Consider the following 105,201-nt stretch of genomic DNA (forward strand, 5'->3'; position numbering starts at 1 on the left):
CATTTGCTTTGAATGAGTAACCATTCTTATCAAGAGTTCCAAGGGAAATGAGATTCTTACGCAACTTTGGAATGTGCCTCACCATTCCAAGTGTCCTAACAGCCCCATCATGCATCTTCACCTTGATTGTACCGGTGCCTTTGACTCTACACATTGAGCCATCCCCCATCATCACTTCACTGCTATCTTCTTTCTCATACGTGTCAAACCACTCCTTGTTTGAGCACATATGATATGAGCATCCGGAATCCAAAATCCAATCGGAAGAGGAACACCTTGAAGAATTAGCCAATGCATTTGTTTTAACATTGCTATTAACACACAAAAGCTCACCATCACTTTCTGTGACATCCTCAGCTGTGTTTGCTGCATTCTTCCCTTTGTTCTTCTTCTCCTTCCATATGGGGCAATTCTTTTTCCAATGCTCATTTGACCCACACTCGAAACAACCTTCCTTTGCCTTGGATTTGGACCTTCCTCTATTGCCTTTCTTGCCTTCACGCTTCTTTGAACGGCCTCTCTCTCCGGTCTTTGCAACTAGACCTTCGCCTTGAGAGTTTTCTCCCGAACGTTGAGTCATCCTATGGTGTGTCATGATGTCTTGCCCCACAGGCTCAAAATCAAGAGTAACCTTTCCGAACATAAGAGTGGTTCGAAAGTGTTTATATGACGAAGGTAAGGATGTCAACAACATAAGAACCTTATCCTCCGGACTATAATTCACATCCATTCTCTGCAAGTCAGCAACACATCTATTGAAACTACTTAGATGTTCCATTAGATTTCCTCCCTCCTCCATCTTAAGATTCAGGAGTTCTTCCTTTAGGAAGAGTTTGTTGGACAACGATTTCCCTGCAAACATCTCTTCGAGCTTCTCCCATGTTTGCTTCGCTGTATCCTTTATCACGTTGATGAGCACCTCATCGGAGAGATAGTTTTCGATGGCTCCTCTGGCTAACTCGTCAAGAACTCCCCACTCATCATCCGTCATGCTTGCTGGCTTCTTCTCCTTGCCAACCAACACAACATGGAGCTGTTGTTGTGTAAGAGCTGACTTCATCCTTCGTTGCCAAAGAGTGAAGTTCTCCTTCCCTGTGAAAGGCTTTAACTCCACCTTCATGCTTGCTACTTGTGGTTGCTTCATATGCTGTGAACTGCTACCACTCTCAGCTTCCATGTCACTTGCCATCTTCAACACACTAGCACTCCAAGAGAAGAACTAGCTCCAGCTGCCAAACACAGCTCTGATACCACTTGTTGTGAATTAATGACTAACTCACTGCCCTTAAAGATCTTGTTGTTGATGGACTTTAGACAAAGAACTCAATGATGGATGAGTCTTACACACACACACACACAGAAATTAACCAAGCACAAATGACACAAGTGTTTATAGAGGTTCAGCAAATTGCCTACATCCTCTTTGGTGATCACCTTGAGAAATTTCACTAATGAAGATAGGTTACAACTTTGGTTTACAAAGGAAACCCCCTTAGAACACTACCCTCACAATCTGTTTCTCTCACACCCTTGCTCAACACCTTGATACACTTAGAGAACTCTCTTGCTCTCCCCTTGGCTTTCTTGACAAAACTGAAAACTCTAACTCTCTCAACTCTGAATTCCAGCTTCTTCCACTTACAATTATTCAACTTGTTTTCTCCTTTTATGTTATCTTACTTCACCCCATTTCCTACACAAGAGATAAGATATCAGCTTGTCCTCCACGTTCTTCCCTTTAGTCACCACTTAGACTAAATGTCAGATCAAGTAGGTAAATAGAATCCAACTCAGCCACCTCCCACTTACACCAGAAAATGGAGAGTGATCTCTTTGAAATAAGATAACCAATTAGCCATGAGTGCTCTCCCAACTATCCAGCAGGTAGTCAACGTTCATTTAACTCAGAAGTGACCCACTAAGCCTCCGAAATCTTGTGGAAAGCGATAGCCATCGAAAACACAGTTGAAAACACGTAAGAAATCGTCACAGCACGACTGGGACGACCGGTCGCTTTTGGTTTTTCCTCCAGACCTTGAATCTGCTTCTAAACGACCGGTCGCAAATGCCACGCGACCGGTCGCTCGTGCTTCCTGCGACCGGTCGCAAAGAACTAGCGATCGGGCGCTCTTCAGTTTTGCTCCAGACTTCGAATCTGCTTCAAAACGACCGGTCGCAAATGTCCTGACACCGGTCGCTTTTAGACAGATTCAAAATCATCCTTTGAGCGCCAAAACCTTTGTATCCTTTAGGTGAGCCATTTTTTCCAACAGATATCCGTCCTTGTGCTGTCATATGACTTAAAATGTTCGTACACATTACACATGAACCTTAGAAGATCCGATGGGTACAAACCTGTTGAAGACTTTTTCAAAATATGAAGAATCTGTGAAAAGTGACTGGTCGTTTTTGGCAGAAAGTTACAGGTTCGTCTCTGTATAAAACGACCAGTCGCCCGTAGGAAAAACGACCGGTAGCCTCATGTCTGGGGTGCGATTTTGAAGTACCTTTTGAGTGTTTAGATGGATGAAAGTTGACAGAGTTATTGGTACTAATTGTCTACTTGTGCTCTTGTTTTGGTATTTTTGCATATTCACAACCTTCGGTATATTCATTTGATTATTACATGTACAGCTATGACCTGGTCGAGTTTACTGTTGCACAAAATCTTGTGGCTGTTAGCACTGGAAGCTTACTATACCGGGTGAGATGAATGATAGAAACCCATGTATTTTCATGTTCAAGTGCCATCTTAATGTGTATTTGCCATGGAAAAAGGTGCCTATGCTTTTGATGAATCAAATAACCAGTGTGCAAAGTGGAATTGAACAACAAAGGAAGTATAACAGCATAAAATCTAAATTTAATACGTATATTCTGTGATCTGTTGGGTTGCAGCTAACTTTAATAGGTATTTCATTCATTCCAATGGGTGTCTTTTCAAAAAATTGATTCCAATGGGTGTGTATTCTAATTTTCTCGTTGACATCCCCTTAAAACAGTGGTTAGCAAACAATAGAAAGATCAGTAGAAATAGATACTTTTGATAAATGATGTAAGGAAAATTGTCATGAAAAGAAGAGAGTAATTCAGTAAATTCTTACCCCCTTTGTATGATTTTTGCCTTGACATGGTATAAACCCGGGTTCGATTCCTTATTGGTGCATTATTTGCGGGGAGGGGATAGCTCAGTTGGGAGAGTATCAGACTGAAGAGCAATATATACGTAGTGTGGAATTATTGGTGAAATTATTTGCGGGGAGGGGATAGCTCAATTGGATCGACGCTCGGTTGAGCGGAACATTAACTTTGGTGGTTGGACAAACACTATTGTTAAGGGCAATATATACGTAGTGTGGAAAGTTTATCTTGCTTTTGAGTGCGAAAAAAGCAACCATTGCAAATGGCCGCACTCCTAGGCTGATGAGGGCTGGGTATACTCATACTGGAGTACACAGCTAGTAGTGCTTCCTTAGAAAAAATAAGGTGTGTGTAAATCCTGGATACCAGGAACAGTGCTGCCTTAGTAAAAAAGGATACATAGGCAATTGAGACTGTTACCTTCCTGTATCCATGTAAAGGACAAGATAGAAAAGAAACCATATCTGTTTTACGTTCCTTCACTTTAGTTGTCTTGATAATTTTCTTATCTAGTCAGTAGCATTTACAATAATTTCATATCATGAACAATCCTAGTCTCTCTTTTACAGTTGATATTTCATGATCGTTGGTTTGCTTGTAATGAATTAGCAAATTGTAAATCAACGATCATGAAATATCAGCTGTAACAGTCGTTGATTCTCAATCTCATGACAATTAAGTATTAATTAATGGAAGTATCAATCGAGCTTCTCGATTAAAATGAATCAACAATTTTAATAGGTCTGGTCTGCTATTTGACAACTAGCTAAGGGTCTTATAGACTCATAGGCTTAGTTTGGTATTGCTTAACTTAAAAAATAAGCAGCTTTAAAAAAAAGTTTTGGAGATTTGGGTGTTTGGTAAAACAAAAATAAGCTGCTTATTTAATAAGTTGCTGTCATTCAAAGCTGAAAAACAGAAGCAGGTGGGGAGCTGCTTCTGAAAACTGCTGCGAGGAGAAGCATGCGGAGGTTTAAATGAAAATTTCAAATTGCCCATATTGCCCTTATTTGTTTCACACAATTACATGCTATATCCTCATCATCCCGAGTTCGAACCTCCCAAGTGTCGTTCCTTTTTTATTTTCTGGATTGCTCGCCTCATCCTCTCCTCTCTCTGCAACTTGCTCCCCTTCCTCAATCCGTCAAAGCTACCATCTCAACCCAAAACCTCACCAACCCACCTCCCTATTTTACAGACCCAGAATATCATCCTCTCTCTGCAACTTTTTCCCTTCCTCAATCCCTCAAAGCTACCAACTCAACCCAAAACCCCACCAACCCAGCTTCCTATTTTACAGACCCAGAATATCATCCTCTCTCTGCAACTTTTTCCCTTCCTCAATCCCTCAAAGCTACCAACTCAACCCAAAACCCCACCAACCCAGCTTCCTATTTTACAAACCTAGAAGATCTCCTTCAGCACCCAGATTACCAACCAATTATCTCTACGGCAACAAAAAATTCAACACCCAGATTACCAACCAATTATCTCCTTCAGCAAAAGAAAATCAAATCCCCAAGAGGTGGGCATGTAGAAGAAAAGACGAAGAAATTTATAAAATTAAAAAAAAAGAGGGCGGGGGTTGCTGGGAAGGTAGAAGTAAAGAGGAAGAAATTTAAAAAAAACATGGGAAGGGAAGAAGTCTTGGAAGGAAGAAGAAAAGAGAAAGGAGAAGAAGAGGAAAGGTAAAAAGGTTGAGAGATGGGGGGCCTAGGAAGGAAGAGGAAAAGAGGAAGAAAAGAAAAAAACTGGGACGGGTGTCTTTATAACAAGAATTTGTATGAAATCACAGCAAAAACAAGTTTTGTCTTGAAGATTTTGGATGAGGAAGATGACGAAAGAAAAAAACAGAGGAAGAAGAAAGGAGGAAGGAGAGAAGAGGGAGAGGAAAAAAAAAATTGGGGCCCCTGAAGGAAGAAGAAAAGAGAAAGCAGACGAGGGAGAAAGAAAAAAAAAGGGAATGGGGGCCTGGAAAGGAAGAAGAAAGGAGGAAACAAAAGGGAGAAAAAAGTATACATTTTTTTATTTCTTATGATAATTTTAGGTATTTTAAAAAAATTCATGGTGCCTTTTATTGTCATTATACACTCTCACAGCACTTCTATAAAAAAGTTTACCAAACATTATAAGACTACTTTTTATACTCACAGCACTTTTACAAATATAGATTACCAAACACTCTGCTGCTTCACTTCACAGCTGTTTATTTTCACAGCACAGCAGAAGCAGTTTTTTTTAAAAGCACAGCAATACCAAACTAAGCCTAGTCTGCTGTGGCACGAGAGATATTTGGTGTTCCCTCTTGGTTGGGCCAATAACTCTAATAACTTAAAAAAATTTCACAGGTGATATTTTTCTTCGATTGGATATGATAGAAAAGAAATATCTCGAAATAACTTAAATGCAAAGTATAATTGCAAACAACCAGGCACATCAAAATTTATTCTATTAATTGTTCACACCCAAAAAAGAATTATATATTCTACCAACATGATGTTATCCAACTGTAGTAGTCAAAGAAAATACTTGTGCAAAGCTATTCATCTCATCATCTACCAAAATCATATCTTCCCAAATTGTGAGCTCCAATCTAAGTCAATATATGAACTTGATCCAAAAAACCAGGCCAATGCCTTCTAGAATAGCGTCTACATCGGCATCCGTCATATTTTGATCATACGACTTATAATGTTCGTACACATTACGCATGAACCTTAGAAGATCCGACGGGTACACACCTGTATACTTCCTACACTTACGATAACGATAGACTTTATACAGAAACGTCTCAAAATCCTTGGGCGAACTGTTCCAATTCTGGTACACTTGTAACTCAAGTCTAGAGTTGAAGAGCGAAGATTGGCTAAGATCATGATGAGTATTTCTCAAGTACCGCATCCTTTCAACGGGACTCAATAAAAATGGGTGGTCCACCAGCTTTTTTACGTAGTTTGTATAACTGAAAAGAGGAAAAACATAAACAAAACAAAACTCATAAACACATTTAACAAGATATAATTCACCAAGAAAAATAGTTCAAAATATCTTACCTGAACGCTGTATCTTTGTCAAAACAATTAAAAAAATTATCTCGCTCAAGCCATTGAAAACCTGGACACATCATCCCCTTCAACAAGTCCCTGAAATCTTTCAAGTCTTTTATTTTCTTCGAACTTTGGTCAACTTCATCAAGGTCATCCAAACAAGCTCCGATTTTTATTAGTTTGAGTTGATCGCCAACAAAAACGTAATTGGTCAGTTCGCTCAAAGAACCATGGTAGAGTCCACATCCATGAATGTGAGAAATTTGCTCCAGTAATTCTCTGTCAAATCATGGGATACATTAGTTAACCATACCATAAATTAATAGCAACTAAAACAAAAATAATTATTACGCTCACCGTATTGTAGTACGCCAGAATTCACTTAGGCATCCATTGCCATCATTCAAGTCGACCTTATCAGCATCACTGATTTCCTCTATTTTGTCTAACCACTCAGATAGTGTCATGTCAAACCTATCAAAGCACAAACTCCACCAACCCTTTCACCATAGCTGCCATTTCAGCCGCATCAATGGTCGTATCTTCCATTGGTTTTTGTTTGCAAAATGCAAACATCAATGGTCGGAGAATTCTTCTATCAGACACTCTTGTCATCAAATGAAAATTTTCATAAACTGTCCTTTCGGATTCTTCCCCATCGCCCATATTTAAAAATGTCACACGTGTTCCATGGTCATCTTCCTTAGAGTAAAGTTCCCCTTCATAGTAGTTTTTTCCACTAAGATAATCAAAGTGAAACATGTAGAAGCTGACTCGAGCACCCATTACAACAGTACTTATGCCATTGTTACGAACCTCATGTTGGGCGTATTCGTAGAAATTATTGTCAGTTTCCATTACCTGAAAATTAGGTTATTTGATTTATTCATTTTTTTCTCGATATTAGAAAACTCAGATATCCTTACACACACAATTAAGGACCAACATTGGAAACGGATACAAACTCGAAACAGGCTAAATACAAGAAAAACCTGCGATTAGACAAATCTAGCAACAACAAAAAAAAAAAACAAAAAAAAAAAGACAACCTAAAATGATCAATTTAGCAACAAATTTAAACGGTACAAACAACACATGAATTATAATTAAACTCATAAATTTCTTTACACAATATTTAACATACATTTAAAAAATAAAAAAAAATAAAAAGGAAAGCAAGGAAGAGTGACTAGTAGATATGCAACATAAAGGGGAACATCAATGAAAATTCACGACACAAAATTCGAAAAATAGTTTTTCTTCGAAATACAAAACAAACAATACTATTATTTTAATTAACTTAGTGAAATCTCTTAACCAAAAAAAGTATCCTTGAAAGAATTTAGTGGCTGGATTTTAAGTAAACTGCAAGAGAGATGCGTGAGAGAAAGCTTATGAGAGGTAGCACATGAAGCTGGAAGAGGCTTATAGATTATTTTGCAAATATTTTCTTTTTTTGAGAGAACTTTGCAAACATATTAATTACCAACCAAGAACAATATAAATCAGTTTGCAATAACGATAGTTGTTAGCTTAAAAAAGATCCTAAAAAGACCGAGATGCACAACTCTTAACTAAATAGAAAAAAACTACACAATGTTAAAAAAAAAAAAGAAAAACTAGATTGTGTATGAGAAGGCATAATGTTACCTTTGATTATCGTGGACAAAGAAGCAAAAACGATACGGAGTTGAAAGAGAGGTCCAGCGGCACCTTTGATTAACGAACGAGAGTGAAGCAAAAAAAGATACTGAGTGAGAGAAATCCAGGAGGGAGGGAGAGAAGATGGTAAATTATAATTAGTTATAAACCCTTAGTTATATAGGAGTCTCAACTAAACCACTTACTCAATTGGCCCCAAAAGCCAAAACCGAATCTCATAAAACGAGTAACAACAAACCCAAAAATCATAAAAAGGGTAACATGAGATGAGGCCAAAAAAAAATAAACTGGGAAGCAGCATAACATCATGAAAGGGCGTTTTACGTTATGCGGGAAAGTCTTTTTCATGCTTCCTATATTATTTGTTAGTTTGCTGTTTCTTCATTCCAAAAAGAAACGAAAAAGTTTACTGTTTTGTTTTGTTTTTGTTTGATGCGAAAGTTTCCTGTTTCTTTCTTCCTAATAAATATATATATAAATAAAATTTTCCTGTTTATACCTTCCAAAAATAAGAAAGATACAATAATAATAGGTTTCCTGTTTCTTCCTATAAAAAAATATAAAAAGAGAGTTTCCCGTGTCTAGCAAGATTAATTAGTTCACTATATAAATACACGCTCTGTGCAATTCAGACTTTACAAAGCATCTGCTCTTCTATCTTTATTTCTAGAATTTTGAACGGCCGCGGCATTCCCAAACCCTCATATATTCCCTTTACCCCCCAGCCTCAATTTGGAATTTTTTCAATAGCAGAGGCCCTATCATCCGGTACCATGTCTCAACCTTCCACCGCCGCTAAGCTCACCTCGGGCCAAGACCATGTGGCTTCACGCCAAGATGATCTGCTGGGCAAGATATCGGAGATGGAGAAATCTGTGGGCAAGATATCGCAGATGGAGAAATCTGTGGGCAAGATATGGGAGATGAAGAAATCTCTGGGCAAGATATGGGAGATGGAGAAATCTCTGGGCAAGATACCGGAGATGGAGGAATCTCTGGGCCAACTGTTTGATTTGACAAAATCAATAACGGAGGAGCTTTGCTTACTACTCCCCATCCCACACGTAACGTCGGCCATTCCAATTTCCACGGTGATTGACGGCAGTCTCAACCATGAGGCTGTTAATCTTTATCCAAGGTCAGTGCATTGCTTAGTGATTTTATCTTTTTTAATTGTTGTTTCTCCGTACAAATGTTGATGTTCTTGGTTCGCATTTTTCTTATTCAAGTTTTTCGATCAATTTTATTTTTGTTTAGTTTCTCGGAGAATTTTGCTTAAGTTATGCATCTTTAATTATTCAAAGATTCTTGCATGGAAAAATAAACAGCTTCTACCAGATAAATTATCTACTCCTACACTTTCATTCGCAGTTCGTAGGAAATTATTGATGCATGCATGCATTCTTACTGTTTTGTTTGTATTTACGCCTATATATGTATATGTGCTTACTAAAGTAGATGCTGTAGCTTGCCTGTCCAGCTTGAAAAGATTAATTTACTCTAAGGTACGTAGGTGGTAGGTGTTTGAAAAGATTAACTTGATTTGAATGTTGTACATATCTCTCTTCTCTGTCCAGCAGCTTGCCTGTGGATTGGGAGCATGCATCAACTAGATCTGTATATTTATTGGTGTCTTCTTATGGGCGCGAATACTCTAATGCAATCTATGAAGTGAAATTCAAACACGGAGCAGGAGTCACTCATGAACCCCCAGTAGTTGGACTTGTTGCCAAGTTCTGTGAGGGTATATGCATTCAAGCTGCACGGAATTTCAACCGCTCCAAATTATACCTTCTTATGCAGGAAGGTGGATATATTATTGACACCAACAATAATAGGTTAACACAGTCATCTATTCCTCCTACCCTAGCTCCTAAATCAATAGCAACTGTTGTGTCTGCGTATGACAAGATTTATTGTGTTGCAAGTCCATCATGCTTCCCACTAAGTTCGGAGCCCTCATTTGAGAGATATGATCCTGATCAGAATATTTGGGAGGAAATGCCTTCTTTTCCATTTTACAGACATTATGACACCTATATGGATATAACCGGTTATGCCGTTTGTTATGGCGTTATTTTGTTTTCATTGTGCGGGTGGAAAGAAAATAATTTCGATGTCGTTGCTTTTCATGAGAGTAGAAAGCGATGGAATCGAGTGCAAGTTGACACTTCTATTCGTTATGCTCCTTTCCACGGGAGGGCCGTGGTTGTCGGCAAGACTATATGTGCCTTACATGGGGATGAGTTTATAGGATTCTCTTTTAGTATGGACAAAGGTAATGACGATATTATTGCATACTCCCTAAGAAAAATGTTTGTATTGCGAGGCCTGGAGATTGCGAGTCCACCATGGCCATTTTGTGACTATAAGACAGAGTATTTAGTTCATTTGGGGAACCTGGACTTTTTCCATGTCAAGACTGGTTGTTGCGATGTAAATATCGAGGTTCAATTTCTTTGTATCACCACATTTCAAGTTGTTGTTGGAGATGGGGGAAGAGATATGATCAAGACCATAAATTCAACTGTTCATTCCGTGGATATCAAGGACCTTGATTGGTTCTGGCTTGTTTTCTGCTTTACACCGTAAGTTTCCTTCACATTTCTTATGTTTTCATCAATAACATTAATATGGTGTGTTGGAGTTTTGTTACCTTTTTTTTATGTAACAAGGTTTCTCATTTTTATGACTCAGTGATTTTGGAGATTATGAACCCACTTCGGATAAACAAGAATGCACTATAGATGAGAATTCTAATCTGGTTGGGGGGAATTGCACGACAATGGCAAAGGTGAAAAAAATGTGCTTACATGAAATCTTTGTATTTATTGAATGACTGTGTGGATCAAGAGACTAAATTGTTTGCATGTCTATAAGTGTTTTTATTAGCCTTTGAGTTTAGTTTTTTTGTTAATATAATTGGGTTTTACAGAAAGAAGAAGCCAAGCAGGGAATAGCCACCAAGAAGCTGGAAGAAATAGCCGCCAGGCAGCTTGAAATAAGAAATTATAGGAGAATTTGCACCTCAAATATGCGAATTCAGAAGCCTCGGAGAGCCACCACCACCTAGAAGAAAAAATTTCCTATAATCTAGTCTAGGTCATTTTAATTTGCCTCTGTTGACTTGTTTTGGCTCGACTCTTCTGAATGTAAAATTTTTCAGAGGAAATGGTAACTGCAACATCATATTATATTATAGTATTTGTGGGATTTTTTACACACAACATCATATTAGTTATATATATGTATTTGAATCTCTAGTTATTATGCGGCAGCAGAATACTTTTTTTTTCCCCTTCCTTATCCACTAACTTTTTTATTCAACAGATGGGAACTTTTTGTACAGTTACCTTACCTTACTTTTTTATTCCACGAAATCCTTTGTTGTTGTTCTTCGAAATATATTGAATTTCTCTTCAACCAAGACCCATTTGTTCTGCTCAGCATTTGCAGCTGGTGGGTGTATCAGGGATTTTACATTTTCTTAATCTAATTATGCATTTCCTCTGGGTGTGTTATTCTTTCTTCTCCATAAAATCGTTTGCTTTGTTCTGATCTAGGGTGTCTTGAATTATGGCTTTTGTTTCTGTCTAATTAGTTAAAAAAATCTTTTCTTGGTTGGGGGTTGATTTGATGTCTAATTCTGAATTTTTAGTAGTTTGAAAATTATTTGTAAAAAAAATAAAAATCAATGTGAAGTGAAGCAATGCAAATTTTGTAATAAAGAAAAAAGAAGAAAGAACCCATGTATTTCCACGGGCCGCCCGATTGGAAGCGAGCCGGCGGTCGGCTCTTTGTATCGTGGAACTTTGATGGGAGAGATGAAAGGTTCAAGGAAGTCGACGGGTGATCCTTCGAAAGATTAAGTACAACGAAGTTGATCAAAATGTCAATTCGGAGAAAGTTTTGTTGTCCAACGTTCAATCCACAGTAGATCAGTATCTTCAACACAAGGACCGGTCAAGATGAAAAGGATAGTGCTACGGTTTTTTCTACAGAAAAAAAAAAGAAAAAGAAGAGCATTGTTGTCCAACGGTCAACTCCAGGAAAGATCTTCCATCCACCGTAGATCAGTATCTTCAACAAGTGGACGGTCAAGATGAGAAGCATAGCGCTACGGTCGTCACCGAATAGGTAAGAGAGTAACCTAACCAGAGAGAAGGCCGTGAGTCCGTGAGTCCGTGCATCCGTGAGTGCGTCTTATAAATAAAACCCTCGTTTCATTTTTCTCTTTCAGCGAAAACAGATTCAAGATAGAAGATACAAAGCTAGTGAGCTCGCGAGCTTGCTCTTCGATCTCTCTTTCTCTCGTTAGGCTCCGTACGACCATGGCGAAGCCTCGCAAGCCCAAGAATGAGGACGCCAAGCCCGACAACTCCGGGCCAGTCGTTCGTCATCAGAAGCTCTGCCTCTCCGTCGACATCGATAAGCGTCGCATTTATGGGTTCGTGTCAGCTCTCACTGCCACACACATGGACAACTATTCACGGTTTTCTTGGTGTCTTTTTATCTGTCTCGAGCGAATTCAAACTTGGTGCTTTCAATATTCGTGAAAGGATTCAATTGAGTTCTTTTCTAGTTGAAATGTAACTAGGGAGCTCGAGGAACCAAAAATTGTTATAATTTTGGATGGTTGGTCTTAATGTTGCTTAATTTTGTTGTTTGTTTTTGTTGGGTTTGTAGGTACACGGAGTTGAAGATTTCCGTCCCAGAAATTGGGATTGTAGGGTTACACGCAGAAAACCTGGGGATTGAGAGTGTTTCAGTCGACGGCGAGCAGACTGAGTTTGAGTACTACCCGCATAGTAATCATAAAGATGCGGAAAGCGAGAAGAGATGGAGTTGGGTTACGTCTCCGAGCTCTGCTGCCGATGCGGCAGGTTCCACTTATATATCGGCTCTTGAGAGAGAATTGGTCCCGAATTTACTGATCAATTGTTGTAAGGCATTCAAGGCCGGAAGCGAACTGCAGGAGCAACTGGTTGTGGATAATGAGGTGCAACATTCATCTGGGGAAGCCAAGCAGGTTATGATATATAGTTGTGGTTCTGGTTTGTGAGTTTAAAATTGTTGATGTGGGTTTTCAATGTTCTGGCTTGATGTAAATGGTTAGGATGGTGAAAAAAACTTGCATATAGTTCAGTTTTTGGGTTGCCCTGCGCTTCTTTAGAAGTTTCGCGGTGAGGGTTCATAGCTTCATAGATGGCGAATGGTTTTTTTTTTTATGGTTTCTCATATAGGTTGGTGTTGGTGCAGAATGTGCGGTTGGTTCGTATTGATTATTGGGTAGAGAAAGCAGAGACAGGAATTCACTTTCATGATACTGTTCTACATACTGATAACCAGATACGGCGTGCACGATGCTGGTTCCCTTGTATGGATGAAAGTTCACAGATTTGCTGGTACTAATTGTCTAATTTTGCCCTTCTTTTGGTAGTTTTGCATATTCACAACCTTCGGTATATTCATTTGATTATTACATGTTCAGCTATGATCTGGAGTTTACTGTTGCACAAAATCTTGTGGCTGTTAGCACTGGAAGCTTACTATACCAGGTGAGATGAATGATAGAACATGTCTTTTCATGTTCAAGTGCCATCTTAATGTGTATTTGCCATGAAAAAGTGCACATGCGTTTGATGAATCAAATAACCAGTGTGCAAAGTGGAATTGCACAACAAAGTATAGCAGTATAAAATCTAAATATAATAGGTATAATCTGTGATCTGCTGGGTTGCACCTAACTAATTGATTCCAATTTTTCAAAAAATTGATTCCAATTTTTCAAAAAATTGATTCCAATGGGTGTGTATTCTAATTTTCTTGCTGACAACCCCTTAAAACAGTGGTTAGCAAACAATAGAGAAAGATCAGTAGAAATAGATACTTTTGATAAAAGATGTAAGGAAAATTGTCATGAAAAGAAGAGAGTAATTCAGTAAATTCTTAACCCCTTTGTGTGATTTTTGCCTTGACACGATATAAACCGGGGTTCGATTCCTCGTTGGTGCATTATTTGCGGGGATAGCTCAGTTGGGAGAGCATCAGACTGAAGATCTGAGGTCGCGTGTTCGATCCACGCTCACCGCAGGCATCTATTGGATCGATACTCTGTTGAGTGGAACTTTAACGTTGGTGGTTGGACAATTATTAAGGGCAGTACATACGTAGTGTGGAAAGTTTATCTTGCTTTTGAGTGCGAAAAAAGCAACCATTGCAAATGGCTGCACTTCTAGGCTGATGAGGGCTGAGTATACTGGAGTACACAGCTAGTAGTTCCTTGAAAAAGGATAAGGTGTGTAAATCCTGGATACCAGGAACAGTGCTTCCTTAGAAAAAAAAAGGCAGTACATAGGCAATTGAGACTGTTGCCTTCCTGGATCCATGTAAATGACAAGATAGAAAAGAAAACATATTTGTTTTACGTTCCTTCACTTTAAGTATCTTGATAATTTTCTTATCTAGTCAGCATTTACAATATTTTCATATATGAACAATCCTAGTCTCTCTTTTACAATTGATATTACATGATCGTTGGTTCGCTTGTAATGAATTAGCAAATTGTAAACCAGCATGTAGGTTTTTTTTTGTCCCTTCACCGTTTATATTCTTATTTTTTAGGATTAACTACGTTTTACTCCCTTCAGGTTTATGGTCATTATCGAAATGGGCCCTGAGGTTTCAATTTCATCAATATGAATCCCGATGTTTTTTTTATCAAAAAAAGAAACCCAACGTTTTTAAATCTGACCAAATTATGCACTCCATCAACTTCACCGTTTGATTATCTGTTAACTTGGTGACATGGCAGGTAGGATAGTCACTTTTATGCTGATGTGTAAAAGAAAACAACGAAGAAATTGACAATGGTGTGTGTAATTCGATAACAATTTTACAGAATCAAATGGTGAAGTTGACAGGGTGCATAATTTAGTCATATTTAAAAACGTTGGGTTTCAAATTGATGAAATTGAAACGTCGGTGCCCATTTCGATAATGACCCTAACCTGCAGGGAGTAAACTGTAGTTAATCCTATTTTTTATATAGGAACCATGAAGTTGTAACAGTTGTTTGATTCTCAATTTTTTTTTTTTTATGCATATAGCAAGATGACAATTAACTAATGGAAGTATCAATCGAGCTTCTTGATTGAGAGGAATCGTGCCAATTTTAATAGGTCTAGTCTGCTATTTGACAACGAGCTAAAGGTCTTAGGACTCATAGTCATTATTATGATATTTGTTTGGGGTGTTTTCTGTGGCACGAGATATTTGGTGTTCCCTCTTGGTTTGGCCAATGTGAAATTCATGAATTTAGCAATAAATTTCTTAGGATCTGGAGTTCTGTCATATGGTAGCCTTTCTACATGAAAATTCTGCTTTTGCTGGTATGGTATGTGACAAGGATATTGATAGATTGAACTAACCCTTATTCTATTGAAGACCACTGCCCATGTGATCCTCATGCAGATGGACTAGATACTGATACAAAAGTCGATCTTCTGGAGAGCCTGTGAAATTTGGCTTAAATTTCCAACTTGAGAATCAAGGTTTATATGTATATAATATCTATATAGAGGAAACTGAACAATTTGATATAGAACCAAGCGTTGCGGCGTAATCTTGAGTATCTATTGGAGACAGTGGTAGTGTGAGATACATCATAATGCAAATATAGGTTGCAACAATTATGGATGTAATTGGATAATTACAATTACGTCTAGGGTATTGATGCTTGGGTTGTTGTTCCTATCTTGATATCAAATTAACTGACTTACATTCTATGTGCAGTTTTTTGTTAAATAGGTGTATTTCGCCAGTCAATGACCATATCTAGTATTACTGTATCAGATGTGTGTTTAACGTTTGTTAATGTTGTAACTATGTTTAACGAATTCTTTGCAGGTTTTGAGCAAGGATGATCCTCCTCGCAAAACATATGTTTATAGATTAGATGTTCCAGTTAGTGCTCGGTGGATATCTTTGGTGGTTGCACCTTTTGAAATCCTTCCTGATCACCAACTTGGTCTAATATCTCACATGTGCTTGCCAGCTAATATGTCAAAGCTTCGGAATACTGTAGAGTTTTTTCATGGTGCATTTAGGTTTGTCTTCCTAGTCATATAACTTTGTCTGTTTAGTTTCATGATGTGTTTCTTCATGTTTTACATCAGACATCATTCTCTTAATATTAAGTTTTTACTCCACAGCTGTTATAAGGATTACCTTTCGATAAACTTTCCTTTTGGGTCATACAAGCAAGTTTTTATTGAGCCTGAGATGGCAGTATCATCAATATGTTCGGGGGCCTCCATGAGCATTTTCAGTTCTCAAGTTTTGTTTGATGAGAAGATCATTGATCAGGTTTGGTTTTTCCCCATATTTTCTATGAGTTCAGTTCTGGTCTGGATGAATTTCATGTATCATACATATGATGAATTGATTTCACATTGAAGCAAGATTTGCTTGCATATAGGTCTAGCATCCATTGTGGAGGTTTGATAAATGTAACAGGCAATGAATACCCGAACATAAAGCTACCTTTAGCAAGATGTATTCATACTAAGAATGCTAAAATTATAGAAAGTCTTGCTATTCACCTCTCCGCTTTTAAGACAGAGGGGTTAGACAACAATAAAGATACTTTTCAGATATTCTGACCACTCTATATTTAAAGTGTTTCTTTGTGGTTAAAATGCCTTTCCTCCCATTTTTCCCAATAAGATTGTGGTTTTTATTGACGATATAGCATGTTAATGATTTTAATGGATAAGCTTCTTCGTTGTAGTTTTGACATGAAAGAATAATGCATGTCTTCTTTGTTTGTCACTATTTGAAAAAATGAAGTCCTCTCTGAATCTTCCTCTCTGACTCTTCCTTTGTCCTGTATTATGCTATAAGAGGTATATTCATGATAATGAAAGGATAAGCTTTTGTCGTTGCAGTTTTGCCATGAGCTTCAAAAGAGTGCATGTCTTTCGTATTTTTCATGTATCAAGAAAATAAGTCTTCTATTCCTGTCACTTGCCACCTCTATTCCTATTAAACTGATGTGTGTATACCTTTTCACAACAGACCATTGACACAAGGATTAAACTTGCGTTTGCCCTGGCAAGACAATGGTTTGGTGTCTATATCACCCCCGAGGCACCTAATGATGGTAAGCTAGTAGTGTGTGATGGCTTGTAATATTTATTATGAATTTAGATCATTGGTACTGAATAGTTCTATTAAGTTTTTTTTTTTTTGGTTGGGAAAATCCATTGTCTCTGATATGGTTGCTTAACTCATATTGTCAGAGTGGCTGCTGGATGGTCTTGCTGGGTTTTTGACAGATTTGTTTATCAAAAAATATTTGGGAAATAATGAGGCACGCTATCGAAGATATAAGGTTTGCTTTCTCACAAGAACGTGCATGAACCACATACTTAATAGTTAATATATTGTGCTGTGCAAATAAGTGATATATATTGTAGAATGGGTAATGAGGAATCATTGAATTTAACGGATGAAGTCTTGATCATTATAGAGACTCTGATTTCTTAGCTGAGTATTGTAACCCTTGTCCTTTGGGCTTGTATCAAGGAAATCTTTTTCATGATTTCTTGTCTTCTAAAAAGTATCTCTTCTACTTATCATTACTCTTTCACTCTCCTACTTCTAGTTTGTTCTGTCTTTGTCTTCCCTTGGGCAAAAGAAGGTAAAAACTATACCGTAAGTTGCATTTTCTTATACTTGAATTCTTGTTGACAATGTTTTCCTTCCCCCTCTGAAATTGCAGGCAAATTGTACTGTTTGCAAAGCAGATGATAGTGGTGCAACTGCTTTAAGCTCTGCTGCTTCTTGTAAGGATTTGTATGGAACTCAATGCATTGGAATATACAGCAAAATTAGGTCATGGAAATCTGTGAGTTCATGTTGAATGTTTTGTTTTTTACTATGGAATATCAATATGTTCACTTTTTCTCCATCTTCACCTATTGACTGAGTGAACTTGTTACAAAGGTGGCAATCCTTCAAATGTTGGAAAAGCAGATGGGACCTGAGTCTTTCCGTAAAGTAAGAATCCTAGGAAATTGTTGCTCTATTATGAACCGTTCTGATAAGTAAGAAATTTAGATTGAATTGAGTTAGTTTGTCGCTTTCACTGATTTCTTCTGTTTCGTCATGCTTTTTCTTTCACCTTATTTATTGAGACCTAACATTACCGAATATTATCAATTAAGATGTTTTCTGTTAGCTGCTTTTCCATAGCTTGTTAATTTTTTTTTTAATATTTGGTAAATTTGTTCAAAGCCTCTATGACTCTGTTATTGGCCCGTAGACTTGTGTTTTCTGTTAGCAGATTTTCCTTAGTTTGTTTTTTATATATTTATATTTGGTAAATTTGGTCAAAAGCCTCTATGACTCTGTTATTGGCCCCTTATTCAGACCCAAGTCATAATGGCTGATTAATTTGACCAAGTCACAGCTTTTATTTGGGCTGAAAATATTTGTGCTTTGGGATGTTACATTATATAGGAGTGCTAGCTACCTTCCTTCTTACCTTCTCCTTCTGGCCTTCCCCATTCAATTTATGCCACATGTATTCCACTCACACATAATTCTATGTATTTAATGCAAAATACTAATATTATACCTGTAAAGAGAATAAAAAGTATTTGAACACATTAAATACATAGATTTATGTGTGGGTGGAATACACGTGACATAAAGTGAATGTGAAGGGCAAGGGAAGGCAATAGGGAAGGTAGCTAGCATTTCTCATAAAGATGTTTCTTTGGGGCCATTGAAGTTTTCTTTCTACTTTGTTGAAGCCATGGTCTCAGAATCATACCCCATTTTGGTTTCTTTCCTGTAATCCTAAAACTTGAATTTCTTGTGAGTTATCAAACATGTATCCTTATGACCATATCTGACCTCAATGCTAGAGTCCATGTAATTTACTGTTTAGGAAACATTGAAAAAATATATAGTTCAGTCATGGACAGGATGTGATCTGAAGGAATGGTAGGAACTGGAGGAAGGGGATTGCGTGAGAGAGTTTTTAGTATGTTTTGTGTGGAATTATTTTATGAAAATACTTAATAGTAGGGAGTTCCTAGAACTCAATTAATGACTTTGCAAATTGAAGGGGGGACCAACTTTTAAGCTCTGTTTTCTTTGTACTAGTCCTTTTTCAACAGAGGTTACACTATGCTAAGTTACAGTTCTCTAATCTAATTTTGTTGGTTTGTTGCATGCAACTCATGGAGGTGTAAATATGAATTGATCATAGTTGTTAAATTCTTGCCAGCTGATACCATACGGTTTGTGGTTTTGTTCTCCTCTGGTGTACAGATTTTGCAGACAATAGTTTTGAGGGCTCAAGATAAGACCCGTCCTTTGAGATCCCTTAGTACGAAGGAGGTATGAACATCTATTTTGACATATTGTTGGACTAAAACTATTGGCCGCAATGGCTTCTGTTTATTATGCGAAGTTTATTTCAGTTATAGAGAGTTCATTAACTCTTCTCTAGTCTTATACCATATCTTGTGTCGTGCAGTTTAGGCATTTTGCTAATAAGGTTGGTAATCTTGAGCGTCCATTTCTTAAAGAATTTTTTCCTCGATGGGTAGAATTGTGTGGTTGCCCAGTCTTGAGGTATCGTGCGTCTGCTACATGTTACTCCTTTTGTTCGTGCTGGATCTCTTTTACAGATTCAGTAACTAATATGCTGTTCTTTCATTGGCACTAAAATTGAAAGGATGGGCTTCTCCTATAACAAGCGGAAGAATATGGTTGAATTGGCAGTTTTACGTGGGTGCACAGGCTTGTCGGATTCAAGTGCCTCTGTTGTTAATGCAAATCCAGAATCTGAAAAGCGAGATGGTGACAATGGATGGCCTGGAATGATGAGTATCAGGGCTCATGAACTTGATGGTACATTTGATCATCCAGTTCTGCCAATGGCTGGAGAAATATGGCAGCTGCTGGAAATACAATGCCATTCAAAGCTTGCTGCTAGACGCTTTCAAAAGCCTAAAAAGGGTTCAAAACTAGATGGGGCTGATGATAATGGGGATGGTGCTCCGGCTCTAGATATGCGTTCCAGGTATAACATTAAATGCGGTTTGACAGTTTATTCTTGGATGAATGTCTATTTGGTATTTCCAGCATGTTGAAAATTTTCTTTTGGTAGTATGGAATCACCGTTGTTGTGGATGAGGGCAGACCCAGAAATGGAATATCTTGCTGAAATTCATTTCAATCAACCTGTACAGATGTGGGTAAGAATGAGATTATGGTCATTCTATATGCTTTCGTGGAGTTTTTAATATATCGGTTATTTGCTGGGGTACTTTTACGATTGGATTTTCTCTCTGCTATGGTAAATAAGTTCTTTAGTCCTTGACTATTTTTAGTGTTGGTATGCCATATCAGATTAATCAGTTGGAGAAGGACAAAGATGTTGTTGCTCAGGCACAAGCAATTTCAACACTGGAGTCCTTACCGCAGCTTCCCTTTTCTGTTGTTAATGCTCTCAATAATTTCCTCATTGACTCCAAGGTTTTAGTCACTTTCAGAGTTATACTTGTTGTGGAATTATGTGTATCGAGGAGTGTAAATTTCTGAAGTTTTATTCTTTGGTTTCAAGGCCTTTTGGAGAGTTCGAATTGAGGCTGCATTTGCATTGGCAAATACAGCATCTGAGGTAATATTATTATCATTTGTGTTAAAACTGTTATACATTATAGTGTTATCTATTATGCTTGGAGTCCGTGATTTACTTGAGTTGTGATCTTCATTGTTAAAATCTTGAAATAGGTTCATGTAAATATCTAACCCTTTACTTTTAGTTATTTGTATCTGGTGTTCTTCACAGATTTACCATTTTTTTTAAAAGTTCTTAACAGAGAAACACTATCTGATACTTTCTAGTGAGGCGATTCAGCAAGCTTCATAACTTAGTAATCTAGAGTACTGCTAATTATTATTATTTTCGTCACATTGCTTGTTTAAAATCTAATTGAACTTCTAGTTCTTCTATCACCTATAATTGCAAATTTTGTTTGGTTATGATAATCGGGTTTCCTTAACAATGAAAAAGAAAGAGTATCTTATGGAAGGGTATTTCAAATTGAGTCCTTGGATTGGTGGTCTTGGTATTTTTTCAACCCTAGCTTGTACAGTCAGATTGGAATGCTCTATTCATTGTTTATTTCTGTATCTTGAGATGCCAATTTTTGCTATTGACATCCGATTGTCTTGCAGGATACTGATTGGGCTGGTCTACTCCATTTAGTGAAATTTTATAAAAGTCGAAGGTTTGATGCGAACATTGGACTCCCCAAGTACGTTCTTTGTAAATGTGTAGTTTGGACTTCAAATGGTGGAGAGCTTACTTCAAAAATACCAATTAACAAAGTTTTGTTTCTTGTTATTATTTCCAGGCCAAATGACTTTCATGATATTTCTGAGTACTTTGTTCTTGAGGTAATGCAACGAGGTAGGATATGTAATAAGTTGTTTGTGATGTGTCATTGTTGGTAGCCATTCCTTTAGTTAACACAAAACACTTATGTATCACCTGTTTCAAAGAATTAGCAATAAAATGAATCAGTTGGTAGCCATTCCTTTAGTTAACACAAAACACTAAAGCAATTTCATTTTATGTGCCTTTATGACCCATCAACATAGATACATCACATCAACTTATATGTTTTCTTTTTTCTGACATAGACGTACAGTACTGCTACTGTATACATGTTAGTTCTGAATTAGCTGTCCAGAACACTCATTCAACAAGTGTCATTTATGTTTTTGACATTGGAAGCAATGAATTGGATACATGCTTTTTCTATCATCATCATTATTGATAGTAATGTATGTCTCCTCTCAAGGACCACCTGGAAGAAGTATATGTTCTGTAAAGTTCTTGATCTAATAATGTAAAGTTCTTGATCTAATAATGTAGCTCTTTTTTTCTCTAACTTGCAGGTCATTCCACATGCTATAGCTATGGTGAGAGCTGCAGACAAGAAAAGCCCAAGAGAGGCTGTGGAGTTTGTTTTACAACTTTTGAAGGTAGTTATTGTCTTGGCCATTTCTCATATAGCATGAACAAAAAAATTATGGTCATAATGGTTGGCCAATGGTCAGTAAAATACCATTTTTGTTGTTATTCGAATCCAAATTAGGGTTGATTGGGTACAACCGTACAATAATTTGAATGGAACCAGACTGTGAAACAAAACAGTTACTTGGCTAAACCTTTTGACCTACACCCATGCAGAGGGCTAGAAATTTCAGTATGGAAACTGGAGACTTAGTGGCTCTCTCTCTCTCTCTCTCTCTCTCTCTCTCTCTCTCTTACCTAAAACCTAGCCCCCAATATGCTTGGAACAATTTTCTCTCATCAAAGTTCTTGATTTCTTTTGAAATTGCCTTAGAGAAATAGACCACCTTAGAAGCCCATATTACCAATCTGATTGAGTTGGCCAAGGAAAAAAAAGGAGATCAGTATTGGATAGGATAAGATTTTGGAGTTATGTACTGCAAGGGGAAAAGAAAGTCTCGTAAGTTTTGGAAGAGCACATCATAGATTCCTAGATTTGGGTCCTACAGATAGGATTTTCTAAACTCGAGAACACAATCCTTTGTCTTGCTTCTTCTGTGCCATGCATGACCATGTCAGTAAACAATCTGGATTCTATTTTATTTTATTTGAACTACCCCCAGTGCCGCACTCTCTGAACATCAATTTTTTTATGGTTTGCTTTGTCTTCAATTGTCACAGTACAATGACAACAATGGGAACCCTTACTCTGATGTCTTCTGGCTTGCTGCATTAATTGAGTCTGTTGGAGAACTTGAATTTGGGCAACAGGTTTGTTTTATATGATAATGCTCAGTGATTCTGTTGAAGCTACCATGTGTGAAAGTGTTATCTTTCACGATGAACAGTGTTCTGGTTTACCTTACAAGCATGCAGGACTAGATTATACAATATGCACATGTTTTGGTGGACTACATTATAAATATGCACTTCTGTATTGGTATTGGACTAGATTAGGGCATAACCTTTGAAACAAAACATGCCATGCAATATTTGATATGGGTCCCACATGTAAAAATCCTTAAATCTTCAAATATGAAAGTTACAATACTGTGAAAAAGAAAATTATGCCCTTGGTGCGTGCTGCATCACATTTTCCTTCTATGCCCTATATTCTATTTGAGGATCTTACTGTGCTCTGGTGTTATCTTTACTCTGTGGCAGAGTATTCTCTTTTTATCATCTCTTCTGAAGCGCATTGATCGGATTTTGCAATTTGACAGGTGCATTAACTCATTTCACACTGAATACAGTGGATTATATCAAATAATAACTATAATTGATTTCATGTCTTTGGAAATGGCATGTACCAGGTTGATGCCTAGCTACAATGGTATCTTGTCAGTCAGCTGTATTAGGTCCCTGACACAGATTGCCTTAAAACTCTTGGGATTTATTCCTCTGGTGAATAATTTCTCATCTGTTCATTGCTGTTCAAATTTCTTGTATTTATATGTAGTGTTTGGGACTTCATGTAGCACTTGGGACTTGCTGCAGGATCGCGTATTTGAACTTGTAAAACCTTTTCGGGATAGCAAGGCAATATGGCAAGTTCGGGTTGAAGCAAGCAGAGCACTCCTTGATCTTGAGTTCCACTGCAAAGGCATTGACGCGGCTTTGGAACTGTTTATCAAATATTTAGATGAAGAGACATCCTTCAGAGGTTCTTGTCAATACTTTCAGTTGAAAAACTGTCTTTCTTAGGCCCTTTTTTACCCTCAAGAATATTTATTCCAGGTGTGTGTTTCCGTCATTCTATTATATTCCTTGATTCCAGGGCAGGTGAAATTGGCTGTGCATGCTATGAGATTATGCCAGATTAGAGGTGGATCTGATTTTAATGACAACATTAGGAGCCAAACTCTTGTGGCTTTGCTTTGCCTACTTGAAGGCCGGATGGCTTTTAATAATATCTTTCTTCGTCATCACTTATTCTGCATCCTACAAATCCTTGCAGGAAGGTGAGCACCTGTTTCCCCTATTTATTGTTTTTACTGTTTTACATATAATAAACGTTTACACTTTGGTTGTGATGACTTATCAAGATGAAAAACATTATTTGGTTTTTTTTCTTTTTCTATATATGGAGTTCATTTGTTTATTAAAAACTGATATTTGCGAATGCTTTTTATTAATTGTATTTGAACCGTGCTCCATTTTCAGGGCCCCAACACTATATGGAGTACCCAGAGATCATAAACCATTTCATCTAGGGGCTGCGGAAAGCTTCCACGAGCAGAAAAATATCTTTGCTACTTTCATTCCAGAAAGTAAATTTTTGGAACCACCTTCTGAAGCCCCAAACCATTCCCGTGATGATTTGACTGTCCTTGAAACTTCTAGAGATGGACTGCCTGCTCCAGAAATTTCCATGAATGGGTTATCTGTTCCAGCTCCAGAAACTTCCAGGGATGGGTTTGCCTTTCCAGGAGCTTCTAAAGATGATTTGGGTGTTCCCGAACCTACAAATGATGGTTTAGATGCTCCAGAACCCTCCGGTGGTGGTTTGGGTGATCCACAGCCTTCCAGTGTTTGTTTGGTTGCTCCAAAAGCTACCGGTGGTGGTTTGGTTGCTCCAGAACCTTCCGGTGGTGTTTTGGTTGCTCCAGAACCTTCCATTGGTAGTTTTGGTGCACCAGAACCTTCAATTGGTAGTTTCGGTGCTCCAGAACCTTCCAAGGATGGCTTAGTGGTTTCAGAACCTTTCAAGGATGGCTTGGCAGTTCTCGAACCTTTCAAGGAAGCAGATACCATTTCCAACAGCCATAAACGGAAGCTGCCAGTTGTTAAGATCAGGGTCAAAAGATCTGCTACTACTAGTAGAGCAGAAGAATGTGATAATCAAACTGCTGAGAGGTCACAAGGTGGGCATCTTGAAACTGATCATGGGCCAAGCAGTTCAGTATCTGTGGATGCGCCTCACAGAAATTTTCCAGAGACTGTGAGCCTTAGCAATCAAAATGTTGAGGAAGTTAACTCTTGGCATGATCTTGGATCCCGGATGACTGCCAGCATTGGTAGTGCAAAACTTGCGAGTGACGGTGATGATATAGGAAAGGAATTGCAGTGCACTGCTGATTCAAGCAAAGTTTCTGCACTGCCTCAGCCTGAAGATCCATCACCTAGGTATATCCAGGATAACCAAGATGCAGATGTCCAAAAGTATGCAAGTCTCCAAGCTCTTTCAGTTCCTAGGAATGATGTTAACGGTGGTTCATTTGGCATGGTGGATTCTCTTCCTCGTGGGAAAGAAAAGGAGAAAAAGAAAGACAAGGAAAAGAAACGAAAGCGGGACAAGGGGCACCGAGATGATCCCGAGTATCTGGAGCGGAAGCGCTTAAAGAAGGAGAAAAAACAGAAGGAGAAGGAAATGGCAAAGTTGTTGAATGAGACCGGAAAAGTATCTTCAGCGGACTTACCACACAGTAGGAAAGAGATACCTGGTATAAAGTCGGCAAATGTGCAACTCAAACCAGCTGAGCCCAGTGGATCCAACAAATTAGTGATCACAGGGGTCGAAGCCACCAGGCCTGAGGCATCAGAAGGTACTTCTGCTACTCCCAGGTTTCGTATTAAAACAAAAATCCGAACACACAGCAAACCGTAATGAATGTTTTGTACCCTTGTCACAAATTGAACGAGGGTTGCTACTTAGAAATATAAATTTTGGATTGTGTGTTTAGGTGTATAGTGATATTGTGAGAGACAGTAGCAGACACTACAGAATATTAGTTTATGAATGCTTTTGTGTTTGCACATTGTTAGTCCCGACTGTTTGATGATTCTTAACAATCGCCATTCACCAGTGCCAAACATACCGCCTTTTCTTGTCCGTGACGACCTTTGAATTTTTGTGAATCTGAACATTTAAAGCAACCGTGGATGTTAACAAATGGCCTACATATTTTTTATTAAAAAATTTCAAGCTGTCGATTGTGTTACACTGGCAATGTATTTTTAATTATTTTTAATACAAGCAATGCTCTAAATTGCAAGGGGAGGGGTTCTATCACGCACACACATACTACTAAGGTTCGAACTTGAGGCTACTGGTCTGCAAGTGAAATCTTTTTCCAGACTCCGTTGGTAATTTATTTTAAATTTTACAAGAATTTCATTTCAACTTGGGAAAATGGGACATTTTAAAATTTTTACTTTTACTGTTGTCTTGGGTTGGGATAAAGCTTTGGGTTTGTAGACGGGAAGAGTAGGGTTGTGCAGCTAAAAAATGGATGGCACTCGGACTCAGTGATAGCTGAGCTGAGGATACTATTCTGTTCTATTGTCGATCTCGCACTCACTGATCTTATTCAAAAGGGTGAAAGAAATAAGCAAAATGTCAAAAAAGAAAAGGGCCCCCACCCCACCCACGGCCACGGCCACGGCCCCTAGAAGATCCATGGCTTGTGTGCGTTGGCTCTGGCTACGCTTGGCTCCTTGAACCATGACCACCCACACAGGCCACATGCATGCATCCTCCTAGGGCTAGGTAAAGTTTGATGATTGTAATTTGTAAGCTTTTGTACGTGGAAAAAAAAAAGTAGTTCAGCTGTAGCAAGCTGGACCATTTTCATATATAATTAAAAATTAGGGTATAGTATATAATATGAATGCTAAGGTGGTATGAGGTTATGTGTTTGAATTCCTTCTCTTGGTTTGTATTTAAATAAAAATAAATAAAAAAAGGTTGAAACAAATGATTTATACTAAAAGGGAAATTCAAACACTAGCTACCAATTGCTTTCTTTCTACTTTCTATATATATATATATATATATATATATATATCCCCACCCAACAAGAAACTGTCGGTCAATTTTTACTGCAAAAGCAGAAATGCACTGCTCCATCGTCACCAAGTTAAGTTGTGGTTAGACAGAGGCCACATTTGCATATTCAGCAGCAGGCAAATATCATACCCCTACATTATATACCAGAAAGAAAGAAAGAAAGAAAGACGTAAGGTATAATTTTTTCTTCTTTTATTTTCTTTTGTGGTTTTTGTCATCATCACCAAATCAAGTGTCCACATGAGGGAGACTTGAACATGTTTGAATTGTCTGTCTGTTCCATTTCCATATATAATTATAAACAAATAAGAAGAGCAATGCAATGCAAGACAGTAGGGGCCCTCGCCCTCTCCTCCTCTCCTCCCCCAGACGGACGGACGGACGGACGAAACACATACATAGTATACTGTATATTATAATTTATATCTATCTACTCTGCAAATAGGTCACACAAAGAGAGAGAGATATATATATATATAAAATATTCACAAATATCAAAGTAAACGAAACGACCATACCAATTAATTAATATATTTAAAGCCTCTCTCTGTGTCAGTGTTACTATTGGGTACTCACCTTTACGTTGGTAATAATTATACAAACCCATTTAAACAAATATTTAATAATATGAAACATTGCTTTGCTTTGCTTTGCTGCTCTAAAATCTAAAATCTGAAGTCTAAAATCTACAAATAGAGAGATAGGCCTGCAGTTGTGATTTGGAAATCCAACAATAACTACAACTGCTACAGGGAGGGTGAGGGTGAGGGTGAGGGTGATGGTGATGGTGAGGGCTAGCTAGCTTTAACATTTATTGGTGAATCTTCCTTTTCCAGATTTGTAGCGTTGGGTTGGGTTTCCTTTCCCCTCAATCTTTCTTTCTTGACGTATGAATAAATTATATCTTGTCCTTTGAGTGGACAGTGGAAGGAAGCTGGGTGCCTGGTGGAAGCATAGCTGCCTTGATTAGCTCTACCTGCTCCAAATGATTACTGTGCTCTCCTTCCTTCATCCTTTAGGCTTACTGTATCTTCAAATTTCCAACTTTCAACTTTCATCAAGATAAAAAAGGGTTGCAATGCAAACTCTTTGGGCTTGGCTTGGCGTTGCTTTGCTTTACGCAGTTAGCTAGGCGGCCACAACCATTTCCAAGTTCCTATATTTATATATCTTCACTTGCGGATATCATATCAGCCATCAGGTGTGTTCATGTTCAACTAGTTTACTCAATAATTCCACATCATTTAAGTATTTCATTACTTCATTGTATTGCTTCAAAATGGAGAATAGTTTACCTCTATTAATGTTCTTTCTTGCTCAATTTTCTTTTCACTGTACGTGTATTGGTTTGGATTTGGTTTCATGTATCATGCTTGATTAATATTGTCTTAGGAATTGATGTCGATTATATATCAAAGTAAGTAGAGAGAGAGAGAGAGAGAGAGAGACTAGTGTATACTATATATATCATACATGCTATCAATTGTTTTAGATTTATTATATATGAATTATGTTGGAACAAGACTTCGAAGAAAGATGCCATTATATATATACTATCACTTCTGTCAAAGCAAGATGCCATTATATATATATATACTCAATGGTTACTGATGAAAACTTCATGAAACTCTTAGTCTGCAATGCATGCATATGATTCTGTTATACATGTGATCGAATTTGAGGATAATTTCATGTAAATAATGGCCGCTCTAGGATTCTCAGTTTGACAGTGTCAAAACAACAATAGGCTCTCCTATAAAATATCTTCAACGAAAGTATTATAAAAAGAACCGAACATAATGATAGCAAATTTACAAGTAAAACTCATCACCATCTCTTTTTTTAATACTATAATGAATTATTAATACTAACCAAATAATTCAGTGGGAACATAAGTCCAAATCTTGATGATGATCAAATTACTAATTATCATTAAGCAATAAAAAAGATAGTAACATATGAAAAAGAGTATCAATGAAATCATAGGACAGTATCACCACGTCACCTCATGATACTCCCATCCAAAATTTACCACGTGTTATATTATTATATAAAAAAATAAGGATACAGTTTATGGTTTTAAGGGATCTATTGAACCCTTTATGGTCTTGCAAGGCCAAGAACATACAGTTTCGAAGGTCAAGAAGTCTAAAATCTTCTGATAGATTTCCATGGAAGGCAGTTGGGGTGGGGCATCGTCGTTCCGGGTGGTGATTGCTTGGCTTTTTTTATTTCTTCCTTGTTTTTTAATTTTAAAGATAAAAATAAGGGTTCAATAAGTTGGTAAAAACTTAGACACATGGCAAATTTTGAATGAGAGTATCACGAGGTGACGTGGATTATTCTATAATTTCTCCAAATAAGGATGTGGTAATTAAGAAACGTGAAATAGAAAGTTTGAATTGACATTATCACAAAAACCTTAGCCCCTAATCTCTGCAAAATCCTCGATCGTTTCAACTGAAATAATATGATTGTTTGTTACTTCAGTGAGACTTCTCCAACTTCTACTATATATATTGGAGCTCCCTTTGAAATTTGTATCTGAAAAACCTGCATATAGGTAGCTACTGGTAATATGGTACGTACTGTGCATCATGCTGCTAATATCTACGGAAAGAATATCCAGAGCTGCCATTAAGATTAGCTGTAACCGATAGAAAAATGCAGTCTTGAACAAAGAGAATAGTTTCCAATTAAATAATAGTGAACAAAACCCCCCCAAAAAAAAGAGAGTAAATTTTGGCTGATTTGAATGTAAAGTCCTTATTTTGATGAATTTTGGCTCTCGGATTCTGAGCTAGTTCAAATTTGTGTTAGGTTCCTTCCTAGTTAACTCTGTTATGTTTGCGGTTTCTGCAAATTTACACTCCAATATTTCTTGTCTCAAACTCAGAACATACGCCATCTGATTATTCTTCTGTTAGATTGAACCAAAATTTTGAATAAACATGCAGTTTATTTGGAGCCTTTGTACAACTCGTACATTCTTAAATTGGAAATTTTACTTTCAAAGCCAAATCCTTGATGAGAAAAGCAAATTCCTGTTTTTGTTGTAAATGAATTACATGAATATGAGAAGATGATGATGCTAGGCTATATCTCCTCCTGAACATCAAATGTAGCAATTGACAATAATTTGATCGCAATCAATACGAAATGATAGGAAGAAATATGCTAATTAAGAATAAGGATATTGTTGCTTGGATTTCAAGAATTGTTTGCTACACCAGTGCTGATGTTTACTCAAGTCATCATTTTCCAATATGTTCAGATTTGGTTATTCTCTTCAAGATTTGGTTATTTTCAACTATGTTTACTTAAGGCCATATAGCTATGAGCTTTAAGCTAGCTATAGGTTGGTTTCTTCAATACAATGGTGCTATGGATGGCATGGCAAGGCTCAGCTTATGAAGATACTTAATTAAGGTACATTGCCCTTCCTTTTTTTAATCCCCTGTTTTAAGAATTAAACTTCTAGGATCATGTAATTAACACCTCCCACTGCCACAAATAGTAAAATGTACATAAAAATGGGGGTTTAGGTCAGGTTAATAACAACTCCCATAAATAGTCAAACAACTCCCATAAAAGGAAGCAACAAGCTCCATTTTTTACGCCCCTTTTCTGCTTTGCCATATCTGAGCATTTTTTTTCCTGTCGTAAATCCTCAAATGATGCTTCTATCTAGCTATGTTCTTCTTAGAAGGGTGGTTTGTTGAAAACATATATGTTACTACTTAGAGAAAACAAGTGCTGAAACATTCAAGATTGGGCTTGCTCATGAGATTAACTGAACTAATTGAATTTGATGACAGATGAACTAGGTTGGGCTTGCTCATTAGATTAACTGAACTAATTGATCATTAGTCCATTCCAACATTCTGGTGTACATGACCCAGTGTGAAAGCTTATCCAATCTTTTCTTTCTACTTCACTAGCTACTTTATGTTCCTTCTCAACTTTTTTGTTTTCATTGTGGGCAACTTTCTGAAGGAGTTGTGGATAATATTTCACCCAAAAAAAAAAAAGGAGTTGTGGATAATACCCCTTTTTTCATTCCTTTTTTTAAGTGCAAGTTAGAGCATTCACAATTGACTCCATAAACTAACTCCTTAGTTAAAATTTCAGGAGGATTTGAAAAAACCCACCTCCAACCATGCTCCCTATCCAACTTCTAAAATAGGGAGATCTTTAAGAGCTTCTAAATTTGAGGAGAGAAAAGGGACTCGTAGTGACTCCCTATAATTAAATGCTTATATATTTAATATTATTTTAAGCATTTATTTAATGCCAACTATTTTTTATTGTTGCTTTTGTGTCTACACTTTATTCAAAAATTGAATTAAAAAATATTTAAAATATTTATGACTCTTTAAATTAGAGAGTATAATTGGAGTTAAAATTTTATAAAGCTCCTAAAATAGCTTTCTAGTATTTTTAGCTAAATTTTAACTAAAAAAAATAGAAAGTCTAAACTATAGAGGAAAGGAGTTTCACACACACACAACCAAGATATCATGGGAGTTCGGACCTAAAATCTCTTGTCTGCAAATCAAGACCCTTTTCCGCTGAATTAGACCACATTGACCTTAATATTGCTAATTAATTGAAGAAAGAACACGTAAGTTCACATTTAGAAGATAATTAGGGCTAATCAGGTTTCAAGATTAGGTGGACGGCCAGCAGTGGTGCAATTATTTCTTGCACTATAGCTAGCTAATAATGGTTTAGACCAACCCCAGAAGGAGTGTCATTTCTCATTGCGCAAGGGTACTTTCTTCACCAGCTTGGGTGTTTCCCACTTCTGCAATTGATCCAACCACTCAAAGACAAACTGTTATCCCATCACCAATAGGGTGTTACCAGGTGTAATTTGCTCATTCTTTCTCTTAGGGTTTCTCAGGTACCGCAGTCATGATTTTCCTAGGGTTTCTCAGAGAGTAGGTCAACTTTTTCTTCTCATCTCTCTCCCACAGATTTTGGGACAGGAATTCCTGAATAATAATTTACGGTTTCTTTTTTACTTTCTTCTTGGGTGTTGGTGGGGGTAATCTCATCGTGGTTTTGTAGATCTTAGTTTTTCTTACATTTTGTTTCTTCTGGCTCTGCTTCAACTTCAAGAGAGAGCACGAAAGGTAAGTTCATGCTCAAGATAGTAGTTTCCATGAACAAATTTCAAGATCATTAATCTTTGGGTTTCTTTGGTATACCAGTTTCGTGTAAGTTAAATTGGAAAGACGATCTTTCTACTCCTTTCTAGGGTTTTGGTTTGCCTCTTTCCACATTTAAAGTAAGAACAAAAAAGTAGATTTTGATGGTAGAGATCTTGAGGCTGGAGCAATACTAATTGCTATGAACAGCTTCTGTACCCTGACTTCGATTATTCTTTCTCTTATAATCTCTCTCTGAAATATACGAGATCCGGATTTGTGTGGCTTCGATCTATTCATCATGTTTTGTTTTGATACGTTTCTTTTTGTGGTCCTGCTCCTGCCTTTGGTTTGATATTTAAGAGGGCTCAATCAGATCTGGTCAAGGTTGCAGAGTTGGGGCTGCAGGAATTGGTCGCAAGGGCACCTAAACAATAGAAAAGTTAAAGTAGGAATCAAAATTGAAGTTTTCAGTACTACATAACTTTTGTTTCATACCAATTCCACATATATTTATGGGAACTGAATATACCTATTTTTTTTCTTCTTATAAATGAAATTAAAATATTCAATATATATATATATATATATATATATATGTATGTGTAGGTCTTTGCTTTGGTTGAAGAAAAATGAAAATGAACCCGAGGATCTAGGGTGTGATATTTCTGGGATGTGCAGCAGGTACAATCGCACAATTACAATACGATAATGTTGCGAACAAAAGAAAATTGCAGTTACTTGCAACTTTTCAGTTATGAGTGACCAAAACACTCTGATGCAAATAATTAGAGCACACTTACCCATTTGACAAAAAAAAAAGGTTTCTAATTAGCCAGTTTTTAGCCAGGTTCGTGTCACCTTCATCATGAAAGATTAAAAAAAATAACTTATATTGTGTCTTTTTCTTCTGACTCAGTTTGATAAGTTCAATAATGAGTGAGAAGGAGACCGTGAGAATAAAAATAAAAATATTCATTGGATGTCGGAGGACAAAGACGGAGATGGAAGAACTCAATCAAATGAGTTACATCTCACCGCCTAAAGAGATATAGAATTAGACAATAATAATTATAGTGAAAAAAGAGATGATAATTCACGTGTCGCCTTGTTAACCCTTTCTTTTTCTTTGGTTTCACTACATGATATATCATCCACACCATTTCCTTTTTGGAAATTTTAACAGAAGACGAACGTTAAAATCCAGATGGGACGGCTATTCTTTCTTTAACCAATGAACCACCTTTTCTTCCTGGGACGACACCATCATGTCCTGTAAAAGTAAATGGGAATAATTGAATGGGGGAAGAGAAAGAAAGAAAAAAACAAAATTCGTTTTTAAAGATGAGATAAAAATGGATTAATTATGTATTGTATACATTGCATTTACTAATGGTGTCTTGTTTGATCGAATAATCGGAAGCTGGTACATGATGGTGCCAAATATGATTGAAATCGATTTCATCTGATAAATTCAAATGGTAATATTTTTAGCAAAAAGGAGTAAAGGACAAGAGCAGCAACTAGGACGGAGGCCACCATATCTCAATCACCACCTTCCAGACCGATCGGGAACAATATGCTTATGGGAGCCAACAATTTCATATGCTGCCGTCATCTCATTGTTACATAAAATTCAAGCCGCAATCTTATTCCATAATATCCATACTCTTTTGGAAACAAGGAGGTGAGTTGAATCTATACATACAATTATAAATTAGGGATGTTTCTTTCTTTTTCTATTTCAATATTGGGCTTCATTTGATGGTAGAATTTTATATTTCAATCTTGGTCCATATGATACGAATCCTACTAATGTGAAAAAATGTATACAAAATGTAATTATGAGGAACATAATGAACTTATTTTTTAGAGTCTCTCGATCTAAATTAGTGTCTATTTAGCTTTTCTTGTTAGGTGTGACTCGTCCCATGTACCAAATTTTTGTAAACAAAAAAAGCTACATAGCCAAAACTACAATCAAACAAGCAAGTCACATCAAAGCTTTAGTTACCTAAAATCTCAAAATTAGCTGTGTTTCTTTTTCCTCACTTGAAATGGTACTCCAAAGAAAAGTTTTATTTGAAATCCCCCATAATTTTCTAAAAGAGTTAAATGTATTCATATGCGCATTTACTATTTCCAAAGCCAATTAAGCAATTTACACTGAAAACTCAAACTCAAACGCAGATTTTAGATCTGCTATCCAAATGGACCCTTTTGAATCATCTCCTTTATAATTTTTATTATGTATCTTCCACTAACAACACCAGTCACCTTCATTTTAATCTCCTCTTCACGAAACCAGACGCCTCCTAAGATGAAGTGACTGTGGGAGGTATATATATAGTCATCATCTGGCTATGAAATGCAGGTTACCTGCTGTCAATATTAAGATGAAACTAACTCAAAACAAGACTATCAATTAGCAGTTTGCTTATAATAGGATTGTACTTGAAAGATATAGGGAGGAAATATTAGCTTGCAAGCATAAATATCTCCTTTCATATAATAGGTTAGTTGAATTATCAAAACATTGCCTGCCTGGATCGATGCTAAAAATCTGCACTGGTCTCTTGTCCTAATAAATTACAATCGATCTTATAACCTTTTCGAGAACCAAATAAGTAAGATTCCAAATGTTATAAAAACACTCCTAATTAATTCAAGATCCTTCCATCATATAAATATAAGAAATCAGCTTCTATCATGAAACTACTACTTATGTAAATAGAACTCTCATCAGAAATGATATTACCTATATTGTCCCCCCATTCAGCAATGATTTCATCATGGAAGTGAAGTGAAGTGAAGGATCATTTGTCTGTTCATATATTTCTCTCCTCATCAGGTCTCAATGGGCTTTTGGAAGCATGCAGGACTTGAAATTGGGAAGTACTAGTGGATCACTCAAGTGTCTATTCAATGATCACTTCTAACAAGATAAGCTGATCAAATGCCTGAATTCATTGACTGGAATGCACTTAGGGAGTTAAACAGATACATGTATACATACATAGTATATGGTTGAGAAGTGACCCTAACCCTTTTTCCAGACCTTATATATGTCTAAAATTATGAGGTGATATAGCCTAAACTAAACCTTATACCTAGAATGCTTAACCTATACCCGAAAACGACATTGCTTGGATTCAAATATAGTGTGTCAACATAAAAAAAACAGAAGCAAGGAGATCTATTATTCAGAGTACGAGAACCGAAAGAAAGGGAACCACAATACTAATTTTCATTTACATATATTGTAGTTCAGAGGAAGATTACAATAAAGATACTTAATTTGCTATATTACATTATTCCAAACAGAAAGAAACGCAATACACAATAAGCTAGTGATGATAATGTTTTGAGGCGCTTGAAATTAAGATTAAAGATTGAAGAGAGAACTCCACGTTAGAATAGATTATGAGTATTGTTGTAGACCTCCCATGGTTTTCCAAAGAATTGGAAGTCTGCAAACTGATGGTGCTGCAAATTAAGAATAGAAAATACTTATTAATGTGCCTTACTTACTTATCTTGGACATATTGTGTGTTTGATTATATATATGTGCACGTTTGTTAGAGTACCAGAGATAGAGTGCGTTATATACATATAAATGTCAGACTTTTAATTTGTGGTGAAAATAAGTAAATAAAAATAATAATAAATATGTATATCAGAATATTCAAAACTTGTTGTTGGAAGTTACCTCTTGGGAAATTCCAATGTTTTGCTGCAGAGAACTGAATATTGAAGGGGGGCTCCACTTTCCCATAATCACCAAAGGATCATGTGTAGTTCCATGATCAACAACTAAGTCTGGATGATCTCCTGGTTGGCAACTGCTCATTGGTTCTTCAATCTCGTGATGAACTAGCCCCTCCAATGAATTGATGTTTATGTTGTTGTTGTTGTGGCTTTGAGTCCCAGCTGATTCTTCCCCAGTTTCAAAGGGGCTCCAAGAACTCAATCGGCTCATGTTTTCCTGATCACCACTTTGCTTCTTAGATTGATCATCAACATCAACTACTCTTTGGTGCGTCCGCTGCTTTTCTCTTGCTTTTTCCCTTGCCCTTGCCCTTGCCTTTTCCCTCGAAGCTTTTGAAAGAGGGTGAAATGCGGTCTTCCTTGACAATTGCCGGCGGGCAACCTTTCTCTCTTTGGCTGAAGGCTGGATCTCGCAGCTTCGTATTAGTTTATCATCACCAGCATTTCCCCCATCAATATTAATGTGAATGTTGGTGTTTGTTGCAGCCTCGTCTATGCCAGATATCACTTCGCATGACTCAGAAGTGGCAGGAGATGTGCTTTTGGTAGAGCTCATCATGTGTTTGCAGTCCCCTACTAGTTTCTTGATTTCAGGTGTGGCCTGAATGAGCAACCACTCAACGGTTTTGCTGGCCTTGTCAAAGTGCAGCGCGTCTTGCAACCAGAAGAACTTGCGGGCAACTTCAAGAGACAATCTCATTCTGCGGTCCCTGAGGCCCCGGGCAGTATTAATCTTGCTGTGGCGGTCTCTCTTGCAAGACCTTCTTCTCGGGATCTGTGGCTGATCCATATTCATCATCTCGCCATGATTTTTGTTCGAATCCCAATCCACCATTTTAATATTGAGAGTGGTGGAAGTGGTGGTGGTCTGACGATGGTCATCGGCTAAGGTGTTGTTAGCAGCAACAGTTTCCCTCATAGTAGTAATGGGTGGTGCTTGTTGTGTGTCATGGAGCGGCATGTCATGAACATGGTCATGTTGATGGTCATAGTGATGGTGTTGTTGGAAGAGTAAAACGTCGTCGTCTTCGAAAGTAGAGGGGATGTAGAAGAAAGGCGAAAGATGGTGATGAGGACCTTGTTGTTGTTGTTGTTCTTCTTCTTCTTGTTTGGAATTGAGATTGGGATGAAGGGAATTGGGGATTAATGTAGTGACTTCATGAAGAAAAGGCCGGCTGTGGAAAAAGGATTGGTCGACATGAGGATAAGACACGGGTAATTCGTTGCCAGTATTGTTGAGGTTATTGTTTGAGTTTGAGGGAAACATTATATCCCCTCCCTTCGCTTGTTGGGGTTGCTTTCAAGAGTTTCAATGAAATAGCACCAAGCGATTAACCCTAGTTACCTAAGAGCAGCTAGTACAATTAGTACTGTTGGGGGGGAGGGATGTTGGTCTAGTGATGGTGAGGCTTGAACTTTGAGAACGACTTGATGATGAGCTGAGCCATTGAATGAGTTGAGCTAAAGATGTTCAATTTCATGCACCTCCACACCTGCCCTTTTGAATGCACTTGCTTTCACCTAGCTAGCAGCTACCTCTTTGTCTGCAAGAGCAGGACGACTTGAGAAAGACAGCCATGTTTTACTGTTTTTGCGGCCAGCTGAGCTTATAGCTTGAGAAAGACAGGTGCCTGCTCATATCTATAAACACGCATTAATTCATAGATATTAGACAGTATATACAGTTGTTTATGTGTATGTATATGTGCACCTTTATTTATGTGTATTTATTTGGTGTCTTTGTGTGTGTGTGCGCGCGAGAGAGAGCTAGCTAGAAAAAAGAGAGATATATACACAGAGATCGTACATTTACCATCGATCATCATCGTTGGGGACACAGAGAGGTTGAGAAAGACAGCACAGCAACACTATACCATATGTCCATGCTTTGCAGGTTGAATATAGAGAGAGAGAGAGAGAGAGAGAGAGAGAGAGAGAGAGAGAGAGAGAGAAGAGAAAGTAAAGAAAGAAGGAGGATGGTAAAGAATCAAAGGAGGTAGGGGGGCAATTTATTGCCGAGACAAAGGAGCTATCTTTTTCTTAATCTTTTCATCATCTTTTCATCAAAAAGTTGGCTCTACACTTTAGAGATGATCACTGATATATTGTGGGAAGTGAGTGGATAGGAAAACACCTAGTATTTGCACCACTTCACGTGCTGTGCAGGTGGCCCGATTCAGATAATCTACACAACACAATTATATTCCCCATTAACTTCAATATATAACCAAGCCTGCCACTCTCTCTCTCTCTCTCTCTCTCTCTACAAATTATATAACCAAACTTGCAATATTGCATGGACTCCACAGTCCACAGTCAAGAGCTAGCTGGCTATAGTTAGATGGAGAGTGGGCTCTGTGGGCTCTGTGTTTTGTTTTAAGAAGATTCAACGTACACAGTACTTACTAGCATTACTGTGATCTTCTTTCTTTATATGAATATTCTTTCCTCTAATAGTCGTCTTGAGTTTCAATCAATTTAGACAATTAATTTGAATCATATATATCATCATACCATATACTCAAGAATTGTCACATTAGTTTTCACTAGTTAAGGGAAAGAAAAGAAAAGAAACTGAGACATTAACGTTGTAATACATGAAAAGTCAAACAAAAGATAAAATATCTTGCCCCAAGTTTTGCTAGCTAGCTTTTGTGTTGTGTTCTTTCTTTTGTGTTTTTGCTATGGGCTAAGACATAATGACAACCAATATGTTGAACCTCTCCACGTGGCTTTGTCTAACCCTAGGAAAGGAAGGACAATTATTTCACTCAAAGGGGCATACAACTGTGAGGCCTGCCCTCTCAGCTCATAGGGCAAAACACTCCTTTGACTGGGGCATCTCTCAATTAATGTCGCTGTCACCAAAAGGAACTCTCTCTCTCTCTCTCTCTCTCTCTCTCTCTCTATGTAAGAATGTTGTTGGGTTGGGTTCCCTCTCCCATCCCATGCGTGTTCTTATCGGTTTAGCTTTTTTACGAAATGAAAGCTCAAAAGCTCTCTCACTCTTTTTCACTCTCTCTCATTCTCAAGAAAAGAGTTGCTTATGCTTGTACTTGCCACTGCCCTGTACCAAGACCTTCTTACAGCACCAGCCAATGAGCAATTGCCACTAAAAAAACACCCATCTCATCAAAAGCTTATTACATGAAAATGGCAATAGTCCTATCGACAATTGAAAGCGAGCCCTCTTTGCATCTACACATATATTCGATCCCTTTCTTTCTCAAATTTATTTCCATTTATACATGCCGTTCTTCTCTCCTCCACTTATATATAAACCACCTCTATCTGTCCCTCTCTCTCTCTCTCTCTCTCTCTCTAGAGTATATATATAGGCGCCTGACCTCTTTAGACTGGCATAATTACAAGGACCACATGATGTATAAGCCAGTGCCATGGGGTTGTTCTGAGGTTGCTTTCAAGGAGGAGATAACTATGAAATTGTAAAGGGTGATGCGTGTACCCATATTATAGAATAGAGTGGGTGATAATGAAAGCGTACGATAAAACCCTAAAAAGTCTTGGTTACATTACATTGGTTACTAGTCTAAGTGCTTTCATTTCCTTGCGGGCGAGTTCTCTGCCTGTCTGTACCACCATGTTCAAATTTGTGGTTCAAACTTTAGCTTTCATTACATGACATATATGTCATATGGTTTCCTTTCAGTTTCACTACTACTCTTCATCCCCCCTGTTTTTCCCACTACTTTCATTTGGACTCTATATATCTCTATGTGACTCTCTCATCGATCCCATCATATCATCATGTGAGTAGTGTTTTAGGGGATGCACCATTTTCCACACATAGGAAGGAATTTTTCAGACAAGTTTCTTTTTCAGTGCCCATTTCTGGTAATTACAATTTCATAAATGCTCTCCTCATTTAACTTCAGTCTCTTTACCATGTCCGGAATTTCTTTAATTAATCTTTGACTAATGTTTTGTGTGCTAAAAATATCTTCCTATCTAGTCCTATAGTTCATCATTTTCAACTCAATACTATTGAGTAATGCTTCTGTCACCAACAAATGCACATACACGATGGCATAACCTTTACAAGCGATATTGAAGGAGAGGGGAATCAAACCTTGGACCTCGGGTGCATGTAAGGATAAATGCTCTTAACCACTTGTGCGACAAGCCCCTTATCCTTTACAATCTTTTTATTTTATTTTTATGATGAAATAACTATGTGATGCATATATTAACTTGGAGAACCATCTGATCTGAGGGTGTATATATATATATATACATATATGGAATGGAAGGACTATTATTAATGTAGCACTTAAACTTATAAATGAAGCTGATTGCATGAGCCAAACAAGGAATTATGCATCTGACCCGCAAGTCTCTGATTGCTGACACGACCACTTTTGTGGAGGCATGCGCGCTAGCTATAGCTAGATTCTATGGCCGATGCGATGCGATGCTGTACGTACCTTTATGGTTCCTGTGCGCGAAGTTTTGATTTTCTTCTTCATTGAAATGAAATGTTTAAATTTCTCATTTTCTGAAAGCCCAAGTTGGCCCAAAACATTTTAGATTCATCTGCCTAGCTAGTAGCTACATCAAAACAAAGCATCTAGCTAGGTTTCTCCTGCATTATGCACATCAATTTATATGACCTTTTTTTCTTTCTTTCGTGCTAACTGCTAAGTAAGAAGTTCCTTGTGGTGATTTGATTTGATGCTTCAAACCCATGGAATAACTTATTGTGATGCTGCCAAGGAGATATACACACTGATTAAGGTTGAGAAAATTCCGATTTTAGGTTTGCAGAGAAGACTTTAGCTATATTATTATTATGTCGTATTGCCTTTGTTCTTGAGTGAGTAAAAAGATGGAAACGTCCTCAACAGAACTGAAATAGATGGTGCAATTAATGGTCTGAGCCCAACTTTCTATCTTGACACGTTTCAACAAAATTGGGAATTTTTTTATATAAAAAAAACTATCTGGATAAGAAAATTATGAAAAGGTACATGTCTGCTCTTAGTACTATTTGATGTATAATTTCTTGTTTGCTCTCAAAGAAGACAGTTTTCTGCATGTTTTTATTAACATTGTCTTTTCCTTTGTTTCTTTGTGTTCTGATACGATTCCTGGAGAATAGGACAACTTCTTATAAGATGGATACAACAAGATGTAATTAACTATTTTGAGAAGCCATTCAGAAAGGTTAGGTATGTATATAGAGTACTTCTCTAATGTGGACATCCTTATTTTAGCCATGTGCGGACCACTTTTTTTATTTTATTTTTTTATTTGGTGCAGTTTTTGCTTTTGGCCTAATAAATCTACTCAGAAACGTTTCTCACTTTCCTTGGTACCAATCTTATAGAAATCATGCTTAGCAAATACCAGAAAAGTCTCACATCACCACCAGATTGGACTTTTCCTTCATTGGTGGCCTATCGAGGGAACTTGAGGTGGTTATTCATGTGCTTCAATGCTGTTTTTTGTGATAATATATAATATTGAAAAGAAGATAAATACACAAAGCCTTTCTTTTAATTTAATGATGAATGAGTTCATCTAATCATGCAACAAAAGCAACAACTCCGGACATTATGAATGTACGGACGTCCGAAAGTCCCCCCCCTCTCTCTCTCTCTCTCTCTATATATATATATATATATATATATATATATATATATATATATATATCCCACTTTATATGAGTGAGATATTATGCGCCACAAATATTAACTTAAAATGTTGAACTTTACAAGCAGTTTACGAACTTAGAAGATCATTTTAGTATATAAATTAGGTAAGCAGACTTCTTCATGAGCTTACAAATTTGTATCATTTTTCGGATATAAATATGTGTGTAAAGTATAATTTTGGGACAAACAAGGACGATGACTGACAGCACAATCTCTCTTTGGATAAGCTCTTTATTTTATGTGAAGCTTGAATTTGGGATATGAGGGACTTGCATGTGAGGCTGCATTGTCCAATCTCTCTCTCCAGTTGGGTTGGGTAACTAAATTACAGTTTGTGGTAAAAAAAAATTAATACAAGTGATAATGGGGAGTGAGGAATTGAACTTAGGATCTCAGATGCATTAGTAAATGCTTTTAACAACTTGAGTTACAAATCCATTGTAATTACAAGCCTTCCCTACCTCCTCCCCTCTCATTTCATCCCTTATTTTCTCCTTCTCTCCCTTTTCCCTCAAGATTGTTAGTTTATTTTGTGATGTGGAACCAATGGCCATGAAACGAGTCACCGTATTTTGGCCCACATACACAAGGAGTTTGCTCCTTCAACATAGTTTGGAGCTCTAAAGAAGGGAAGATGTCTTGTTGCGTTGAGTTCGGGTTTAGCCATTGTGGGACTATGGGTTTAGCTAGTATGGCATTATGATTTTCTTCGGATTGCTCAGAAGATGTGGAGTAGTGGTCCTATTTTCTTAGTTTTGTTTTAGACTAATAATTATTTGAAACTCTTTAGGAGTTCGTTGTGATTTGTTTTCTAGAATTTTTATTTCTTTTTAGCTTTTGGCTTTTGATACGGATTTGCCGTTTCTGCCGTTGCGTGGCGGATTTATATTGTAGGTCTGAGTACATGTGCTTCTAGTTGTTGGATCAGGGATTTAGTCATTGTTTGGGTTGTGTGTAATCCTTTTCATATCAATTCAACATGTTGTGTTTGATCACTGGAAAAGATTTAGCCATATTCGACACATAATTACTTTGTACTCTTATTTGCTTATCAATAACGTATTATTGCTATATATATATATATATATATACATATAGCTTCCATTGAGGGACACCGTTGTAGGACCTACTTTGCATTGTATTTCACTAATCCAAACCGTCTATTTTTTAGATAATCATTCAAAGATCATCTATAAAAAAACACTTGAATCCGATATCATTTGACCACTCAATTAAGTTATTGAAATTTTAGTACTTTCTTGAAGCACCATGTTAATTGATTTTGTAGGACACAACTAGATGTCAAAACGGTTTCCGACTTGTTTTGCAAGGATAATCTATGAATATAGACTTAACAAATAGATGGTTTGGATTGTTGAAAACAAATTCATAAGATACCCTAAAGGGTGTCCCTCAATAGAAGATGACTATATATATAATTTCACTATTATTTTGATACAGTCCCGATCTCTTGGACTACATGGGTTTAAGAGATTTGTGGTCACTCACCGTTGGATGTAAATTCAATGGTTCACTCACTCTTGCACTCCTTAAAATTTTTTTTTTTGAACAATTGGATTAATATCCAACATTAGGTGACCACAATTTCTTGGACTCATGTGGTCCAAGAGATCAGGACTGTATTTTGATAATTAAAATATAAGTTTTTTTGGTTAAATAAAAAATATATTTTTGTGTAAGAAATATTTGTGATTATATGCATTTATATTCAGGATCCCGAGTTCAAAACCCCCTCCCCATAGTTTAGAGGGAGTTTCACTATTATGGCTAATATATGGGCCCGAATTATAAAAACAAACATTCATGAAATGAATTTTAGAAACATACCCAAATCTCATTTACAATATAACTGAGGGGCTTTGAACTCCCTATAATTTACAAAAATGCCATCGATTTTCTTAAAACAATCCCAACCTCAAAACATCGCAAAAATAAAAAACCAACACTCAAAACAAAAGGCTAAAACCGAAAATTAGTATAGTAAATAAACTAAAAAATAGGATAGCTGGATCTATAAATTTAAAAAAAACACCCCTCACATCATTTTGATATTCAAAAGAAACATATGGGCTTGGATCGAGAAATCTCTCGGCCTTCTTGGCTCGGCCCAAGAAGTCCAACTAATATCCGAAATCCCACGCGGCCTCCAAAATCCCGCTACCGCTCATTCCTTTTCCCGCCAATCCCCGACCCCATTTATGTTCATTTCGTTTTAGTGTGTGTAAATCCACTTTTTCTTTTCCGCCTCAGAGACAAGACAACCCTAACGCCAAATCGGCAATGGATGCCAATTTTGAGGATCAGAGCAAGCTTCCCGAACTCAAATTAGGTAAGCCAGGCAGAAACCCTAGCTTTGCATTTTGACTAATTACTTTTATCGTATGTATTATTAGTTTAGTTTTTGAATATGCATATATTGTTTCACTGAACTTGTTGCACTTTTTGTTAGATGCCAAGCAATCTCAAGGGTTTCTCTCATTCTTCAAAACCCTCCCCCATGTGAGTATTCTATTTTTGGCCCCTATGGGTGTGTCGCTCTAGTAGTGTTGGGTTCGGATTGTGAAATTTAATGGAAAACCCTAGTTGGCTGTTTAACTGCTTGGAAATGAAAATTAAAGTGAAAAAACTACAAAATTGTCTAATAGTTTTAAAGAATTTAGCTAGAGATGGCAATGAACTTAAGATTTAGTTATTATTTCATTTCGTTGCATTTTCTTTGCGATTAAAGACCTATATTCTAAATATTTGGGTTTTCTCTGCTTCTGTTGCAGGACCCAAGACCTATCCGATTGTTTGATCGTCGGGTCAGTTTTGTATTCAAAGTCTCTTTAATGCATCCCCTTCTTTCGTCCTCCCCTCACTTCTCTCTACTGTGTGGTACAGTAATTCTGTTCCTGAATTTTCACCATTGCATATGTCTTGTTATCGCAGGACTACTATACTGCCCATGGTGAAAATGCTACTTTCATTGCAAAGACCTACTATCGTACCACTACTGCTTTGCGGCAGTTGGGTAGCGGATCGGATGGCTTATCCAGTGTCAGCGTTAGTAAAAACATGTTTGAGACAATTGCCCGCGATCTACTACTGGAAAGAACAGACCACACTCTTGAGATTTATGAGGGTAGTGGCTCAAGTTGGAGGCTGGTGAAAAGTGGAACACCTGGAAATCTCGGCAGTTTCGAAGATGTTTTGTTTGCCAACAATGAGATGCAGGATACCCCAGTGGTTGTTGCACTTTTACCTAACTTTCGCGAAAATGGTTGCACAGTTGGGTTAGGATATGTTGATCTAACTAAACGAGTACTTGGATTAGCTGAATTTCTTGATGATAGCCACTTTACAAATGTGGAATCAGCTCTAGTCGCACTTGGTTGCAAGGAATGCCTTCTGCCCCTAGAGAGTGGCAAAACAAGTGAAATTAGAACATTGCATGATGCATTGAATAGATGTGGTGTGATGTTAACTGAGAGGAAGAAGACTGAATTTAAGATGAGAGATTTGGTTCAGGATCTCAGTCGGCTTGTCAAAGGCTCTATTGAACCAGTTCGAGATTTAGTTTCAGGGTTTGAGTTTGCAGCTGGAGCATTGGGGGCATTGCTCTCTTATGCAGAGTTACTTGGTGATGAGAGCAATTATGGAAATTATAGCATTCAAAGATATAATCTAGACAGCTATATGAGGTTAGATTCTGCTGCAATGAGGGCACTTAATGTCCTGGAAAGCAAAACTGATGCAAACAAAAATTTCAGTTTATTTGGTCTTATGAATAGAACTTGTACTGCTGGAATGGGTAAACGATTACTGCACATGTGGTTAAAACAGCCTTTATTAGATGTGAATGAAATCAATTCGAGGCTAGATTTGGTACAAGCATTTGTGGAGGATCCTGCACTTCGCCAAGATTTGAGGCAGCATCTGAAAAGAATCTCAGACATCGAGCGACTGATGCACAATCTTGAGAAGAAAAGAGCTGGTTTGCAGCATATTGTAAAACTTTATCAGGTACAATCTATTACAGCTTCATTGATTTGTAAGGTTATCTACAGTGTTTTGGTGTTGTTGGTATGACCATATATGAGTGTTTGTTTTGGCTAGACAAGCAGCCGAAAGAGAACCATTTCTTTTTTCTTCTTCTTCTTCTCTCTCTCTCTCTCTCTCTCTATATATATATATATATATATGTGTGTGTGTGTGTGTGTGTGTGTGTGTGTGTGTGTGGGTGTGTGTTTCTGTCTCTTTTTCCGTTTTGCTTTCTTCTCTATGCAGATACTAATACTGCTCTGTAGCACTTTTGCTTGAAAATACCTCTGTCTTTGATTTGACTCTCATTTTTTGAATGCAGTCAAGTATAAGACTTCCATACATTAAAAGTGCCCTAGAACGCTATGATGGAGAATTTTCCTCGCTGATCAAGGAAAGATATTGGGATCCTCTTGAGTTATGGACTGATGACGGTCACTTAAATAAGTTCATTGCTCTAGTGGAAGCTGCTGTTGACCTTGATCAACTTGAGAATGGAGAGTACATGATATCATCTAGTTATGACCCTGCACTTTCTGCTCTGAAAGATGAGCAAGAGTCGCTGGAGCATCAAATACACAATTTGCATAAAGAAACTGCTAGAGATCTTGATCTTGCTCTAGACAAGGCTTTAAAATTAGATAAAGGCACACAATTTGGACATGTCTTCAGAATCACAAAGAAGGAAGAGCCAAAAATAAGGAAAAAGCTCACAACACAATTCATTGTTCTGGAAACCCGAAAGGATGGAGTGAAATTTACCAACACAAAGCTTAAAAAGTTAGGGGATCAGTATCAAAGAATAGTTGAAGAGTATAAGAATTGTCAGAAAGAGCTGGTTAACCGAGTTGTTCAAACTACAGCAACTTTCTCCGAGGTAGATATACTTTAATGTGTTTTGTGGTTATTCCTGTTGTTCTGGATTAAAGGATTTTTCATATCCAGGTGTTCTGGTCTGTAGCTGGGTTGCTTTCTGAATTGGATGTCTTACTTAGTTTTGCTGATTTGGCTTCTAGCTGTCCTACTGCTTACACTAGGCCAATCATCACTCCATCGGTAATCAGTTAATTGTTATTTGCCTTATATTTATTTCTTAGAGAATAATGAGATTCTTTTTTCCTTCTTATCAAATTGTATTCATTGACTAAAAATTATTGTCTTATTGTCTATAATAGGGTGAGGGGGATATTATATTAGAAGGGAGTAGACATCCTTGTGTGGAGGCTCAGGACTGGGTAAATTTTATACCCAATGATTGTAAACTTGTGAGTATTCATGAAACCCAGGAATGAAAAATTCAAAAAGAAAAGATTTTGGTCATTTGATAAGCTGGAGTGGGTCCTCATGTGCTCTTTACCATTTCTGCTGATTAGGTGAGAGGAAAGAGTTGGTTCCAAATCATTACAGGACCCAATATGGGTGGAAAATCTACATTTATCCGACAGGTGTGTTTTATTAACTTGGTCAAATGCTTCTTCTAGTGCTTCCATCAACATAATCAATTTTCCATGGAACTATTGCATTCTCTTTTAGCATACTACTCTTCTGTTGCGGGAACATCATCTTGCACTTAATATATAGCTCATGCCATCAACTTGGACACCTCACATCCATTCTCAACTCCAAACGCTTTATCAGTTATTATTTGTTTCACAAAATCCTACTTTAATTACTATTAACAAGTCACTGGATTTTGTTTGCACTGGCAGGTCGGTGTGAATATTCTAATGGCACAAGTTGGTTCTTTTGTTCCTTGTGACAAAGCTAGCATTTCTATTCGTGATTGCATTTTTGCTCGCGTGGGTGCTGGTGACTGCCAAGTGAGATCCCTCGCATATTCTTTTCTTGAAGTTTGAACTTCTTGAAAAAAATGGCAGCTAGTATTATAAATGTTCTGCTGGGATAGTATATTATGTATTTAACTGATCTTTTAATTCTATGTAGTCTTATCTCATGCTGTATATTGCTGGTCTTTGATATTTGTTGTTGGTTCATTTGTTGTTACATTATCAAAGATTAGGTTCTGTGTTGGACTCAAAGATTTACAGCTTTTGAGTGGTGCATGGGTAGGGCAAGAATTGAGAGATAATAGAAAGATTCCATCACCAAAAGATAAAATGACTAATAGTTATGTCTCTCCACACATATAGGGCTGATTGAGATCTTACTTGCCAACTTAGATTTCTAGAATAATTTAACATGAAAACTGGTAAGCAGGATACTTCAACCAATTTTTGTTTTATCCGTGTCCTATCTGTGTTCCCTGGTTAGGACCATCTTTTTGAATGTGTTTCTATTATATGCATGTAGAGTCCTTAATTCTGAGCAACACGTGGAGGTGACCATTACTTAAACATATGTTGAATCTGTTGTCTGGCAAGTGTTCTGTTGTTGTGCAATATCTTGTACAAGTTATACTACTGCTTCGAAACTATATGTTGATTGCCTTGTAAACAGGAGTCTAAAGCCTTTTGTTGTCCTGTTGTGGAAATTTAATTGTATGTTCCTTCTTTTTAGCTACGCGGAGTTTCTACCTTCATGCAAGAAATGCTTGAGACTGCATCTATACTGAAAGGAGCTACAGATAAGTCACTTATAATCATCGACGAGTTAGGCCGAGGGACATCGACTTATGATGGATTCGGTTGGTTTAACTCTTTAACCTTTTTTTTAATGTATCGGTAACAATCAATGGTGTATTGGTTTAACTCTTAAACCTTTTCTTTGTACTTCTTTCTTAGTTTTCTAATATTATTAGTTCTTCAGGTTTTTTATTACTACTTTCGTATTTCAATGCTACTTGTGTACACAGGTTGCATCCCTGTACTGCTTTCTGATGATAATTATTTACAAATAAAAAGATACATGATATTTTGATGCTTGTGTTTGTTCTGAATGGCATGCATTTTCTTTGAGAAATTTGTTGCCATGGGGTTGCAGGATTCAATCAATTTGAGGTTTTATAATAAGATGTGTAGTCTGTAGGATTTGCATGCGTTGAAGAATATGATGATCTAGTTGTTCTTTTTGGTCTTACTAGTGTACGTGCCATTAAATTTAGATACTTAATATAAAGGTTTACAGCTTTGTCTTATCAATATTTATTATGGTCCTCAGGTTTAGCTTGGGCCATTTGTGAGCACCTTGTTGAAGTGATTAAAGCACCTACCTTGTTCGCAACCCATTTTCATGAATTGACTGCATTAGCTCATGAAAATGGTGTTCATGAGGCCAATATGAAGCAAATTGTTGGTGTAGCAAACTATCATGTTAGTGCACATATTGACTCATCAAGCCACAAGTTGACTATGCTGTACAAGGTAGATGAATTATCTAGTTATTGTCCAAGTTATTAATGTTGTCTTTTCCAGGATCACAAGTAGTAGATTTTGGAGGCAGATGTCATGGAACTTATGTGTGGGATTAAGTTCTATAATGTTGCTTCTATCTCCCCTTTCAGTTTTATGCTAGTGCATGCATCTTGGTTGAGAAAAACTGAACCCACTCATTTTCTTGATGTGATCGTACTTTCCAGGTTGAGCCAGGGGCTTGTGATCAAAGTTTTGGTATTCAGGTTGCAGAATTCGCAAACTTTCCTGAAAGTGTTGTTTCCCTTGCTAGAGAGAAGGCTGCTGAATTGGAGGATTTTTCAGCTACTGCAGTTATTCCAAGTGATGCTAGCGAAGAGGTGATCTCTAGATTTCTTTAATGTTAATAGCAAGGCTATAACTTCTTGTGTTGCCTCACCCTGGCTGTTCAAGTCTTGTATACATTCATGTCACTGAACTTCGTATGCATGCAATGCCAATAGGACTAGTGTTGGATTGATACATTGATCACAGCACCAAAAACATCTAGGCTTAGCCACCTATAATAATCTTATGCTATTTCAGTACTTTTTGGTTAGGATTTCCCAAAAAGCTATCATATCCCACAAAGTCTTCTAACATAAATCCATATTTTAAGCAAGTTGGCATGGATGTATAATAAGTGCCATATTATTGTCAAGTGTACTGGCTAGGTTGGAAGGTATGGTCTGGTTCTAAAATCATGATTTACATACAGGTTGGATCCAAGCGCAAGAGAGAGTATGACTCTGATGATATGTCTAGAGGAGCCGCTCGGGCACACGAATTTCTAAAGGAGTTTTCTAATTTGCCATTGGAAACAATGGATTTAAAGGAGGCTTTGCAAAAGGTTAGCAAGATGAAGGATGACTTGCAAAAGGATTCAGTAAATTCCCACTGGCTCCAGCAATTTTTCTAGTGGTCCTTCAGATTTTGTGGGGTAATTTATGTTTTGAGATGTATGTAAAGCTCGTATTTGTAAATGAGTTGTGTTTCAGTGCAGTGCCCCCCACAATTTTGTGCCTGTATCAAGTCTGAAATGCAACTGATATTGGTGTATCTTTTGCACGCTTGGTTTCTCAATGAAAGAACACCCGTATATATTCGGTTATTTTTTTTAGGCTTATTTAGCTACATGCCCCCTGTGCTTTGCAACTTGTCTCAGATTACCACCCGGGTTTTAAAACGTCTCAAAGTACCCCCCAACCTTTAAAAAATGGTCTCACGTTACCCGTTCCGTCAGTATTTTTGACGTTCTGTTACAAACTTTGGGCCCCACTTTGTTTTAACTCCAGAATCAACCCCCCTCTCTTCCTCTGTTTCTCTTTCTCCATCTCTCTCCTTATATCATCTCTTGGTTTTGGGCTCTTCTTCTTTGGCTGCATCTCTTCCTTTGATTTTTTTGGGATATTTTTTTTTCTTTCTCCTTGGTTTTGGGCTCTTCTTCTTTGGCTGCATATTCTTGAAATATCAATGGGGAAGCCAACTGAGAAGAAGAAAGAGGAGGTACAAATGCCTGGGAATGCTGGCAGTAAGTTGAGCAAGCCCTTTTTTTTCTTCAGTCCAATTCACTGGGGTTGCGATGACAGTGTGCCACCTCCACTTGAAGTCGTCACCGATAGCCAGATCCAGTCGACGCCAGGAGGAAGAGAGAAATACGAGGGAGGTGGAGAGTGGAGGTGAGGAAAGAGGAAGAGAGAGAGGGGGGTTGATTCTAGACATTCCCAGCACATTTGAGAATATGTCGAGCTTAATGGGCTGCAACTTCTCCAGATTCTCCAAAATTCGAACCCCACCTCAGATTTTGCAAAAGCCCTAGCCTTCTCCAAATCTCCCCTTCTCACCCAAATACCCAATTTCCTCCTCTCTGAAAGTGAAAAATCCTAATTCGAAGAGGTTAAAGATTAAAACGAAGTGGGGCCCAAAGCTTGTAACGAAACGTCAAAAATACTGACGGAATGGGTAAGTTGAGACCCTTTTTTAAACATTGGGGGGTATTTTGAGACGTTTGCAAACACAGGTGGTAATCTAAGACAAGTTGAAAAGCACAGGGGGCATGTAGCTAAATAAGCCTTTTTTATATAAATTAAAAAAAACAGTTATTATGGTATAAGAGTTTGATCAATTATACTCCTAGAAATGTTATAGGAAGGATCATCTTTTCTGACCCTACTACTAATGTGAAGGTTAATTTTTTTTTTTTAAATGTTACATTAATTAGATTATTGCCCTCAGGTTTTATAAATAAAAAATTTAAAATATGATACAGATAGCTTGTGGGCCTTGGGCCTTAGTAACTGCAAAAACGTGTATATTTAACTGATAAAACTAACAGCCCACGGCCTGAGAATAATCCAAGTGTCAAGTTCTTGGATCTCCTGGGCAGTAGGCCTAGCCAGCCAGCCATTATATTAAAATATTATGGGAAATTCTATTGGCACCTTATTTTTTGCTCTTTACACCCCATAATAAATTTAAACATAAATAACTTATTTTACCCTTGTACATAATTACCGTTAAGGATAAAAAAATTAAAAATTAAAAATTAAATTACTCACTACACCCCACATATGTTCATACAACCCTAGTTTGACTTTTTTCTCAAACCATCGTGTTCCTACAACTCTAACGAGATTTATATGTTTATATTAGTGAAAAAATATCTTGCATTTATTCATGAAAGGTAAGATTGAAGTTAGAGAGGCTTCGAATGAGGTATGAGTTTATTTTTTGGCGTTTTGCAAGTTTAGGGTTTAGGGTTGGTCGCTGGTTGCGTTCAGAACATCAGTACCGAACGCGATAGGTAAATTCAATGGGATGCCACTGAAACTTTGCACCTAATTCGGTCGTGTTTGACCGATCATCAACTTAATATTCGGTGGAGATCCACTATAATATGAAATGTTGTTCAGTGGTTTATTACTGAAATTTTACATACGTTTCAATGGCAACAAACCGAAATTGATTTATTTTTTCAGTAATTTATTGTCGACCACAAATTTAATGTAAGCTATTTTGATCTTACTGCATTGAAGGAACAAAAATAAGGTGACGCCCCTACTGAAGGCAACAATGTGGGAACAGAATGTGTAATGGACTATAGTGATCAATTCACAACTTATTCGGTAATTATTTTGAGTTTTTTTTTTGTTTGAAATCATTTTTAGTATCATTAATGTGGCATTAATGTTTCAAATTTTCTATTTAAATAACATGAGTTTTATGTGTAGATATTCAATGGTAGAGATGCATTACTTAGATGGGCTCGTGCACAAGGGAAAATGAATAATATTGTCATTGTAATTAAAAGGTCTGATTATGGAGGTGAGGGTAAGAGAAGACCTCGAGTAATACTTGCTTGTGAGAGGAGCGGTAACTATAAGTCTTGCAAGTCTAGTGAGACAACTGATATAAGGTCGAATGCAAATAGTGATATGAAAAAATGTGCTAGGAACACTGGTACCAAGAAATGTGGATGCCCATTCTTGTTAAAAGGTGTCAATATTGGCGATATGGATGATTGGAAGTTGGAAGTGGTTTGTGGAGTACACAAACATCCTATTTCAGAGTATCTTCAAGGTCATTCATTTGTGGGGCGACTTTCTCAAGAGGAGAATGCCTTGTTGGTGGATATGTATAAGAGTTTAGTGAAACCTAGAGATATTTTGGTCACCCTGAAGGATAGAGATGCAATGAATGTTTCAATTATGAAAACAATATAGTTACAATAGTTACTTATTGCATGTACATATAAAGGCTTTGAGTGTAATTGTGTGCAAGTTAGAAATGTAAATTCAGTTTACTTATTGCATGTACATATATGGTTTATATAGTTAACATTGTAATTTTTTTGCAAACAGGTTAGAGATAGATGGGGTGGATACTTTATCATGTGGCTGTGCTATTCGTCGAACCCACCAATTACCATGTGCACATGAAATTGCGGAGTATAAAGATCGTGGTGTATCAATTCCACTTGATGTTGTGCATTCACATTGGAGGAAATTAGATCTCATCAATATACGAAACAGTAGTCATGGCAAAACTTCACCAGGAAGGTCACAATTACAAAGATTCAATATGTGGTATGAATAACAAGATGATGAAAAGAAGAGACAAGTCCACATGACACTAGAGGAGCTAATGAACACTAGTTCTACTGCACTTACTGAACCAAAAGATAAGTTGAAGACCAAAGGGAGACCGCGAAAAGTCGACACTTCTACTCGTCGTTTGCCATCTGCATTTGAGATTGCTGAGGCCTTCACTGCTCTATCTAAAAATAAACCAAAGTAAAGCCTCACTGCCTCACTAAAAATAAAACCGAAGAAGAGTACCACTACAGTGCCAAAGAAAAGAAACATGGTTACTTCTAGTTCCATATTGTCTAATCCAAAAAAATTTAAGGTATATACTACAAATGTTGTATTTTACAATGTGTTATTACCACATAAGTAATATATTGTTTTATTTTCAGCTCTATAAGCCTCGCGAAAACCAATCAGCGTTCGATACATATATGCATATAAAGAAATTCCCTGAGGGTATTGTTTGTACCATATCTGACCCTCCACTCGTACAACGACACGTGGATCTCATAAACTCGCCCAAGCACCCAAGGCCTCGGACAATCGGCATAGGCTACTGATGATATTGTCTCAAAGCAGCAAAAGATCATTACAGGGCCCAACACAGCCTACAATCGGTATCCCCTACCGATTCTGCAGAATCAACCTCGGAGCACCCGCCTGAAATATCTAAGGACTCGTGTCAACCTCACAGGGCCCTCCAACGAGTCCCACATCGGAAATGAACACCACAAGCATACTAAATGCCCTCTATAAGTATGCCCCTCCCACTACAATACAGGGGTAAGACTTTTCAGCTTGACTTTTATACTTCTATATGGTCAACAGCAAGAGCTCTTAAAAACAATCTTACTTGAGCATCGGAGGGTCTTAGGCTGGTTCCACACCGGTTCCATAGACCTCACGAGCTTCGCTTATCTTCTATTCAGGATCAGCATCTGAAGACAGGAGGAATCTCCATTTACAACTCAATCGATCTCCTAGATCGTCCACATCTCTTGTAAGTTGCACTCATCTCTATCTATTCAAGATTTAGCGCCAACAGGTATTAAGAAATATATTACTCACCAGACTGAAGTTCTTCCGGATGGTAACTGTGGATATAGAACCATAGCTATGTCAATGAGATTTGGTAATAATGAATGGCGTAGGGTACGCAAGGATTTGTTGCAGCAACTACATGATATGTCTTCTGTTTTTAAGAAGTGTATTCGGGAACATAAACGAAGGGTACCCTTTGAATATACCATTATTTGGATTACCCCACCAATTCCACTCACGAAGGGTAGATGTCTTCGACATGCACCTAAGAGGCTCATGTTCCTAATTAAATACAAAAAAAACCCACGTTAATTACCATGAACCAGACTTATATTCTACGTTCTATTGTCACAGTAAAATGACTTACTTGGTTATTCCAAATTGCAGCTGCTACGTGAGTTTTAAAACTCGTAAGTAAACATGGATCAATGGGACTTACTCGAGATGGCTTAGTAGGCTCAGTAGGCTCAACATGTACCTCAACATTACTATCATGAGTAGCAGCTACATCTTCAACCTATATAGTATCCTCAAAGTGATCTTGGGGAGCTGCTCTCTGTCTCCTCGTTGAAGCTGTAGGACGTTGTCTATCAGGTCGAGATGATGAAGCCTCAATAGTACCTCTGCGAGTCCTCTTCATATCTAAAAAAACAGTATTAAGTACACACTCAGTAACGGATTCGGTATATGATCACTGAAAAACGGAAACAACTTCAGTGGACTATCACTGAAAAAAGAAAACATATTCGGTAGAGTACTACTGAAAAATTGAATTACATTCAGTGAGTATCATGTGAGATCCCACATCGACCAACGGAGAGTGGGTGATGTGCCTTATATGTACACACCCGTATCCATATAGCACGAGGCCTTTTGGGAGCTCACTGACTTCGGAGTCGTAGGAACACCGAAATTAAGCGAGTTAGGAGCCAGAGCAATCCCAGGATGGGTGACCCACTGGGAACTTGGTAGTGAGCTCCTAGAAACAAAACCGTGAGGGCTAGAGAGGGGGGGCCCAAAGCGGACAATATCGTGCTACGGCGAAGCCGATCCGGGATGTGACAATTTGGTATCAGAGCCACTCTGCCGTGTGGTGCGAGTGTGCCGACGAGGACGTCGGGCCCTTAAGGGGGGTGGATTGTGAGATCCCACATCGACCAATGGAGAGTAGGTGATGTGCCTTATATGTACACACCCGCATCCATATAGCACGAGGCCTTTTGGGAGCTCACTGGCTTCGGAGTCGTAGGAACTCCGAAGTTAAGCGAGTTAGGGGCCAGAGCAATCCCAGGATGGATGACCTACTGGGAAGTTGGTAGTGAGCTCCCAGAAACAAAATCGTGAGGGCCAGAGAGGGGGGGCCCAAAGCGGACAATATCGTGCTACGGCGAAGCCGATCCGGGATGTGACATATCACCTGAAAAATATAAATAAATTCGGTGGACTACCACCGAAAAAAGGTAATGAGTTCGGTGGCAACCCACCGAAAGTAAAATCTCATTTCATAAAACCAGGTTCGAACGAACCATACAACCAGAGTTCAAAATCAGATTCTGTGAAATCAAAATCAAACATAGGCTTCATCAACACTTAGAAACGTAAATATAGAAATCAAAATTGAAATCATATCTTGAATCTTCGAAGGATTTGTGGAAACTTGACAGAGTGGTTTGCAGAGATGCAATCTAGATTGCTGGTTTGCAGAGATTGGGTGCGATGGGTCGGTTTCAAAGAGAAGAGAATTTTTGATGGGGTGTGTCTGCAAGAAGAAGGAAGTTTCGATGGGGTGGGGCTTGATATGGGATGGGGTGAGGTTTGATATTAGATGGGGTGTATCTGAAGAGAAAGGGAATTTTCGATGGGGATGGTCTGATATGGGATGGGGTTTACAAAGAGAGTTAGGGAATGGGGTTCATGAGGGCATTTTAGGAAGAAAAAAAAAAGGGGTATAGTGAGTAATTCGAATTTTTTTTAAAATTTAGTGAGGTGTATAAAAATTGAGGGGTGTAAAGAGCAAAAAATGGAGTTCATATAAAATTACCCAAATATTATTTATAAGGTACAAGACAAGCATCAATGTTGTCCGACTCATCTCTTGCTTGCTTATCCATTGCTCATCGTCTGACAGCCTGTAACTTTTGAGCACGACAACTACCTTTTTCAAAGCAAATTCTCAACTTTTATATCTCCACACGTTGCCTGTTACGATTGGGCAGTTCATTAACATACGTGCTTGGTGCTGTCACGCTAAACTAGTTTTTTCATGTTGGTCACTTTCCCCTCTTTTTTTTAATCGGTTTTTTAAAATATCTTTTTTTTATAATATTTAAGAATTTATTTACTATTACTTCTTGATAATATTTAAAAAAGGAAATCATCATTATGGACAAGGATCTTGGATTGGTGTCTAAATCCCCTAATTGTTCCATGTATCTTTTTCATTTTTCATTTTGAAAATGACTATTGATTATATATTGATGTATGCTTTTGAAGTTAAATCAAAATTGATAAATATATGTAAATCTTTTAAGATTCATAACAAAATCCCCTGAGCAAAAAAGAAAAAGGAAAGAAATTTACCAAATCCGAACGTCAGATTGATCATTAATAAACGTTAGAAGACCATTTAATTTTAAGAATCCTGTCAAGCCTTTACAATATTATTTTTTTACCTTTTTTTATTCTTTTTTTATTTATTCAGTAGGTCCTCCCTCCGCGTATGGATAATGGATATGGTGGTGGCACTGGAAGCTATAAACATGCATCCGAAATTACAGGGTAAAATAGGCATTTCGCCACATAATTTCGGAAAATAAAATAGAGCCCAGGTGGGTGCCCAGATCAAAAAGAGCAGACTGAGGCAACAGTGGCGTTACTTTGCCGTGGTGTGGAAGCAAGCAAACGGCCAAAAGGAACACAGAGATAGAGAGAGAGAGTAAATGCGATTTGTTTTTTATTCATGAAATAGAAGAGAAGAAAAGAAAAGAGAGGAAAGAGCGAGCGAAACAAGAGAGAGAATATTTTCTTCCCCTTTCCTTTCAATGGCGCCCGCCCACTGAAACATCAACCTCTTTCTCAAATCCAATTGTCCTCATAATCTCATCCCAGCTCCAGGAGAAAGCGAACCCAGACAGACAGACAGACAGTGATTGGGGTTTCCATATTACGTGCGTGTGTATATATACATATATATGAGAGATAGGTTAGAGATAGAGAGAAAAGAAGAACGACATCGTTTCCGTTGATGATGAACTGGCGGAGAGTGTTGAAGTCCGTACAGGCCTTAGCAGCCCACAGCCTCCTCTTCACCTTCACGCTCTTGCTCGTTCTCAAGCTCGACCATGTCACCTCCTACTCTTGGTGGTCTGTTTATTGAACTCTCTCTCTCTCTCTCTCTCTCTCTCTCTCTTCTATTTTATATTTTGAGCTCTGATTTTTCTGATATATGTGCATGCATAGTCTTGCAATTGCATCTTAATTTGAATGTAATATCCTTCTTTTAGAGTGGGGTTGAGGTTTTTTTTGGGGCTGAGACTGAGGTTTTGGTTATGAATTAATTTTTCTAATTTTTTGGGAGATGTAAGTTGGGAAAGTTTGGGAATCTATTGAATTGGTGATGCAGATTACAGATTTTGTTTGGCTTCATAGAAAATTGGGTTGTATGTGAACAGTGTCTAGTTGTCTTTAAGAAGAAAAGAAAAGAAGTCCGGAATTTTCTTCTATTGGGTTACAAAATGAAATTGGAAACTATGTAATAGGGTGGCAAAATGGCAGCTGGTGTAAGATAAGAGAGAAAGATTACGTATGATTGCATTTACGATGGAAAAAAAAAAAAAAGCGTTGCTTTGCTTATAGATTGGGAAATGAGTCCCCTGATGTCATATGCAGTACAAATTTAGGAACAGGGAGGGTCCTTTACTACCAAGTTGATTCGAAATTATTCTTGTTAGATATGATTAGCTATTGTCGTGTAATTCTTTTCATTATGCATTTAAATAGTATACCAACCGTTTGGTAAGAACTCTTTGATGCCAATGGCCATATCACCCATGGCCCATTTTGTGTGCTGCGTACATTTGAAAACGGTCTTCCAACAGATAGTGGTATTGGTATCTCTTTGAAGATATCGCCTTCAAGAGTGAGAGGGTTAAAGAGTTTTGTTGTGAATTTTTTTTTGATAGGGAATAGGTGACTTTCAATTATATGCATATACTAGTTAGAAACCACAAATCAAGGGCATTTATCTTTAAACTTCATTAGTATGTCAGTATTTCTTTTGATTAGATCAAACTCTCATGTTGACAAGGATTGTAGTTTTTGAAATGCGAGCTCTATGGTGAGTCCATCAAATAAATTGATGTGATGGAAAATAGCTTTTGTTTGCAGGATAATTTTCTTTCCACTTTGGATATTTCATGCTGTTGTTGCCCGAGGAAGATTCTCATTACCTGCTCCATCAGTTCCACACAGTCGTCATGTATGTCATCACGCTTCTTGTCAATTCTGGAGATTATTTCCACTACTCTATCACTGATACTCTATGTTGGTTTGAATATAAGAGACTAATATTTATTATCTGGAATAGTGAATATGCACCACTAAGATTTTCTCTCTTGGACAGTGGGCACCATGTCATGCTGTTGTGGCCACACCATTGCTTATTGCATTTGAGTTGCTCCTTTGTATATATCTTGAAAGCATTTATGGTATGCACCGAACTCCTGTAATTTTTTTTTTTCTTCTTAAAAAGATAATTTTGAGGACTCACACAAACTTTTCATGTGTGGGATATGCATGCAGAAGATGTAGAACTGAATGAAGTTTTAAAGTGTTTTTTATGCATCAAACTCTGAACTCTGTGCTGACTCAGTATGGCTTAAAAAAGAGTTCCTTGTTAATAGAAGGATTTGGCCTGAGTCCTATTGTAAGACCTGATTAATTATCTTTTGTGCAGTTCACGGTTTTGCAGCTGTCAACTTGAAGGTTGTCTTTCTTCCCTTACTGGCATTCGAAATAATTATTCTAATTGACAATTTCAGGTATCTCCTTTGACATTTATTATTTTGCATCTCATCTTTCAGTATAGATTACTGTTGCTAGATACAACTAAGAATGCGATGTATTCTCGTAACCATACCCTCCCTTCTTGTTACTTTTTCCCCCAGAAGTGCTCTAGTTCCATGGGTCTATTTTGGTGATTTTAATTTACATTCATTTCTTTAACAGAATGTGTAGGGCTCTAATGCCAGGGGATGATGAAAGCATGAATGATGAGGCAATATGGGAGACACTTCCAGTAAGTTTCATTTCATTAGTTCATAAACTGTCCAAGGGTTGGCAAATCCTGTTCATATCACATGAATTCTAAAGTGATAAAATCTAAGGTTTTGATATAAATTATGTTATGTTTTAAAAAGTGTTCAAGGATATGTAAATTCCTTGAAGAAGTCTTCTCATGTAAGAACAATTAGAATGCATAATCTATTTGGTATCATTATTAATGTGCAAAGAATATTATACAACATAGTAATGATTATGGCATGTCTATTTGTGTTGTCTTTAACTTTCAGCTGGAACGGTAAAATAACTTTGCATATTAGGTAGATTTCTAGTATTGAGTATATGTTTTAATGTTAATCTTTTAAGTGCATTTTGAAATTCCGTCCAGGCTTGCTTTCTTATTAACTTAACATTTGTTTTACATATTTTAAGAAAGTCAATTTTGGAAAGCACTGTTAATGGTTCGCCAATTTATTGCTTGTAGCATTTCTGGGTAGCAATCTCCATGGTTTTCTTTGTTGCTGCTACAATCTTCACCCTGCTTAAGTTATGCGGTAATTTCTCTTATCCCATGTAGTCAAATGTAACATTAAAAGATGCATTCGAATTCTTGTTACTCATCTTATGTGTACATAGATACATATAGAATTCTCCCTATATATGTATTGATGTATAGGGAAAGGGACAGAGAGAGAGTCACAATTTCTGTTTAATGTTTGCTGATTAAGATCTTGCTTATATAAAACGTGCAGGTGAAGTAGGTGCTCTTGGTTGGTGGGATTTATTTATAAATTTTGGGTACAGTTTCTGTGCACCTTGTACCTATATTTCCTATTCAACAGCTATGTTTTTCCAGAGCTTGCTTGAACATTGTGACCTGAAAATTTCATTCCTTTTTCGGGTGACTAACTTAATTGCATAAATTTCACAGAATTGCAGAGTGCTTTTCCTTTCTTGTCTGTACAAAATGGTCTAATCCAGTGATTCATAGAAATTCTCGCACAAGAGAAGCTACTTCATCTTCTACAACAATCAGATATCTTGACTGGAATAGTGGTTTAATAGTTTCAGCAGAAGAGGATCAACATCGAGATAGAATGTGTGGTCTGCAAGATATTGGTGGGCATCTTATGAAAATTCCTGTGATTGGTTTTCAAGTTCTCCTTTGTATGCGCCTTGAGGTATGTTATGTTCTTGGTTTGGGGGTCATCATGGCTGCTATTTGGGGCATCTTGTCAACTGACCTGTAATTTCAAATTTCAGGGAACCCCAGCAAATGCTAGGCATATCCCACTTCCAGTTCTCTTCTCTCCTCTTTTTTTACTCCAAGGTGCCGGTGTACTATTTTCTGCATGTAGGTTGGTGGAGAAAATTGTACTTTTGCTGCGTAGTGGGGCTGGCACCGGAATATATTTTAGAATTTCTTCCAAGGCTCACGACTGCTTTGGGTTTTTGCACCATGGTTCCAGGTAGCAAATTTGTGTTTTGTTTTTATTAATTCACAGTTCTTTGTTCTGGTGTGGGCAACGCTCTTACCTTTTCTGGAAGTATCTTGATTAAGATTGTCAACATATTGGATTTATGTAAGTAGTAAACGTGGTGCAAATAATAGGTATCTTAACTTGACAATCTTTTTGGTGCAGGCTACTGGGCTGGTGGTCAATAGATGAAGGAAGTCGCGAGGAACATGCCCGATTATTTCATGAGGGGGCTTCAGGGTTAGTACTTAGTGTTGCTTTTATTCTCCTTGTTTTCCTTAGTATTGTTTTTCATGAGGTGCCATAGTAGCGATTAATGTCATTTTTTTGGTATTCAATGTCTTTTTCTTATTAAAGGAAATAAAAGAAATTATTTTCACCAAAAAAAAAAAAAGAAAAAAAAAGAAATTACTGGGCCCATCCAGGACCACCTCGTGGTTCAGACCGGGAAAAAAAAAAAACAAAAAAAACAATTCTTGTCAACTTATTGTTCCTTTGGACAGATTTTGGCAAATCAATCTCAAGAAAAGTGTTATGCACTTTCTATATTGACGGCTGACCTGTTGCTTATTCATATCAGCACGATTATTTAGATATCTATGGGTCCAGTGCCTTTTTTATACATATGACTTATGTAATGAGAAGTCTGCTATTTGTAGATTAATCTTAACTAAAAGCATCTAAAAACCCAGTTGGAACAGCAGAAGTCCCCTCCTAGCTATGTCATTTGGTGATATAGTGTTGGATGCATTGTATCTTATAGGTTATTTATCAAATTCATAAAACTTTATAAATGTAGAAGCTTTTCTAATCTTTGTATACTTGGGTCCTGAAATGCAGATACAACACTTTCTGTGGCTATCCACCTGAGATCGTGAAGAAAATGCCTAAAAAGGATCTCACTGAGGAGGTGATCATGATTATGTGAATTCATTTGTTGTTTTTGGCTAGAGTTATGATTTGTACCAGCCCAATTTTTTTTTTTTAAATGTCATGATTTGTGCATATATATTGCCTGTTTTTTTTTTCCTCTCTTCCTCCTTTATGTTAATAACTTAATATTATACTTGTGAGTTTTACAGTCTTGTTCTTGTTTCTGTTTCGTCCAAGCAGTTATGTAAATCTTCATTTGTGTCTTCTTCTTTTTATGATCTAAATATCAGGTTTGGAGACTTCAAGCAGCTCTTGGTGAACAGACAGAAATTACCAAATATAGCCAACAGGAGTATGAAAGACTTCAAAATGTAATGTTATCTCATCCTTAACTGTGTATAGTATTGTGAATATGATCCAAATAACAACACATTGACCACAAAGAGTCATCATCTACTTTCGAATAACAACTCAGTTTATAACAGCTAGCCTAGGTGCTTGCGTATGTGCATGTGCGTGATTTCATTTTCAGAAACTGGAGATTTCGATTGTGATTGAAATTTTCTCTGATACTACTGGCCAGGAAAAAGTGTTATGTCGCGTTTGCTTCGAGGGAGAGATCAGCGTGGTCCTACTACCATGTAGGCATCGCGTCCTTTGCAGGTACTATCACATTACTCTTATGCTTATAAACTTTTCACATGTGATTTTGAACTCATGCTCATTACTTTGCAATTATTGTGCAGTACCTGCTGTGACAAGTGTAAAAAATGCCCAATATGCCGTGTTTGTATTGAGGAGCGCTTACCTGTGTATGATGTTTAGGCTTTAATTTACCCCACTTCAGTTTTTGTATTACATGGAATTGGGGTACATAGAGCTGGACAGCAACCTGATTCACAACATGTTTTAATACAAAATTTACTGTAACCTCCATGATTGTGAGTTTCACTTGTTGTAAGTTCTAACTAAGCAAAGCAAAGCGAGGAGTAGGAGATACAGGAAGTGCGGTCGTTCTGACTAAATTTGGGTAGCTTTTCTCTCTCCTTTTCTACCTTTAAAATTGTAAATATACAAGGGGAAATATAACAGGTTATAAGTTTGCTTGTGCTATGTGTTTAGCTTACGTCAATATTCCGGGCAATCTTTTGTTTTACTCCATCCCTGTTTTTGTGTTAGAAAAGATGGAAGCCATTGTTCTCTCTTATGTCTGAGAGTTCCGTATTAAATTCTCATTATCATAAAGTGTAAGAATCAAGATTAGAAATTCAACTCTGAATGCAGTTTCGTTTGAAACTCTACCTGCACGAAATATAAAATAATAGTTTCCTTACCACAATCTTGGACTTGTTCACTAGCCAGAGAGGATCTCCTCAAGTCCAAGATCAAGAAACATGCAAATTTATTCATTTTGCAATAATGGAAAAGGGAAGAAAAAAAGAAAAGGGATACATTCTCGATAAAGAAAGAAGAATGTTGATCATGATGCAGATGCTGGTGTAATTGCCAAGACTTCTGGTTTAGCATTTGGCACGAGGATAAAGAAAGAAGAATGTTGATCATGATGCAGATGCTGGTGTAATTGCCAAGACTTCTGGTTTAGCATTTGGCACGAGGATAAAATCGTTGGTCGTCGATGACTTCGACTTTTGAGCTAGTTTTGCTTCTGAAACATCAACGACAACCCTTGTGGCAAACTCTTGGAAGCACTCATCCACGGTCATAAATGGTGTGTCCGGATACAGAGAACAAACTTCAATGTCACTAGGCTTCTCTATCTCATAATTTACTTGGCAGCCCTTGATGAAAATGTCGTGGGTGAAGGATGCCACAATGCTTTGTGGGATTTGCATTTCTGCAAGTTTAATTTAATTTAACTTGCTGTTTATATATGAATTATGAAAAACAAATGGTAATTTAAATTTGAACCTTTAGCAGCAGCAAGTAGGTCGTCCTCGCTAATAGTGATTCTCGGGAGTTTGCGTCCAATGCATTGCTCCCACAAGGAAGCAAGCTGGTTGATGTTGAAGAGGTTGCTTGGTGGTCGAAAATGAACAGATTTGTTGATTGTTCGGACGTCGTGGATTGTTTTCATCGTGAACTTTCCGATGTCGGAACCCGCCACGAAGTAAGCTGTGACATTCACTTAACCAATTAATTAAGTTCTGAATCTGAAAAATTAATTAAGTCCAAAGAACAAGGGAAACAACCAACCAACCATGGACGGGGGTGATATTAAAACCACTTAGAGCACTTTGAGCCTCCAAAAACAATCCTCACCAAGGAAAAGTTGCCATGGAATGACAAGAAGTGGGCTTAAGAAACTAGGCAGACCAGAAAAACACTTGTCTGGGCATGCTGATGTCAACGACTAATTTAAATATCAAAAAAATAATTTTAAAAAACCAAAATCCATGTTCTTCACTTCTCATACCAAAATTCATATAAATTTATCTCTTCATATCTCGTGTAAATAGTGGTTGTCCTTGGGTTACGATGGCAATAGGTGGGAATGCATCAAAAAATTGCTAGAGTAATCACTATTCACATAAATAATGTTTAACCTTAACCTTTGTCACGACACAATATGAGTGGGAAGTGCTTTTATTACTTCTTTCTTGCAACTCAAAAAAGTTTGACTAGTCTCTCTCAATTATGTTTCCATAAAGGGCGGGGGGCATCTTTTTGGTCCCAAAAATAGAGTAATTATTTTTTTGTTTGGTTAAAAGAGTATAAATTTTCCGTACATGAAAAAACATCATCTCCGTTGTTGGAAAAATGCAAGGAAACAAATTTTTATATTTTATATTTAAAAACCCTGTGGCTGAGATGATAACAGCAGGTGGGTTAATTATATAAGTGAAGTGAAGGGGCGAAAAAGAACCTTTAACAGTGCCATCACCATAGATGTGGAAGCGATCCAAGGGTGGGAGAACATCGGCGGGGTGAATGTTGTCATGATAAGGCCAACCAGCAATAGAGTTGCAACAAATATAAGTGTAGGGAATTCCAGCTGCCTCAATGGCCCTTCTCACTCTTCTCTTCTCATTGTACATACTCAGCCCTGGCTCCTCCGGATCAGCTCTGTCTATGTCATGCCCAAATTCAGATGGCAAAAACCTCTGTCACACAATATTATTATCAATTACTTCATCTTCATGCTTCACTGCATGCACATGAACAATAATAATAATTTAATTACCTTAACAGTGCCCGCAGACTTAATGGCTTCTAGCAAAATAAGCTGGTCTAAAATTCTTGCACCACCCACCACTGATATGACAACTTCAATCTTGTGCTCCTTGAGCACTTTCTCCAGGAAATCTTCATCATCAACGGAGCCCTTCATTTTATATGTGTATCACAAGCATCATCATCATCATCACCGTTAAAGCATGCATATATATATATATATATATATTTATATATATATATATATTTATATTTTTTAAGAGAGAGAGGTATATAAGAAAGGTACCGTTAGGATTATAGCTCCTCTGTCCTGAAAGGAGTCGATAGTGTGAGTGGTCTTGGAAAGGCCAGGTGAGGCGGGGCGCACAAGAAGATAGGTGGGGTGGCCTGAGTCAAGGCTAGCTTCTGCAATGAACCGGCCGATGAACCCGGTTGACCCAATGATGAGGGTATTACTATTAGCACCCTCCGAAACCATTGGAGTTGTTCCGCACTTGTTTGCCTTGTTTAATTCAACTTAACTATGTTTCTGCTTTATTTGTTCTGTACAGCAAAGAAAACGAAAAAAAGAGTTGTTTCTCAGCTAGCCAAGAGAGAGCGAGAGAGAGAGAGAGAGAGAGAGAGAGAGAGAAGGGAGACAGAGGCAGAGCTCTAAAACTTAAAACATAGGGTGCTGTGCTTGCTTTGCATTTGCATGCAGATATTTGTATATATATAATAATATAGCTACATACATATATAGGCAAAGAGGGGAGGTGGGGTTTGATGGGATGTGTGGGCTCTCTCAGTCTCTCATCTGGTTCTTTGCAATAAATGTTTGAGTATATGTACTAAAGATATTTACCATGACTCTCTGAGTGGTAGGTCTGTGGAGAGTGCGTGCATGGTTTGTTACATCACATTCTCGACTGGTAGATGATAGGCATGTGCTTCCATCTACAACCCTACGTACTCATTCTAAAAAGAGAGAACGCACTCTCTTCCAATTCTTTGTGATGTTATTTACTTTTCTGTGCTTGGTGACAAATGGTGACATGATTGATTGTCTACTATTCTGAATCCAAGTAATTAATATAGGAGAAAAACTTCTTTATTATCGTTGCATTGTCTCATTTATTTTATAGAAAAGTTTATATAGATCCAAATTTCTGTTGAGGAATTGAGTTTAATCCTCGAATTTGGTGACTTTAACTTAGATATATGTGTTATATATACTAGGAATTAAAATAGTATTGCTCTTTTATTGGTTCATATAAAAAACACACAAACTTCCTTGTAAGTTGGAGGAAGAGGAAATAGATAGTCAAGTTGTTGAAAAAAAAGAGGGAAACAACAAAAACAACAACATCCATTTTTCTTGCTTAATTAATAAGATCTCTAGATGTATTCTTCTCACTGAGAGCTTTCATTTTAAAAGAGGGAGGGAGGAGCTGCTTCAGGCATCATGCAAGTTAGGCTGATTTCAAATTATAGTCGCGTAATTAATATTCGAAATGGGAATGACGAAGAAGATGGGATGGGATGGGATGGGACACATATACATAGTACAAGGACCACCATGGTGGGACTAATTAATCATGAACCAAAACTAGTTACAATGAGAGACTAATAGCTGGATATGTCTGCAAGTAGAAGTAGTATGTCCATATATATATATATATATTTCATAATCACGTGCGTACGATCGATCCAAGAAGCATTACATAATTCATAATTCATAATTCAATTGGGATCACCAAAAATCTGGTGTGATATATAATTCATTGAATAATTATCCCCCAAGACATATATGTCTATAAAAACAAACAGATGAAATATGGTCACTCCAAAGTAATTACAGCTGAAACCATGATTAATTAAGGTGGTAAGTAAAACTCAAACCTTGATGATTAATTTAGTGTTTTAAATATCCATATATTTAGCTAATTAAAATAAATAAGAACCGTCAAAAGACCAATTGAGCATGTCTCAAGAAATTAGTTATTAATAATAATAAAAAGAGCTTATGTTTCTTCTTAGTTGGCCGACGGTTTTTTTTATTTATAATGTTTTTCTTTCTATTCTTATTTTTAATAAAGAATTGTTATTAGCAAGTTGAGAAAAGTCATCAAACACTTTATTGGTATTTGGAGGTACAGAAGGAAACCCCTCTCAGCTTTCACATCTCTCCATAAGGAAATTAATAACGTGACAGATTAAGTATCCATTTGTATTCACATTCTTCAAATAGTTGGATAAATCTGTTTCGACCGAAAAGTAAATAAAATAAAATAAATGTGACAAAAGAGAAAATGACAAATATGCTTTGAATATTAGAATTTTATTTTGACCCAGGTTTAATTTACTGAAAGCTACGTGTTTGGAACACGTAGACACGTAAAACTGGTTGGTTAGTAAGTGGCTCCCACAATAGACACGTTAGCATTTAACGATTGACCACACAATCAACTTAACGGAAGGATGAAATTAGATGATGTTGCAAACGTAAGAATGTAAATTGATAAAATTGATACTCTTGGATTCATATTGAGAACCATCCCAAACTAGCACGGTGTCTTTTGTCGTTAGTTCTTTTTCTTTTTTGGTTTAGAGGCCTTTAAGGGAGTTATTTGCACGGCTATGAAATACTATGCTAGCCCATTACAAATACTTGGTTCAGCCTCAGACCAATCATAAGTCTCTGAATCTGGGCCTATCCACCTAAAGCCCATTAGATTGATACGTGGCTCTCGAGTTAGGTTACTCAGCCCTTACGTAGAATTAGAAATAAATAGCATAACTCATCCATCTCCTACTACGGCAGAGAAGAAGAAAAAAAAAAGAAAAAGATTTTAACAAAACATCTAAAGCAGAGAAGAAAGGATGAAAATGAAAAATAAAAGCAATTATAGCAGGCATATGTATGAGGTAACCGCACCACCGCAGGGACCAAAAAGGAAAACGGTACAGTAAATACAATTATTTACCAGATAGATACATACAGATGATGAGGCATTGCTGATGAGGGTTTTGATACAAAAGCGTCAAATACTTTCCGCATTGCGGTCTGAATCGATAGCGACCCTGAAAATCTTATAATTATAATCCCTGAAATTTTGTTACAAATAATCAAAAGTTCGAACTTGTTCAATTTGGATACTCCGCCTCAGCAACACCAAAAAAGAAAAGAAAGAAAACCATTTGGATGCTCTGCGAAGGCACCCTCCAATTCCTGCAATTTACATAGAGGCCATTACGCTCAGGCCACCAACCCGTCCACAATCTCTACTGCTTTGTTCAAGTTCTTCGATTTCTGACCGAGTTCCATTTGTTTTGGGCGAATTCGGTGTCTTTCTTTCCCTGATCCAGATTGGTTCGGCAAAAATTTGGTTCAGGGTTTCTTGATTCAGGTAAAGTTCCAGCAACCCATTTACATAGATCTTTTTCTGAATTAATTTCTGATTGTTGTGTAGAATTTCACTGGGCGTTTTCTTGGCGCTCTGTTTGGTTACTGGGAAATGGAAGAAAATAATAGATGGTTGGTTTTGTTATGTGATAATTTCACCTGAAGTAAGCAATAAGATAACTTAGATTCAACCGGGCCTAGGAATCCCAATTGATGAAAAAATGAAAATGCAACTTCTTTTTGTTTTTCGTTGTATGCTCAACTATTCTGAAGGAAAACTGTAATCACCCAACTCAAATTTCCTTATCTGGTTTAGATTCTTATCTGGAAATTAATGAACTCTTCTGGGATATAACTTTTAGGCTCTGGTTTACTCTTTGCAAGGTTTGAGCGAAGAAAATCACAAAACTTCAACTGTGAAGGTTTGGCCTTTTAGGCTACGAATGAAAACATCAGTGATTTTGTAGTGGAAATGGTTGCTAAAGATGATGGGGAGTCGCCTTTTAATCAATAAAATCCCGCTTTGATTTTACTGGAAATGAGTCGTTCTCCTTCATTTTCAGTGAAGTCAGAACTTAGTCCAAAGCTTGATCCAGAATCTTTGCAGCAATGGGTTGTGGCCTTTTGTATTATCAGGTTCGATCTTGAACAAGGTCAGCTCATTGAAGAGTGCTACCCACCTGGTTGTCTTACACAAGATGAGGAGCTTGAAGTTGCCTTTAGTTCATTCCCAGATTCCGTTTCCCAGCATCAGAACCGCTCAAGCATCCATGATTGTATATTCTTTTTCCGGTTTCGAAGGCGGGGAAGTTCTCAAATTGAAGCATCCTCGACTGAGATGACTGAAATTGATAAGAAGTTAACTCCCAAGTCCCCAGATGTAAAAGTCCTTAGAAGGTCAAAAAGTAACAACGATTCTCATGATTCAAGATACATGTATGGATATGTTTTTAATAGACAGAGACATGATGAGAGGTTAAAACGAGGTGGGGAGCAGAAGTCTGTGGTGATTTTGTCGCACAGTCCTTACTCTAGTGTATTTAGACCTTTGTTACAAATCATGGGTCCTCTATATTTTGACATTGGAAGGAAAGCTCTTGAGCATATCGCTGCTTATGTTTCAATGTGGCCTTCTCCTGTACCTGGTAAGCTTATGGAACTCCCTATTGGGAATGCTGCACTGAAAGTGAACTTGCCACCCGCACATAGCTTGCCCTCAGAAAATGGAATGTTGTTTGAAGAGTCTGCATCCTCTATGGCTCCTTTTCTTCCTAATAACCAGTCAGTCCCACAGGGTCTTTTTCATGACTCAGATCTATTTGGCATCTTCAGGGGTCTGTTATTACAGCTTTGGGTTTTGTGGGAGTTGTTACTTATTGGTGAGCCCATGCTTATCATAGCTCCAACTCCTCCACAATGCAGTGAGGCTGTGGCTGGTCTTGTGAGTTTAGTTGCACCTCTACTTTGCAGTGTGGATTTTAGACCTTATTTCACCATCCATGACCCTGAATTTGCCCACCTCAACTCCCTTCAAGAAGGAGACACCTTTCCACCTATGATTTTGGGTGTAACTAACCTGTTTTTCCTTAAATCCCTTCGTAATATGCCCCACGTTATTTCAGTTGGAAGCCCTGCTCCTAATACAAACCGGCTTCCCCTTGCAACTAGGTCCTCTACTGGAAGAATTTCTGGTAGACCAGAAGGATTTGGTTTTCAACAGCTTTCCTTGAAAAAGTTCTCTCCTTCAAATTTATTGAATGCTGTGAAGTTGAGGAGAGATGGTCCTCTTTGTCTCATGACGGAACATAAGGAAGCCATTTGGAGCACTTACTCTGCAACAACTAAGCCTGACACTTCTATCTTAAATAGGCTAATAGATGCTGGGATGTCACCTAGGGTTGAGGAATCAATGTCAGTTGTTAACAATGAGATATTGCGCCGGCATTTCCTGGAGCTCACCACCAACTTTTTGGCACCTTTTGGCCCATATTTTAGGACTAGAACACCGTCAGAAGGATCTTCTCCTTTTGTAGACCCTCCCCGTCTTATTCCTTTTAGTGCCGATGAATTTCTGGGAAGTTTATCAGCAAGAGGACCTGGGAAGTTTGTATCAAAGCGAATGAGATCTAATTGGCTGGACTTATACCGGTAATAAATGTTAAATTCCATAATTGTCATGTACTAGAACTCCTAACCAACCATTGCCAGTCTTGTGTCTTTTCTGGGTTATCTTTACCTATGGTAACCATCAGTTTGTGTTTCCTGTTTGTTTAGGCGATTTCTAGAAGGGCCAAACTTTACACCATGGTTTCAAAGAAGGCGTGCCGTTGCTGAACAGGAACAACATAGACTGTGGTGGCAGGCGAGAATGAAGACTGACATACAACAGTTAATATCTAAAATGTCTGAACTAGAAATTGTTGATTCCTTCAATGCTATTGAGAGACATATTCTTGAAGAAATACAGGTAATGTCCGCACAAAGTATGGTATCTTCTATCAATGCACCTTCCGCCCAAAACAAAAAAGTATTCAGGATAAAGCATGCTATATCTGCTAATATCTTAGTGATGGTCCATCTGGAACCACTTTTAGGATAAATGTCAGATTTATTTTAACTTACTAAGATGACTGATATCTTTACAAGAGAGGTCAAAAGGTGGAATGGTTCAAGTGTTCCCGGATGTTTGGTCGACAAGGCTACTAGATGTTATTTATTTTGTCACACGGTATCTCTTGTAGGAATCTGGTCATGGGAGAATTTTGGTGTGGGATTGGTTTACACTTTCAATGATGTTTTGACTGGATAGTGGTATATCTCCTGCAGATGTAACTGCGTAAGACTGGTGTAAACTCGAAGCAAGAATGATCAGGACATCACTGACTAACCCTATCCTTAATGCGTCTGTTTTGTGCCCTGATATTTGGACCATTTATCCCTGTGAATCTATTTCCCTTGCCATTTAGTGACCACAGAAGTAGCAACAAAGTTATATTTTTAGTGGCAGTGACATCAAATTTAATGGATGCAACACAAGTAGCAATAGCATTATATCAGAGAAAATTCTATCTAACAATGCTTCTCCCAGGAAAATCTGGTGCAAGAGTCCTGTTGTACATGTAAGCTTTTAATAGCAGTGAGAAATGAAGAGTACCCAAAACAGAATAACATCAAGATACTTTACATCCTGTACCCAAAGCAGAAGGCGTAGTAGAATAGAACTTAATTTCAACTGAAATGCTAATTTTTCAGGTTTTTTTTTTTGGGTCTATGGATGTTAAGTAGATGAAGAAAGTTGTATTATATTGATTTTTCCAATATTATTCAATTCTCAGCTGGACCAATCTGGAAGGGCTTCTACAGACTCTGGTGCAACTTGCCAAAAACTAAAGGGAGATCTGCAGGCAGTTTTCGATGTACTTCCCAAGGACATGCAGCAACTTCTACTTTTCAATCCACAAAGGGCAGCTCTTCTAAAAGGAGCTCCCGAACATACAAAACTTCCTGGGCGCCCGCTTATACAAATTGGGGTTGTGTCAACAACTTCACCAAGGTAGTGTGCAAAAATGACTGGGAATCAGTTGCCTCTGATATCAACAATCTTCTTGTGCTGTTAAAGGATGGCACTTGTGATTATTTTGTAGCTTCCTTTTGTTTCTGGTCTGAGATTACTCCTCCGACTTCGAGATCCATTTTTCTACCAGGTAATTGATCTATGCTTGGTGCTTATTTGCTTGCTGGTTATGTCTAAAGCTTTCCATTTCCTTTCTTTGTAACTTGCTTTCTTCCTTTATAAAAACAGATGTGCGAGAATCAAAGTATTGTCAAATGAATGAGTCATCCGTTTCCAAGTACACTCGAGATGATTTATCAACGTTTCAACCTTTATACAGTTTGGGTCGTTTATAAATCACGGGAACTCAGTACTTGACTTTCTATTGGAAGTTGAAGATTCAAATTACTTTTATTCCAAACAATGTGTAAGCTACTACTGTGTAGAAATGACTCTGGGCACAGCCGCCCACTTGTAGTTCACATAAAATTCAATATCGACTTCAGCCCCCCTCCCTTTCAGAAAGTGAAAGACTGAGTTGTTTTGTTTTGGTGTGTAATTTTTTTCATTTTGTTAAACCTTTACGAATATGAGGGTTTTTTTAAAATTCTTTTCTTGTGGTGCAAATGACCAATATGTAAGAGGAAAACCTGAGCCCTTTTCTTCCACGGCAGGCATGTAATGCCAATATGGAGGAGAAGCACCGGCACTATCTTTGAAGATGGACCAAAGATGGCATTTCAGCTTTGTGGAAAATGACCCCTTGGATTGGAGAATAATGGTGGGGGCCTTGAAGGTGGCTGGGCAGCTGCTTAGGGCTTGAAGAAAGTATCTAGCTCTTTTACCACAGTAAATTAGAATTCTGACTGAGCATGGCCAGTAAGTTTTGGTTAAAGATTCTTTGTGAAAGGGAAAGGGAAAGAGGAAAGGAAAAGTCGTAGTAAATTGGAGGACCACAATTCAATCGTAACCCGTTTATTATACATGTCAATTTACTGAGCAAGAATTGACTGTTGAAGGTGACATTTGTTCATAATTGTCTACCCTTAAAATCTAAAAGATTTCTTAGATTCCATTGTTTGTTTGTTTAGTCGTCACAAATCACATGCTGGGTCCTCATCATCTGCTCCTCCACTACATAAATATTTGTTGACTCCCAACAACATGTCATCACCCCTTGGAAATTGCATGCCTAAAGTTAAGTTTTAATCGAATATATAATTTATCTTATTAACCATCCATCATTAGCGGATTAGTGGATTAGTGGGCTTTTGTCAGAGCCACAAACCCTTCATCAATGAAGAATGGTTAAGATGACTGATATGATGGTTATGACAAGATTCAATTCTCATCCATATTGAAAGCTATATTTGGCCTAAACCACAGAATCGTATCATTCTAAATTTCACAAAAATTATATTCTAACTATTTCTTTTGTTTTCTTCTGAAGTTACACAAAACGTTACCCTAATAAGCCAGTGTGAGAGTTTTTTTGGTGGAATTAGTTAAAATAGCTCTTTTTCGCGGTTGTTATTCTAAAATAGCCCCTCTCTTGCTTTAAAGAAGCACAACAAGGACAACAAAAAGACACTGTATGAGGCTGATACAAGAACTATTCTATAATTCAATCTATCTTTCAAAACGTACAAATTCTTTTAGCAGAGATTAAAAAGAAAAAGAACCATACATATTTGATGAATCATGATCAAATGTATTGTGATGCTGATACAGTTATATATAGAAACAGTCTGAGAGTGGAAAACACAAGAACATGCTGCGTTGAATCATGCAAGTAAATTTGCCAATAATGCTGTTCTAGATTTATTTGATATTGCTTTCCATGCTTGGAATTATCTGTGGGCGCATTTTTGCGAGAACTTGAAATGGAGAATTGGCCACGTCTTGGAGATATAGACAGAGAATCTTTCTCTGCGTACCAACTTTTACCAAATTCACCAGAGAAAATAAAAAGTGCAGCCTATTTCTTTTCAAAAAAAAGTCACACTACTTTTTTAACTTCATTCTGCTGCCGCAACAAAAACCTCTTGTGTTATTTACCCAAAAAAAACCTCTTGTGCAAGTGCAATAGTAAATCGTTGATGGGTTGCACTCACGGGTCCCAGTGAAGAAAGAATTGAACAAAAAGGAAAGTTGTGCTCCAAAGCAATTTTCATATCTATGAGTTTCAAATGAATTGCTTTTCTTCTCAGTTTCAGTTCAAGCTACTATTATAAATTAATTAAATAGGGAACTTTGAAGTTTAAAAGGGGGAGTTGTACCTGAAAGTCAAAAGGCAAACGCAGGATTTGTATTGTTATCTTATATGAGACTTCTGTAAAAAGGTACTATAATTTTGGAACAGTAACGAGTTTAGAAATTTGGAATTGCCATAAATATTCAACATGGTTCATGAGAAGTGAGGTTGCATGTGTGCTGTTGCTAGTTTGAAAATTTCCATGGGCCTCCAAAAGTGCCCAAATTTCACTCCCTCCATGATTGCCAATGTCTCTCCTCGCCAGCAGCTAGTGATACAGAGACAGAGAGAGGAGAGAGGAGAGCGAGAGATTTTTTGCTCGAGTTTCCTAGATGACAAAGAACCCATCCCTTCAATTCTAAAGTGGTCCTCTTTCTCAATTGATAATTTGACAACCTCTCTCCTTATCCTACACACACACACACCTTCTCTCTCCTGTCCCCCTCCCCTCCTAATCCTACGCACCCCCCCTCCTCTTTCTCACTCTCTTCCTCTTTTCCGATACAAACAAACCCACTAAACAGAAAGTGAATCCAACTTGTTAGCATTTTCACCACTTTCTTCAAACTCTCTAGGCTAAGTGTCTTTTTATTTTATTTTAAAGAAGAACCGTATTTGCAGATTAATCAAACGTGCACTCCAGCAGCAAGACCAATAACAACCATGTCAAGTGCCAGTGTTTGGAACAAAGAGGAAGACAAAGCTTTTGAGAACGCAATTGCCATGCATTGGATCGATGAAGAATCAGAAGAGCAGTGGGAGAAGATTGCTGAATTGGTTCCAAGCAAGAGCATGGAAGAGTTGAAGCAACACTACCAAATGCTAGTGGATGATGTAAGTGCAATTGAGGCTGGACATACACCTCTGCCTAACTATGCAGCAGCAGAGGAAGCTACCTCATCCAGTAAGGACACTGCTGCTCGTGCTTCTTCTGGAGCTTCTGCTTCGGATAAGAGATTGAATTGTGGTCATGGAGGTGGGTTTTCAGCCTTGGCTCATGACACGTCCGGCCATGGAGGCAAAGGAGGATCAAGGTCAGACCAAGAGAGAAAGAAGGGAATTCCATGGACTGAAGAAGAACACAGGTACTTTTATATATTGCTTGTTCATCATATCATATCTAAAGACTTAATCTTTATTACTTTTTTCCCAGGCAATCCGAAGCTTTTTTTTAATTAGTATTAAATTAAAAGCTTTGGGTGAGATGGGAGCTTTTGCCTTGCCTATAAATTGGAATTAGGTCAAGTCAGATTCATAAACAAAAACCCATGTGGCAATGAAAGTTTTTTTCGTATTTGATTTTATGTGGAGACACTTGACGGTGGCTGATTTGTGGGTTTTTATTTTCAGGTTATTTCTACTTGGTCTTGAGAAATTTGGCAAGGGAGATTGGAGAAGCATTTCAAGGAACTTTGTGATTTCCAGAACTCCAACCCAAGTGGCCAGCCACGCACAAAAATATTTCATCCGCTTGAACTCCATGAACAGAGACAGGAGGAGATCAAGCATCCATGACATTACCAGTGTGAACAATGGAGATGTGTCATCTCATCAGCCACCAATTACAGGGCAACAGACCAATACATATGCGCCAAGTGCCGCCGCGGCCGGTGCCACCACCATAGGAGTAGGACCACAGTCGGTGAAGCACAGGGCTCACCAGCCACACATGGCAGGTTTAGGAATGTATGGAGCACCAATGGGGCACCCAGTTTCAGCTCCTCCAGGGCATCATATGGGATCCGCTATGGGCACTCCAGTCATGCTTCCTCCAGGGCACCATCCCCATTCACATCCTCCATATGTTGTGCCAGTGGCTTACCCAATGGCACATCCAACAATGCACCAATAACAACAACACTTTTCTTTCCTTTATTGTTAGAGTTTCAGGTCTCAAGTGGATTTGAAAAGGGAATAATAATACATAGCAGAAAGCAGACAGCATGGCAGAGCAGAAATCACGAGACATGAATCCACCACATTTATTTCTGTAGCAGTATTGATTGATCATGTTTTATTTCATAAAACATTCCAAATTTGAAGTTGCATTTCTCGTTGTATATATGAGAGCAGAGATGATGTTCATAAATGCCATCCACGTTTTTGTAGGAAGATGTGAAAACCATAAATGGCTGCCCCCTTTTGTTTCGTATGCAATCGAATTCTGCTTACATGCATCGACTGCATTTGTGTTTAGGGTTGGAAGTGTGGAAAACATATAGGTGTTAAACGCATTTGTAACCGCAAGCTGCTGGATATGCAATCTAAACATTGTTTTCCGTTTAGATCTGTTCAAGAAAAAACGTCAAAGGGCAAGAGAGAGAGAGAGAGCTGTTCTGAAATTAAATTTATAAATTCTCATAATATATGATTAAAACATCATGGATAAAGAAAAATGACATCATCCCGAAGCTAGCTGTGTAAAAAAATGGACCAAAACTACACCGTCCCAATCCCGAAGCTAGCTGTGTACAATCACAGACACCTTCGTTTCAGATGGAAATGCCCATTTAAAAGACGATACAATAGAGTTTTCCTTCCCCCTTTCCACCATATTGGTGCCAAAGCCCGCCGTCTCTTTTTTATTTGTTTTTCTGCAGGCAAAGATATAAAGGATTGAACTTAGGAATGTGAAAAAATATGATCCCTCGGCTAAACTAGCTCCATACAAAGGAAGGAGAGAGAGATCCTCACTTTTGTTTTGATTAGTGGACATGCTACATTGTGACTGAAATTTTGTTAGGCTGGATCCCAAAGCAGGCCAGTATTTATTTTGAATTTGAAGGACCTCCAGAACAGTTTGCAGGCCGGATCTGGAAGGTAAAGTGTTGTCCAATTCGCATCCTGGACTTTCACCCAGCAATACCTATCTCATGGAAAGGCAAGTCAGAAACACATCGAATACCCAAATAGAATGTATTTCCTCGCGTGATGTTCTATTAAATGATTACCTTAATTACTGCAGTAGCGGAAGAGGATATTGAACGAAGATTGTAACTGCAAAAAGTAATATTATTTAATTAAATTCGCTTCAGATGGAAACATAACCTCAGAGAAAAACAAAAGTTAAAGAATGAGCCACAAACCCGCCCTCGAGAATAACAAGCAACTTTCCTCCAGACAAGTCAGTCAGCATGTGTGTCATCTTTGCATAGCCTGCAGGAGTAACCTACAGGAACAAAATCACTAAAATGTAAGACACACTAAAGAGATATCTAAGTCCAGTCTCCAGCAATGTTCTGTCTACCAGAAAAGACGAGGATAAAAATATTGCAAACAAATAAAAGAAATCCTTACATCACAGCATCCTAGTGGATCACCTCTTGCTGCATCAAATCCTGCTGAAATAATGGTGAAATCTGGAGCAAATTCAGAAGCTGCGAAAAATCATTCAGTTCTGAATGCATTAAGTGGATATCAGAGAATCAAATCCAAAATATGGCAATTGTAGATATCAAACATGATAGAAAACATTATGTATTCATGTGCGTGTGAGTGTTGTGGGATTTGTTTATAATCGAGAGACAAAGCTAAACCCTCATAATTTATTTGTCCCAAAATGAAAACAGGATGATTAAATAGTAAAGATTAAAGTTATCATTATGATAAAAGTCCCTTGTTAGGAAATAACAACCTATAGGAAGCACAACATGCTGAAATGCAAAAATATAATCATTGTCTCCAACTCCACCACGACTCCATGGAACATTCACACAGTATCCTTCAGCCCCCATGGTACCAACCTGAAGCAGTCATCACTTAAGTCCATTAGTTGTAGTCCAAAACATAAGAGAATAATATACGAAACTGTCAAGTGTAGCTGAAAATGAAAACAAAAACAAATTGTAATCAATTTAGTACCTCATCAGCAGCTCCAGTACCAGGATAGAACTTCCCCCCTTCATGTCTATGTAAGGATATGTACAAGACCTACAGAACAGGTTCAACTTATCAGCCCTAAAAACTAAATAAATCAACAGTACAAACAGAATGGACACATTACAATAACATAATTTTTTTTAATACACACTTTGTACAAAGGTGGGGGAGGGTTAGTTCAGTTCATCATAAAAGCTTCGACTCAACTTGCTTTATGAAATTGTTGCAATGACTAGAACAATTTTCATAAATTTTCATGATATTTATCTCTTTTCAAATTGCCCAATATCAAGGCTCTCAGAGTTATAATGCACAGCATTGGAATTAGCTTACTCTTCATTCCAAATACATAACTGCCCTAACTCCTCCAGACAACCACATAACTGGAAATGAGTAGGGCGTTAAAAAGTTAATGCACATAGGAAGACAAAGTTTTAACTACTATGTTGCTCACCGATTTGTTCTGGTCAAATATTTCTTGTGTGCCATTCCCATGATGAACATCCTGCAGTTTTTATTGGATACTTTTTCAGGTTTGAATATTTATCCAGATACGAGCAGCTAAAGAAACATTGTAATGAGATGATTACATAAGAGTATTGACCTTACCCAATCAACAATTAGCACTTTCTTAGCCCCGGAAGCTTGAGCTGCTAATGCAGCAACTGCTGCATTATTGTGGAGGCAAAACCCCATAGCCTGTCTCACACCAGCATGATGACCGGGAGGCCGGACCTGAGTCATTCAGTAATGGTGCTTAACATTAAGAAGAATGAGATTTTCAAAGAGTTATTGTTACATCCATAACTCTGAAACACACTAAATAAGAGTATTTATTTTTCATACCAGGGCAAAACCATTTTTGGCACGTCCAGAAACAATTTCTTTAGCGAGATCAGCACACAAACCTGCCGCAAGCCTAGCAGCATGTGCTGAATGTTCATTGGCATATGTGTCAGGAGTGAAATAACTGCCAATCATACATAATTTATCAATAAAAAGACAACATCCATCAACCATACCATTACATACCAAAATAAATGAATCTGATGTTGTTAACTGAAGAACAGGGTAGGGTGGATAAATACATCAGGTCTTCGATAAATGCATTAGAAATGTTTTGTGCACAGGTCTGAACAAAATATATCCAATTTTGGGATACCCTCACTTCAATGTTTGCTCATATCATATTCATAATGCTTCTTTTATGAGGCATATGCTTGGATAAATACAATTTAGTCTATTTTATTAGCTACATTTCTCCCATGTGTTTCGTTTCTTACAGTAATATCAATTCCATAAACTCAGGCAGAAGGAGAGCAGATGTGGGCTTAAGTCAAAACGTTCTTGCAAGTTTTTTTTTCCTGTTTCTGGAACAACTTGTCACTGATGCTTTGATTTTGAGTGTTTCAAATTTTTTCTCTTATTGGGAAAGCAACTCATGTAATCGTATTATAATATACAAATATGTAAAATTAGTCCAAGGATTGCCACTTAAATCCTGACAACTTTGCTGCCTGCTATTAGCATGAGAGAGAGAGAGAGAGAAAGAGAGCAATGCCGCAAAAGAACATACCTAGAAAACATATGGCTTGTATGGTCAACTGCTTCAATATGCTCCAAAGAATGAACCTTTAATTTCAAAATGTAAAGCCAAGAATTACAAATCATAGGCCAAGGAAGACATTATAAATTGTAACTGTAATTTGTTTCCCTTTAAAGGACAAACTAGCAACACGAAGTCTGTTCTTCATCGTCATGACAGCACAGAGAAAGGTTTGTCATGAAGTGAACTACAAACCCCCAAACCTTCCAAAATCAGGACTCAACCAACAGCAATTTCCTTAGTTGTGTGCCTTCATAAAATACTAGGTCAGACGTGTGCCCTTGCCCTCCAAGTCCAAGATGATGGGTGATACTTACCATCTGAAGTTCTTCACGAGTAATCTCTCTAGCAGAAATTGGATAGCATCTTCCTGGAAATATACCTGCATAGGTTGAAATTTTCCATTTGCTTATCAATCTAAAATAAAATAACACCAAGAACCACTACTAGACAAATTACCACACAGCAAGCCACAGTTACAATCCTTTAATAGTACCAATTGGCATGCACAAAGAACTTCAACGAAGGTTAATACCAGCTGTAGCAAGGCTAGCAGCAATCGCTCGAATACGATCTGGTCTTTCTGGGTGTGGATGTGACTTCATTTGAACCTGCTCTAGCATAACAACCACCAGAAAAGAAAAAATATTATAAGTATTACAGAAACAGAAATGAGCAGTTTCCAACTTACAACATTAATGTCACAAAATATAGTGAATATAATATGCAACAATAACTACTAAAAAAACACTTAAAGCATATTAAAACTACTGCTGCTTGGGTATGCAGATAGGATTGACATGAAACTTCTAGTAAAACTGCTTTGTGGATCTTGGCTTAAGTGATGTGTCATGGAAAAAGAACATTTGCATCTAAATACAAAACACTGAATTACAAATAAAAAGAACAATAAATGAGAAAACTAACAGAATATGAGGAAGACATGTATTACAACAAGACCGTACTTCTGAATGTAGCAACATTCTCTCATCAAAACCTACAGCAGTGGAACTATTTGATGCTGAATCTTGAGAGCCTGCACTTACCAGGGAAAAAAAAACTATAAACTCCACTGTGATACAAGTTTGGCAGTCTACCAAAACTCAATATTGGTTTCTTTCCCTAGTGTTGGACTCAATCTCAGTAAGGTCTGAATCATGTACCCACCTTTGTGTCTTTCCCTAGTGTCGGCCCCAATCTCAGTAAGGCCTGAATCTTGTAACAAGGATGATGCAAAAAAACCATGCCTCAAGATACCAGATTCTCTATGTTCCCCGCATATCTGCACGGAAATAATAGCACCAAATTATCCTTCCACAACCAGGTCCCCTTACAAAATACAAACTGATGATATGAAAGGAAGAATTGTATGTCAGAATCTTGAGGAGGGAGAGGGGGAACATACATCACAATGGACAACATCATCAAGGTTGACCATTGTACAGTTAGTGCAGAACCACTTCACAATTTCTACATGTTGTGGGAAGGGCTCCCAATCACTATCATCATCGTCGTCATTGAGGTCTTGGTTGTACATATCTTCTAATGTCATTTCCTTTTGCTGTGTTGCCTTTTTCTGCAGAACAATAAAGTTCCATATGTAAAGGCAATCATTTTAGGGTAGATAAAGCATGAAGTTTGTTCCAAGAAACAGTATTTTTGAATGTGAGTAAATGCGCCACTTACACTTAAAACATCAGTTGATGCATCTCTGCTGGATACTCCTATATCTTCTTTCCCACAATTTTCATCACGGCAAGGTCTACCATTCATTCCATCAAACCCCAAGTTTCCACATCTCCCATTAGAGCCTTGACATTGAACTTGATTGTTCGGTTTGTGAAGACTTATCTCGGCCTCCCCATTTGTTAAACGACTCATTTGAAGTGTTTCTGATGCTAAGCTGTGTTCAGAGCTTACATGGGGGTTTTCAGCAAGAATCATTCCTTCAAAAATCTCAACCGTCAAAAAGTTGTTTTGAAATATATGGTCAACATGTTACCCAAAAAAAAATAGTCTAAAGAGAAGAAACTAATGAAGCCTGAAAACAAATTACCAGCTTCACTAGCTTCGTTAGTAGTGTGAAGCCTTAAATAAAATATATACATAAAAAATGAGAGAAAAAGAGACCAATATCTTTTCTTTTTTTTTCATTTAACTTAATTCATTTTAATATCTTACATAATTTTACTGTTCGAATGTTAATTTTTCAAAAATTTCTCTAAGTTTGTTTTAGTGAACTAATGAGCTTAAGGTGCAGTTAGTAGCCCAGATAGTCTATGTTTTGAACTTTCTATACCAAACAGTAATTTTTGTGTGTGGGTGTGGGTAAACCGAAACTAGAGACAGAATGAGCAAACCCTAGATTGTACGGAACGATATATACATGACATATATACAGGTTTTTGAAATTACTCATGGAAGAAGGAAGAAGGAAGAAGGTGAAGGAGAGGGATTGATAATCTTACCTGGGATAGGACACACGTGCCGGAATCTGCTGTAGATGCAAAACCACTGCAAATTTCAAAGGGAAAGCAGAAGCTCAGAAGGCTGCGACCTATGAACTATCATATTGACTGTTTTATTTTTTTGCAATGATACCCATAAAGCTTTTTATTTTTTATTATTATTTATCTAGCGTTCTTTTGTATTTTTCATTCTGCCCCATATATTTTTAATACTTTACATGTACGCACCTATAAGAATAACTATGAGTTACAATTAATTACCATGTTACTTTCATCTCGCTCTCTCTCATATTCTCAAGTAAGGTGAAACAAAAAAAACAAAAAACAAGAGAAGAGGAAGTACAACAATCCCCTGTACAAACAAGAAAAGCAGAGGGAAAATATAAGAGGAGCAACCAAGGGACTGGATGGAAGGTTATAATGATCTGAAGGAAAACTGCATATAATAAATTATTGGGGTTTTATTGTCCATGAACTTATATTCGAGTTTCAATTTTGTCTTCCAATTTTTTTTTTAGTCGATTCCAACTCTCTCAGATACGGAAATTGTAACCCTAAATCAAATGGTTACGCATTAGTTTGTAAATGGGTGTACAAGATACACTTCAGATATTGCACATCTGATAGCCTTTTATCATTCTTCTGCAGAAAGAACAATAGTATAGTAAAGCGTGAAATCAAATGTAGCAGTTAAAAAAATATATATATATATATATATATTTTTATCAACAAGAATAATTTCATTAGTAACTGGCAATTTGTAGACAAAGCTGTGGTTTTAGCCAAGATGTGAACAGGCCCACACAGGGATCAAAATGTGAACCTCACTGATTGGCCATCTTTTTTGGCTCCTTTTTGGACCAAAACAAGGTCACATACACGAGATATATATATATCCAGACAATACATGCAAGGCAAGGCTCATGTTCATCATGTGTTTCAGGAAACCATATTACTCAACAACAGTCCCACACCGACCATGGCTCAGGGCCAAGAGAAAAGAGAAAAAAAGAAAAAGAAAGAAGAAGAAAGACCAAGACTTCACCAAAATTGTATATTTAGGAGAGACAAAATGAAAGTCAATACAGACATTTCATTACTATACATAGTCCATATTAACATTTAAAAATGAAAAAGGAAAGAGTTTGGAGGTGATCGTAGCTCCAAACACCATGCATTGCATACTAATCATGCCAGCAAAGAAGCATAACAATACATCTTCTGAATATGTAGAGCCTTCCTCTTCCTTCTTTGAGAAACCCGCACGACCCCTTGCATGAAAACCTTCTCTTGGAGGCTTCAACAGTATCATCACTACTCTTCATCTTCATCTCTATTTTCCACAACGCTAGCTAGTGGAATCCTATGGCTCTTTCTTCACTCTTCTGTATGAATCATTGTTAGATATATATATATACACACGTGTTAGGTTCACCTTGTAGTTGTAGAGATGATTAAACTTCATGAGAAAAAGAGAAGGAAGAGGGTGTTTCTTATAGGGAGAAGATAATGTGTGGTCCCAAAAGAAACCAAACATGAAGCATCATCAAGACGAAGCTACATGGTGATAACAGGACCAAATAAACTTCGTTTTAAATAAGTACCATAACGTCAATTATTAGTTCTTAATTGACAACTTGAGCCCTTAATTTGACACCGAAAACTAAAACTTGGGATAATGAACCAAACCCTACATGGCCAATTGACAAAAGGATTCAGCTTCTTTGTTCTTTTCGGCTTTCTAATCATCAGAGGACCGGTGGAATTTTTTTAAGGCGTGCTGTGGTGTGGTCATGATAATTGACAATAGAGAACACTTGAATCAACAATTACTATCCAAATACAAAAGAGGTAGCTAGCTGTATGGTACGGCCGGGGGCCATGGTGCACGTGAAATTCACCAGAGAGACATGGTCACTGTCCGTGACATGGAAGACAAACTAGTTTTATTCAAAGGCTTTGAGCCACATTCTATTTATTAGGTTGAACTATCACCTCCACGACTCTAGTTTCGTCTCCTTTTAAACATGGGAGCTTCCCAGTACTTTCCAAATCTAATCAAGCTGTGTGCACGAATATGTCATCTACAGTTATACATTAAATCAAATGGACACACAGTGAAAGAAGACAGAACATTATTGTAGTCACTATGCCTTGTCTGTGCTAGCTTAACAATCAGAAACGGGAAGAACTAATAGATAAGGTGAAAAGAAAAGAGAGAATCCCATTTGGAGTTTTGACAGCTAAATGGCGCATAAGCACACAAGGTTTAAGCAAATTCCTGAAGCTGGACCACTACCTAAAGTTGAAAGTGACAGAACAAGGACAAGTTTTACCTGGATAAGTACGGAAGGGCCGGAGCTGGACCCTACCCAGAGGTCAGAACCGACCCAAATGAGAAGGGGAGCTCTAACTTTTAAGTATATATGAATTGGAAGAGAGATGAGAACAAATCTGATTGAAAATCTGTCCCTGACTGACCTCCCCAAGAAGAGAAAATTTTGACGTACAAACCCAAAATAAATTGCAGCAAGTCAAAAATTTTGACCATCTTTCTTCCACTTGACAAGAATCAAAGCCAAATGTATTCAAACAACAAATGCTGCATGCAGCATGCATTACTGCAAAAGCCTGATGCTAGAAACTATTTATGAAGGAAAGATTTCAGCAGTACAAGTTAGGCCTAGCAATTAATTGGAGGACAGAGTGACACCTTTTCTTTGGGTAGAAACAGAGGGACACCTTCAACTTACGGTACAGTCCACGATCGTGCCCCTGGTATGACACATATTGTTCAGAAACTGTGCAGCAGATATAAATACATTGATGTGTGGGGTTACAAAACTACAAATGCCAAGTTCACAGCCACTAAAATGATTGAAGATAATGTTTGGTATCATATATAACGTTTAGCAACAGTTATATGCTTATACATTTATTATATTGTACATATACAGAACAGAGATCATAACATCACATGTGATCTTAATCTTCATCCTTACTAATCAGACAAGATATAACATGCCGGTTTCCAATTCGAAGAAAAGAAACAAGAAAAACACCACTGGTTATTTTGCAAACTTCAACTTCCAAGATCACACAACAAAAGGTTTCAAGAAAGCCGTATCCATGCTTATATAGAGGAGCTTTACTAGCTCTGCATGCCTTTATTGTATTGTATCATTCCTTTTTAAATTTGCTATGGGTACATGCGTGCCATTCATTAAAGTGTTCTCTAGAAATCAATACATCTCCTTAACTAATTTTCCACTTCTGTTGAATTTTTTAAAAGACCTTTCAAGAGAAATAAGTATTCAAGTGCATGGAACACACAAGCTATGGTGCCATCACTCCCACTTCACCAGCTGGACTGCTACCATTTTACAGTGCATAAATACAACAAAAACCCTATTGTTGTTGCTACTACCACTGGTGTGTACATATCACTTTTACATGTCTTCCATTGACATGATCCATGTAGAAGAAAAAAAATCACTTAGTTCTGACCTTTTTACTCAAAAATGAATAAATCCATTTCAAAATCTAAAAAGATATCGTCAATTATCTCAATCATTTATATCACAATAAAAACTTACCTCTGATATCCTCAATTGCAATAGTTGAAAGCAATGAAGATTTCATATTATGAATATCCTTCAGCAGTTTATCGTTCTCCTCACTCCCACTCTGTATCTCAACTTGTAAAGCTGCATACCAACAATTTGTAGTAAATAAGTCACTTCAACAAAGAAAACTACAAGAGTAATATATGCATTTGATACAACATATTGACTGGAGACTTGCTCACACTTCACACACTAGGGTGATTTAACACTCTTAAACCATTAAATATTAAATTAAATGTGCAAAAGTAAGGAAGAAGTTTGCACCAGAGTTGCTACTAATAAGATCTTCAAGAATTCCTTCAACAAATGCCAGCATTGAATTCTTTAAAGCATTGTTCTTCTCTTCCAAGATATGAATTTCATTTTCAAGGAACTCTTTTTCTGACAGAAGAATGCGTAGTTCATTATCATTCGCCTTGTCAATGTCCTTCTGGAATTCTAAGCTCATTGCAATAAACCTTTCCCTGTATAAAAAAAACAGCTCATTCAGTTACCTATCAATACCTAATGCAGATATCAGTTACGTTCTTAAGTTCAAATTCTTACTTTGGCAAGAATTTTCACGTACAAAGAAAAGAAAAAGTTACAATTTTTGTGAAATCCATAAACATTCATATCAGAATTGAGACTAAAAACGTTCATAATCTATTAAAAAAGGAAAATACCGCTGGTCGTGGATTCTATTAAGAGTCTCATCGCGCTTCATTCTCAGACGACACAATTCCTTCTCCATAATCTCTACCGAGTTCCTTAAATCTTCTGTTAATAAATACATTAATAAAAAAGTCGAATTAAGTGACTGATAAACTATTAATGCTCCAATTAATGTGTATAATAAGAAAAAATGGGAAGGATTAGAGGTAATTAGAGAATTTACTGGTGACAGCGTGCAATCCAGTGAGCTCAAAGTGCGAGACGTAGAGCGTCTTGGTGAGGTCCGATTCTTTGGCGGCCAAAGCGTTTTCGATTTCAGAGCACTTGACGATCTCCGATTCGATCTCTCGTGTGATCTGAATATTCGCCTCGATTTCTTCGTTCACCTAATTTCACAAGCAGTTTATGAGCGATCGGACATAATTTGGTTGAAAATTGAAACTTTGACGGAGATGGAAGCTTCGACTGAGATAGGAGATGGAGGATGAGGATGAGGTGCAGTTTACCTGGTCAAGCATCTCCTTCAAGGTTGAGATGTGGCAGAGGATCGCCCCCGAATCCTCCATTTTCGTATCTCCCTCGACTCTGCGAGTGTGTATTTGTGCTTGCCTAACGGTAAAAAAAAACGGTCCTCTTTCCAAGTCTCCCGCGTTTTTATATATACAGTCCTTTACTCCTTTTAAGTTAAAACGCGGCGTTTTGAGTAAACCCTGCCCAACCCTATTGAGAGAACTTGGGTCCAAAAGTTCATAACACTGGTACCGCCTCTCTCCTTCTCTCCCTCTCTGCTTCTTCTACAATTCTCTCTCTTTTGGCAGCACGGCGGTGAGTGATCGGCTGCTGCAGGGAAATAGGTAAGCTTTTGCAACCCATGGATTCCTCTCTTTCTCTCTCTCTTGCTACTCAGCTTTGCTGCTAATTTCTCTATGTTGCCTTCGCCGACTGTATAGTGTTTCTCTGCAAGAGCCGCCATGGGAGGCTCGCGAGCTCAAGTAAACAAGCCCCACAAGACGCGCTTTGCCTCCAAATCTTCGCGTAATCTCCACAAAACTTCAGGTTCTGTATGCTACTCCCTCCACCTTCTTTTGTTTGCTGGAAAATTAGACATAACGGCTATGCAATGCAATTGGTGTGTATAAATTGAGTGTTTTTGGTGCTTCAGATAAGAGTAGGATTGGCAAATCGGAGCACAATGTTGCCAAGGGAGCTCGGGCAGCTCGAGTTCAACGTAACAAGATGGTAACTGATTTAAAATCTCCCTCTTTCTCATGCCAATATTCATTTTGGCTACCTAACGCTCAACTTCACTATTCTGTAGTTACGAGAACAGAAGCGGGCAGCTCTTTTGAAAGAGAAGAGGGCTTCAAGTGGATCAGCAAGTGCTCCCCGTGTGATTGTGAGCATTTTGTTTTCAGTTGGAACTGATAGAGAAAAAGGCTTTGAGGGATTAATGCGCTGATATTAAAATATAAGAACGTTTTTGTCAGCTCTATAATCATTCTAACGTCCACTAATTGTAGGTTTTGTTCGGGCTTTCTGCTGGTGTAAACCTAAATTCACTTGCCGAGGACCTTCTTTCTTTGTTATCTCCACAAGGTTATGAAGCCACCTTGCCAACAGTTGCTTCTATTGAGTACAAACTGAGAACAACGGTACCCCGCCTCTGCTGCTGTATTTTAATTGAATGATTGTCATATAAATGTTATGGGTTCACAAAGTTGTTAACATTGATGACTGATGTGAAGGTTTCTAAGTATCTAACTCGAGTAATTCTTTAGGTATTGAAAGCACCTCATGGGGATCTGCTATCATGCTTGGAAATGGCCAAGGTAAGAAATTCTGCAGCTTGTGTATTCATCCTAATTTTCTTGGTTTTTCTAACATAGAAACTCTTTTCTGTAGGTTGCTGATCTCATCGCTTTTGTGGCTTCAGCGAGCTCTTCATGTGATGGAAGCACATCTGACTACATTGACTCATTTGGAAGTCACTGTCTTTCTGTTTTTAGGTCTCTTGGTTTACCGAGCACTGCTGTGCTAATTCGTGTATGTTATTGTTGATGTGCTTTGTATATTCATGGAAATATTATCGAACTAGGATAATTAGATTTTGCCCAATTTGATATAGTATTTATTCTCCTTTTTTGGTGCATGTAGGATCTACCTACTGACATGAAAAGAAGACATGATTCAAAGAAAACGTGTACTTCTAGTCTTGCTTCTGAATTTCCTGAGGATTGTAAATTTTATCCAGCTGACACAAAGGATGAGTTGCACAAGGTATGCGTCGACTACAGATTCTTTAACTTAGCCTTCAATGTTAGAAGTCCAGAGGGGGTTATAATTCACATGACATTTTGTTTCGTTTCATATTTACATAATTTGATGCTTCTCATAGCTTTCGCATCATCTTACTATAATTGCAGTTCATGTGGCTCTTTAAGGAGCAAAGGCTTTCAGTTCCTCACTGGCGAAGTCAACGGCCTTACCTGATTTCTCAGAAGGTGCTCATTTTCTATTTATTTAACTTTTTATTTCATTCTATGTTAGGTAAAAGGTGGAAAAAATAGAGAAATATATAGTAGAAGTTTTTCTTATATGGCAAGGCATGTGAGCCTTGTAGAACAACTACTATTCTTGTAAAGAAGAAAAGTTGAATTTGATAAATAAGAAAGATTTTGTAATCACTCATTTTGTGTTTATAGGTTGATATAGTAGCAGATGATTTCAATTCAGGAAATTGTACCCTTCTCCTTACTGGATATCTGCGTGCTCGCAATCTTTCTGTGAATCAACTGGTAATTAGTTCAGCCAAAGACTTTCCCTTGGTCACATGATTTGGCAGTTGTCTTATTTTCTTTTATATCAGGTTCATGTTTCTGGTGTGGGAGATTTCCAGTTGTCCAAAATGGAAATTCTCAAGGATCCATTTCCTTTGAATGCAAGAAAAGAGCAGGATTTCATGGATTCAGATGAAGTGTGTGATGTAGAGGTATTGGCTGTTTCATTTAAGCAGAAGATGTCTATAGAATAAGTTATTTCCTTGTAGTGATAAGATTGGGATGCTTTTTATTCATTTGTGAAGCATGTTCATGATGATAAGTTTATCATATGACGTATGTTTCTCATTTGAAATTTTACCTATTTCAAGGTCCTCCGTTCTTTGGTTCCCGATCCTATGAGGCAGGAGCCTTTACTAGTTGAGAATGTTCCCGATCCCCTGGCAGGTGAACAGGTAACAACATTACATCTTCATTCTATTAATTATTATCTTACTCAATTTCATTAAGAATATGGGTTGTATATTGCTTATCCAAAAATGAATAAAACAAAGATGGGTGGTATTTGAGCGGATGATACCTGAGTTACAAAAGAAGAATGTCAATTGGAATACTCCTCCTATCTCAACCGGTTAATATGATTTACATTTGGATTTTCTTAATTTTACTGTGAGTTTTGTTGAATTACTGAACTGCCATTTATAACATGGATCCTTTTTGTCAGACATGGCCAACAGAGGCAGAAATGGCGGAGGCTGAAAAAGGTCAGAAACAAAAAAAGAAGAAAAAGAGGGCACTTCCTCGAGGCACTTCAGAATACCAGGTCTGCAGTTCCTGTCAGTTTCTTCTCTTTTTTTGGTGTAGTGGGGCCCAGAGCCCAGGAAAAAAAAAAAAACACAACTTAAAGCGAAACAGTTTCGTAATTCTGAATGTTTCTATATTTCTTTTATTCTTTGACATTTTTGTTTGTTCATGTTAAGAGGTAAAGGACAGATTTTTTTAGTGATATGTCAGAGGCATGATTTCTGTTCTTGCAGGCTGCTTGGATTGTGGATGGTACAGATGAAGAGGGATCAAGTACTGATGAGGATGAGGAAGCTGATGGTATGGTATTGGATGAGGGGGACATTGGTTATCCTGGTCAAGAGGGCACTAATTATTCGGATCTCAGTGATGACCAAGCTTCTTTAAGCTTTGGGGACTCTGATGGAGAAACTGATGTTGATTCAGTAATGATGGTGAGTTTAGCATGTATATTATTTATGAATCAAGGTGATTTTAGTGCGTTACCAACTTACCAGCATTAGTCGGTTTCTCTGATTTTGATCTAACATGAAGACACAACAATTAACAAATGGAACCCCAGTATTATGCTACTGTCATTTGCAAATGTGAAAAAAAGGTAAGACTTAAGAATACCAACCACATTCTAGATGGTGAGAATCCCTAGTGTTTCTCCAAGTTAAGCTATTGACATACCACTTTAGACAATACGTTTTACCAAACGTGTGTGAACCACTCACCTTACTGTCTTGTACTAGAATGCTGAATAGCAGGGGTTCACTGATGATTTGGTCAGTCATTGGTGCTTTCTCAACCTATTTGCAGCATTTTCATTAATATGTAATGCAACAAAGGTCCTTTGATTCTCAAGAATGCCAACTAGGTTATACCTGGATCTTCCAACCCTCAATGCTCATAATTTGCTTTAAGATTCAAGGAAATCTTCCTAAAATAGAAAGAAAAAATGGAATACATTGTGTATTTGTCTCTAAGGATTCAATTAACGTTGTACTTAAGAATAGGTCATAATGGTAATATTAATGTGCCGTCATTAAGAAGAAATTTATTTTTCTTTTGTTCCAATTCTGTACATTGTAGGACTTACTCATTTTGTTTCTGTTTTACAGGAAGGTGAAAACTTGACCAAGGAACAGTTGGTGAATGAAATTCAAAAAATAAAGCAAGCACATGCTGATGATGAGGGTACTTATCTTTTAAAAAAGCTATATACTGTTGATTTTTGAAGTCAATTGTATTTAAACTCATTCATAAAGCTTTGCTCTTAAGGAAAATCTTTTCTACACATGGAAGCTAAATACTGCTTGAAATAACTTGAAGTTTTGTTATGTTCATTCTGTTGCTATATGATTTATATTGTCAAAACTATATTTGTAGCACCTTGAAGTCAACTATATTACTGCTGGGTTATTTAGTTCGCTTTTAATGGTTGTTTGTTATGTTTTTCAGAATTTCCAGATGAAGTGGATACACCATTAGACATTCCAGCAAGAAAACGTTTTGCAAAGTATAGAGGCCTCAAGTCCTTTAGGACCTCTACATGGGATCCCAAAGTAATATTCCTGTAATTCTGTAATAGCAGTTCAATCTATTCTGAACATCAACTGTCCAACTGACTTTCGTGTCTGATGAACTTCAGGAGTCTTTGCCTCTAGAGTATGCCAGAATCTTTGCATTCGATAATTTCAATAGAACACAGAAAAACGTCCTTGCTAAAGCTTTAGATATGGAGCAACAAAACAGGGATGACTGCGCCACTGCTAGCTCATATGCAAGGCTGTATATCAAAGACGTGCCAACTAGTGTAGCTTCTAAATTATGTAATCAGGCGAAGACAATGCCTGTTACAGCATGCGGTCTTTTGCAGCATGAGTCCAAGATGTCTGTGCTACATTTCAGGTATCTTGTAGTTGGGAAAAATTTGCAGTTTTGTGGTCTTCGTAAAGGAAGGTATTTTCATGACCCTGGGTGATCTATGTTTGCAGCGTAAAGAAGCATGACTCGTACAGTGCTCCTATCAAAGCCAAAGACGAATTAATATTTCATGTTGGATTTCGCCAATTTATTGCCAGGTAGTTTCTCTAATGCCATCAACTGTTCTTCTGATTGAGTTTTAGTGATTGACGCTTTTGCTCCTCACTTTGCAGGCCAATATATTCTACCGACAACATGAATTCAGATAAGCACAAAATGGAGAGGTTTCTTCATGCAGGACGTTTTTCCATGGCTTCAATTTATGCTCCGATCTCCTTTCCTCCTCTTCCTTTGATAGCTTTGAGGAGTTCTGAAGGAGCAGGCACTGCACCTGCAGTTGCTGCTGTTGGTACACTGAAAAGCATCGACCCTGACAGAATTATACTAAAGAAGATTACTTTAACTGGGTACAGTTTATTATTAAATTTTTGGTGGTGGTGACCTTTATGGCACAGATTTTTTCCTCTGAAAGTTGGGATTGATTGAACTTGAAAGCATATTTGATGCAGTTACCCTCAACGAGTATCAAAACTAAAAGCTTCTGTAAGGTATATGTTCCATAATCCAGAGGACGTGAAATGGTTCAAGGTGAGAATCTCATACCATATCTTTTTAATTTGTGCTGTATCTAATCGAAGTAAAATATTACAATCATTGTGAATATGTTTCTTAACGTGCGTGGTGATGGCAGCCTGTGGAAGTGTGGACCAAATGTGGTCGTCGGGGTCGCATCAAGGAGCCTCTTGGTACACACGGTAAGATTATCCCCAATAGTAGAAAACTATTAATCGAAAGATGCCATTTCAGACCTTTCATTTCCATATTCCGGTTGTGCATTATATATATTAAGTAGTTATTAAGGGTTTCTTTTGTTCCATATACAATTTTGTCTCAGGGGCATTGAAATGCATCTTTAATGGGGTCCTCCAGCAGCATGACACAGTATGCATGAGCTTGTACAAGCGTTCGTATCCCAAGTGGCCGGACCACCGATTCCCCATTCTTGATGCTTGATCAAATAGTGTCCGGCCAGCCATGCGACACTTACCCTTACAGTGCTTCCCAATTCTTGATGCTTGATAAGATAGTGTCTTGGACGCCTGACTTTTTCTTGCAGTGATTTGCTTTCAAATACACAAGAAAGTCATGTGTCTTGTATGGGAATGAAGCTCTGGTTCAGATTGTTGGTTCCAATTTTCAATTTTGCTCTGCTAGGACACCCGAACTTTGAGTGCCGAAGGCTTGGTTGTAAAATACCTGTTATTCTTCTCTATATTCTTTTCTTCTTTTTTCGGTTACTTTTTTAGAACACAAAATTTCTTAGTAGTGTACTGAGAGGGGGCTGACCGTTTGCTCCTGTTGCGTGAATTGATTCTCCATTCTATTACACACACATACATACATACATACATACCGTACATATATCAGTATGTTTCATTTCTATACCAACAATTTATAACCAAGACTATATTCTGATGCATAAGATATTGCAATACAAACACAAAATTTCACATGCAAATATTCTTGATGAGTCGTGAAAGTTGGGCTCTTTTTCCTCGAATATAGACACTCTCATTCGAATCAATCTCCAGTACTGGCTAAGTTTTAGAGAGCTCCTCCAAATACAAAAACATATGATTCAAAATTTCAATTTTTTTTTGTTCAACAACCACAAGCAGAAGAAAAAAGAGAAAAGAACACTGGTACGGTACGGTCTACATAGACTCTTCAAACTCATTCAATTTCTCTTTCTTCTTCAATTCACTTTCGTACTGTCTCAGTCTCTCCTTCACTTTCTCCTGTATTCATCAAAATCCAAGATTCCATATGAAAATCATTCAGATTACAAAGTTATATTGATAAATTTCTGCTATTATTCCATTGTTTGAGTAGCTCAGGAAGCTATAATTCTCATTTCCGAAAATCAGACTGAGAGTGAGCTTAATAAGAAGAATGATAAACAGAGAGGGGAAGTGAGAAGACCTTGTAGCTTTTCTCGACGCGGTCCATGACGTAGAAGCCGAGAACGCCACCGAGAATGGTTCCGGTGATGATCCGGGCATAGGCCCAAGTATTAGAGCTCCCAGCCATTTTCCTTCTCTTTCTCTCTCGCTTTCTTTCCTTGATTTTCTCGGTAAAGTTTCGACTTTCAAGCGGCGCTTTGACGGAGGACGTTGGCCTTGGCCCCTGCCTTTTGGCCTTTTTACTAATAATTAAGAATTTAAGAGAATAAAAGTGCATGGGTCAAGTCGGACGGGTGGGTCAGTAAACCGGGTAAAGGTTTCAATAGTTGTGGGCTTGGCTGAAGGTTTGTCTTGCCATTGCAGAATTCGTTTATTTGGGTTGCATAAAGTTTGTCACTCTCATTTGGGCTACGAGTTAATTTTATCGTACATATATTTGGAGCTTCGGTTAATTCACAAAATACACTAAAATTATTTAAAACCGAAAACCCACATTTCCTTGTGCTTCTATCAAACAAATGGTCAGAGGTTGACGCTGCCCTCACTCAGGCTGGAACTGAAGCAAGAATTGGGAGGAGATCAAATCCATAGGAGCTCTCAGGTTTTGGCAACACAAAGCCACATGAAAAGAATTAGAGGAGTCAGTGGAAACTGCTTGTTTTATGGATTCAAAATGATAATGGTTCAAGTTATTTGCATTGCCAGCAGCGAAGCAGGAGGGGCTTCTAATGAAATCATACCCAACAGACACAATATACTTAAAATGTCACAGTAAAATATCAACATTGAAAAAGCAGTGTGTATTAATTGTTCTCTTGGATAGAGACAACATGTTTCATGGATCCAATTACTCTCTTACAGAATATACACATATGGGTTTTTGTACAAAGCTCAATCCAGGCATAAGCCTTTCAGACAGTTAACTCCCCACGAAAAAATTGATGGGGAAGAAACCAAACACTAATTGCCCTGGACTAAAGATGTATGAACATATTTAATCACAGTAATCTGCACCTAAGGACATGCCAAATCCCGAAGAAAAAAAAAACGGAAATGCATGGGTTTTCTGACTTTATCAACTATTGACCTGTCCTTTCTTTTTCAACCTTAGAGCCTTCTGGCTTGATTGCTGGTTTGGAGACGGCTCCACAAGCAGCAAGCGTGACATGACATATGCTAACAGTTCTTCTCTATGTGAAAATGTAAAGTCCAAATGGGCATACTCGAACTCACTGTATGATACATCAACACCTGCATCATTCATCAACTTATAATGCTTTCTGACCATGGATGGCCGAATTACCTTGTCCTTCCGCCCAGCAACCAGATCAACTGGAACGTCAATAAGCCCATAGTACTCACCCAAGTCCAATGGCTCTGTAGACCCATACACTCCCATGTTAGCAGACGCACTCCCATAATCGAACATTCTAAATTTTCCTGCACGCTTCATTTGTGCAAGGTGGAGGGCCACTTGGAATGATACCCCCGGCATATCATTCATGTTATAATGTGGTATCCCTAACACGCCAACCCAATTTGAGCTATCCCCACCAACAAAATAACTCATTAGGGTCTGAACCAGTCCTCCAACGGCAGGGTAGTTATGGAAGTCCCGTGCCAACTTGTTCAGAAGCATTCGAAAGAATCTGGTTGGTATGTAGAAGCCAGGCACAAGGGGTGCCAGAATAGGAGCCAATAGAAGAAAGACATGTTCCACGACCGTAAACATTAGGCTGGAATCACCATGGAATCCAGCAGGTGACAGTAAAACCAATCTTGAGAGTCTATGGGGTCTCTCTTCTATCCTCTGTGTTACAACATACATCAGTATAGCTGCTCCTCCCAAGCTATGGCAAATGGCACAAAGCTTGTAAGGTTGCTCATCATTGGTTTCTTCCTCAAGATCAGGTTGGCTGAGCTTCAATTCAGCAGTTTTAACTTGGTGAATCTTCTCTATCATTGCAGGTATATCCTGAGTCGCATGCTCATTGATGGAGTACTGCCAATACCTGCATTGGTTGCTACATTCAGTAACTCAATTCATACTGCAATACTTTATGTAATTGCTGCTTTATGTTAGAAAATCTGTAAATATTGCAGCCTCATTCAATCCCCACCAACAATCTGAGTCGAGAGGGAATCAAGGATAAAAATTTTATAAATAAAATAGCAATCAGATCTCATATGTCAACTTACTGTCGTGAGGATATATTTTTGTTAACATGCTCCCTAGAAACCAAGCCACGGAAGTTCCCGAGGAAAACATCATATCCTGCAAAACTAATAAGCATTAGCATATTTCTAAACCACTACAGTGGTCTCTAATGCAAGCCACACACACTTGCAAATGAAACATGCAAACCTTGATCATAGGCTGCAAATGCCGGCGAACCAACCACCCCATTAGACACCCAACTGGACAAAGGAAATAACCAATTAGAAATCATTTTTAAAGGTAGTATATATCAAACAAAACTTTTGTAAAATGTGTGATTATAACACAAGAATCAATGGTTACCCATTGCCTCTTCAAAAAAGAAAAGAACTAAAATCATGTTGTAAGAGGCGAATATAGTTGTAGTAGTAAAAATCATGGTGGTGGGAAGAATTATGCATCACACTGATACCCCACCTAGGGCACTGGGGAGGAAGGAATCTTAAGAAGAAATAGCTTACCCCATAGATGAATCCAGAATTCCATGTTGTAAATAAACAGCTTTCCGTGAATCACGCCTGCAGCATCACAATAGAGTCATTAGACACCATCGACTTAAAACAAAGTTATCACTTGACCAGGGATAAAGAATACAAATACATCCATCATACCTTGGGAGTCTTTCCAAGAGAAGAACATATCCATCACTAGTGATCACATGTATAGCTTCATATGGGTACCTAAGACAGACAGAAAGTTCAGCGATTTTAAGAGCAAGTGCAACACTCAAAGAAAAAAGAAAAGGTTCTACAATCAAGTAAGCTGTAGCATAGCCTTACCCAAGCTCTGTTATGACATCCTGGCATGTCCGAGCATCAGTATTTAGCGACTGTTGAAATGAAGTATTCCTTTCTTTAGGAGCTGGATCATTCTCTCCAAGTGTAGCTGTGGGGACAGAAACTTCTGAATCACTATCATGACTATCTTGAGCACCACTACTGCTCAATGAATACCATCCAGATAGAGTTTTAAAAGCCTCTGATGGGGAAAGAATAAAATGTGCTGCCTTATGAACAACATCAAATATGGCTTCTATGAATATCTCGATTGCTAGATGAAGATCCTGTTGAACACAAATTGAAGATGAGAAAATATATTAAGAGAAAATAAATGATACATGTAATTCCCGAACTGGTATGAAAAAGAGTTTATGCAGAAACCTCAATGACTCCACGTCTCCTATCAGTGGTTCGGTGAACAATGTGATCCTTGAGAGTCTGCATTTTATTAATAGCTCGTGCTTGCAGGACCTGACTGCTTCCTGGTGCAGAAGAGCCGTTTGACGACCTAGAATAAGACGATTGGAAAATACGAACTGGAATCCCAAGCAGAAACCTTGCGGGAAGCAAAATCCAGAAAAATATGTATCTGATCCACATCCATCCCATCCAGTGCCTGTCGTTCCTACTGAAACTAGAAGCCCGAGAGACTCTTGAACTTTGAGATAGTGGTGATCCAGGAGATGTGTCTCCATCACTACTACCTTCATCTCCATATGGGTAATCAAGGCTCGAGCCATCAGAATCAGAATCCACAGAAAGCTCATGTATGAAATGATTGAAAGAGGACACTCCACTACAAACATCAAACAAAATGGACATGTCATTTCAGCAACTAATATATATGTAATATGTCGGTTGCACTACAATTTACAAGAAAGATAGATATCAATCAAATTAAAGGAACTAATTTTACATACAAAATAACTACTGCCCACGAAAACAAGAACACCATAACATTCATTTATCATGAATAACCCCCCAATTCCCACAATGTCAAAACGAATTGCCAAGTACGGGACAAATTCAAAAATCTGAATTATTCAGTGAGCTTGCAAATTTTGATGGGGTCAAAACACACAACTTACTTTTCCATCCAGCGCGGAAATCGAGGTCCCCGAAAGGTGGGCCTGAGCTCCCAGCCATGAATGCCTTCAAGGATGTTAGCCTTCCCAGGTAAAAATGTCAATAAAAGAGCTGAAACTCCATTAATCAGCCTCACAATATTGTTCAGCGACTCGTATGTGAACGTCTTCACTGACCTGCACTACCAAACACCAATCAACAAACACAAACAAACGCTTTGATTCCAGAAACAATACAAACCAAAATTCAAACCCAGCACCAAAATTTGAAAAAAAAAATTTCACACATGAAAAAGTATCAATTTTTATATGTATAGATAATGGGAATTAAACCAATTCCAATCAATTTTGTAAAAGGGAAAAGGAAGGAAGAAGGGGCTCTCACTCTTTGGTGACAGCAATGATGTTGTCAACGACCCGTTGCATCATCTCATAATAATTATCAGTAAATTTGATTTGTATCAGATTTCTGCGACAGAAAAAAAGAAATAATTCTGAAAATTCGAAAATCGAAACTAAAATCGAAACGAATCTGATCGGCAATTAGGATCGGCGTGAGAAGAGCGAGGGAAATCGAGAGAAAATTTTGGGAGCTCCGATATTTTAGGACACTCAAATTGACAGCAATAGGGGGAAGGCAATAAGGAACGGCGATTCTTGCCGTAGAGGGAAGGCAGCCAAGGAAATCCACGTGGTGGGCCCTCATTGGGTGCCTCAAATGCGTGTCGCTCTCTGGTCTTTTAGTGTGGATCACGTGTACACGTAAGGATGCGAAATACAGGGCTTGTTGTACACGTGCTTCTGGATATGTCATATCATATTTTTATCTGAACCACGACTAGTAGGGCCCATTAGGAAGTGAACGGACTGGATTCGAAGATGGACCAGGGCCGATACGATTTATGACGTGTCGCATGCGGATTTAGAGACTACATGACCTTATGCTGCCGTGCAGCCACAGGAATACGTGACGCGGCGGATCCCATTCGTTCAAGTTAACATCTTGCCGACTAGAATGAGTGGCAAATTTTACAATTTTCTTTTAATCTAGAAAACATTATATAATTAAATGGCTTATATTATAATGCGATCTATATATAGTAAAAGAACATTATGATTGGTTTTTTTTTTTTTAACAAAAAAACACTCTACGGTAGAGAGGGTGATGTCCACCAAGGAGCTGTGAAAGGTCGCCCCTCTTAGAGCAACTTCACCCCAAAAGGCTAAGGCAAGAGCTGCACTATTCACATGAATAGTGATAGTTTTGCTTTTTTTGGTTCCACCCCAAAAGGCTAGGGCAAGGGCAATTACTAATTAGTATTCATTTTTAATTTATTTTATATTTTTGTATACTTAAATCATTATTTTTGGCATGAGAAGTGAAAAATAAGAACAGGTATTTATATATAAAAAAATTCTGAAAATTTTTGTTTTTTTTTTCTATTTTTTTTAGAATGATGTCAGCAAACCTAGGCAAGAGTCCAAGCAAGATTTGCCTTTGGGCCTGCCCAGGCTTGTGGCCCCCATCAACTGCCTGGTCTTGCCTTTGTGCGCTGGAGCCAAAAGCTGGGCCTAGGCCCCCTACTGCCCGGGCAAACCAGCAATGCTAGACTTGCTCTTACATGAGCCAAACGCAAGGGCCAGCTCAAGCTGGATCCCCGACCCTCGGGCCACCCTCACGATGCCACACACTTACACACTTTCATCTCCAAGGAATTGGCCTGCCCACCCCAACCTATTGGTGGGAATCAAGCCCAAAACCTCATAGTGAGCAGCTCAACCCCAATTCCACCCCCAAGGTTTGATGGTTGGTATTATGATTGAATTTTTAGATAACACAAATTTACCTTATTTAAGAAAATTTTCAAAAACACAATTATTTTACTATTCTTCCTTTTTTGGTCGGAAGTAGATTTCATTAGAAACCCATAAAGGGGCATACCAATATAACATAAAAGTGAGACCCAACCAACTGAGCTCAGGAACAAAGCAAAAAGACCGGAGGCCCAAATAAAATGCAAAAGAAACAACAACAAGCTTAAAGCCCAAAAGGCAATAAGCCCACACAAGCCCAAACCAAGGCCAAGATAGCAAACAAACCCTTAACAAAACTCAACCAAGCCACTGCTACCAACACCTGAGATGACATCATCGGGACAAGTTGAAGGGATGAGCTGCCACACCTAATGGGCACAAAACGAAAAAATGCACAACCCCAAATTCACCCAAATACCTTAAAATCTCACATATTATATAAACACATACAAAGGCCAGAGGCCCAAAGGGCAGTGGGAAAGCCACCAGCTGGTCAGAAGACGGTGGTGGAGAAGAGAGAAATTTTAGAGAGAAGGAGGAGCCCCTCTCTTTAAAGCTTCTCTTTTTTATAGGAAAAAAAAAGGAGGAGACCAATTTTTGTGTTTAGGATGTAGGAAGTTCATACTTAAAAGGGAAAAGGAGGAAAGTACAAGTACCCTGATCTTTATTTAGGGGAAAGTGCTCTACAACTAGCTTGACGCAATAAATCCCTTATAATATGTCATGATGTAAATTAGAACTTTAATACTTTTAGGTAAATTAATAAAATGTTTGCAAATTTGGGTTAGGTCTTATGGACATGATAGTGTACATGCTCTTTTGCATCCAAATTCCGATAGCCTATAGTTTAGAGTAATTTAGACCTTCTATGTAATAAAAATATGAAAATATGAAAATCTTTCAATTAAAAAATTATACTAGTTTTAAAATGATTTTTAATACAAGGACAGATAATTTTTTCAGCAGGCAAAACCATGACATATTGAGCTGGGTTACAATCTGTGCTTTATATTCCCTTTTACTTGCTATTCAAGCTATAACATGTTTGTTTAATGAAGTAAATATAAGATCCGAGGATCTACTTCCAAAATATTTTATGTGGGATAAACATACATGGTGTGACAAAAAAATTGTTTCCTTCTCTAAATGCTTGGACAAGGTTGTTCAGATACTTGAGGCAGTTGTTTTGTTGTCTCCATTTGTGTCCAGTGTGAAGGCAAACTCAGAAACTAAGGCCAAGTGGTCGCTGCCCACTTTCTGTGTACAAGCATGATAGATAGAAACAGAATATTAGATTTGAAGATAACATTATACACTTATCCACAATCATAATTATTCACCCTTGTTCCAGGTCTTTTCCTACCTTGCAAGGGAGGCTACCAATCCTCTGGAGAATGTCAACTGGAACGGTATCTATAACTCCAGTGGGCACAAGGCCATCAGAGTACCTGTATGAAACAGAAGCATTTCATTCGTTTCATTGTCATCATAACCAACTCCTCCTCCAATATTAGAATTATTGTTACAAGAGAAGCAATTTACCATAAGTAGTCAACAGTTCCAAGAAATTTTGAGTGGTAGGAAGTCGCTAAAGGTTCGCCATGGGATCCTCGTGTTCTAGTTGAACCCTGAAAGTATGATTTGTTGTACTTAGAATAACACCCCAAACCAACTTGATGCATACAATAGGAACATAATGTAGCAGCATATTAAAAGCTGGAGTATTGAACAACCAAGTGGTAAAGGTGTAAAATTTTGTACCCGCACTGTGGCATAGGAACTGTTAAGCTTCAGGGGATGCACAACTAAATTGCTCTCAGCATCTCCAGTTGCAACTCTAACCTCTTCATCTGTCCAGCAATGCTTCAACAATCTGAAAATGAAAACATTCAAGGCAACATAAGACATATAACTCAGTCATCTTATTCAAACCAAATTTCTCATTGATGCTCGTTATGCACGTCGTCAGTTTAGGAGCTAAATGAAAACAAAATAGAAAATATGTTTCTGCGTTCAAAGATATGAGAAATACCCGTCTATCAGTGTAAGTGGACTGCTAATTTCTTGTTTGACTCCTAAAACTTGAGCAGGATGACAGTCTCTCTGACCAGATAACTCTCTTCTGTCATATAACATGATATTCAGCTGTAAAAAGAATCATACGGATATCAAAAAAACATCATGGATGCATGTAATATATCTATTCTGATTATTTGCATCACCAATATATTTTAATTAAGTGGATAACATCATAAAAGCAAGCAATTCACCTCAGATGTTGACAAGAACTTGTATATTGCACTCTGTCAATAAGCAGGAAACTAGTTTAGCTTTAGCTTTGTTACTGTAAAAAGCAGAGCAAACAATGATGATGAAAGTTATCAAACCTGCGGAGTGCTATTGAAGTCACCACAAAGGACAATGGGGGCATTGCCCCATCTCTCTGAGAGGAGTTGTGCCCTTGATATGAGAAAACGTATCTGAAGAAACAAAATGATTCAATTACAAACCAGATTAGCATAATGCCCCAAAACGTTAAAAATCTGTATGTTTTTCCTGAAGTCTTTGTTCAGGTGGCCAAACTTCTATTTAGTACTACGTTACTAACACTAGTCATTAAGCATAAGGAAAATGACATCAATGAAAAGAAGTTACCTGGCCCAATTTTACCTCCCCTCGGCTTGGGTTATAAAGCACGTGGATGTTACCAATCACGAACCTTCTTGATTCGGCTTTCTGCATCTGCCTGTATGGAATGAAATTAGAAGTGGAAACGATGGATACGATCTTGTTAAACAGAAGATTACATAAAAACAGGGTTGATTAACTCAATCTGAAGTGAAGTAATCTCAGAAGTGTGACAGGTATAGAACAAGTTATTAGCAGATGCTTGCAAGTTGTACCTCAAAAACTGAGAGTTGAGCAACATTGTCACGAAGTCCATAACCCTTGAATTCAATGCTGTGTTCCTCTAACAACTGAAAACTGACATAATGAAGTGGAAAGGCCATTCAATTTGTCATGGCATCACAAACACTACAAACCAATTGATAAAATGAAAAATAAAGCACAACCAACCATCTTACTTATCAGCCTTCCAGAAAATAGCGCAACCATCAACGGTATCTCCAGTGCGTCTCTGCCATTGCAAACAACATATTCAGAAAACATTTCTTATTTCATCGACAAGATTGGTACATAATATGGAAAATCTAACCTTATACGACCCAAGATATCCCACTTCCGCTAGAATTTCCGAGAGCTCAAAATACTTATCTACTTCCTAGTAAGACCACACACAAAAAAAAAAAATTAAAAATTAACAGGCCAATAAAAACAAACAAATTAGTCATGCTTATTACTTTACGTACTTGCAAACAGATTATATCAGGGTTCCATTGGACAAGTTCATCGCATATGACCCTCTTGCGACGGTCCCATTTGAGATAATGGGAAGGCACGTTGCGGTACATATCTCTATGCGCGAAAGCATTTCTATCCCCCAAAATGTTATACGAAGCAACCGTAAATCTGTCTGCAAATATATATATATGCTATGATTAAATAAATACAAAGACGATGCATGCATATATTACTAATTAGTATAGTAATGTTAATTAGAAGAAGGATGATGTGGACCTTGAGAAGACAGTGGTTGTTGATTATCGGTTTGGATCCAATGGCGTACAACATCCGGAGCATGACTTGACTGTCGCCGCTTGAGGGGGTTGTACCACGGACGAGCAGTGTCGGAACATGTAGACGATGAGTCTTTAGGAGCGTCGGTGCAGCAAAAGACAGTAGGCTTGCTGCAGAGGAAGAAGGAGGATGGGCCGGTGGCGCTTCTCATCGGTGCGGCTGTTGTTACGGATACGTGGCGCCCGCAGAGCCAAGAGGAAGCGTCGCACCGCATCGTTCGTTGAACTAGAGGATGAGAGGTGAGTGTTTGTACATGCGAGCGAGCGCCTTTGGGATGTCTTCAGAGAGGGATTGGAATTTGACCTCTTTGACTTGTTGACTTGTTTGCTAACGTAACTTACGATATGAGTTTAGTTTACTGTTTACTGTTTACTGTTTCATTCTGAGTCTTTCAGATATTCTCAGGGCCACAAGGGAGAGAGAGTGTGTGAGGGTGCCATAGCTGCCAAATGCCATCCATCGAGCAGTGAGTTTCTTGTCTTTGGCTGCATTCATCTTTCATTGTCGCATTCTTTTGACTTATTCTGTATTAACTTCGTAACTTATACCAACAAATACTCCTTTGCTAACTAAAATCTTAGGGGAAAAAGTATTTTTAGTCCTTATAGTTTGCTAATTTTATCACTTTCACTTTGGTTTCGTAGTTTAAATGGGGTTGGCGCACTAGTCTAGTTAACTGCCATAATTCACCTTATTACTTGTATACATGAGGTCATTTAATCACCAAGATTATTTTGTATATAAGTAAGTAGGCTATATTGAATCGCTATGATCTACGATTTATTTTCCCTATGCTGTAAATAAAATAATGAGTCTGTATGTTTTTGGTAGATTGCATTTTACTTTTTATGATGTGTTTGGAAAAATTAGTAAATAGCTTATATTATATGATTACTATATTTAAAGAGTATAGCCAGGCGGTTATACTCTTCAAATATATATATTTTAGGGTTATTCGCAGCAATGGTCCCTCAACTATACCCATATTTACAATTTGGTCACTCAATTCAATTATTAGTTGCAGAGGTCACTCAATTAGGTGTTTTGTTGCACCGTTAGTCCTACCGTCAAGTCTCTCTAACGGTAGGGACTAATGGTGCAACACAACACCTAATTGAGTGACCAAAATGTAACTCCGAGTATAGTTGAGGGATCATTGCTACAAATAATCTTAACTGAAAAGTCACATTTGCCCATCAATAATCTAAGAGATACTTGCCACATCATCATTTTAAATAGAAAAAGTAACAAACTTGACGGTAGGACTAACAGTGCAACAAAACACATAATTGAGTGACCTCTGCAACTAATAATTGAATTGAGTGACCAAAGTGTAACTTGGGGTATAGTTGAGGGACCATTGCTGCGAATAACCCTATATTTTATTTAAAAACTATAGTCGCGTATATCAATAAGAGTAGTTTAGAGCATTATTTATTACTATTAGGACTCGTTTGGTACACTGTATTAGACTCTGGAGTAGTTTAGTCGCGTATATCAATAAGAGTAGGTCATTAACCCTTTTTTATACCCTTTTTTATACTCTTTTTTATTATAAAAATCGTATAGCCGAGCGGCTATACTCGGTTTTTCCTAATTTGTCAAAAAATGGTATAGCCGACCGGCTTTACTGTTTTTGACAAGTGCCGCCTAGCCGATAAGTGGGTCCTTTTTTTAAATATATAAAAATCGTATAGCCGGGCTGCTATACTCGATTTTATTAATGTTTATTAAAAATAGTATAGCCGCGCGGCTATACTTACGTTTGACACGTAGGGGCCTAATTGCTGAGTGGGTCCTGCCTTGTTTTTTTATAAAGCTTAGCGCCGAGCGGCTATACTCGATTTTTACTAAATTGTTTTTTAAAATAGTATAGCCGACCGGCTATACTCTCGTATAAATAGTGGGCTTTTTTCAGTATAGCCGAGCGGCTATAATCGGTTTTGTTTTTGTTTTTAATAAATAGTACAGCCGACCGGCTA

At 37.7% G+C, this 105,201-nt stretch overlaps 15 protein-coding genes, 1 long non-coding RNA gene, 1 other non-coding gene and 1 pseudogene across 23 annotated transcripts; 10 read left to right on the forward strand and 8 right to left on the reverse strand.

The window, feature by feature from the left end:
- Positions 1-8,514: 8,514 nt before the first annotated feature.
- LOC110754064 (uncharacterized) lies at positions 8,515-11,054 on the forward strand. The gene is made up of 4 exons (XM_021955063.2): positions 8,515-8,988; positions 9,428-10,438; positions 10,548-10,644; positions 10,786-11,054. The coding sequence occupies exons 1-4, from the start codon at positions 8,624-8,626 to the stop codon at positions 10,921-10,923; spliced, it is 1,611 nt and encodes a 536-aa protein (XP_021810755.1). The 5' UTR covers positions 8,515-8,623; the 3' UTR covers positions 10,924-11,054.
- Positions 11,055-12,053: 999 nt separating this feature from the next.
- TAF2 (TBP-associated factor 2) lies at positions 12,054-25,710 on the forward strand. 2 transcript variants are annotated; one of them, XM_021955089.2, is made up of 25 exons: positions 12,054-12,297; positions 12,537-12,879; positions 13,110-13,255; positions 13,342-13,408; positions 15,759-15,958; positions 16,064-16,217; positions 16,929-17,013; positions 17,153-17,244; positions 17,635-17,760; positions 17,859-17,912; positions 19,194-19,262; positions 19,402-19,499; positions 19,603-19,950; positions 20,038-20,125; positions 20,280-20,405; positions 20,494-20,550; positions 21,111-21,190; positions 21,290-21,332; positions 21,837-21,923; positions 22,636-22,725; positions 23,119-23,177; positions 23,268-23,358; positions 23,452-23,617; positions 23,732-23,915; positions 24,118-25,710. In XM_021955089.2, exons 1-25 carry the CDS (start codon positions 12,182-12,184, stop codon positions 25,559-25,561), a joined length of 4,413 nt encoding a protein of 1,470 aa, XP_021810781.2. In that variant the 5' UTR covers positions 12,054-12,181; the 3' UTR covers positions 25,562-25,710. The 2 variants fall into 2 exon arrangements, with proteins under 2 accessions (XP_021810781.2, XP_088109304.1); XM_088253178.1 differs by lacking the exons at positions 12,054-12,297; positions 12,537-12,879 and adding an exon at positions 13,011-13,033.
- TRNAF-GAA (transfer RNA phenylalanine (anticodon GAA)) lies at positions 13,872-13,943 on the forward strand. The gene has a single exon. It is a non-coding gene; the product is annotated as a tRNA-Phe (tRNA).
- A 1,827-nt stretch (positions 25,711-27,537) lies between the features above and the next one.
- On the forward strand, positions 27,538-33,577 carry LOC148294640 (uncharacterized). The gene is made up of 3 exons (XR_015835856.1): positions 27,538-27,944; positions 30,018-30,172; positions 33,391-33,577. It is a non-coding gene; the product is annotated as an uncharacterized LOC148294640 (long non-coding RNA).
- A 1,496-nt stretch (positions 33,578-35,073) lies between these two features.
- BRC1 (TCP family transcription factor) lies at positions 35,074-37,703 on the reverse strand. 4 transcript variants are annotated; one of them, XM_088252909.1, is made up of 3 exons: positions 37,478-37,703; positions 35,606-37,295; positions 35,074-35,382 (listed from the first exon to the last, which is right to left on the reverse strand). In XM_088252909.1, exons 2-3 carry the CDS (start codon positions 36,929-36,931, stop codon positions 35,308-35,310), a joined length of 1,401 nt encoding a protein of 466 aa, XP_088109035.1. In that variant the 5' UTR covers positions 36,932-37,295; positions 37,478-37,703; the 3' UTR covers positions 35,074-35,307. The 4 variants fall into 4 exon arrangements, with proteins under 4 accessions (XP_088109035.1, XP_021810852.2, XP_088109034.1 ...); XM_021955160.2 differs by having other exon boundaries at positions 35,606-37,305; XM_088252908.1 differs by having other exon boundaries at positions 37,472-37,703.
- A 5,826-nt stretch (positions 37,704-43,529) lies between these two features.
- MSH2 (MUTS homolog 2) lies at positions 43,530-49,845 on the forward strand. 2 transcript variants are annotated; one of them, XM_021955198.2, is made up of 13 exons: positions 43,530-43,689; positions 43,810-43,859; positions 44,132-44,164; positions 44,292-45,365; positions 45,706-46,260; positions 46,329-46,439; positions 46,559-46,648; positions 46,757-46,828; positions 47,093-47,203; positions 47,901-48,027; positions 48,501-48,703; positions 48,919-49,071; positions 49,449-49,845. In XM_021955198.2, exons 1-13 carry the CDS (start codon positions 43,641-43,643, stop codon positions 49,647-49,649), a joined length of 2,829 nt encoding a protein of 942 aa, XP_021810890.2. In that variant the 5' UTR covers positions 43,530-43,640; the 3' UTR covers positions 49,650-49,845. The 2 variants fall into 2 exon arrangements, with proteins under 2 accessions (XP_021810890.2, XP_088109783.1); XM_088253657.1 differs by lacking the exon at positions 47,093-47,203.
- A 1,977-nt stretch (positions 49,846-51,822) lies between these two features.
- LOC148294641 (uncharacterized) lies at positions 51,823-52,452 on the forward strand. Its single transcript, XM_088253828.1, has 2 exons — positions 51,823-51,855; positions 51,961-52,452. The coding sequence occupies exons 1-2, from the start codon at positions 51,823-51,825 to the stop codon at positions 52,450-52,452; spliced, it is 525 nt and encodes a 174-aa protein (XP_088109954.1).
- Positions 52,453-56,749: 4,297 nt separating this feature from the next.
- Positions 56,750-62,603, forward strand: LOC110754076 (Transmembrane Fragile-X-F-associated protein). The gene is made up of 14 exons (XM_021955077.2): positions 56,750-57,222; positions 58,246-58,336; positions 58,481-58,565; positions 58,814-58,898; positions 59,086-59,155; positions 59,624-59,693; positions 59,892-59,937; positions 60,071-60,320; positions 60,403-60,608; positions 60,783-60,857; positions 61,458-61,527; positions 61,781-61,861; positions 62,074-62,153; positions 62,237-62,603. The coding sequence occupies exons 1-14, from the start codon at positions 57,104-57,106 to the stop codon at positions 62,313-62,315; spliced, it is 1,407 nt and encodes a 468-aa protein (XP_021810769.1). The 5' UTR covers positions 56,750-57,103; the 3' UTR covers positions 62,316-62,603.
- A 154-nt stretch (positions 62,604-62,757) lies between these two features.
- Positions 62,758-65,392, reverse strand: LOC110754077 (leucoanthocyanidin reductase). Its single transcript, XM_021955078.2, has 5 exons — positions 64,969-65,392; positions 64,693-64,833; positions 64,375-64,612; positions 63,420-63,623; positions 62,758-63,345 (listed from the first exon to the last, which is right to left on the reverse strand). Exons 1-5 carry the CDS (start codon positions 65,158-65,160, stop codon positions 63,050-63,052), a joined length of 1,071 nt encoding a protein of 356 aa, XP_021810770.1. The 5' UTR covers positions 65,161-65,392; the 3' UTR covers positions 62,758-63,049.
- A 2,254-nt stretch (positions 65,393-67,646) lies between these two features.
- On the forward strand, positions 67,647-72,151 carry LOC110754089 (polarity axis stabilization protein). 2 transcript variants are annotated; one of them, XM_021955101.2, is made up of 5 exons: positions 67,647-68,071; positions 68,430-70,215; positions 70,342-70,534; positions 71,403-71,771; positions 71,870-72,151. In XM_021955101.2, the coding sequence occupies exons 2-4, from the start codon at positions 68,606-68,608 to the stop codon at positions 71,622-71,624; spliced, it is 2,025 nt and encodes a 674-aa protein (XP_021810793.2). In that variant the 5' UTR covers positions 67,647-68,071; positions 68,430-68,605; the 3' UTR covers positions 71,625-71,771; positions 71,870-72,151. The 2 variants fall into 2 exon arrangements, with proteins under 2 accessions (XP_021810793.2, XP_021810792.2); XM_021955100.2 differs by having other exon boundaries at positions 68,452-70,215.
- A 1,884-nt stretch (positions 72,152-74,035) lies between these two features.
- On the forward strand, positions 74,036-76,159 carry LOC110754087 (Duplicated homeodomain-like superfamily protein). Its single transcript, XM_021955097.2, has 2 exons — positions 74,036-74,959; positions 75,225-76,159. The coding sequence occupies exons 1-2, from the start codon at positions 74,538-74,540 to the stop codon at positions 75,724-75,726; spliced, it is 924 nt and encodes a 307-aa protein (XP_021810789.1). The 5' UTR covers positions 74,036-74,537; the 3' UTR covers positions 75,727-76,159.
- A 47-nt stretch (positions 76,160-76,206) lies between these two features.
- Positions 76,207-81,969, reverse strand: HDA15 (histone deacetylase 15). The gene is made up of 18 exons (XM_021955096.2): positions 81,828-81,969; positions 81,046-81,305; positions 80,765-80,935; positions 80,527-80,641; positions 80,325-80,395; positions 79,895-79,970; positions 79,677-79,741; positions 79,330-79,385; positions 78,600-78,723; positions 78,363-78,488; positions 78,208-78,258; positions 77,736-77,804; positions 77,509-77,617; positions 77,172-77,251; positions 76,961-77,043; positions 76,826-76,871; positions 76,569-76,740; positions 76,207-76,468 (listed from the first exon to the last, which is right to left on the reverse strand). The coding sequence occupies exons 2-18, from the start codon at positions 81,301-81,303 to the stop codon at positions 76,350-76,352; spliced, it is 1,791 nt and encodes a 596-aa protein (XP_021810788.1). The 5' UTR covers positions 81,304-81,305; positions 81,828-81,969; the 3' UTR covers positions 76,207-76,349.
- Positions 81,970-82,560: 591 nt separating this feature from the next.
- On the reverse strand, positions 82,561-83,158 carry LOC148294642 (small polypeptide DEVIL 4 pseudogene; annotated as a pseudogene).
- Positions 83,138-86,744, reverse strand: LOC110754149 (uncharacterized). The gene is made up of 7 exons (XM_021955186.2): positions 86,614-86,744; positions 86,331-86,493; positions 86,119-86,212; positions 85,718-85,917; positions 85,424-85,534; positions 84,541-84,602; positions 83,138-83,212 (listed from the first exon to the last, which is right to left on the reverse strand). The coding sequence occupies exons 1-6, from the start codon at positions 86,671-86,673 to the stop codon at positions 84,577-84,579; spliced, it is 654 nt and encodes a 217-aa protein (XP_021810878.1). The 5' UTR covers positions 86,674-86,744; the 3' UTR covers positions 83,138-83,212; positions 84,541-84,576.
- Positions 86,745-86,810: 66 nt separating this feature from the next.
- Positions 86,811-93,027, forward strand: LOC110754051 (pre-rRNA-processing TSR1-like protein). Its single transcript, XM_021955049.2, has 22 exons — positions 86,811-86,961; positions 87,058-87,163; positions 87,270-87,346; positions 87,426-87,503; positions 87,628-87,759; positions 87,886-87,936; positions 88,010-88,150; positions 88,262-88,384; positions 88,531-88,608; positions 88,810-88,902; positions 88,974-89,096; positions 89,256-89,339; positions 89,609-89,707; positions 89,922-90,122; positions 90,795-90,870; positions 91,135-91,238; positions 91,325-91,584; positions 91,671-91,757; positions 91,833-92,066; positions 92,169-92,247; positions 92,351-92,414; positions 92,555-93,027. The coding sequence occupies exons 2-22, from the start codon at positions 87,079-87,081 to the stop codon at positions 92,671-92,673; spliced, it is 2,388 nt and encodes a 795-aa protein (XP_021810741.1). The 5' UTR covers positions 86,811-86,961; positions 87,058-87,078; the 3' UTR covers positions 92,674-93,027.
- On the reverse strand, positions 92,780-93,872 carry LOC110754053 (ATP-dependent helicase/nuclease subunit). The gene is made up of 2 exons (XM_021955051.2): positions 93,643-93,872; positions 92,780-93,458 (listed from the first exon to the last, which is right to left on the reverse strand). The coding sequence occupies exons 1-2, from the start codon at positions 93,748-93,750 to the stop codon at positions 93,375-93,377; spliced, it is 192 nt and encodes a 63-aa protein (XP_021810743.1). The 5' UTR covers positions 93,751-93,872; the 3' UTR covers positions 92,780-93,374.
- A 530-nt stretch (positions 93,873-94,402) lies between these two features.
- Positions 94,403-98,336, reverse strand: LOC110754052 (alpha/beta-Hydrolases superfamily protein). The gene is made up of 9 exons (XM_021955050.2): positions 98,091-98,336; positions 97,709-97,882; positions 97,002-97,416; positions 96,621-96,904; positions 96,453-96,521; positions 96,303-96,359; positions 95,989-96,041; positions 95,823-95,898; positions 94,403-95,635 (listed from the first exon to the last, which is right to left on the reverse strand). The coding sequence occupies exons 1-9, from the start codon at positions 98,132-98,134 to the stop codon at positions 94,699-94,701; spliced, it is 2,109 nt and encodes a 702-aa protein (XP_021810742.2). The 5' UTR covers positions 98,135-98,336; the 3' UTR covers positions 94,403-94,698.
- Positions 98,337-100,455: 2,119 nt separating this feature from the next.
- LOC110754159 (DNAse I-like superfamily protein) lies at positions 100,456-103,508 on the reverse strand. Its single transcript, XM_021955196.2, has 13 exons — positions 103,160-103,508; positions 102,892-103,055; positions 102,738-102,803; positions 102,607-102,659; positions 102,424-102,505; positions 102,176-102,262; positions 101,908-102,000; positions 101,791-101,823; positions 101,553-101,665; positions 101,282-101,393; positions 101,063-101,148; positions 100,884-100,968; positions 100,456-100,777 (listed from the first exon to the last, which is right to left on the reverse strand). Exons 1-13 carry the CDS (start codon positions 103,431-103,433, stop codon positions 100,685-100,687), a joined length of 1,341 nt encoding a protein of 446 aa, XP_021810888.1. The 5' UTR covers positions 103,434-103,508; the 3' UTR covers positions 100,456-100,684.
- Positions 103,509-105,201: the final 1,693 nt, after the last annotated feature.

The sequence above is a fragment of the Prunus avium genome, chromosome 5 (assembly GCF_965620075.1).
Source record: "Prunus avium chromosome 5, drPruAviu1.hap1.1, whole genome shotgun sequence".
NCBI lineage: Eukaryota > Viridiplantae > Streptophyta > Magnoliopsida > Rosales > Rosaceae > Prunus > Prunus avium.

Excerpts from the sequence above, each read along its gene's own strand:
- LOC110754064 (XM_021955063.2), top strand. The coding sequence starts at position 8,624 with ATGTCTCAACCTTCCACCGCCGCTAAGCTCACCTCGGGCCAAGACCAT. Across the intron at positions 8,989-9,427 it reads GCTGTTAATCTTTATCCAAG|CAGCTTGCCTGTGGATTGGG; the intron begins GTCAGTGCATTG and ends TTCTCTGTCCAG. Across the intron at positions 10,439-10,547 it reads CTTGTTTTCTGCTTTACACC|TGATTTTGGAGATTATGAAC; the intron begins GTAAGTTTCCTT and ends TTTATGACTCAG.
- TAF2 (XM_021955089.2), top strand. The coding sequence starts at position 12,182 with ATGGCGAAGCCTCGCAAGCCCAAGAATGAGGACGCCAAGCCCGACAAC. Across the intron at positions 16,218-16,928 it reads ATGAGAAGATCATTGATCAG|ACCATTGACACAAGGATTAA; the intron begins GTTTGGTTTTTC and ends TTTTCACAACAG. Across the intron at positions 17,014-17,152 it reads CCCCGAGGCACCTAATGATG|AGTGGCTGCTGGATGGTCTT; the intron begins GTAAGCTAGTAG and ends TCATATTGTCAG.
- BRC1 (XM_088252909.1), bottom strand. The coding sequence starts at position 36,931 with ATGTTTCCCTCAAACTCAAACAATAACCTCAACAATACTGGCAACGAA. Across the intron at positions 35,383-35,605 it reads ACATTGGAATTTCCCAAGAG|CACCATCAGTTTGCAGACTT; the intron begins GTAACTTCCAAC and ends CTTAATTTGCAG.
- MSH2 (XM_021955198.2), top strand. The coding sequence starts at position 43,641 with ATGGATGCCAATTTTGAGGATCAGAGCAAGCTTCCCGAACTCAAATTA. Across the intron at positions 46,829-47,092 it reads AATCTACATTTATCCGACAG|GTCGGTGTGAATATTCTAAT; the intron begins GTGTGTTTTATT and ends TTGCACTGGCAG. Across the intron at positions 48,028-48,500 it reads ATCGACTTATGATGGATTCG|GTTTAGCTTGGGCCATTTGT; the intron begins GTTGGTTTAACT and ends TATGGTCCTCAG.
- LOC148294641 (XM_088253828.1), top strand. The coding sequence starts at position 51,823 with ATGGACTATAGTGATCAATTCACAACTTATTCG. Across the intron at positions 51,856-51,960 it reads ATCAATTCACAACTTATTCG|ATATTCAATGGTAGAGATGC; the intron begins GTAATTATTTTG and ends TTTTATGTGTAG.
- LOC110754076 (XM_021955077.2), top strand. The coding sequence starts at position 57,104 with ATGATGAACTGGCGGAGAGTGTTGAAGTCCGTACAGGCCTTAGCAGCC. Across the intron at positions 58,337-58,480 it reads CAGTTCCACACAGTCGTCAT|TGGGCACCATGTCATGCTGT; the intron begins GTATGTCATCAC and ends TCTCTTGGACAG. Across the intron at positions 62,154-62,236 it reads AGGCATCGCGTCCTTTGCAG|TACCTGCTGTGACAAGTGTA; the intron begins GTACTATCACAT and ends ATTATTGTGCAG.
- LOC110754077 (XM_021955078.2), bottom strand. The coding sequence starts at position 65,160 with ATGGTTTCGGAGGGTGCTAATAGTAATACCCTCATCATTGGGTCAACC. Across the intron at positions 64,834-64,968 it reads GAGGAGCTATAATCCTAACG|GGCTCCGTTGATGATGAAGA; the intron begins GTACCTTTCTTA and ends TATAAAATGAAG. Across the intron at positions 63,624-64,374 it reads TGGTGATGGCACTGTTAAAG|CTTACTTCGTGGCGGGTTCC; the intron begins GTTCTTTTTCGC and ends TGAATGTCACAG.
- LOC110754089 (XM_021955101.2), top strand. The coding sequence starts at position 68,606 with ATGAGTCGTTCTCCTTCATTTTCAGTGAAGTCAGAACTTAGTCCAAAG. Across the intron at positions 70,216-70,341 it reads AATTGGCTGGACTTATACCG|GCGATTTCTAGAAGGGCCAA; the intron begins GTAATAAATGTT and ends CTGTTTGTTTAG. Across the intron at positions 70,535-71,402 it reads ATATTCTTGAAGAAATACAG|CTGGACCAATCTGGAAGGGC; the intron begins GTAATGTCCGCA and ends TTCAATTCTCAG.
- LOC110754087 (XM_021955097.2), top strand. The coding sequence starts at position 74,538 with ATGTCAAGTGCCAGTGTTTGGAACAAAGAGGAAGACAAAGCTTTTGAG. Across the intron at positions 74,960-75,224 it reads TGGACTGAAGAAGAACACAG|GTTATTTCTACTTGGTCTTG; the intron begins GTACTTTTATAT and ends TTTTATTTTCAG.
- HDA15 (XM_021955096.2), bottom strand. The coding sequence starts at position 81,303 with ATGATTCTTGCTGAAAACCCCCATGTAAGCTCTGAACACAGCTTAGCA. Across the intron at positions 77,044-77,171 it reads ATCCACTAGGATGCTGTGAT|GTTACTCCTGCAGGCTATGC; the intron begins GTAAGGATTTCT and ends TTGTTCCTGTAG. Across the intron at positions 76,741-76,825 it reads CCGCTACTGCAGTAATTAAG|GTATTGCTGGGTGAAAGTCC; the intron begins GTAATCATTTAA and ends TCCATGAGATAG.
- LOC110754149 (XM_021955186.2), bottom strand. The coding sequence starts at position 86,673 with ATGGAGGATTCGGGGGCGATCCTCTGCCACATCTCAACCTTGAAGGAG. Across the intron at positions 86,494-86,613 it reads TGAAGGAGATGCTTGACCAG|GTGAACGAAGAAATCGAGGC; the intron begins GTAAACTGCACC and ends TTGTGAAATTAG. Across the intron at positions 84,603-85,423 it reads TGCAATTGAGGATATCAGAG|GGGCACGATCGTGGACTGTA; the intron begins GTAAGTTTTTAT and ends GTGTCATACCAG.
- LOC110754051 (XM_021955049.2), top strand. The coding sequence starts at position 87,079 with ATGGGAGGCTCGCGAGCTCAAGTAAACAAGCCCCACAAGACGCGCTTT. Across the intron at positions 87,937-88,009 it reads CATGCTTGGAAATGGCCAAG|GTTGCTGATCTCATCGCTTT; the intron begins GTAAGAAATTCT and ends TCTTTTCTGTAG. Across the intron at positions 89,708-89,921 it reads GAGGCACTTCAGAATACCAG|GCTGCTTGGATTGTGGATGG; the intron begins GTCTGCAGTTCC and ends CTGTTCTTGCAG.
- LOC110754053 (XM_021955051.2), bottom strand. The coding sequence starts at position 93,750 with ATGGCTGGGAGCTCTAATACTTGGGCCTATGCCCGGATCATCACCGGA. Across the intron at positions 93,459-93,642 it reads GCGTCGAGAAAAGCTACAAG|GAGAAAGTGAAGGAGAGACT; the intron begins GTCTTCTCACTT and ends TGATGAATACAG.
- LOC110754052 (XM_021955050.2), bottom strand. The coding sequence starts at position 98,134 with ATGATGCAACGGGTCGTTGACAACATCATTGCTGTCACCAAAGA. Across the intron at positions 97,417-97,708 it reads TTTCCGCGCTGGATGGAAAA|TGGAGTGTCCTCTTTCAATC; the intron begins GTAAGTTGTGTG and ends TGATGTTTGTAG. Across the intron at positions 96,905-97,001 it reads GGAGACGTGGAGTCATTGAG|GATCTTCATCTAGCAATCGA; the intron begins GTTTCTGCATAA and ends TGTGTTCAACAG.
- LOC110754159 (XM_021955196.2), bottom strand. The coding sequence starts at position 103,433 with ATGCGGTGCGACGCTTCCTCTTGGCTCTGCGGGCGCCACGTATCCGTA. Across the intron at positions 103,056-103,159 it reads ACAACCACTGTCTTCTCAAG|ACAGATTTACGGTTGCTTCG; the intron begins GTCCACATCATC and ends ATATATTTGCAG. Across the intron at positions 100,778-100,883 it reads TTGGTAGCCTCCCTTGCAAG|AAAGTGGGCAGCGACCACTT; the intron begins GTAGGAAAAGAC and ends GCTTGTACACAG.